We start from the raw sequence: 141,902 nt of genomic DNA on the forward strand, positions 1-141,902 counted from the left end.
YTGCTGCCCAGAGGAAGATGGAGCACACCTGAAGCAGGAATCTCACTCCTCCTGGGTGACGAGGCAGCAAACGCAGACAGAGCTGTGCAGYAACACAGACACAACAGCGCATCTTGCAGGTTCAAGATGAGGAGGTTAAACCAGAGCTGCAGCAGTTCCGAGTGCCTCGCACGTGTGCCTAACCTTTGGTTTCACAGCACTGGTTTTCTTGCGTATACAAGGGGCAAAGCTCCCACTGGCTCGAGCCACGTTCAGGAGCAAGGAGCCCTCCCGCAAACACGTGTGTGGAGCTACAGATGTTGGGGAACAGCAGCCCACGGGCAGAGCCTGTGCACTGCATCTCCCCAGGCTGCGTGCTCCTCCAGTGCCCCTGCTCCTCAGGCCTCGTGTCCACCTTCACCACCACCACCAGCTCCCTCTGGAGCCCTCCCGCCACCTCCAGCTCCTGCTCCATCCTTCTCGCTCGCCCTACGCAGATTCCTCTGAGTCTTGCCTTATATTTTCTTTCAGCTCCTCCTCGCCCTGTTTTCAGCAGCCTGGCTTTCAGGGAGCTGGTTTCTCCTTTTGTGTTCCAGCTTCACCTAACAACAGGAAGAAACAGATTCTAGATTATGGAAACTTCTCTGGCAGCGTAGCAGACACTCCAGTGATTATACAAGCATATACCATCTAAATTTATATTCAAGTGAACTCTCAGTGTATTGCAGGTGGCTCTGAAAATTAAAAGATACTGACTTCTTTTAGCCAGGTACAGACTGAGATAGGAGATAGGATAAGGAGGTACATGAAGAGCACAAAATAGGTGCATTTTAGAGGTTAGTGGCTGGCTCAAAGCTGATCCACCCTGTACACACCGGGAGACTTGCGTGTTGTATGGAGACTTACAGGTAGCCCAGCTGGAGTGCAGTGGTCATAGTCAAACTACCATCAAAAAAACACCTTTAAGAACGGTAATTTCATTACCTGGTGAAATTACATTCAATAATGCAGTGCAGTAAAGGGTAACCTCAGGACATTTGATGGATTTAGAGCATACTGTGCTTGAGGGTTCCTATCTCCACAACATTTAGGGATCTCAGAACAAGCCTGAGAGGCTAAGGACCTTCCGAGGAGGTTTCTCGGGGTACTCGGSACACCTGCAGCAGGACACAGCAACRYGTGTGTGCACGAAGCGCCAGGCACGGCCCACAACACACACGTGGTTTGTGCACCAGCAAAGCCCAGCAGCCTTGAACCTTTGCAGCCCCACGTGCAGCGGGGAGCCCAAAGAATTCCCCGGCACAAGGCAGGCCCTGGACACGCGTGAGCAGCAGGTCTTACCTGGGGACGGCGGGGCCCGCTGAACCCTGCGAAGGGCAGGCCCGGAGCCCGTGCTCGGCATCCCGAGGGACATCCGCCCTCGGAGCACTGCTCACCTGCACATCTGCTCCAGCCGCATCGTCCGCGCTGCGGCGGGGCTCGGAGAGCTGCAGCACAAACCAGCCCAGCAGGAGACTGCAGGGGAGGCTACACCAACATTTTAATCCTAGCCGGGAAGCAGGCAAAGCCAGTTCTCCTTTCTCACACATATATAAACAGTTGGCTTCTGCCAATTCCTTTGAAGAAGCCACTAGCCCCAAATAAGAGCGTGTCTCGAGCCACAGGGCCCCGCAACGCAGGGCACAAGGCAGAGGCAGAAGGGAGAGGCCTCTTGGAGAGGGAGGACGAGCGAGGAGAAGCCTCGTGCAGGCCCAGAGCTGCGTTTCGTGGCGTGAACCACAAGGTCCTGGTGTTAACACAGGGCTCCCCTTCCACCGTCAGCAGCAGCACGACTTACACACACGCTCCCTATTAAGAGATAGCAGGCTCTATGCATGGATATATGTATCTTTTAAATTATTTTATTTTGTGTAACCTAAAAGGAAATTTACACACTTAAATCTCAAAAGACCTTGGGCATGCACATTGACCTTTTTAGAGGTTCTTCTACATAGCTCTCTTTTTTCCATAGGAATTTCCCCAAACATTTACAACCCATAGTTTTTACTGTATATACAGCCTAAAACCATAGCAATCTATGATTATGTCATTTTACACTGTGCAAAATCAAACATAGGAATAGTGGTACAACAAAAACAGAAATTAACAGGAAAATTTCATCGTAAGACATTCATATAGTTTTGGTCCTTCTTGTCCAAATGGTACTGATTGAGTGCAGACTAACGACCCCAGAAATCAAGTTTAGACCGTGATCCACAACTGGAGCAAGGAGTCACCAACAACACACCCTCCCAAAGGCTACACAGTGACAGAGCCAGAGCGCGCAAGTTCCAGAGCATAAAAACCCATCAACCAACCACCTGCGGTGGGAGGCAGGGGAAGGAGGAGGGAAAACAAACCAAACCAAACACACCTTCAGGTAGCTAGAACAGGAGGAGTATTGGATTTTAAAGAAACAACTGAAAATCCACAAAGGAACAAGGTAACTTTTTTCTTCTTTTTTTTTTTTTTTTTGCAGCAACAAGTGGTTTAATATATGCAAGAAAGAAATATGCTCAATGCAACCTGAAAACCTTTAAAGGGGACTTCACAGACTGTGAAGACTGAAGTTTTCATCGTGTGTTCCTTAGTTTTTCTTTTCTTTTTTTTTTTTAATTTTTAAAGTTTTGTAAGAAGGACACCACCAGTGTATTTCACAAAGACAGAAATGTATACACCCCAGCACAACAAAAAGAATAGATCTTCAAAAAGATTCACCCCCAATTATTTACATTTTTCTCTAATATAAATTTAGGACTCCAGTATGTAAATAAATATACATTACTATGTATACCTTTCTAGTGCTGCTTACCAACAAATCATCTGAACTTGAATTTCTTTTAATCAAAGCAAGATTGCTTTTTATGACCCACAGAGGGAAGAGAAAAAAAGAAATCAATAGAAAATGTCCAATTCGCATCACTTTAGTCTACCTTTTCTTGGCAGCTTGTTGAAGGTGTTAATGTGGCTGGGAACATCAACACCTTGGCATGCATGAAAGTTAAGTCAGGAAGGCTAGAAATCACCTTGGCAGCCTCTTCACTAAGATGCTCTTCCTTTTTAGGCTTCCTGTGGGGAAGAGAAGAAAGAGGAGYGTTAATCCACCACCGGATACCCTCTGGATCACTGAAAGGATTCCCGATGGACGGAGGGCTCTGCAGTTGAGCCCCACGGACAGGCACTTCTGTGTTTGCTGCTGTAGCTATTCCCATGTTCTAGGGTCTGCCTGCCTACCAGCAAAATGCTAGCACAGAAAACCAGCAGACTGGTCCTCAGTGTTGTAGCAATGAGGGAAAGGAGAGACCTYGACAATGAGGGAAAGTGATTATCCACTTGCCTACTCAGATCCCCCCATTCCAGCATCCCATTCCAGGGCTCCTTGCTCTTCAGAGAACAAGACAACAGAATCATTAGTTTTTAAAAACACCCCAAGTCCTTTACAGTCTTTTGCTATAGTGTGAAACACCACAGGACATTAAGAAGTACCTAATTTCATACTTTTAGGATAAAAAAGAGGGTACTTTCATGGCATTTCTGACACAACCTTACTTAGATTATATGCAACACTGCTCTACATCAGTAAAATGTTTTTTTTTTTCCCTCTAGGTTTCAGCAGCAGCAGAAAGGGGCTCATGATTTGCAGCTATCTGCTCGGAATGGCCAGACAYATCCGACACATCCAGGCATCCCCGTTTACTTTTCCCTTTGCCTCCTTCGCAGCAATAGCTGAACACAAACAGATAGAGCCACCTGCACGCACGTCCCTCGCTCTGCACGACCAGCCAAGAATCTCATTCCTTAACCAAAACGAAGCCTGGCACAGCCTGCTACCGACGACCCCAAACCCCCACACTCTCCAAACTCAGAGCTCATCTTGCAGACCCCTGGAAAACCTGATTTTTCCACCAGTTATCCCAGTCCCAGGAAGGCAGTTGCCACCCTCTGCAATGACATTACAAACCTGGCTGAAGCAGCCCCCCTTCTTTGGGGCAAAAGCTGAGACAAGAGGCTGTGACCAGATAAACTGCCTCGTTCTGGGACATTTTAGGGATTTCCTCTTTCTTGCCTCAGTCACAGGCTTTGAATGGAGCCCACGCCAGGGCAAGCACCACAGTGGTGACGTGCAGCAGCACGAACCTAGGTGTTTTTGTCGGTGTCCCCCAGGATTGCTCCCTTAGCTGAGCAGAAATCAGGGAAAAAGCTACGGGCTTTGCTTCCGCAGCAGCCCCAGAACTCCCTGGCTAGGGAAAAAGAAAGAAAAAGGGGGAAAAAACCCCACAGAGACACAAACTCAAGCAGGACTCAAACCCCCCCGATGTGGCTGTGCTGATGCCCACCTATCACTTCTCGCTTGCTCCTCGGAGGCTGCACTTGATGGGAGCTCTCTGGATGGGCAGCCTGGACGCTGACCGAGCCTCTCTCCCCGAGCAGAGCAGGATTTTCCTCTCGCTGCTGCAGTGGAATTTCATGAGCCACCGACTCGGCAGCTGCCCAAGTTCTGGCGGATAAACAAAGCTGTGTGCTGGATTGCGTGCAGAAAGCAGCAGCGGGGCAGCATGTGCCTCCCTTCCCAAGAGCTTCAGAGGCCGCTCTGTTTGCTCTCCAAGGGCCATCTCCCAGCTGCCCGAAGGCGGCTGTCACCCGCGCCGCGCCATCAGGACCTGCTGCCACCACGAGCAACCCCCTTGCCACGAGCCTCTAAGAGGGGCTAAAACCTCCTGCTCATCAAGGAGCTGCAGCCAGCACGAACAAAGGAGCGTTTCACGGAGGAAGCCAAAGGGAAAGGGCCGGCTGGGAGAGCGGCACGGAAAGGAGTTCCTGCAATTGTCACCAGGCAGCAAGATGGGGCTCTCCAACTCCCTGCTATTTATAGGCCTCTTCCTCCTCTGCTCCGTGCGTCATTCTGCTCCACGCAGCAAAAATTATTCAGCTGCCACCAAGCTACAGCTACAACGGGTTGGTAACGAGGCTCGAAAGGGCTTAAAAAAAAAAAAAAATCACACCAGAGCCAAAGGGAATGGCACTGGATAACTCCTCGGTCGCTCCATGGGGAGCTGCAGGTTCCTGCAGGAATCTAGCTGGGCACTGCACCCGTTTTCCCTGGATAACGGGCCAGGCAGCACCTCTGGTAGCAAAGGGCCCCGAGCCAACCCTGAAGAGCTGCTCACCGGTCTCTAAGCCTAAGGCAGAACATCGTCACCACTCCAAGTTGTTTTAACCCTTAAGATGTCCCAAACTGCCTAATGTTTGGGGGGAGATGAATGCCACTTGGTGGAAATGAGAACTAGCCATATAAGATGCATTAATTCCAATGACCAATTTTGCTAAGATGTTCCCACAGCCTAGAGCATTCCGAGCTAAACTCCAGTCCCTGAGGGCCCACTGCAGAGCCCTTCCTGCTCGTGAATTCCCATTTTCCAGCTCCCTCGGCTCACAGCAGTGACACTCACATGAGCAGACCGTGAGTGGCACCTGAACTTCATCTGCTCTGGAAACAGAGCTGTGATTTCTGGGACATGCAGGGACCTGCTCCTGGCTCCAAACAGGCTCCCGCCTGCCGGATCCCTTGGCTCCCTTCAGCCCTTCTCCTACGGGACACGTCCTCCCACGCTACTCCAGCCAGGGAATATCCTTCCCCCAAGAGCCATGGCAATCCCTCAACCTGCTGGCACGAGTCCTCCTTTTGGCAGGGACAYGTACACCAACCTGCAAGACATTAGCCAGACGGGGAGAACGTTGCTGGGAAAATATCTAGCAAGAAATTTCTAACATAATACCTAGCATATAATAATATAATTATTATATCTAGCATATAATATCTAGCACCCGCCTGCTCGGCTTTATATTCCAGCCTTTTCCTGGGATACTCCAACTTGCAGGACTTTAGGGATCTCCTATGTTTGCAAAGAGCACCAAAACAAAAAAGCTGGGCTCTAAAAGCTTGACTTGATTACAGATATGCCCTTCAAGTCTAAATAAATAAATAAAAGAACATACCCTGTAATTAAGAGCTAGCTGCTCCAGCCCRGCCAACACTGCCCACAAGGAATATTTACAGGTCAAATCAGGTTTTCAGCAGTACCTTGGAAATGTATCAGCACTCTGCTTTTTCTTCCAGGAGAAGGCAGATAAACTCTGATTATCTGCCAATTCTATGGAATTAGGCAAGGCTGCAGAGCCGAGCGGAGCGCTCCACCGCACTGCTGAGCTGCACCATTTACTGCTGCCTTTAAGGTTTCGTACCCAAGCTGGGATATTTGGGGACTTTTCTTGCCCTTCTCTCTCAGCCTTGGCTTTCCAGCTGCCAGTTAGCAGTTTGTGAGCAAAAGATCAAGCTGGTTCACACGGAAAGGGCTCTTTGCCCAGCATCCTACACTGCAACAGCATTTTTTGCTTGAAATCCTGAGTGAAATCCTTTGCTTGAAATGATCCTGAGTTCAGATGAGTTACAGATACTCCAGGAATAGTCTCAAGGCAACTGAAGTGAAGCCACTAGCTACATCATGCCCTGTATTACGTACATAATCCCAGTTATTATGGATGTTAATAATCTGCATTCCCAGGCTGGCACGCCAGTGTCAACCTGGATGAGTTGGCTGCATCGAGCCACTTGTATTCTAAAAGCTCCAGTTCACTACGAAAGAATAAAAATGTAATTCTGGTAGAAGTATTTGGCCCTACTGCTGAGTATGGTTTCTTACTGGAAAAGAACAAAAATAGACTGCTTTTTTCCACCCCTAGAGAGCACGAGGTGAGAAAAGTGATTTAATTGAGAATAGAAAGCTTCCAAAATTTATTAAAACACTGAAAATGGCTGCTTTAAATCAGCCAGTCTATGTGTACCTGAGCTCAGTTAAGCCTAAGGTCTCCAGCCTTTCCCTATGCCTGCTGTACTCCCGCAGCACAGGAGCTACGGCCTCCTCCTAGGCTGGAGATCGAGGGGGGATCCTGGATACCTGCCCCGAGAGCTTTAACACAGCTCATCAAAGCTTTAAAAAGCAACACGGAGTTTCATTAAAAACACCCATACAGGGAAATAATGGTGAACACTTGAGYAGACTGCTCATTTGTAAATAAAACACGAGCTAAGTTCTCAAAGGGCAAGTAAGCAGGCACAAATCTATGAACTGAAATAAAGAAAATAGATACTTAGATTCTATATGGCCTTTTGTGGTTACTTTTTTTTTTTAATTCTAACTCTGTCTAATTTAAATCAAGTGTAACTATGCTTTTTGATTTGCAAAAGTCAGACTTTCTCACTGGGGCCTCTTCAGAGAGTGCAAAGCTTCAGCAAGGCTCTGCATGGCAAAATCCCCGAGCGAAAGGCAAGAAGCCAAGACGGCCTTGAGGTGTGGAGTTCCCTCTGCTGGCTCTCACGTGAAATTTCACAGTCTGGATATTAGCTTTGAACACTCGCAGTGCTGGAAAACCAGCTCATAACTGCCCCACAGAAAGAGTGTGCTTTGAAAGAGCTCCTGCAAATTCTAGTTCGAGCTCTTTTGAGAAAGCTGGGTATTCTCAATCAAAAATCACTGCATGCTCTGCAGTTCTCTTCCATCACGCTTCTCAAGTGCTGTGTTGCACAGAAATGTATGTTTAGTTTGAAAGGATGGAATAAATTCTAAAATATTCGCCTGTGTCACTCTTTAATGGGCACAGCAACTAATTCCATGCTACTCTACTGCTAAACAYACAAGTAAAAAAAGAAACCCCAAAGAAAACAACCTGATAAACGGAGAGTATTTCAGCCTCATTAAAGAGGCCRGATTTTGAGGAAGGCATTTTACACCTGAAGCCTGTACAGACTGTATATATTATGGGTATGTATATAATTTTTCCTGCATATACAGGAAAAAATGCACCTAGAAGAAAGTTGCTCGAGATCTACGAAGCAGAAAGGACAACCTAAACCAACTCCACGTTTATCGCTTACAAAATGGCTCAAGTTCTACAGGAATCTTGCCAGGCACCTAGACTACATGAAAAGGGGCAAACGCTGCTTTTCAGAAGCCTCTGCCTACAATTTTACTTGTGCAACTTCTCATATGCATAAATTAAGCACAGGAAATCTGAAGGGTCTTCTGTCCAAGTCTTAGGAGCTTGAGCTACATTCAGTTTAACTCATACCTTCACTCTCAAAAATATAAATGTATACACACACACATATATATATATATTTTTTCCCCTCTCCCCTCTTTTCTTCCTCCCTGTCCTTCAGTCCTTGTCTCCAGCTTTCAGGCCTGTGTCACACTGTGTTTTTTATTGTCACCCAACAAACTGCTTCCCAGCTCATTTTACAGTTGGATGGTAGCCTGAAATCACAACCACGGTGCTGTGAAGACCATGTGTAACGTGCAACTTCCACACACATCTTAAACACGAACCTCTCTCAAGAACTTGCAAGCCAAAATGGTGCACCCAGGTGCCCCCTCAAACTTTGAGGCACCCTTAGCATTCAAAGCAAGCAGCCAACAAAGGTCCTTTACCTTGTGGATGTGCTCGCCTTCTCCACAGTGGACATGAGTCTGGCAAACGCATCCGTCACCCTGCTGCTCGTATGGGACGTTTCCAGTTTGGAGGTGGTCAATTCGTACAACTCTGGATCCACACCTGAGAGTACAAAGTGATAGTCAGCAATGGGTGGGGGGAAAGCATGTTCAKCAGCAGCCACAGACCAACTTGCTACAGACTGTTTTCTGTAAACATCTGAATCGTTTTAAAATTTCAAGATCGGTGGACCAAGAACATGATGGGACACGTCTGTGTTTCTAAAACAAAGTCTTCTCCCCACCCTTTTCACAGTAGCTTATAGAGCTGCACCTCAACCAAAACACAGACGCTGGATTAAGACTGGCATTCGAGGCCTCAGTCTAAGAGCAAATATTAAAACATGTGGTTCCACCTGGAAGTGCCAGCTGTGCAAAACTGATGGCTCGAATGAGTTTTGACTCAACTCTTTTGGTTCCAACAGCTCCATGTCAAGAGTGACCAGCTCTTCAAGGAGAAATTATGCACTATGCTGACGTGCACTTTATGGAGTTTAATATCTTGCTTTGTGCAAGCCGTTGGCTTAAAAGTTTCTCCAAGGGGAGGAAAATCAGTGTTTATAATGCATACAAGTGGAAGGGCATTTAAAGAGTTGCATAATAATTAAAATGCTACCAAAACTTTCGGTCTGTACTCCCATGTCATCTCTCAAATGCCTAGAGCACCAGATATGTGGATGTTTCAGCCTTTATTTCTTAGTTTCTTGTATCTTAGGTCAGATACTGAGTTCTGACATCATTTACTTTGCAAACGAATTTCAGATTTTAGCAGCGAAGCTTATTCCAAAAATCAATGCAGACAATGAAAACTTCACCAGGAAAATCAGACATATAGGTGAAATAATGCCTGTAGCATTATTAGATCAAGCACTGTATCTCACTAGAAAGCACCTTAGCTCCAGAATTTCCAAGTATTTTATCTCTTTTTCTTTTTAGTCTCTAGAAATTAGAAAATTTAACACACATAAGAGAGGAAAGACACTCCAAACACATCTCGTTCCTCTGCAGCATTTTAAATTGCTGATGTTTCTCTAGTTCCAGTTATTTCATGCTTCACAGGTTTAAGTGAAGTTCACTTATACTTTATCCATAATTACAGATATTTTTCAAAAACATGCTAATGTTTTTGTGCCCAAAGATTACAGACTGCTGTAAGAGACTCCCGCATCCTAAACAAGCTCAACGTTGGTGTCTGCAGGTTTGGCCAATACAGAAGTATTTCATACTACAGAGCRTGTGTTGCAACCAGGACACCACAGTACCACAGAGCTACCAAAATTAAAGCGTAGTACTTATAACCTGATGTGTTGAGGACTTTACCCAGTCTATGTGCTCGATTTGAGGCAGTTTTTGATGCATTCCCATACCAAGAAGTTACCAAATCAGAAAAATCCCTGTGTTTATCATCCTTCCTTTTCCCTCCAGCATTTAATACTGAGTATGCAAACAGATAAGGTTGATAAACCTCCCGTGTGCTTCACGGGAACTCTTCCCAGGCAGCCTCTTCAAGCTCAAGTTAAATACTCCTTCTCTGTTAGGAAACTAAGCCAATCAAAAAGGCAAAATTCAGATTACAKTTTGGCTAAGCTGCAGGAGGGAGAATTGCCTCATTTACTATAGTTTGGTAAGAAAATCATCATCTCTCCTTTTAGCCCCCACTTTTAGTCTGGGCTCACAAAGCTGCATCCAGTTTCATGCACATCCACACGTGCCGAGACCTGTATTTTTTTTTAACATTATATATATATATTTTAGTATTATCAGATGTTTACAGAACGTGGAAATAGGAAAGAAGCCCAACTATTCTATAGAAAATCTGCTTTCAAACAGGGAGAGGAAGACTGGAAGAAATACACTTTGACTTGCAGAAAGAAGCCTGTGAAATCCCATTAAGGTACATATTGTAAAACTAATCGAAAGAAGGAACCCTTTGACATGCAACTCTGCAACAAACCCAAAATTGCAACCTTACAAGTTACATCATTCCAATAGTCACAGTTAAGGTCCTGAATTCATTTTCACTGGAGGGCGATTTATGTCACTGCTCAATTTACAGCTCTCTGAGGGACACCCTTAACTCAGCTACRTTTAACTCAGCTAAATTAGCAACACAGAAAATAAAAGGAGATGCTAAGTCTGTGAGAACATCTGGGAAGTGAGCCACCCCTGTTAATGGCTTCCAATCCAATCTTGGACAAAAGGTTATTTTGGCTAATGACAAGATCCAGCAGAGATCCAGAGCAAGTAAAACTAAGGTCTTCAGAGAGAGAACAAGCTTCTACTGCTGATAAAGCGTCTTCTTGAAGCCAAAAGATCTAATAATTTGTCTTTCAATTACAGTAATTAAAAAGTTCGCTTTGCTTTAATTAGAGTTGCATAATCTCCATTTTATTCAAATGATCGGAGAATAGCTAAGGAAAGCACTGCAAAACCTTAATGAGATATTTGAGGAAAGTTAGCCAAACAAACCCCACACCAAGCTCCTAAACACACACACAGACACACGAGCTGCAAGCCAAGGAACAAATGACTTTCCCAGAAACAAGTCAGGAAGAAGAAAAAAAGCAAAAAACTAAGAACATAAAAACAGGCACTATGTGGCATACCAGAAAAGGTGGTTATTATACCTGTGTTTGGTGACACAAAGAAAAAGAGCAATAAGAGGGTAACAGAGCATCTCTTAGGCAATCGCTTCGAGTGCGCACAGCAGCAGGGTCCAAGGAGGCACCTGACTGCGTGAGCAGCAGCAGGATACAGGGAAGTGAGGATTTCCCGCCACGCTGATAAGCTTGCACACTTGGGAAAGGATTTTATAATCCCTCTGGAAGACTCCAGCAACCCGAGTGTGCTACCTACCACTTCCACGGTAAGCCTGCAATCTTGCATCGGACAACGACATTTCTCAAGGGTGAAACAAAGGTACATTGGGAATGCAATGCCATGAAGTTGCCTTTTGTCATCCAAACCACAGATTAAAGAGGTTTGGGTGTTTTTCTTTTTTCTTTTTTTCTTTTTTTTTTTTTTTTTAAACTAAAATTGCAATAAATAAGAAACCATATTTTAGGAGAGATTTGCTTTCCACCTTAAATTAAAATCACAAAGAGGAGAAACCTCCTGCTAGGTCCTGTCATTGCTTCCCAATTGTAGTCAGGCATCATTCTGAAAAGATATTTGTCTACTTAGCCTATGTACCAGGACTAATCCCAGAGATATTCCCTCAAATTCCTGCAGAAATTTAGTCAGAGCAGGGGTTTTCACAAGCTCACATGAAACACGCAAAGCMTGTCAAAACCATACAATAAATGAATTCAATTACTTCCATATTTGATTGAAAGGAGAAAGTGGTATTTTCATCTCCTTTTCAAGAGCAAATTGCAGATAAAATAGCTTTAGTTTTAAGATTAACATCCATAAAGTTCTAATGCCACACGAACATGCAACTCTCCTTGTTTTCYATTATGACTGTTGTTAAAACACTGTTTCCACTGTATCACCAACGTGTGCAGTTGCACAAAGGATTTTGGTTCCCTTATAGTAGCAATTACCAGCTGGACTGTAATATGTTGAGTCTCAGTTTTAGATTCACACACACCTTCCAAATAACACAAATTAGAGAATTATTAAAGAAAAGCAGCGACAATCTTGATTTTTTTCTTTTTCAGAATAGTCACCGCTACGTTACCCAGCTATTTTCAAGTACTTGCAAGATTTCTTGTCTGAAACAAGTGTTTTAACATCGTGTTTGCCAGAGCGTCGAGCGCCATTCATTCAACATGGGACAACACGGAGCTGACAGTACCTTTTAAATACTTTGCACTTGATACAAAACATCGGAAAACGGAACACAGATTAAAAGAAAAAGGCAGCAGAAAGACATTTTAGGAAACACAATGTGAAATTTCTCCTTGTTTATAGGAAAGTCAAGTGATGTGCTCATGCTTTTAGGAAGTTGTTAAGAGTAGTACAGTCGTGGTTTTAACACTCTGCTGACCTGGCATTGTGGTGGTGCTGCTAGAGCTACTGTCATCCACGGGCCCAAAGAAATCAAGGTTCAGAAGAGTGGAACCTCCACTAGCTTGAAATTCAGTGACCGTGTTGGTAGGCAGCCATATAGAAGGTAAGCCAAGGGAGGGGTTTATGTGTAAAAAGGGGTAAGACACACACTTGAACATGCAAGTTATAATTAGTACTCAGTCCACAATTTAAAAATTGACAAGAAAACAATGCTTACAGTATTAGTTTGTACCTTCTAAAATGTTAACAACTTAATCCAGTGCACATTTCCTCATTTACAATGCAGCAAGGAAATCAACACTAGTAACTTGAAAATAGAGATATTTATTTCAATCTAAAAATGAAAAGAGAACCAGCAAGACCCAGAGAGAAAGATGTGACYGGTTAAAGGGAAACAATATATAGCTCAGTTGGTCATTACACTATGAAGGATTTTTTCTCCCCTCCTTGAAATTGAAAGTCATTCTTTCACTAGGAAGACTTAGCGGGTCCCCAAATAGAGAGGCAGCMAAAAATTAACAAGTTTCATGGATCAGCTTGGAGTGATTCATTAGCAGTATCTTAAGACAGTGTAACCACATGGCAGCAAATGCCACTATTCCGCCCAGTTCCTCACTGGCAGAGTATACTGTTCCCCTTTAGTACTAAARCAGAAACCAAACCAAGGTACATTTTAAAGAAGTTGCTTGTTAAAAAGAAAGCATGATGATTTGACTGAGGTAATAAGACACCAGACAACAGCAAGAGGGTCCATCCAGGCTTTCCTTCAGCACCATGATATTGCTGGCCACATCGGGCCACCCTACGCGCTCTGAGCATCGCTGCAGAGCAACACCAAGGCAGCAGGAGATTTACTTGGGTTGTGYCTGCTTTTGTTGCACGTTGTGAATGATCTGCTGCCAGCGGGCTCCTCTTCCAGGTGTCACTGCCCCTACGTGTTTCTAGTCTGCCAAACAAGTTTCCAAAACTTGTTTTCTTCCCTCTGCAGAAGCTAACATTTGTGAGACCGAGGTGGTGGTAAAACTCACTGCTCCATTGAGAGAGACACGGATCAAGATCTTTTATGGGGTAACTATATACACTTATAAGTAGAAATAAGCTTGTAGCTACCTCTAATCTATTAGCTATAATTAWCTTTCAGTTAAGCCAAAGTAGTAACAGATTAAGTTACATTTTGGAAATATAAAATATCTGTAAATCTGAAAACTTTCAGGTCAAGTAGTAGTGTATCTTTTTCAAACAGTTTTTGGTTAAAATATTGTGCTTTGAAGTAGCCACTACACACCAGTTCATCATTCAAAGGGTGACTAAAGAGAGAGTTCATGGGTGAAAAACACCTGAAGTAGTAAAATCAATTCTTTTAAAATGCATATTTATTCTGAGACTTAATATCATCTGCCGCTATATATAATGAAGTGTTAATATCGCAGCTGTGTGACTTTAGTATATGTCAGGAATCTAAAAATAATACTTAGTGTTTTTAAGACCACRTAATACTTCACATGGGGGCACAGTTAATCAGAAAGAAAGCCTGAATTTCCAAAGTTAAGAGTAAGAAATAATTTTTATAGATATATATATATATGTGTGCGTATATATTTAAAAAAATAATCAGCAGAGAGATGTTTGTCTGAACTTTGTAGCTTTCTTATCTCTAGCTCTGGTGCTAGAGGCTCTACGGAGAGACGTACCATCTAAAGGGTTAGTAAGGCCACTGCTACTCCAGTCAAACTGGACAGGTGGTAGAGATTCCTAGAGTTGAAAAGTCAGAAATCAGATTTTACAGTCAGTTCAGGTTACAACAATGCAAAGCAGTTCAAACAACAGATTCTTTAGTCACGAAATACTAAAAACGAGCAAGCCCCAAGCCTCTAGGAGGTGAATATTTTCATAATACGTGCTAAAGACTCGGAGTTGATTTGTTCGACTACACAAAATCTCATTAAATTCCAAACAGTACATATTAGGTAATCTCTAACTTAAAAATTGCAAATTAACTAAATTAGATGATTTCGATAAAAAAGCAACAAAAAAACTTAAGACAGTTGAAAGTTAAGCTAGTATTTGTTTCACAGACAATGAGACATTTTACATAGTAAATTGTGCAATTTAGAGGCCAATTCTAGAATGCTTTTAGTGAAGTTTATCTACATATCCATGCTTGGAGCTGATTATATGCAGAAGTAGCTATTTATCAYAAAAGAGCACATAACTTTTTCTTCATTTTAAGAGACAATTCTTACAGATGGGGCTCAAATTATTAAACCAACTTGTCTAGAAAATCCAATAAACAATTGGTAAAATGAGCAAAATGAGCATGGAAACAAACTCCTCGTGGGAGCCCATCCCTGCCTTTTCCTTACCTCCTGTTCAGCCCTTTGCACATACACACACACACACACACACAGAAATCAAACAAGCATCAGGGACCATGTTTTAAAGGAATATACAGTTAAGTACACAGCAGCTTGCGAGTGCTGTCCTGCTCTATTCTCGGGACAAYAATCAATGAAATAGTATGAAAAATATGTGAAATAAGGAGGTGCCTTCAGCTATACAAGTGTGATGAAACTAGCAGAACTATCAGAATTTCTCATAGCAATAAAAACAGCAACCAAAGCTCTCAGGAACATGACTGAAAACCCCTCWCTCTGGTGTCAGGTGTCCAGAGGCTGAGACACATGCCCTGCTTGCTCGTGTAGGAAGCCAGGCTATTGTGCTTACTTTTAAAAGTTATAGCTATCAAGCACTAAAAAAAATGCACAGATTCATAGTCAAGACTGCAGGAATCTGGGTTACCTGTCTGGGCAGTTAAGGTGACTGTAAAAAGCTCTTGCTAGGTGATAGATGCTTACAGAAAGGAAAAATAGAGGCAGATGGAGGCTTCTGCATTTCTGAATAGGAAAAGTCTTGCCTAGAGAAATCTTCCCTACTTGAAGGGCAGGAAATATTTCTGCTACCCAGCAGTGTAATGACACCAGTCATTACTCCATGGGCTTAAGGAATAGATGGGACATTTTTCATTCTGTTTTAGTGCCARTAATTTCATTACCAAAGTGACTTGTGCAGAAAAATAGTGTTACTGGTGTGGAAGCTATAGTCAGTGATCAAACGTGATCAACAGTTGTTTATAGAGTTTGTCCTTCCTACAGCATATTAACATTAGAAGGAGGTRTCATAAAGAAAAGGAGGTTAGTCTGGTAATTGGGTAGTTTTCTAGGGTGAGCGAGAAGAGCTCAAAGCCAAACGAGCTTCCCACCTGTCCTCAGTAACGGAGGACACGATGTTTTGGTCTCAGCAGATTGTGGAGTTAGGACTGATGAGCGTGAGAGAGTTGCATGCAAAAGGTGGTGGCCAAGACCTTCCCTTTAATGATTATTCATTCTCAAGTTCATCAAGGAGAGGGGCAAAAGATGTGTTCAATTCCTCTTAAAATGAGGAAAATAAAAATAACTCCAACTCTCTAAACTTTTTTGTTTTTTACCCCGTTGAATGAGGCCGTTCTGTTGACTCCAAACACCACAAATTACAAAAGAAGGGGAGATGGCAAGAAATTCTCACCCAATCTGTGCAGGATGTTGGCAAGCCCTGGTCTTTACAAAAGCAGATGAAATGAAAGAAGGCAGAGGAAAAAAAAWATATATAAAATAAACAGAAAGGAAGCGTTTTCTGCTTCTGGTGACCTTGGTCCTAACAGCACTAAGTATATGGAGACACTCAAACACAGCCTTGAAGCCTCAGACAAGGGCACCACGCACTGCTTATGGGAACGTAACCTTTTATCTTTCAGAGGCTGCAATGCTGTTAGGCATTTACAACTACTATTTTAATAGTGCATTTTAAGGAAAAGGGATTGATCTAGCAGAATATTGAGAATCAGAGCAAACCTTGCACTGCTCCTTCCATTTTAGGCTATAGGACGTGGTAGGGGAACAAAGAAAGCGTTTTTAGCTGTCAGGGTACTACTCAGAACACTAAGGAAGTGASAAAGAGGGAACTAAAATGCCTGCTGATTTTCCTGCATCATATTTCACTTTCTGACACAAGTGAGAAGTGTTTTCACACAATTTTAGAACGCTATTATGTAAGAGCTCCTTTAATCCAAAAGACTAAAATGTAGAAGCTCGTCTCCATGCCAATAATCACCCAGAAAAGCTAAGTTAAAAAAAAAATAAAAAGGGGAGTATTTCACTTCTTAAGGCCAGAGGAAGAAAAAAAAGGGCTTGCAATCCAAATATAATATATATATATGCCTCAGAAACAAGCACTGGAGACATGACTCGAGAGGCTCACACAGAAGCAATTCACATATTTCACTATGGGCACTGTTGGGCAAAATGACAGCAGTTCTGAAATGTGTTTTTCTCAGGCACCACCATTAAGTTTCCTGATTCCATTTGCSAAAACTAGTTCTGGAATTCTTACCTGCAGTTCTTTCACTGCCAAGACAGCAAGATAGATCCTTGGATCTTCCTCACATGTACAAGCGGAGAGCAATTCCATGATGGAGCCTTTGGCTGGTTGCCAATGCTACAGCAGTTTGCATCTGTCATTGTTAAAAGTCCTGATGGCCCCTTATGTAATTAAAACTGTTTTTAAAAATCCGCACCCCATGAGGTTTAATTAAGGTTCAGTCCCTAACAGCCAGAAAGTCTAAGATATGTATTCTACCATAACCTGATCCCTGCATCGGGGGCTTACGTGCCTTTGGAAGTGCTGTAATAGGCACCTGCAGAAAAAATAGAGTTACTAGAACCTGGGAAGGCCTGGGTCCCTGGAGATCTCCATCCTCTATCAAATTTACTAGGCAAAAGAAAGCAGAGAAGAGCCACAAGTTATTCTATATCCCGGGACAAAGCTGACAGGAGGATCTATAAGGGAAAGACAGTCCTGAACAGGTAGGAGATGCCAAGCACCAAAGGAACACAGAGCTACGTAGGAAGCTGTTTACAACAAACCCGGGAAGAGGAGGGTGTGTACATTGCAGCTAGCTACCTTAGCCAGAGAACAGCACTAAACCAAGAGAAATCAAACACCAACTCTGAACAGCAGCTCTTTTTCTTTTTTTGGACACGCATTAGACTGCATTTTAATTGCACTTAATGGCAGCTGTGCTTCCGTGCATTTTTACTAGTTAGTGTTCACCACCTCTCTTTACCAAAACTTWTTTTAGCATTTGTCCTTTTGGGGAAAAAAAAAAAAGAAGGAATCTAAGGCAGGCAGGCAGCAGCACAGACTGACACCTTGGAAGCTTTCATGTGGACAGCTACTGAACTGAGAGCTTCGTCAGACCACTAAGCAGGGGACAAGACACCAAAACCTGAGACCTAGCCATATACTATGTCAAAGAGGCACTCAGAGGTACAAAATATTACTRAGTAGAGAGGGGAAAAAGTAAGAGGTTTAATAAGCACTTTCAGCAGTCAGTGTAAGGACTGCCAGGCAGCTAAGAAACGGGCACGTGTCAGAGATGCTACTAGTGGAGGCTCTTACAGCTCTCTGCATTACAGGGCTTCATCTTTGTTTTTCCTCTGTAAAAGAAGCCATCCCAAATTCTGCAGGCAGCTGAACTTTCCAGCTTCGTGCAAATACAGAAACTACATAACATTTCCAACATCCAATTCAGCTGCTCGGTTCCACTGTAGGAGTTGAGAGAAGCAGAATGGGAGGTATCAGAGATGCACGTTATCACAAAACCCCCAAATCCCGATCAAACTGACATGGTTAGTGCTGTTCCACAGCACTGATGGTGGGAAAAAAAAATAAAAATAAAACACTCTCACATGCCATATGTATTCTATTATCAGAGCATGAATAGACAKAATTCAAAAGCTCAACCCTGAGCTCCTCCAAACTCATTTTGTATCCCACCTATTTAGACGGGGAAGCTCCCCAAGCAACTCTGAGCTGTTGAATGGATAATCATTCAGGAAAAGACTTCAGCATAAAGGGACAGCAGAACTTGGGCAATGAGAGAGGAGACATCTACCCCTGCGTGTGCAGAATGTCTTTCTGGGCAGCTGGGCTACGTATTAYGTCACTCAGAAGGGAAAGGGAAAGACAAAAAACAACATATATGTATATACATAAATGAGCATCTAGAAAAATAGCAGTAGAGGGGCTTCCCGATAAGTAGTGTGGCTTCCTACAATAAATTTTGGAGGAGAAAAAAAAAAGATGGAAGGGAAGGACAATATTTCCAAAGGAAGTCACTTTTCCAATTGGTTTGGAAGCAAAGCACTGGGCCACTGTTTTTTGAAGCAACTTGCTCCAGAGCAGTAGGGATCATCAGGACTCTTAACAAATGCAGGTATCTCCGTCGTCCACCAGCTGCTGCAGTCTCAGCACGGGGACTACCTTTCAGGCACACGTGAAGAGCAGATCCAAGGGCAGGGATCCAATCTACATAACCAACACCTGTCCTCTGCACACAAGCATATTTTGTACGTGACATCTATACCTTTCAAATTCAAAGGAAGAGGCAAGTCATCCTGTTTTCTCTGGTTCTCTCTTTTGCCCTCTTTCTTTCTGTTTGTTTTTTACCTGGAACTGCTCGGGCGTACATGTGCTCATCTCCGGTGATACAGGAGGGGTCTGTCCTATCGAAGCTATTTTCTCTGCTGCAGATAGGGGTTTCAAAGGTTCCTTGGTAGGCTCTAACATGCCCTAAAAAATAAAAATCATACACACGTGCACACACACATATATATTATATACACACACACAGAACTGCAGACACCAGAGAAGAGACAGTACTAGGTAATACAATCCCCAAAGAAGGGCTTGGGGGTAATCACACCTCCTGGGATATATTCAGTGAGGGGAAACAAGACGGGGGAATTAGGGGGAAAGACACAGAATCAAAGGTCTCCTTAGGCTTTCCTGAAGCCTTAGAAACACTTTAGTGTCAGTAACAGAAACCCAAGGCCAGAGCTTGTTTTCAGCCTTTAGGAAGGTAATTTAAGCTGGAGGAAATGGTTACTTGATACGGTGACAKGTTCCCTTCCCAATTGTGTGCAGCCTGTTGCAGAAGTATCAAGTGGCCCATCAGAAAGGTAAGAGTACACGCACTCCACTTCTACAATTAGATAATTCAGGAGCAGCAAGTTAAATTATCAGCTTGTAGAATGATACCAAGAACTGCAACCATTGCCATGGAAATAAAGGCATTAAAAAGCCTCAGGAAGACTGACAAAGCTGTGTTTTAAAATTTAAACAAACTGCTTACAGCCAAACAGCGTTATCAAATATGTCAGAAATTTGCAATATTCCTGCATAAAAGCAAGGCTGGGAAAAAAGTACAAAAGCCTGCACTGACAACAATGCTCTGAACAGAGCATCTGTTACCAGTGCATTTTAAAGTAATTCCAGGAATTCAGCCACCAAGATGCACTGCTCTATGCCACGCTTTCGAGACTGGAATTTAACTAAGCAAATCAAGTCTTTTGGAGGAGAAGCACATGAAGCAGTGTAATGAGAAAAAGCACAGCCCTTGGAGCAAGAGAACAAAACTGTCCATAGCACATTTCTTGTACACATTAACTGGCTATTACAGCAACATTATTTTTATTTCACTTGAGTTGCAGGCGTAAACCCTGCAAAACTTGTGTACGTTTACACAGGAACCTGGATATGCACACACAGCCATATATCTGTTGGGCCATAACAGACTGATATGCCAATAACACTGTAAAACATTAGCAGGCTTCTCTCCATCGAGGAATATTTGAGATATAATCAAGAGTTAATAAACAGTCTATTATGGAAAAAGCTGCATAAAGCTTGAGAGTGCTGAGGAAATTCCCTATACTTGCCATGGAAATCTGTAAGTGTCTTGCAGGGATTTTCTTCAATCTTACTTGGAAGCATCTAGTGTTAATGTCAGGCCTTCCCACAGCTGCTGACAYGGACTGGTGTCCTGAATCATTCTTAAAGTCCGTGGACTTTTTTGACAACTATTAAATCTCCTAATTTAAATACCTTTCATCAATTTTAGTTGACTTTTAAATCCTCCCTATATAATGTCTTGGCAATTATAATAGAAAACAACAAAAAAAAACTTACCAGTCCTGCTGCATACATGGGAACTATAACAGGCTGTTTCTTGTTGCCTGTAAAGAGCTAATTAAAAAAGAAGGAAAATAGGATTTCTTAAGAGCGTCTGCCATATTGTGCAAGAAATAACTTTTTTTTTTTTAAAGTTTTGTGAAACTTGTGTAAGATTAGTACCAGAGAATAAAAACAGACTTAACACAATAGTACGGAAACTAATGCAACTTTTAATATTAACACGGCTCGCMAAAAAACTAAGTGATAAAAGAGTTGGATAAAATTAGTTTTCAGTGCAGCTATGCTATTAAGAGATGAGCATTCATACAAAGACACGTGGCCCCAGTTCTGCATTTAAAGCAGCTCAGTTTGATAGAAAACATGTTTTATCGACAGACTCACAATATTTCTTGTGTCGATTCCCAAGGAGCACAAGAGCTTTTTGTTGCTGTGGGAGCCACCCCACTGGTATCTCAGTCCGTAGGCATCGTGGATATCCTGCAGCTCTCTCCACACATCCATCAGCTCCCTATACACCCCATCACAAACCAAGTTATCAATAAGAACAACAACTTAGCAGCCTCGAACAAATATCCTAATAGTTTTTACTATGAGTGACATACTATATATTCCAATTAAACTTATGCCCAAACATAACACTCAGGGGAACTAAAACTGCACAGTGTTCTCGGAACAATTATTTTGCAGACTTTTAATTGGAAAATGATGCCCAGAGCAGACATAATAAGGCCTAGTTAGACTTCATCATTGCACAAATAGAAACAGCAATTTATAGCAAGGGTAAGCAATAAGCCACATTCTAATTAACCAATTCATACAGACATCACTAAAAAGCAGATGAGAAGCTGCTGACTAGGTGGAATAGTCGTATATGTTGTTCAGTATGYGAAGATTGTGTTGAAATTCTGCTAGAAGAGTTTTCAACAAGGATACCTTTCTAATTTATTTCAAGTTTACTGCATTAGGGSCTTCTTACCCGCTATTTGCTAAGGTGTCCTCTGTTTTCATTTGCTTTTCACACGCTTCCAACAAATGATTCAAGGAACTTATCTCTTCTTCAACTTCAAGCACGGATATGGAAGGAAAACAGACTTCAAATATTCGTCCCAGACGACTTAACAATGTTGTCTATATCAAAAAAAAGAAAAAAAAAAATTGTGTGTGAAAATGTGTTAACTGCTTTAAAGAGAGGCCAAAATTATAAAAAAAAAAATTAAAGATGGAAAACAGCAAATAGTTCACACATAGTTTCACTTACCACCAGGTGTATAAATAAGTATCAGAGGATCAAGAGATTCTTAATATTAACACCACACACAAGCTGAGAAACAGTAAGGACCTTTATCCTCTGCAAACTGAGCACTTGCATAAGAGTTCAGAACAGTTCTTACCAGGTTCCCTCTTTGTCACAGATTAGCAGAAGAGATGCTGTAACTTTGTTGGGGTTAAAAGCCAGCCTCGTGCATCGGTCCTAATGAAATAACAAGGACAAGAAAATCCCCCACCAGGATCAAGCGCAGCCCAAGTAGCTGCGACCTTGTCTTGATGCCACCATCGCTTCCAAGTCCCTTGGGAGGCTTTTGTCTGACACCTTCTGAGAAGGACAGATTATCACTTAGCTACTCAAGTCTACTCAAGGAGACACGAGTGAGCACATGAAGGAATTCAGATGCTAGATATAATTTAGGAAAATTCATAGGGCCATAATGAGCTGGTCAGAGCTCCAAAGTTAAGTGAAGGCTCCCAAAAGACGRCAGAGCAAAGAGCAGGGGCCAGAAGCCAGGAAAATAGTGCCTGGAGATTTACAAACAGCCCTGAGGCGACTATATGGCAAGTGTTAAGCACTGGGGAAGCAGAACGGGGTCCCCTGCTTGAGGAAGGCAGCTGTAAGGCATAGGAAAGCAAGCGTGCCCTTCTTGCTGCAGGGACACACGTGCACCCACCCTGCCCCGAGCCCAGGCGGGCACCAGACCCTGCTCCTGCAYGCGGGGAGCGGGCAGCTCGGCGGCTACCGGCCCGGCGCCCCGTCGTACCCAGCGCTGCTGCAGGAGCCTCCCAGCCGGCCTCGAGGGGAAGCAAAAAACACCACAGAAAACATGAGCTTCTGCAGGAGAAACGCTAATGTGGCCACCAAAAGCCTAAACTATTTTCTTGTGCAAGATTGCTCAGATAGCCTGTTCAAAGCAGCAGTTTTACGGGCTACTTTTCACTGCCCGTTCTTGTCAGGACCCTGGCAGATAGGTCTATTTACACTGAAAGCTGTTACCCGCCTGTCTGAGCTTCATTTAAAAGCACTATCTTAACTTAWCTTAGTGAACAGGGAGGCTGAAGCCTTTAGGGTCATAATTACTTTTTATCCAAGAGGATGGCACTTCACTCATTGCAYAAGACCACAGCAATTCCATCTGCTCTTATTTTTTACATTAATTTTCTGGTAATATACTATAAGGCGGAATAACTTCCTCCCCTCAGCTGAGTTCCTTCAGCCTCATGGGAGCAGCTCTGCTACGAGCGCCGTGTTTCACCCAAACATCACTGACCCGTTCAGATAAATGGGATTATTGCACAAGCACAAGACAGGCTCAGCCAAGACCGGCCAGAGMGCCGATCCAGCCACCCTTACCCACACCCTCAGGCAGTTTAATGAACTCCTCCACTCAGCACTGCGAATCCTGCACTTCAAATCACCAGCAGCAGCCTGAGAGCCCTTAAGACTCAMGATAAAGGTGAAAATACACAATGAATTCTTTGCTATTGTATGCTATTACATRAGGGAAAAGCTAGGCCACAAAAAGAACCTTATTTTTCCATTTTATTTYCCATAGTTTGGAGATAAAACTGGATTGATTACTCAAATACGCATTTTCTTCAAATTAAGTCTGTGAAGTTTGAAATCATCATTAGAGCAATTCCAGCATCTTGAAAACAATTTGCTTAAGGTGCACTTCATGATGAGAAGCACATTCAATAGGCACAAAATGCTGCTGCCTCCCTCACATCCCCAACGCCTAAGCGACGGAAAGCAAAACGCAAACACAGAAAGGCCACGTGGGCAGAGGAGCTGCTGCTGAATAACCCTCCTTTCACACGCATTCTGGGGGCATGAAAACTGCTGCATACATCACTGCTGCAATCTGTACAGAAGCCGTAGCGACAGGAATCACAAGGCAGGTCATTTTGGTTTTATGCCCTTCTTTCAAAACCATTACAGGGCCTGGGGCAGCCTTGGCAGTACAGAGCCAGTGCGCACGGGATCTTGTAAACTATCCAGGGCCCTGTTTGCCTGCACAGAGCTCTCAATTTGCACATCTATCAAGTGTCTAAYGCAAGGTATATTCCTTTCTTGCACACCCTGCTCCCTTGGAGCTGCCAGAGCAAGTGCTTCTCTCCTCTTCCCGAGGGATCTACTGCTCCTTTCCCTCCTAGGCCCAAATAMCGAAGACTTGTTGCTCACTTGTCTCTCTCCAGCTCCATTTTGCATGCAAAGATACTTGCTTTTGCCTCAAATAATTCCAGAACTCAACTTTGATGTACTGGAAATAAAAGAGGAACAAACACTTTAGAGGGCTGTGCTTCAAATTTTCACCTCAATGACATCCTCTGAAGTGAAAGTAATAAAAATGATCAAAAGTCAAGTTTAATTTTCCTAAGAAATTGCATTCAAAGTATTAGGACTGCTTAGGACTGGCTGAGGTCGATTCAATTTATCTCAGCATCTAGAAAACACAAGACAGACAGTGTTTCTAATTGCTGTTTACTAAATTGCGGCTCCATGGAGTAAACACAGAATTACTACTTGAAGAATAAAACATAAAGCATCAAAAAARGTATATAAATAGATTACAACAGATCCTTCAAAACTTTTAGCACTTACTGAGTGCAAAATAAGTACAAAAAAGTGCAATCTACCGTTTTAGGAGATTATAATTTTTAAAAAGGGGAAAAAAAGTAGTAAATAGCAACAGTTGGTTGCTACTAAGTGTTGCAAAACAAAGGAATCCATTGCAACAGAGAGAACTTGGCCAGCTCTACTTCCTCTACGGCTAGACCTCCTCGGTGTCCTGCCTCTGTGCTTGCAGGAGAGGCAGAGCAGAGTCCTGTATCGGAGCAATCTCAGCGGCTGGCAGCATTAATACAAGGAAAGAAGAAATATTGTAGCCTAAGCACCTTGTAATCCAACCAAAGCATTCGATGACTTCATAAGAAATTACTGAAGACCCTTCATTGTAATTTGGATCATCTTTTGTTCAAGCAGATTKGAAAAAATAATAAAACAATCTATGAAGGTTTGGTTTTTACAAACATCCAAATTCAGCGAGTTTTCAGCTGAAATCTACGGTTCTGTTACAAAAATACTGTAAATTCCTAAGTAAAAATAACCCTTTGGAACATTCGGTTCTTACCCTAAAGGTACGATTTACTGGAATACAAGTCACTCCATCTCCACCTCGCTTTCCTCAGTGAAATGCAGCAGCCCTTCAGGTGGAGCAGGAACATCAGAGCGCTGCACCAGCCASCCCGGGGCTGTCCCTGCCTATGGACAGGACAGTGCACCAGGGCAGCTCACCATGCTACGTGGGTGCTTTCATCTTCAACACGCAACTGCACATTCAGGYGACGCCTTGTAAGCAAGCCAGGTTTTGCACAGGCACAAAAACCCTTTTGGGTTTGCTTTTGGTCTTGTGAAGCCCTTTGAAGCCAAGTCAGCGAGCAGGAAGCGTGAGGAGCTCCAGCTTTTAACACAACACAGAGCCAACGCCAATCGGAACGACCCCAGTCCGTACGCTGGTGCCTGTAGAGTTCCAGCTGCTGCAGCYGTTTTATCCATCCCTGAGAGCCAGTCTGGAGGCAGAGCTGCCTCCAAKGTCAGACAAGGTCTTGGAAGGGACTCACCTCATTTCCTTTCACCACCAGAAGAGATCCACACCTTTTAGGTGCACATCAGCACCCTTTAGTGCTGCTGCCACTACCTTTCAAGGCAGAACATACTCATATCTAATGATGCAATTACCAAGAAGCACTGAATGGAATTTTAAATGTTTTTTTTTTTTTTTTGTCCTGGATTTTGAAAGTGTAATATTAAACCACATATGTACACATTTTTTATATATACACACATTTTTATACATGCACATATGTGTATATACACACACATCTACAACAGGCACACATCTTGAAGACAACTGGTAAAAACCTAGTCTGTTAAATAGGAATTGTTGTGTACTTAGCTACTAGGGCTGAAAGCTAAGGGGACAGAGGAAAGACGTTACCTTATGCTTTACCCCGCCCCAAACTCCAGTTTAGACGTAAAGCTACAAGGAATCATTTTTTTTTCTGCTTATTTTTAAATATATACATAATTTGGGGAAACAGCAACGTGTCAGCTTCCAATTGCACTATGATTTTATGAAAACATCAGACCACAAAGGAGTTGAACAAAGTTACAGTCAAAGTAGTAAATTGTGAGGCAAACCCCAAAACACTTTGAATGGCTGATCCCTCCTTTCATTTCATTTACAGGGAAACAATTAATTGTCAAAGCTGAAGCACACGAAGCAAACATGGGCACAGCCTGCCCATTTTTCTGCAGGAAATAACAGTGTAAAAGACACAAATACAGCATGCTATTTCACGCCAGCCCGTCTCACCCACCAAATAAATCTCTCCCACAAGGCAAACAAGGATTATCCAAACGCTGTTCGTACACAAGAGCAGGAAGCAGGAAAAGCTGCATGGGCACAACAGCACTGAACAGAGCCGAGAAAACCTTTACCTGTATGGAAGGCGCTGGCTCTTGAGATTGCCTCCTGCTCATTCCTTGAGAAGCTGCTGGAGCAGAACCGTCCCTCTCGTGGACAACTGGACCATCTATCCCCACAGGTGCGTCTGTCCTATGCGACTGCCAGGTCTCTTTTCTGTGGTGGGCTTCCCCAGCTTGCTCATCCCCAAAGGCAGCCCACGAGCAGCTCTCTTGCTGTTCATCCTCAAAAGCATTCCAGTCCGCAGGCTGGCTACAGCCTGCCGAACTGAAGTCTGCAAAGTCATCCGAGTCCTGAAAAGCAACGCTCTCCTCCTGAGGTTTTGGCACCGAATCGAAGTCTCCAAATTCACCAGCATTACCATTTCCTATCTCAGTAGCATGCTGAAAGTCTAAGGGAGACATTTCGCTGGTAGCATCGCATGCTAAGGTGCCAGAAGTCTGATTTAATTCAGCTTGATCCAACTTGGCTGGCTCCTGACAAGCAGTGCTCGTGTCCCTGAAGTCCCCAAAATCATCAGCAGGTTGACTAACATACACAGGTTCTTCAGAAGTTCTTTCTAAAGCTTGAGCATTTACTGATTCTTGAGCATTGATAAAAGTGTGAGATGCACTGTGAATTGAGCCAAAATCACCAAAATCATCATTTGTGTCATGGGAAGCCGCAAGTTCAATACTACTCCCACGATCTGTAGCATCTTCAGAATCACCCAAATTTTCATGGCTTTCAATCTTATCAGCTGTGATGTCCTCTGCTTCTGAAAAGCCATCRTGCCTAGAAAAACCTTTGCCATTCTCTAGGTCACGCTGCCTTCTCCTTTCATTGTTTTCCTCATTTTCAGTAGTGCATATTGAGCTTCCAGTTGCCTGAGGTGCACTAGAAATTGTGAATTCATGACCTTCCAGGGCTGCAGGACCCTGTTCACAGCTCATTTCTGAGGGGCAAGTCTCTTCTTCAGTATAAACCTCTTTTTCATATTCGTAGTTCCTATTAGACGTGAACCTCATCCTTTCAGTTCCTCTGTTTATTAGGCTGTTTTCCTGAATTTKTAAAGAGTCTCTTTCACTAACACTGCATATTGTAGGCTCTGTTCCTTCCAAGTTGATTGTTTTTTTGTTGGAGAATGAAGAAAAATCTGCAAAGTCTTCATCTGAGCTACGCACTGAGTTCAAATCCAGCTCAGTACTACAGGTGCTAACAGTTTTTAGTCCCTTTGAGTCACTGATGCCGTCTAGATCTTCTGTTCCCTGAGGATTTGCAGGGTCTAACGCTGCAAACCCGTTTGTTAGAATCTCTAGACATGGAAGTTCCTCACCATTACAAGCATCTGGTTGCTCATCCTGGCTCTCAACTGCTGTACCAGTCCTAACAACATCAGAAGAAAAGCCCTCCAAACTCCCAATGTCCTCTCTTTGTTCCCCCCTTTTCCTCACACCTTCTAAGCTATTAYCAAAAGTAGTACCTGAAGTTCTCAGCTTAGATTTTTCTTTGCTGGTACTAGTAGCTGACGTATCAGAGAGTTCTTTAGTGAGGCTGGGAAGCTCTGAGACACCATCTTTATCTTTAACAGTTTTCACAGAGGTGAAAGTTGCAARGCTAGCTACATTGTCAGAATAATCATGAAGGGGGATAAAATGATTTGTGGATATAAACTCCTCCTTTGCATTACTGTAGTCTGCTGTATCAAAATCAGCAAAAGCTACACCAGCAGGACTCACACCAGAAAACCCTCCAAATTCTCCAAATTCATCTTCGTCGTCATCAGCTCCGTTGTCTAGTGGTGGAGGGGATGAGGAGTACATTCGAATAATATCTGGTTCCATTGTTCACTTGGAAATCAACATATATCTGCAAAGGTAAAAAAAGTATTAGAATTTTAGAAGTGTATATTTRGTAAATAAAGTCAAACTACTCCTTTGCTATTTCACATTTTACTTCAGGAGTTACAAAAATTTAATAAGAACAGGTCAGGTCTTTTGCAAACTGCTACATAATCATATGCTCAGCCCACGCCGAAAGGCCAGAGGAGCACGAAACMCATCTTGACCTGGTATAATGCAATTGCCTGGGGTCGGTGTGAGTTTTAAATCAGTAGCTCTCCCTTTGCTGTCATAAAATCGCCACATTACCCAGGTCCTCTTATCCCACAGTTAACTTGTGGGCTCAGATGATGTATGATAAAAATAAAGTCACTTGATCTACACCTTAAGACGGGTACTTTAGCCACCTTCCAACAACAGCTCCAAAGGCTTCTGGAGATGCTTCTTCAGCTTTGAAATATGGAAGGAGAGGAGGAAGCCATCTCTGCTAGCTATAGTCACTGTCCCCCTGTTAAATTTGCTTTTTTTTTTTTTTTCCCAATTCGCAGCTTCTCTGGGATCGCAGCATCCTTTGGATTTCCTGACTGCTGTTGGCAGCCTGGCTGATGTTACAAGCCACCAGGTGGGAAATGCTGTTATGAGCATCACCTATGGAGCAAACACCTCCACCAAAGCTCATCCTCAAAAGCAGAATGCAGCAAGACTAGACATAAAAAAAAAAAAATAAGTACAAATCACAAAACAACACAAAACAAGAAAATCTTGTGGCCTAGGTAGAAGCAGAGATTAAGGACTCCATCTTAGTATTGCAAATTATTATAKTAACAGCCAAGGCATGGGGTATTGGCAATGTTTTCCATAAAGAGTGTATCACATATAATAAAAGCAGCCGTAACTACTGCTGTTTATGTAATCACAACTGCACGTATCACTTAACCAGCTTGGGCTTCCAACTCGCAGCCTTTTCTTAAAAAGGCAGCAACAACACAGCACTATTTCACTTGACATTTGCGTACAAATAAATGGTAAAAAGAATTAATCTTAACTACAGAAAAAGAGGAAAACACTTAATGAACAGCTAAGTCTCACTAGGATATGTGACATTCTTTGGCAATTCCCAAGCCTTTGGCAAACTGCTTTGCCTCCACACCTGAGCAGGCTGCAACAAAGAGTGCAAGGAAGGAAGCCCTGCAGCTCTTTGCAGGCACAACACACCACAGCTCTTCAGCAGCTGCCAAATTTCTGGATTTTCAATGCACTAAATCCCAAGCTAGCATTTCTTCCTTGTAACTACYGGAGCAGCTAGTGTTGATATCCCGGTTTCCAAGCTCTCCTGCTGTCAAGCATCAACACTAAGATTAAACACCAAGCACACGCAGACTACAGCTGCGTTCGCATATCTTACTGCAGAGGAACGTCCATGTGTTACATACAAGATACTGGCAGGAGGAAGAGATGCATCGATGGAAGAGACYGAATGGGAAAAAAGGGGACAAACATTTTTCCAATTTCTGGACTGATTCTGGAGAAGGGCAGGGTTTCTTTTTATTTTTAAGTAGGTGTATTTGGCTATACCAACTCCTCCCTTGTAACTGACTGAGTTCATGAATTGCCCACCGAATCTCAGTACACTAGAGCAGAATTTTAGTATTAAACGTCTTGGAAACGAGCAAGAGCTGACACACCTACTTGGAAATCTCAGCTCACACAAGGCTTAATATCTCAGCCCATGTGACAGCAGCTGATGAGACTGCAAAAGTGAGAAAATATTTCTTGAAACAAAACCCCACAACCTATTTCAAGGATTGTGCTGACTGGACATGACCCATCACCCAAAAGAAAAACAAGCTTCAACAGAAACTATGGCTGGAAGGAAAGAAGAAAACAAGAGTCCTAAAATAAAATACATCAGTTTCCTGGGAAGAATATTGGAAGGATAGGTAAGAAGCTCCTTGATCAAGTCCTAGTGCTAGGATTTATTTTCTCTCATGCAATTATATGATTTTTAATTTGAACAGCTTATTTCAGCAGCACCAAATTAAAACCAACATACCTCTTGCATACTCTTCAACACAGAGATGCACAAGCCACCTGAAACATTTCTCTCAAGCCATTTTTAAGAAAAGATTTTAACACAGCGAGTGACAGCTCTACTGACTGATGATTCACATCAGAAAGAAATATTAATAGGCAAATACACAGAAATTTGAGGTAGAAGCCCAAATAAAACCCTGTCTATAAAACAGYATGCAATTAAAAGTCAGGAAATTGACTTTTTTTTTTTAAAACAAAATTTCTCAACTCCGAGAATCTAGCCTCGAAATTTTAGTACAGCGTGAGCAATAAAGACAAACTTTAAATAGCTCCAAATGGATACAAACCAGATTTCTCCTCTTTAGGAGAAGTAATCATCAAGTCACACGAGCAATTATAATCAAGTAAGAAAAAAATCCAGGTAGACATGTAACTAGCTTCCTCTCTCCCTAAAACCTTGACTTTATTGATGAGGAGCCATGCAGAACAGAAAGACTAACTTCGGATTTGTTCCTAGCTGGCAAAACCAGGAAGTGCCAGCTCCACATGTAGCGTATGATCCCGAAGCACACTTGCATTGCTGAACTCACCAAACAAGTAACTCCAGACTGGATTTCTAAAATCTTGACAAGCACTTTGCTGAGCTGCAGCTCTTGCTTAGCAAACAGTCGCTAACTATTTCCGCATAACGTGGCCTGCCTGGATATCATCCATCTTCATGGATAAGAAYTAGAGAGCAGACAGTGCTGAGGGACCTCCCGGCTTAGGCATGATGTAGGCCAAGAATACTCAACAAATTTAGTAAGCCCTGGCCTTAAAAATTTGCAGTCATCACAAGTCTGATTTAAYAGCGAGGCCAGAATTACTAACACRAAAAGTTTAACTGCAACTGAGGGACATATCCTCATACATACTGCAAATCGAATACCTTGAAGGGAAAAACTCATGTGTATTTGTTTCCCCAGAAGTATGTGTATGGGTTTTGAGGAAAAACAAAGTCATGTTACATCTACAGCTTGTAAAAGTTTCCTCATTTGCYGCCTTTCACATTACCATGTTCAAATATATTAACAGTGACTCCACACCTGACCTCACGAGAAGAAACGCATCACGRAAGTTCATTCCTTGGCCCGTACTGGACATACTTCCACACATGCTCCATCCCAAGACTATCACAGCATCCTTGTTGTTGCCCATCAATGTTTCGCTACCTACATCTCAGCAGAGGATAAGTCGTAACTCAAGACTACTTTCCTTGCCAGTTAAGATGAATAAAAGGGAGACAAGAGAGAACAACAGTGAGGGCAAGCACAGAACTGGATAACTTGACAGGCAAGAGGCCTGAAGCAGACCGCCAAAACTCCAACTTGTACAAGAGCTTTCTCAACACCTAGATTTTTCACTCACGCAACTACCCACCACAATTTTCCATTTTCCTTCAGTTTTCATTTCCAAGCCCTGTGCAAACATCACAGTGAGTACAATTTCCACAGCAGCAGCCCAGTAGCACAATATTCCACTCTAGACACGTTTCAAGCACAGTGGCCACAACAGGACGAGCCATTACCTGTAGCAGCATCCAAGCTGTGACCAAATTCTCAAACCTGCATCTTGTAATAGTTACATTATTTTAATTATTGTTTAAAGAGTTCAAAAGGATACAACACTAAAAGTCTAAGTTTCACCAGTCCAAGTTTTCCACATTAATATGGTGAAAAAAGAGAGGCCTTAGAACACCAGCTGTGTTCACTAAATCCTTTAGTTAATCCCTGCTTTGCCTTRCAACTGTTATACTCTCCAGGACATACACGTGGCTTCATCTTCTGTAATAAACAGCTTTACATCCAAAACAAATATTCTCAGTCGTACTGTCAGCTACCTAATTTTGTAAATCAGAACTTCAGTTGAATGGGCCCAGATCCAAACCATGCAGGAGGCAGTTTTCTCTGTRTTTTTATTTTATTTTTAAGATGGGTAAAAAATTGCAAACAGACCAACCAAAAAACCCAGTTGAAAACACTAGTTAACTTCTGGTTTACATGTGTTGTTGCATTCATATTTTGATATGCAGCATGAAGGAATTTCATGAACAAATTTCAGTAATTGCCATATAAGTCGGGCCACTTTAAAGTCATTTTGTAAAACTAATTAATCAACAGAGTACATATCGACGACTTAAATAAAAAGCATTACTATATAAACCAACCAGATTCTATTCTGTTACAGCAGCTCTTAAGCAGGAGGGAAAGCTGTAAACTAAGCTCAGCAGCTGCTAAGCACGTAGCTCAAGTCAGTTTGAAACACAGACACTCCAAAGACGACAGAAAACAGAACTCGGTAACATTGGAAAAGACATAGGCTATTGCCTCCTTGAGCTGACCTCAAGTTCTGATAGCAAAAGGGTTTGGCTACACAAATTTTTACGTCTGYTTTATCTATCAAGCCGCTATCTAGGCTTCTAAAACACTTACCGTGAAGCCAGGAGAGTTTGTTATTTGCCTGCAGCACTTTCTTGTAGAGCTGCCGCTTTCCTTGTACATGGTTCCCATCCTTGCTCATTATGTTTTTGCAGAATAGCAGCCATGGTGYAACAAAGATGAGGAGAACAATGCAATTCCAACACACAAAAGCAGATATTAATAGTTCCCTGCCTGTGCATTTGCTAAGGCAAAACCTGAAACAGCATGTTCGATTCTTGCACTAGAGCTAAGAATTAGAGAGGCCACGGAAATCTCTAAGTAAAGAAATATCTGAAACATGAAAACTCAAAGGAAAAAACTCTTTACAGAGTAAAATATTTCCTTTGATTTAAGACAAATATCAGCCAAAGTGTTGCTGATTACCCTGAAAAGAGGGTTAAACAGCACATGGCTTAGCAAGTTCCTGAAGAAAACATGAAATAACCACAGAAAGCACAATCAAGACCTTGACAACAGCACATCCAGTGACACCAAAAGGTCTAAGAGTGAAAGGTGAGCGACGGCAAGGAGATGGAGGCTGCTCCCAAGAACATTTTAGCTGTTCTGCAAGGGAATTCCTCACACAAATATTAAGAGCACCTCAGTAAGGACCAGGTTTAGATTCCTGTTACAGTAAAAGGTTGGCCTGCAGTCAGAGAAGCTGCCTTCTTCCGCTACAACACTGCCTTTTTTACTGATGTATTAACAACAGATAATGGATTTGCAGTCGTTCTGCAGTGCATCTTGCAACTTATTTCTAGGAGGACTGCTCTAAGCGAGGAATGTTTATGTTCTAAAACAGCATTCTGGCAAACAAAGCCCATTCTAGAAAGGCTGCCCAAGCYGAAGTTGATATGTTCCTAAAATTGTTTATTAAGCTTACTTTTCTTTTCAGAAGTTGTTACCAGTAAACATAACACAGCAAGAAAAGGTTTGCTCCATAAAGCCTCACCAAAAATCAATGCTTTCCAATTTTGAATCTAATGCTATTACAGCCAGAATGTCCATTACCCACAGGAGTTGCAGAACACCTTTGTGCACATATATGAATYGAGGAAAAAACATCCTTCAGTTCCAGTATGGCCAATGTATCTAAAGATATATATATAKAGAGAGAGAGTRTAGTCATATTTATATATATATAWATAWATATATRTMWKWYATATATATAGTCATAAGCCTTAGTTCTTACTGCCCCACACTTGGAATACATCAACACCACTACACATTGCCATGGTTTCAGCAAACACAAAAAATACTCTAGACACCTCCCATTAGCAACTGCTGTAATGTAAAAAGAACATTAAAATAACAAAACTTGGGAGATATCCATTGGGATTTGGGTCCTTATCCAGGTACCTAAGTCTCTGCCAAGCGGCCCGGAAAAGGCAAGAATCTGCAGACTAACAGCTAGGCTATATGTGAATCAAACCTCTGGCAGTGCTTCCTGCCATCATCTATTTGTTGCATTATATAAAAAATAAAAATAAAAATAAMATGTATACTTTCATTAGTTGTGTTGCTTCACTTTTCTCCATTTAGACTAAGCAAAGGAATCCAAGCAAAAATCCAAAACACACGAGTCTAAACACTTAGTTCATTAAATTCTTTTAAACCGAGAATATTATGACTTCCTTAAAACAAACCCAGGTTATTTTATAAATTTACTATGACCAAAGAGTGTGGATATTGCGACTCAGAATGAACTGACTCACTCCTTTCACAGCTGCAGATAAAGATGCTGTCAGTATCTAAAACTGCAAACAGACATYGGGAAAAATGTTATGAGAGCTTTTAACTCATGCAGGCAAGCACACAGGGCTGGGAAAGCTCATCAGCTTTAAAACGGGGCTTTAAAAAACACTGTGTTTCAGCATCCAAGCCACTCATTGGATGTGTACACAGCCATAAAATGTGTAAAATAACACAATGTCATAAATAATGCAAAACTCACTCATKTCTTTAATTTTTAAAATATTTTTCAACTCAGTGAAAAAATATATTTCTGTGTCCTTGAAAAATGACATTTGGGAATCTGTGCCAAATTAAGATGAAAAGATGTTGGATTAGAAAGCATGAGAACTAAATTACCTGATATCAACTGCTCCTATGGGTTTATTTACAGAGTAGTATGTTCTACGCTACACACAGACCTATCAAAACTTCATGTAYCCTACAGTAGAAAACAAATTACAATGGCCTAGAGGTGTATTATTATTTTAAAAGGTTCCCACAGAAGCTGGCAGAAGGATACAGTTACACCGACAGAGCAAGTCTGGATTTACCCTCTACTATTGCAAAACTCTGGCTTATTTCTAACTGCACAAACATCATCTTCAACAGACCAAGCACGTGAGAAACACACACACACACGACTGAACTAAGTTAAACACACTCACCAAGAACAAACCTGTGTTACCCATCATTTATCTCATATTAAAAACACATTACACAAGAAACATCTAATATACCAAGTAAWAAAACCTATTTTCCATCCAAAACTAAGTGCTAAAGACGTCAGGATCCAAGAAAGCCTACTAGAAATCAAGCTGTCTATTTTAAAGCAATGCACTGTTGTGGTATTTTTTTGCTCACAAGGGCAGCCTGCACAGTCTGCTTTCCTCATAAAGGAAACAAAATCAATAGACAAAAATTCTCAGACTTATTGATGAATAGGATCTGAGTAAGACACTTCACCTAGAAGGACTATCCAGAAAAAATTGGGTGTTTCTGGTCCCGAGGAAAAGGTTACCACGTCACTGATCACACCGAAGCATTCACAGAGACATGGTTTAGAATGACAGACAGTAGAGAAGCACTGAAAGGCATACACGTTATAGAAAAAAATGAATATTTGAAAGATTGTGTTGTTGAGCACACCGAGAAGCAGCAGGTCTAGGACTGCTCTCTTTACGACAGCCTTCCCAAAMGCTCTCGCTACACGTTTGCGATGGCAAAAGGAGCTCTATGAATATTTCAGAAGGAAAGGGCAGAGTTCACTGAAGTCCATTTGAGCTGGCCTATTATTACCACTGTGGAAGATCAGCCTTTTGAAAGCACTTCCAGGGTCAGAATATAAATTATTTCAAGTAATTAGGACGTTAAAGGCGGACATCAAGTTGATAAATTACTAAAGCAGTTGCTGATAAACACAGGATCACAGGCTTGCCTTAACAGAAAAGAACCGTAATCATAAAATCACCTGATTCATTACAAAATTCTGAATTCTCCAGATTCTTGAAAACCTGCGAAGCGAAACCATGACCAGTAAAAAAAACAAAATAAATAAATAAATCGCAGTCCAAACTGAGCCATTCAAGCCCAGGGCCTTTAACTGCCTGCTTAAAACAAACTAAGGATGTCAAAAGCCGCGGTCACGCTACCACATGGCCTTAAAAGGCCACACAACGTATATTTTACATAACTATTACGTGGAATGAAAACACCTTCTTCACGAGGTCTCTACTATACAGCTGACTAGCGTTGGAATTTACACTTTCATACGCTCACCTTTATACTGCTTATTCGCACCTACACGAGGGGAATGTTTACCGGGAAGAAGGAGGGAAAAAAAAGGCAAAAGCAAGTGCAAATACTTCATCTTTTCCCCCGTAACTCGCTGTAATGTTGTGTCCCCCCAGCTATACCTGCCGTTCGGGAGCTGCTTCACTTACACGCTGTGCAGTTACCTCTACGTTACAAACTTCTGCGCCCGCTGGCCGCACAACCCAACGCAACGTTTTTGAGCCTCGAGGAGGCTAACTGAGCAGCCTCTATATCCAGGGAACAACGCCGGGAGAAAGCGCCCAGAGCGAAGCGCGAGCGCCAAGGCCGAGCCCTGCCGGAACAAAAACCGAGCGCCTTCATTGCGCCACAAATCCCACAGCTGAAGGAATGTGCTGCAAAGGAAAGACCCCGCTGCAAAGGAAAGACCCCGGGAGGAAGGGCAGCGCTTCCCGCAGGGATTCACCCTTGGCCGAGGAAACGGGAAGAGGGGCTTCGGCGCGGCGGTGGCCGCTCGCAATGGCGAGCGCGGAGCCCGGCAGCGGCCTCGCGGCAGCACAGAACGCTTTACGTTAAACATATATGTTTATTGGAGGGGGGGAGGCAGCGGCCGCGCCGCCGGTGCCGCCCCAGGGCTGCGGGCAGGCCCGGCGGCGGGGCCGCGTGCCCGGCAGGCCCGGGCGGGCGGCTCTTACCTGCGGGCAGCGCGAGGGGCGGCGGCGGGGCCCGGCCCGGCATGGCGGCGGCGGCGGGCGGTTATCTGAGGCCTCCCGCGGCAACCGCCATGGCGGGGGAACCCATGTCACGGCGGCAGGAACCGCGTCGCCGCGGCCCGGCCCCCTCCCGCCGCCGCCCACTCGGGCCTGCGCCTCCCGGCGGCCCCCGCGACACCGCCCCCAGAGCGGCGTCACTTCCAGCTGGCGCCGGGAGCGGAGCGGGGACACGGAGGAGCGCGGGAAGGAGGGAGCGAGGCAGCGGCGAGGGCGTTGCCGCCACTGCCGGGAGAGGCCGCCCGGGAGCCCCCGCGATGCCGCGGCGGCCATCTTGAGTGCTGGTAAGTGCCCTCCGCCGCCATCTTGGCTCCGGGGAGGTGGCGCGGCCGCCATGTTGGGTGTGGGCAGCTGTTACCGCGGCGGGCGGGAGAGGGCAGCCCCGCTCTCTGTGGAGGTTAATTAAATTAAATTAATTAAATTAAATTAATCAGAGTGCGTTTTGCTGTCCTGCCTTTTACGCTTCTCTGTGAGCGTGAGGTGAACTTCCAAACATCAGCGTTTGCAAATCACTTAATCCGCGAGTGGATTACTCGGGACCTGCATGTGTGAAGCTGGGGGCAAAAAAGAAAAAGAAAAAAAAGATTATTTTTTTTTTCCTGACGCCTGTTTGCACTGTAGTGGTAAATATTGCCACAACTCCCAGCGCGTTAGGTATTGAAAGGCACATAGCATGGCTTTAAATAAAGTGTGAAGCCTGGCACGTACCCTTGACTTAGTGAGTGCTGGTAAAGCAGTTAAAACACGCTAACTGCCGTGCAGGTTTTATTRATAAAATAGTAATGAAGGTGTTATAGTGAAGCTTTGTTCCTGCAGAGACTTGAGCAAATATTTAAACACACAGTAGGTCTGCTGAGGAACAAAATGGGAACAAAATTACGCCCACAACTCACGTTTTAGATGGGTTTGGGGGGGTAAAAATGCAGTAATTATTCTGCTTTTTAATAAATAAGCCAAGTCTTTGACAAGTCTGTGGAAATTATAACTGTAGCCCAATGTCTCAATTACATTAGGGATCCCATTACAATAGCTGAAGTTAATCATAGGTGAGTGTTAATGAGGCCGTGGGACATTGCATTTTGCTGCTTTGTGTTTGCTATTTTCAGCATAATGTYAGAAATTCAGCCTAAAACTTGCACGGAGCTGCCAGGGACAGAAAAAAACAATGGGGAAACAGGTACATAATGGTCATTAGCCATRAGAGTTAATTACACTTATAACAGCGTTGTTAAACAGAATTACAGGGGCTGTTTCAACAGTCTCTTTTTCTACAACTCATGTAGGAATTATTCCGTGATTTTTTAAAAGATGTGATTGAATACACCGAATATACATGCTGCTACCTACACAACTTGGGCAGTTATCTGAACTGCAATGCCCTAAAACAAATGGAAAGTCTTCTGTGGAAAAGAGCAGCATCACAAGCACAACTGCCAAGAGAGCCAGAAAGATCAACAACGTCAGTAATTAGGCCCTCAAATAGAAGCCAATTTATTAAGTCAAATTCCCGGGTGATTTGAGCAGGCAGGTCATGTCCTAAACTACAAAGACTGCAAAAAAATAAAATAAAAAMAAATCTCTCCAAATGGTCAAATTTCCYCCAAATAGAGGAAAATTTCCTTCCCTTCTTTCTTGTTGATGTTCAAAAGCATCCCAGACCAGAAGCTTTATTCAGTATGTGGTCACGAGTCTGTAAAATTCATGTAATTTGAATGCCAGCTTGGATAAGAAGTGCATATTCCACCTGAAAAATGAAGTGATCTTCACTCTTTTAAACTTTCCGAGTGAGTGACAAGATACGTGAGATTTTTTAATCATTCCTGCGTAAGCTTTGCTAATTGAAAGCAATTGCATTTGCTTAATGAGACAGAATGACTCTTCATAATGGAAATAGCCGTATTAAGTATTTGTTCTGTGAAACAGAACAGCCCTGTTTTGAAGGAGCCACTTTCAACGCATGAAGGATTCCTTTTCGGAATGACGTGAATTCTGAACACTGTTATCTGAAGATTTCTAGCGTGTTGTTCTGTAAATCTTCAAACAAGTGTACTTTAATCACTTTTTTATAAAGTGCTTTCAAGTTATTTATTTTCTTACAGAGCAAGAGGGTGAAGAAACGGTGCAATCTTAAGATATTCATGTCAATGTAAACTCCTATCTATATAGGACAGTAGAAGTTTTAAGTTGTTTGGGGCTGGTAAATCCTAGATTCAGGGCTGACTGGATTTAGCTGCAGCCCAGCAGTTTTATCAGCCACCAGTGCAAAATCTGAACTTGTCAGGAGAGGGCGCAGCCTTCCTAAAAGAACCAAAAAAAAAAAAGAAAAAAAAAAAAAAAAAAAAAAAAAAAAAAAAAATCTTGGTGTCCTTGGTGTCTCAGGGTGATTTAGAAAGTCTCTGTCCCCAGATCCGTGCAGTCTGGTGGGTCAGAGTCTCCTGGTTTGGGGACTGAGGATGGGCAGGGAGAAGTTCTTGTGATCCACATCCATGTCTGTCATAAAATTCAGTCATTCCTAATTCTCCAGAAAATGAAATGCTTAATGGAAAACAAGTCCTATAAATAAAAATAAATATGTCTATAAATAAGAAAACATTCCCGCCTTTCCTGGTGTCCCTGCGCAGTGTGTGGGGAAGAAGCATGATATAATCAAAGACTAGATAAATGTTTAAATTTCAGGCAATTTGATTCCTTCTCTGCGAGTCTGGCAACACTGTTGATCAGAAACTGGTTATTTGCTTTCCTGAGAAATTGTAATGCTTGGTTGTTGGTGGGCTTTTTGCTTTTGGAGTTCRTTTGGCCATTTGAAGACCTGAAATCATCCACTGAATGAATTTAAATGTTCTTTGAACCTGTCAGATCATTTTGTTTCACTAATGTCAAAGCCCCTCGTTTGTGCTATTGTCAATATAATATGAACTAGTTTACATTTTATGTGGAAACCAAATATAAAAAGAAAAAAACAAATGGAAATGGGAAGTCAAGCCAACACATTTTATCTTAACAGAATGTTTGACTTTTTTGCCTCCTGAAGTGGAACTGAATTTACCTTTCTGTGAAGTTTTTATTTATTTGTTTGTTTGTTTGTTTGTTTTATTCAGTAGAGCTGCATTTATCTTGGGCCATTATGGCTAAAAAGGTCCCTACTACAGCCCCTAGCAGAAAGTGTGTGGCAGAATTCACTAATCAACATGAAAAGCTTCACATGAGAATTGCTTTTGCCTGTGATTTTATAAGGTGAGTATTGTCAAAGCTGGCTGAACAAATCCTATGTATTTTCTTCTGGCTTCTCAACAGGCAACAACAGCTTCTCCTGAACATCTGCAGCGCTCACATCTTCTGTATCACTGCTGCTCTGCATTAGCATTGACCTCTGGGCATGCAGAGTGACCAAACACTTGTAGCTTTTGTTTTGGGGAGCCCACAAAAATGCCTTGACTTTTCCCAGCCCTTTAAGGAAGGCCCTGTCTCCAGTGGCTTTAGTTGCAARGGCATAAAATGCTTAAATCTGCAACATGCAAAACATGCAATTCTTRTACTGTTTTATACAAATCTTCTTAGTTGTCTTTACAAGAGTCATAGATARGAAAGCTAGAAGATGTAACTGCATCAACGGCCCCATCTCTTGGGATTCTTAATGGTCCCTGCGTCACAAAATTGTGCTTAAACAGTTCTGGATGTGCTAGCTGCAAAGAACCTCATTTAGTTACACAGAGAGATGTTCTGCAGCTATTTTAGGTTGGTCTTAGAAACCTCTTGCATCCCAAAAGCCCTTGGGTTCATTGTCCTGGCTTATTTGTGCAAGGATAGGGTTGCTGACAGTAAATACTGGTTTTATTTGTTTGTTTTGCTCCTTTTTGAGTCCCAGCTATGCCTGCAGYTGGGTTATAGCACTCGTTCTTGCTATAGGATGTCTACTCTGAAGATTAACAAGCTCATGATGGCCAAAACAGTCCCATTTTTCTGTGGTTTTACCCCATATCGTCAAGGCAGCAGACATTAATGACCTCAGTGAGATAACACAGTAYACCAGGTTTCAACATACTTGAACATGGAACTCCTCAGCAGCACCTGCAAAGTGAATGTTAGCATGGGTACATTTGATAAGGAAGGCAAGGCTTGTGAAAAGAGGCAATAAATGGTAAAAATAAAAAATGGTAAAAAGTCACGAGCTCCCGGAGACGCTGGCACTTCCTCAGGTGTGAGGGGGAAGCAGCAAAGTTTAGCACAAGTGCAGGCTGAAAACTGTGACTTCAGCTGCAATTTAATTATGTTACTCAGCCCAGGAGGGAGAGAAAAGAGCTGACAAGTGCAGCAGCCCACGAAGCTATGACCAGTTTATTGAGAAACGGGCATCTGAATTGATGCATTGGCAACACTCAACAAGTTCTCTCGGGTCTGACATTTCCTTCTCACAAAATCTCGTCCCCTGTGAATACCTCTGCTGTCAGCAGGAAACCAGGAAGGATTTCTAGCTCTCTCCATGGCAGAGCAAGGCTTGCCAGTGTCACTGTCCTTTTTTCCTTCAATAAAAGCTCTAAATGCAGAAAGCCAATAAGGAAATAACTCAAAATTACTCATTTCAAGACACTCCCTTGCCTTTAAGAGGCCTGGCTTGTGAGTTTGGGACGTTTAAGATGAAAAGCACTAAAATGTTTGAAGACCATTGTTCCATTTTAATGTTACAGTTCCTAATTCATTTATYGCAGAGTTGATTTCCATAGCCATCCTCCTCATGCTTTTCCTGCTCTTTGTGAAGGCAGGAGCTCCCAAACTCCTCTGTGGATCGGGTAGAAGTGGAAACTCCAGGGTACAAAGTACTAGTGCTGTGTGTGATGATGACTACTGTTATTGCAGTCTCATACTGAGCTGCTCGGGGTGGTAAAACACATGCCCGTAATCTCTATTAATATCTATTTTAAGGCCTTTTCACATCTTAAGACAGATGAGCTTGCTTTGGAGGCTTAGCAACATATTTATTTGCCTTCGTAGTTGGTTTTCTTTGTGCATAGATAAATGTTCTTATACTTAATAAGGCCTGCAATATAGAGGAAATGCAATAAGGACTTTTCATATCTATATGTGAAGATGTCAGGGAAATTCAGAGGCCTTCCAAAACTGCCCAGACGAGCAGCTCAGCATAATAGCAGTCCTGAACGCAGGCAGGATGGTCTTGGCTGAAAATCTGACCACAATTATTTGGGGTAATATGGCTGGAAGTTGAAGCCATGCGTACAGTGAGCTTCCAGTGACAGAGATGGTCAGAAACAATGTTATGGAGAAGCCCCAAATAACTAATAGTGAGATAACTCATGGCTATTATTAAGTTTTCAACAATATCCAGCACTGCCGTCATCAGGCACTTATTTTTCTGAGCAGATGTTAAGAAACAGAGGTAATCATATTGATAATGATGATGATGCAACTGTTTCGGACAGGTTTTCCTAGTGAATCAACATTATGACTAACAGTGAYGAATATGAATTAAGAAAATAAATGGAGAAATTTTTAATAAGATTATGTCTTTTTCTCACTAAATAGCAAAATGTCCATTGCAAGTGGAAGTGGGATTTAGTTTCAGATTTTAAAATATGAATGGCTGAGGTTTTTCTGGATTAACGGAAACTCCCATGCCAAAATGCAACTGTGGTGCAGAGMCAGTAGCTCCTTTCACAGATATTTGCTCAGATTCCAGGCCCTTCTGCCTGCTTCAGCACAGGTAAAAGTGCCCAGGAGAGGAACAGCAGGACAAGAGATCGACAGATCAAATCTGAAGCAGATCACAGATCAAATCTAAAGTACATCTTGAAGAATTCTCCTCCGTGCCCATTTACCCTCCTGTGCGACGCTGATGAAACACAGCTCCCGACAGCATCAGAAGCACCAAGACCTGTCTCSCCAACACAAGCAGATTGTCAGGAGTTTTCAAGGAGGAACTTTGCATTTTCCTGCCTTTAYGGAATAGCCAGGCGGCGTTTGCTCCCTGCTCATGCGGTAGCAAATTGCTGCATTTAAATGAACAACTGATTGCTGTTTGCAGTCTGCTTGCATGCAAGTGGCATTGGTCCAGTTGCCCAGTTGTGGAATGTTACATGAGTAGAGCAGCTGTAATTATATCCACATTTGGCTGCAATCCATATTTTGTCCATTTTTATCCATATTCTGCTGCACAGGGTCCTGTTGTCCCCTTCGGCAGCAAATCCCCTGGGCAGAGAACATTTCCTCAGTAACTCACTAGTTCAGCCCTGTTTAGTTCCCAACAAAACCCTTCCTAGGGCCGCAGCTACCACCAAGTGCCGAACGGGCTTAGGAGACATCGCGGCTCACGAGATCGCTCGCACTTCCCCGAGCAGCACTAATTCCTCATGCAAAATCTCTTGGCAATGGCCAGAATTGTCCGAGGAGYGCGGGAGGGACTTTCTGGAGGTTTTCTTCCCATGCTGGTGGTGCTGGAGCTCAGTTTCTGCCCGTTGTCCCTTTGCAGATTCACTTGAGGGATGAGCAAAGCATAAACCCAACTTGTTGGGATGGGTGCTGCGAACCGACCTGTCCTTCTCCCCTCTGTGGCTGCACAAAGTGTCTTCTAGTCCTTTTTTTCTCTATGAATGCCTTCAGATGCAGCACGACTGCAGGTTACACTGAAATTTTTCCTCTCTGCGGTTCTAACCCATCCAGAAATGCTGGAATTACCCTCCGGGCTAAGCCCTGCAGTGTTACTTACACCTTCCTGGTTTTGGCTATTTTTACGCCGTTAGGAGCTAGGCCACTTCTCTGGAGAGCGCCTCTCTCTCAGTCTGAAGCTGCAGACAGAGCTACAACTTTGTGCTACCCGAAATTAAACAAATAAAGGGAAAACACGGCATGCAGAGCGGCACAAAGAGGCCTTGTGCGCCTGGGTTTGCCTTGGGGCCTCCCTCGCCTCAGTCAGGCGCTGCTTTGTGCCGCTTACTCCGGGGCCTGTAATTCCGATGGAGAGCGGATCAGATAACTTTCTTCCCCCTGCACAATTACTACCTTTTTACTGCTGGGTGTGCTGAGGTGCTGGTGGCACCGTGGAGCTGCAGGCCTCCCCCGGGGCCTGGATCAGAGAGCGCTGTGGCGGGTTGTTCTCTCCTGTAGGCCTGTGAGGAGCCATCACTGCATTACAGACTCATGTGTGGCCTTTCCCCAGGCTCCTTCACGAGCAAAAAGTGTCGTTTCTGCAGCAAATGCTGCGCTTTTGTGTCCTGAGCTGAGAAATGGCCACTCTTCTCCAGCACCGCGACTAAGACTAGGAGGTCGGTGCGCTAAGCAAGACCAAGGTGGGCCTAGGAATGACCCTGGACTAGTCTCCRTGTTCCCCTTGGGAGATGTAATTTTCTGGGAGAAAATTGTGTGGGGAACGGGTGAATCACACAAAAAGCAAGGGATAATCCCCACAGTTATGGGAGCTAGTGTGTGGAAAACATGCRGGATTTGTGGGAACATCTGTGTTCACACACAGTGTTTGTGTGATCTTGTATTTCCCTCCGGTGCTTCTGACTGATGTTGAATGTGACTATTTTGTGTGCTGGAAAGCAAATATTGCTTTTTTATTGCAAATACTGCTTCCCTTCAGCAGGGAAGATGCTCTCTGCATGTCTCACTGCGCTCCCGTCATCTGCCTGTGGAGCCAACAGCGTCACTTTTACCTCGGAAATAGCTGCCGGAAAAGAGGGATCATTCTGGGGATTAAAAGTGCTGATTGGCTTCATTGGCAAAATGCAGAACGACGCGGATACCTACCCGGTGCACATACACGCAGGTTGTGGACTCACCAGCATTAACAGCGTTTTGGCTGCCAAAAATAAAGCTGTGTGCATCTGCATGTGTGATTTTACACTTTCCCTGCGAAGGGCAAGGAAATGAGTGCGACGCCTGCTTTTTGGGTGCTTAATATTGCTTTTCTGCACGAATGTTTTCTCTGAGGACTAAGTGCCCGGTGTTTTAAAGCTAATGGGCTGCTCCCATGTGAAAGTCCCTTGTAGGATACGCCAGAGGAGCCAACCCAGAGGACTGGCCCAAGTCATTCCTCAACCTCTCCTCCATTGACTTGTTTTATCTTTAAATTACACTCTTAGAGCTCTCCCTCTGTTGAAATAGGACCACATTGGCCCAGATATTTGCTCATAGGAGGTTTAGATTGATCCTCACGTAATCAGAGATCAGTGGGTTTTCTGCTCGTTTCTACTGGGGTGTATCAGAAGGGACTTTCATGATATGAAGAGTATAAAATAGGCACAAATTGGAAAGGATTCAGGCTCTGAATCTTTAAGCTCTGAAGGCCTCGCCATCCTGCGCCCCACCGGCAATAAAGAAATAAAAATAAATAAATAAACTGTAAACGGGGAGTCTTGTAGCTGAGTTTTTCCAGTTTAACAAAATGCATGAACATATTGTACATATCACGTCATGTCATCCCCAGATTTTTACTCAGACCAAGTAGATACCGAGACTGAAGTGAGCAGGAACGCATCAGGACCCCTGCRTTTGGCTGCGGCTGCATATAAAAATAATATTGTCTTAAAAATGAAAGGCCTGGGTCCTGCGTCTGCTGAGCAAGGGTTTCCGTGCCCGTGTTCTCCCCCTGTGCCGGCAGATTGGCACAGTGGGATGCATCCAGACTGAGGCTAAGCAATCAGCTGGAAGGCTGTTATCTCTGCGCCGAGCCACGGGCCTCTTCCCTCTGTGTTTCCAGGAGAAACTTCCATTCCTGCCGGCTTTGGTGGAGGCTCCGGTGTTCCGGGACGCTGAATGTTTTCACATACATCAGAGCGTTGCCGCTCGCTGGGCGCGAGCCAGGCGCATTGTCTCCATCTCATCCCCCAGAGGCGATCATTTAATAATTAATACCTATTACTTATACCTTTCGGTAAAGCGCTCCAAAACACCTGGCCTGACTCATGGGCTTTGTGTCTCCAGTGAGCTTGCACCCATCCCTGGTGTTCAACTGCTTTGGAGGGATAGATTTTAAGGTCTTATAAAGTCATGGACTAAACTGAGGACCCAGAACAGCTCGGGGCAGGTTTATCTGCTGCTGTAACATCCATGGGGTGGGATGGATCTGGGTTTATTTACTGTGCGTTTAAAAGAGGAGCCTACCAAGGAGGGAAGGCTAAATATTGAAGAAGTCGGTATTACAAGATCTGGTTTTCAAAGAAACGCAGCGGCCGCCGGCTCTGGTAGCTCGTTTTCTGAGCAGGTGCTTCTTCCATATGCAAGAGTGAGAGTTCAGAAGGACAGTGACAAAAAATAGCCTGTTCAGTCTGAATATAATGATAAATTCCCTCTTGCAGGACACGACCCTGCTTTCTCTGGCTGCCTCTGGAAGGGGAGGCAGGTGCCGTTTCCCCATTGCTCCCCATCTCCGGCAACTCAGCACCTGGCTGAAAGCCACGAAAAGTTCCCCTAACCAATAATTATTTTGGATCTGCCTCCTAGGAAGCTCCGCCGTAAACAGCCTTGGAGGTTATTAAAAATAAAGGAAGGCCGCATGTTTATAGAGCCCTTTCCACATCCCTTGGCTTGTGTCGCTTACTCCTACGTGCAGAAGGACGTTGCGTCACCGTGGGCTGCTGCCGAGGAATGTGGTGGAGCTGCTGTCCCAAGCACACGCTGTGGATGCCTTTTTTGTTGGATGAGAAATGCCTCACCCTCCATTCTCAGCAGCAAAACCCATCGCTATCCTTTACCCTCGTGGAGTGCTCGTTTCCATCCTAGGAACGGGTGCTTCAGGAAACGCCTTGGAGTTGTCTATCTTTGGCCTATCATGCCAGGTATTTATTTATTTATTTATTTATTTATTTATTTATTTATTTATTTATTTTTGCCTCAACTATGGGGCGTACACCCATGTGAAAGATGTCCTACATGTACGTGTGGGTTAGAAGACAGGAGCTCTTAAGGTCTCCTCATGGACATCGGAGCTAGAGCTTCTGGAGGGCCAATCAGGACATCAAAACTGTCCCTCCTACATCATCCTCTGGAGGAACCTCTTTCCCCTGGATATATAGAGAACCCACAGAGACCAGACTCAATTACTGGAGCTGAAATTAGGTGCTGCTCTCAGTGCTGTGAATACTCCACAGTTTCAGCTACTGCTCACCCACAAAGACACTTCCAGTTTGCCCATTAAAGTAGGTGCTCGGCTGGCATAAGCAAAAGAAAAACAAGCAGTCCTTGTGGAAAATGGTGTCTTAAGCATCAATCTTTATTGCACCAAACAGCCCTTTGAAATCCTCGCGCTGGGAAGCTGTTGACACACGTTCGAGTCACTCTCCCACCTTCTCCCCATAAATGCATGTGTAATTGTGTTTGTGTACACTGGTTACGTGTTGCTGGGGAAGCTTTGGCATGCTGATATGTATCTGCATGCCAACCATCGCCGCCAGTGCCTCCGTGGCTGTATATGGAGATTCACCTGTGCTGGTATCCCAAATTTCCCGTCGGATCTGTTCGATGTCCAAAGCGAGCGGCTCAGAGACGCGCTCAAGACGGGTGCCAACATCTGGCAGCAAAAACTGTGTCCTCCCATTGGAAACCCACCTTGCTTGGCCCTGGAAGCCACGAGGGGCATCTCTTCCCACCAGCAAAGGACAAAGTGGTCGGAGTCATTGGCTGCAGTCATCCTGGGGGGCGTAGGAAAGCCCGAAAGCCCCCAAAACCCTTCCAGAAATGAAGGTCACACTGTGTGTGCAACGTTTTCACACTCAGATTTCCCAGCCCTCTACTACAGCCCTTGCGTAGGCTTTTATCTTGCAGTTGCATCGGGGACCATCCCACCACCTTCAGTTTACCACCTTCAATTTACCTCGACTCCAGCGGCTGCTAATTGTTATCGTGTGGATTGATGCCGCATGCTAATATGTTTTTAGAAAAGCTTCCTGTCTGGTGCTTGGTTATTAGGGGAAGAGCTCTGTGTACCTTGAAGCAGGTGATGAGAAACATGATGAAAGAGCAGAAAAAGATAAAAGATCCTGAGGAGGTGGTTGAGTCTTCTCTTTACCCGTCCACCTACTACAACATTCGAAGATATTTAATAAAACTGATAAGTGGCATGCTAAATTTGGACAGAGAGGAGCTTTCTTTGCAAAAGGTTTTGGTGAAATTGGTGGGCGGTATCAGCACATGTGAATTTAACAGAATTATGGAAAAAAACACCGGGCACTTAAAAGCCCCCAACACCAAAATGTCGTGTTATAACATKAAATATAAAAATGCAAGTGTGCTGAATAAACTTCAAACCAATTCTACTCAAAGAGGATTAAAAGAAAACTCTAACCTGGGGCAAGTTATGCTTAGCTCTTTGTGCAGCATCCCCCGTGCTGCCCTCCCAGGCGGGCCCAGGGCATCCGCACGGCCTCTCCCACTGWCCCGAATGGGTCCCGAGTTCTGCTCCACGGGAGACACCTGCGGTGCTCCTAGGGAGAAGTTTCCGACCCGGTGGGGGGGACGCGTCGGGTCTGCACGTGCGGTGGGTCTGCGTCCAAGGGGGATTCTGCTTCTCACCGGCTTCCCTTCTGTGCTGGAGCAAACGTCCTTTTCGGAGGAGACCCTGGGAGGTAAAAGCTCTGCCTGCTGGTTGTGGCACTTCCGAGCTGTTCATTCCTGCCCTCCTCTCCTCCACCAAGGAAAAAGGTTCCTGGCACTGTGCAGAAATTCATCTGTTGCCGTTTTAATAGTGTGTGATCATCCGACTGCTACGATTACGCTGAGGGAACCTGTTTCTAATAATACCCCGGTCTCCGGCAGCGGCAGCAGCCGGCGGATCGCGCTCCGGGCTGCCCGGTGGCACGCGGGGTGAAGCTCATCAATGCGGCTGCCAATGCCTGAAAACACCAACGGCCTTTGAGCATCGCTGCTGATTCCCTTTCCTCCCAGCTCACCGTCTCGGAGCCTGCGTTGCTGCAGCTGCAGCGGGACCACCCGTTGGAATGGGCCCGTGCYTCCCTTTCCCTGTGCTAATCAGAGCCCCGGTGCTGCGGAGCGGCTTCCGAATAACATAACTGGCTGCTAAGAAACTCCTGTTTCCTCTCTGTTCTTCACACTCCCTGGCTGTACATGGTAGAGCTATAAATGTCAAGGGGTGTTTATGAATTAACAGGAATTTTAAGGCTTCTCAGCGCTTCCAAGTTTTTCACTCACCCCTCGGACTGTGGCCATCAAGGACACCCCGACCTTTGAGGTGAGCACCCACCAGTGAATCCATGGGGATCCCACCAACAGCTCTTGCTTGTGGGGAGGACCTGCCACCCTCCGGTGAGGATGATGACGGTTTGAATGGCGAAGCTACACACTGCACCCATCCCCTAAKGCCGAGCTGCCCTGGCTTTGCCCCTCAGCTTCTGTTTTTTGGCCATTGGAGCTCATTGAACCTTTCTTCCAAAGTTGGGATGTGAAGGGAATCTCGCTATCCTCTAGGAGGCCTTTGTGTTTTTAAACTCAGTATTTCGTTTTCCCACGGCGACTGTGATCGTCTGTTGCTTTGCCAAGAACGTGTCCTCTACCGAGCCGTATTTTCTGACCCGGATCACTSCAAGGCAGTGAATTTCTTTCCCATTAAGCAGAAAGTTCCTTAGAAAGCAGCCAAGAAAGGCTCCTGCCTGTGTCCTGGAGCAGGCAGCGCTCGGGCTGCTGCCGCGGCTTGTTGTACATCACATTAGTGTCAGCACTGGCTCTTCGCCCCGCACAAGGGCTTTGGAGAGCCACCAGGCTGCAGATGGACGTTCCGAAGCCTGGATGAGATGAGAAACGTGGAACCTTTGGAGAACGTGGGAGCTCAGGGGAAGCTTCAGAGCCAGCTGCTGTTCTTAGGGGAGTTGTGCAAGTTATCATGTAAAAATCAGACCCAGGGCACTATTAGCAGCCGTGTTCGTGGGGTTTCTGTGGGTGAAACCCTYGGCATTAACTGGCTTCCAGCTCCGAGGCGGTTTGTCCGACTGGGCCGGGGCGCTGAGGTGTGGACGTGGTGCTGGAAGGACCTGCCTGGTCGGGAGCTGCGCACGGGCTGCACCACGTCCCCTCCTGCCCCAGGCGCACGCCTGTGTCCTGCAGGTCGAGACAGGAGCTTCTCCGGGGCCTCCGTGGGAGTCAGCAGCCGCAGGGTTGCTGCAAGACGGCAATGCTGCGTGTGTGTCGTTCTCCTTGCAAAAATCCCCCCGAGCAACTACCTGCTGCTGGTGTTCTGGATCCTGCCTTTATGCAGCGTGCAGCCTTGTGCAAAAGGGTTCCTGGCACGTCCATGCCTGAAAGCATCCATAGAGGCGGGCTGACCGAGTGGGAGCGGCTCTTGGGACCCCAGTGGACCTGCTCGTTTGGGACCCGCTCGTTTGGGACCCGCTCGTTTGGGACCCGCTCGTTTGGGACCTGCTCCTCTGTGCTGCTCCTCACCGTGGGAAGGCTCTTTCCTTAGGACGAACCCACCAGTGCAAAACCTCAGCTGAAGCCATCGAAGACGCTGACGGAGATTCCCGCTGGCTCTGAAGCAGATCCGAGCCACACAAATCCCAGGCTGTTGTGGGTATTTTTTTCTCCGTCTTCCTTATTTTGGCTTTGCAGCTGGGTTGCCTGGCGCTTGGCTTGGGTTCGCCGGGTGTCTTGACATGCCCACTTCCTTTTGGGATTGTGGAGAGTAAATAAAGGGGTGATTCCTTTATTCCCAGCCTGGCTGGGAGCTGGGATGGCCACAGATCCATGCTGATGGCTTAGAGCTGGAGCAAAATGTGTGGGCAGCACCTGCCCATTACCATCGTACTGGGAGAAAAATAGAACTAATGAGACTAAAATCTTGCTCATCTGCTATTTCAGATCCTGAGGTTTGCCGCAGAGACCTGACTCCTTTCTGACAACCACAAACATATGGGGAATRTTACTCTTTCCTACTTGAGGTCACATGAATTTTTTCCAATATCTTCAGCTGGAAGAAGCTGAGATGGTGAAACCTCCTCCTGCACCTGCTCAGCATAAACTTAACTCAGGATTGCACCAAAAAGCAGAATAAATTCTGGGCTCCTCACATCTCCAGAGCTGGTCTGGTAGTTTTAAGCAACCTGTAATCCCTGCTCATGCATCTAGCGGCACCAGAGCGAGCTGGACATGCATAGGTTACACTACAGAGAMAGGCTGCTTTCTCTCATGCAAACATGATCGGGTGTCCGTGTCCCAAAACCTGATGTTTTGGCCCTAATTTCAGAGCAGTGCATGTTAACTCCTGCAGTGATGTCAACAGAAACCTTACATCAGGAAGAAAGTTATTCTTTCCTCGAATAAAGTTGTTTGACTGCTGTGCACGTTGCATTTAAGCCAAGGTTTGGCCGTTCTGCACRATGCCTTTAACAAGAGGTCGTTTTGCACGAGCTGCTATCGAAGCYGTGCATCTCACTGCCAAAGTTCACACTAGTCTGGCAAGCAAAAGAGTTAGCAGTGTCTGAGGAAACAGCCAGAAGATGAAAGAAACCAGAAGTTAACGAAAAAAGGAGGGTGTGTAACTAGGATTAGCAATTCAGATAAAAGGCACAACCACCGAGTGAAGATTTCACATTTAAGTTGGTTATCAAATTGGCACAACACACAAAAATAGATCTGTGGTGAGTGATACATATTATTATTATCATTAYTACCGAATCACTTTGTGCACATCCTCACCTTTTAAGATCAGAAGGTAACAACCAAGCAACATTTCCCTGGCCACCTGCAGAAGTTCCTGCAGGGATGGCCGCGGGAGAGGCAGGTCTAGCCAAGGCACATGAAGCATCTGCAGCTCCTTTCTTCTCCCTGTTGGGGCCCACACGCTTCCTTGCAGAGTGACCTTTTCCTGCAAGAAAAGATCCTTTTCCTGCAAGAAAAGATCCAGTTTTGGATGCAATGCACTGCTTGGTTGTCCACAGGAGAGGATACCTTAGTGCCACAGCCCCTGCATTTCCCTGTTATTTACTTTTTTAGGAGCCTTTTTCAAAGGCGGAAGGTAGCTCTTGATCCCACTGCTGTTCACAGCATTGGGTATGGGGTTGCACGAGGTCCGTGCACATCCCTGGGAAGCTAAAGCCTGGGCTCTTCCCACCTCCAAAGTGGAGGGAAAAGCCCACCATTGTGGTGGGAAAAGCCCTTCCAGCCCACGGAGCCCAGCCGTAGGAGCGACCTCGCGCCCATGGGGACTGCATTATTACACCCAGCAACCCAGGGCTCCTGCGCCCACCGTCGTCTCCTTTTCCCCCTTTAAATCCTGCAAGGCCAAATCACGATGCTGCTCATGCCAAAATCTCCGAGCTTCCCTCTTGGGCTCCCTTTGGAAGAAGGGCAGGAGTGGGAAGGGGCAGAGCAGAGCACCAGCCCTGCCGAAGGATGCTCTGCCCCAAGCAGCACCCACTCTCAACCGGTTTTGCGGTATTACRCCGATTCCTTCTCGAGGAGAATGCAGTATAAGGTAGTGCAAGTTCACAGGGACAGTATGTGAATATTTAGCACAAAATGTTCTCTCAAGGTGGGGCAGACTTTTCTAGTTGGGACACAAAAAGAAGGTGTTGCATAATGTTTTCCACAACTTGGCCGTGAAAAGGCTGAAATATGTTTAGACAACGACCATCTCACATGAGCACTGCGAGGAGCTTTCTGAGTAGACAATACCCTAGTTTTTTAAACTATATTGCCTTTATAACAACTAATTCCAAACAGTATCAATGAATTTGGGAACAGGTTTTCTTTGACTTTTTCATTTTTAGAGAACAGCTCGAGCTCTGCTAAGCAGAGGGATTCCACTCCACGTGCCTTTCCTCTTCCTTCAGGTCAGGATTCACCTGCTGATTCAGAGGGATCAACGGAGATATTCGGCTAATAGATCCCAACAAGAGATTTCCAGTCAATCCATGCACTCCCTTGTTCCTGAAGAATCCTGCAGAATTATATTCCAAGTACAGATCTGAACAACCTCTCAATTCTGGAGACCAAGCAACTCGGATATAATTTTGCATCACAGTCTCCCCTCTTAAGCATCTGCATTTGGCTCCAGGCATAACCCAACAGAAACATTTCAGGCCTTGGTTTTCTCGGGCTTACGAGGTGTGTGAAAGCTACAGACCATTTCGAAGCTGGAGAAAAATCCAAACAGCTCATGTAGAAGCACCTTTCCCTTGGATTTTTATTATTATTCTTATTTTTAAATAATATATTTTGTACCAAAACACTGTCAGCATTCTTTATACAATGGAAAATGACGCCGCCATCATGTATTATGTAAAAGAATAAAAACAGAGCAAGACAGGAATATTTCATACCAAGATTCAATCTGTAGTGCAGAGTCCAAYGTCAATCCTAAAGCCACACACCAAATAAAAGGATCTGAATAAGAGCAGGCTCGGGCTTAATTGGAATAAAGGGAAGAAATAAGTCAGGGAACTTCCAGCGTTAAGGCTAAAACTTTGATTTTTAACTTCTGTTGTGTAGGTAGCAGCCTGATCCTCAGCTCGTTCAGCCCAGCAGCCCCCGCTGGCTTTGCACGGAGATTTATGCCTGCGAGCAGTAACTCTCAGGCCTTTCTGATTGACCTCAACAGCCTTTGGACGGGAGCCACGGTGGGAATTTCAGCTTGCAGTCTAAGGCTTCTTAACTGCAAGCCAAATTAGCACAAAATGAGGCTTTGCAACTGGCATCCTATCCTTAGCTTTGGATATTCCAGCTCGGGCTGCCTTAAACCACATCTTTATTGCAGGCTTAGCAACATAGTTCTGTTTGTGAGCTCCTTCTCTGCTTATTTTTTTTTTTTTTTTAGTTTTTTAAGACACTGTGCTACAAAAATAGCATATGCATTCCGTGTCTGAGAAAGCCCCTGTATTACACATTTTCAAAATTGCCTAAAAATACATTTATATCATAGCTACTCAGAAAGACCTGCTAGAGCCTATTGTGAGCAGCCAGGGGAAAAAAAAAAAGGTGTAGTCCTACAGAGTTAAGAAAAGTGGTTGTGTTCACTTATAGTGTAGCACAATGACTGTGTTTATACAGCTATACCTTGTATTTAAAAAGCTACTTGAAAAGTTATTATTCATGTGCTGTAGCTGATTTTCAAGCGTTAATAACTTGGCTGTCTAGACAAGTTTTAATTGTCATATCAAAGGCCAAATATGTTCTTAAATAAGTGCAGAAAATCTCCCCATCTCCCCGGGAAAGAGGCTGCCTGCTGAACCAGGAGACTGCCCAATTTAAATTTTTCTCGAGTTATAAAAGCACAGCTAAGCCTACAAATTTGCTATTTAAGTTTTAAAAACAGACTGACCTTAATTCAAACCTATCCTGTGCAGCAAAGTTAGAAAGCCCTGAAAAACAGTTTCTAGTGAATATGCAGAGTTCCCCTTAGCCCCCACCAACCTCCACTCCCGCATTTTCCCAGGGCCTGGAGGGCTCATTAAAATGTAACTAAATGCTCAATAGGAAACATGATTTTTCAAGGATGATATGTTACGTTTAAAAGAACCTAAGACATTTTGTACATTCAGAATGTTTACACGTTGCTGTTCTTACCCATCAGTAATAGTGTTCATTTTTACTAATAATACATACACGGAGTATAAATAAATAAACTACAGGTAAGCTTTAAAAATCGTATTAACAATACATTGTGCAAAAACTCGTAACGATCTACATTCTAGGCAAATACCCTGACTAACATATACAGGCCGTGTACTCGCACCCTCGTGCGGTTTTTAACGCAGCCCTCGGGCCAGGGGGGRGCGATCAGCAAAACGCCTCTGCCAGCTGATTTACGCCCGCGGGAAGCCCAGGGATGTGCAAAAACCTCAGGGGCACCGAGGGGAATTGTGCTCGACTAAGGACTACACAGTTTGATTGTACCCCGTGAAAGCGAGCGGGAGTTTCGCCTCCCGTCTCCTTGCAGCCCTGCGAAGGGCCCCGGCGCGTGCCCCCGTGTGGTGCTACACTACTCCACTTCAGTGCAGAAACAACATTTGCCAAAGGAAAACTGCCTTGTTGTTGTTGCTCTTCGCTCGCTGGGTTTCGCCCGGCGTCTCAGAAATTGCCTTTCTGCGAGATTAACAAACAAAACAAGACCGCAAGTCTTTCCGGATCCGTCCTACTTTGATTATCCAGCACAGGTGAGCTATTTTGATCCAAGGAAAACGGCTCGGTGTCTATTAACCGGCGACGCTCTTTGTTGGGACAAACAACAGCCCAGTTCAACGGCGTGTGAGGAAGGGCCTGCGCACGGGGGAAGGAGCGGGCAGGGCAGCCTCCATCCCACGGCTGTGTCCAGAGGCGGCTGTCGCTTCTCCAAACCGAKGGTGCCGCCCGAGCCGCTTCGGATGCTGCAGTCCTGGCAAGGTCAGCCCAGTTTCGTAAGCTGGAGATCTCCGTTTATCTTTATTGTGTCAATTGCTGACAGTGTTTCAATACGGTGGTAAAAATCAAAGAGTTGGTGACCGTCCACAAATATCCTAAAGCGGGGGTGCTCACAAAGTATCTCAACCTGTAAAAAACAAAMGGATGAGCCATGTTCACAACGTAACTGGGAGGTTTAATTTCGCGGGACACAAAGAGCACTCAGTTACCACTTCATTTACTTGTCCTTGGTGCTGTTGCATGTTTTGCTGCTTACATATCTTGTCACAGGAAGGAGAGCRGCCAATTTGCCCCCTCGGTCCCAGTTACACCACGACAGATCYGCTCCTGCCGCACTGGGACATTAACTCCATCTCACACTGCCATGGCCAGGGTCTCTGGATCCCAGTCCTGTGGCTCCGCAGACAACAGTCCCGCTGCCATTGGGGAATGTGCCTCTTGCAGTGATGCCAGGAGCACACCTAAACTGCTAATTACAGGGGGAAGAACCCCTATCTCCAACCCMTACTTTGCATGCTTTGCTACGATTTATTGCTGCAGAAGGGCAGCTCCCTGTGCAAGGCTCTCCAGACTTGGCTAGTTTTCTGGGAGGAAGCAAGGACGAGGGGAAGACCAGGTTTGCATTTCTTCCCACACGCTGCTGCTGCACAACCGCAGAGGCACCCCGGCCTCCCGGTCGGACTAGACCCTGTCCTGGGGTGATGAGAAGCGGTGCCGGGTGCTCTGGACTCGCTTTGAGCACCGACAGGAGGCACAGGCRGGATTGGCGAGGGATGCGGCTCCTCTCCCCTCCCGGAGCCCTGCGGAAATGCCTGGAATGGCCACAAAGCCTGAACYGGACCATGCGCTCCGAGCGGCTCCGGGCATTCCCGATACTTCTCCGGCTCCGAAGTCAAGCTTCGCAGGAGCTGCCACAGCAGGAGCAGTGAGTTGGGGCATGGAGCCCAGTTGGGACCCCAGCCTGCTCACGCCTCTGGACATGTCTGCGTTTGGAGAGGCTGAGAGCAAAACCTGCAGGGAATCCCTGCGAAAACCTGGCTCGTTTCTAGAGCCTGGGGGCCTGCAGTGAAATGCTGCCTTTTCAGGCACTTGCGTTTTTCCTGTTGAATCCCGGGATGATGCCAGCTTTAGGGCACACYGCCGTGGGAAAAGTGGCCCTGGAGCTGAGAGCACATCCCGTAGCAGGGAAATCCCGCGGCACTGCAGCGAGCGCCTGCGCCTTGTCATGTAAAAGATATGGTTAGTCACCCCGGGCAACTCACTCCAGCACCGTAACTGAAGCGGATCAGGAGCCACCGGCAGGACACCTAACTGTCCGCTTCGTGTGCTCACCCAGAGGGAGGCTAGCCACGGTACGGAGTCAAGCGGGAGCCCAAATCCTGCTTGTGTGGCTGGGGAGAGGAAAAACAAGGCAAAACTCCCCTGGCCCAGTATCTCCAGCAAAGACGTGTGGTACTTCTGTCCTCTAAGGTGTGCTGGCACTAGKGGGACGTCCACAAAAGGCGCTCTAGACGGTGCCTAGCTTGTGTGAGAGCCCTCACTCAAGCTCCAAGCCTAACCCTGTCACCGAAACTCCGAGCCCTTCCGAGTGAGCTTCCCACGCGCGCCCAAGGGTGTTGCCAGCTAGGGCAGCAGGGTGTGCAGGAGCAAGCGGAGCGCGCTCAATTCGCYGCAAAACCAGTCGCAAACACCCTGCAAAAGAGCCCGGGTGTCTGGGTGAGCTTTTGGGGCTGGGGGGATCAGCTTGGGGGAGTTAACAGAGTTTGGCAGCTGGTCGAGCACTCGCGGTTACCGGAGGGGCCACCACGGTTTCCCAAGGGAGTGGAAGGGAGGAAGAGGAGGATTTTTCTGGGTCAGCCTTTTTCCCAGCRTAGCCAAACAGCTGAGAGGAAGCAGCCCTCTGCAGCTGCAGACTTTGTTAGTCCTGATTAGCAAAGACATCTTCACATAACCATAAACACCACAGAGGGAAACCGGCTTCTAGGTCAAGCCAGTCCATCCCTTGCACCGCAGCACTTCCACACGCACCATTTTCAAGCGCCTGCCCACTTGGGATTTAATCCCGAGGGCTCAGGAACGCACAGCACTATTGCTCAGTTATTTAATCTGCTCCCACAGAGCGCTACGGCCAGTGCCACATCCCTAGAGACGAAGGAGGAATGAGATCCTCATTAGCTGCACTCAACTGCAAGCAGCAGGTCCATCACACAAAACCAAAACATGCGGCAGCCCGACCAAGCAGTTACATTCTCCAGTAATAACTTAAAATAACATAGAGGAACTTCTTAATTTATGGCTATAAAACTAGACTCGGGCCATGCGCTTCACGGCGGCGCGTTGCCCTCTCGAGCTATCCCAACACCCGGCGACGTGTTTCCAAGCGGAGCCGCCCGCGCCGCCGCCACCGGCCGCGGCGCCGCTACTCACCCTGAAGGGCTGGTCGGGGATGAAGGGGAAGTAGGGGATGGAGGACTGCTCCTCGCCCCACTCTCCGGCCACGCAGGAGTTCCTCACGAACTGCCGCTCGGTGAACACCGCCTTCAGCTCGATGGCCACGTCGGCCGGGGGGTCCTCCGACTCGCCGCACGTCAGGCGGATGCCGAAGCTGCAACACCGCCACGGAGCGTGTGCGTGCGTGCGCACCTACCCATCCACGTACACACACATATATATACAATATGTATAATATACATGATTCATGGTGCATCCAAGGCGAGCCCCTCACAGCAATGCCCCCTCCGCGGGCCGGAGGAGAAAGCATTGATGGCCACAAAAATACCTGTCCTGGGCAAGGAGGGACGGTCCTGGGGATACGGGGATGGCCGTGGGGATGCGGGGATGGCCGTGGAGATGCGGGGATGGCCCTTGGGATGCGGGGATGGCCCCGGGGATGCAGGGATGGCCCCGGGGAWGSAGGGAAGGGCTCGTTACCTCTCGGGGTTGAGGTCCACGATGCCCATCACCAGGATCTTCTTGCCGGGCCTCATGCCGCCTTTGATGTGGCCGCAGAAGGGGACGATCTGCAAGGGGACACGGGGGTGAGCGGCGGCGCGGGCGGCGGGGCGCGGGGCGCGGCGCGCGGGCGGCTCACCAGGCGCGGGAAGCACACGTCGCCCTGCAGCGGCGAGCCCAGGGCGCTGCTCAGGTGCCCGTCCTCCAGCTTCTGCGGGGAGAAGGCAGGCGCTGAGGCCGGCGGCGGCGAGGCCCCGTCCCCGCTTTCCCTTTCCCGCCCCGCTCCGAGCCCGCCGCCCTGCCCCGCGCCCGGCGCTCACCGGCGCGTCCCGCTCGGCCACGGTGCCCGCCATCTTGTGCGCGAAGGCGGCGCGGGGACAGCGGGCGCCCAGGAGCAGGCAGCGCTGCGGCGGCGCCCGGCCGGACTGGGAAGGAGAGGCGAGCAGGAGGAGGAGAAGGAGGAGGAGGAGGAAGGGGAGGCGGCGGGGAGCGCCCAGAGCCCGGCCCCTGGCCTGGGGGGGAGCCGCGCAGGGCGGCGGCGCCCGCCGCTGCGCCGGCTCTGGCCGGGAGCGATGGAGCGGGATGGAGCGGGATGGAGGAGGGGCGGCGGGATCGGGGCGAGCAAGGGTCGGGAAGAGGAGGGGGGTGAGCGGGGATTGGGAGGGGATGGGGGCGAGGAAGGATTGGGAAGAGGAGGGAGGCGAGCGGCGGTCGGGGAGGGGATGGGGGCGAGGAAGGATCGGGAAGAAGGGGGGGGCGAACAGGGATTGGGAGAGGATCAGTGTGAGGTGGGCTGGGGTCGAGGAAGAGGATGGGGACAAGGAAGGATGGGCAAGAGGGTGGGGGTGAGCTGAGGTCGGGGTGGGGATGGGGGAAAGCAGGGATGGGGCTGAGGGAGGATTGGGAAGAGGATGGGGATGAGCAGGGATTGGGGAAGGGGTGGGTTGAGGAGAGATCAGGAAGAGGCTGGAGATGAGCAGGGATCTGGAAGGGGATGGGGACGAGCAGGGATCGGGAAGGGGATGGGGACGAGCAGGGATCACGGAATCACAGAGTGGCTGAGGTCGGAAGGGACCTCTGGAGATCACCTAGTCCAACCCTCTGCTCGGTGAAGGGGATAGGGACAAGGAAGGATCAGAAGAGCACGGGGACGAGCAGGGATCACAGAATCGCACAATGGTTGAGGTTGGAAGGGACCCGTAGAGATCACCTAGGCCAGCCTCCCTACTAAGGGAGGGAATGGGGACGAGCAGGGATCAGGGAGGGGACAGGGATGAGGCCGGGGTCCAAGCCGGTGACTCCGTGGGCAGCCCAGGCCACGGCCCCGCTCGGGTCTCCCTCCGGCCTCGGCCGTGAAGGAACCTCCTGGGCGCTGGAGGGAGGGCCGGGAGCTCCGAGTCCCTCACCACAACGTTCCCAACAGCCCGAGCTAATTGAGCCAGCTCATTACGGAGGGGTAGCTTCTAATTGCCGGCCAGCTCCTCCGTTGTGCAAGGCCAAGGCGGGAGGAGAAGCGGCTCCCGTGCGCCCTCGCTGTGCAATCCGGCCGTGCCTCAGACACCGCTTTGCGGGGAAAATTGCAGAGAAAATTGCAGAGAAAATTGCCCCTGACTAAAGCCGCCGGCTCTGCTCACGGCCGCCTGGCCGTGCTCGGCATCCCTCGCTCGTCCCAGCGCATACGCAGCAGTGACGCTGTGCACCGTGGCCCTGCAGCGTTTCGGGGTGCAGTAAACAGCTGCGTGGCCACAGGGAAACGCTGCCCAACAGGAGCTGGTGCCATCCAAGCAATCAAGAGCTGCTGGGGAACGTAAAGATTGTGCAAGTGCTCGGAGGAAATGGAAAGATTGTGTAAGGGCTTGGGTGTTTGGCCACGTTTTGGTGGCGTGCACTCCATGGGGAGCGTTTCACGGCGTGGAGGAGTACTCGAGTACCTTCCTCAAGTAATTCGAGGAGCCCGAATCCATAAAGAGAGCAGTAACGTGAAACCACGGCACGTCGAAGGGGCTGGCATTCGAGGCGGGCTCTCCACAAAGAGGAGCTGGAGGGAGCTCCAGGGGTTTGTCAGCCCCTGGTGCGCTCTCCTCTGCCCTCACCAGTGCTGAAACCACCTCATATATATATATATATATATATATATATATTTAAATTCTGGCCTCGGACAGAACAGAAATGGCCCTAAGGTTTTTATTTCTGTTTGGCGGTACGGTGTTAGGTGATGCCCAAGGAGCTCTTCCCACAACATGTCATCTTTTCCTCTGCTGTAGAAGGAGCCACCTTATTCATTGAATAAAAATATATTTTCTGGACATGGAATCAGGCCAGCYGGTCCTCTGAGCCAAAGCAGGGGTTCTTGTGAGGAGACTGGTTATTATTRTGTCTTTGTTTTGTATCTTGTTTCTGAATAATTAAAGAGAAGGACTTGGCCCTTTGGCTAGCGGCTTTGCCTTGCGTTCATTCTTCTTGGCTTGTTTTCCRCAATCTGGAATAAAGGCAACGTTTGTTCTGCTGGTCTCGGAGGAGCTGATTGGAACAACCTGCCATTCGGTGGGGAAGGCATTCCCAGGCCTTTAAGGAACGTCCGTGCCTTTCTGCTGCTCCGTCATGTTCTCATCTCGTTCCACTACAGACCAGGAGGACATTGTGTGGCCTGGTGGCCCCACCAACAAGGCAAAGCTGGAGGTGAGGGAACCAGGGGCTTTGCCGGCTACTTGGTGTCTCCTGGTGAGGTTTGCTGCAGCAGAAGAGGTCCATCCACCCTAGCAGTGCCCAGCAYTCCCAGTGGGAGCTTCCCCGCGGTCGCCCTCTGCAAAGAGCCCGGATTACGAAGTCGCAGGGCATGAGCACCATTTGGGAGCAGCTCACGATCTGCCCAGCCCAGCCACCAAAGCTTTTGCTGAGAACTGGCAAACCCAGAACTTCATCTTAATCTGAGCACCTTGTATCTTGCAGCCACTCCCTTGGATGACTTGGAGAGGCGCATCCAGCYGCCCTTCACCGAAAAGGAATGCCGCGCGGTCACAATCTTGGTGTGGTGTAATTACCCTGCCTCTCTTGCCCCATTACCACTGGCACTGCTCTCCTCACGCCTGGCGTTACAGGCTGACATGTCCAACCTCTCTGATTCTTTTTATTTTCTTGTTTGGGGTTTGTTTTTTAATGCCTGGGAGCAGATGGGAGGTGTTGCTGGTTTCGTGGAAGCCTCCTTTGGTTTCTGTGTGGCAAGGCACTGAAGTGCTGCTTTCTGTAAGACTCTGAAAAAGCTGAGTAATAAGATACAGAAGAAAGTCTGGCAACGAGTTTTTATTCACATGAGCAAGTTGTGGCTGGAGCCAAGTGCTCTATGATGTTTTAATAGAAAAATAGCTCGGGGGATTTCCTCCCTTCCAGAGCTACTGCTGGGCGCTCGCAGGGCTGATAGGCAGTGGGCTCCTCATCTTGACCTCCGTAGCTTTGCCCCTGCMAATCCCTGGGCAGAGGTTTGGGGCACCGAGGGCAACCTTGCCTGAGCTTGCCTGGTGCCCAGGGCACAGTTCCTGCTGGAATCAGCAATGGATGGACAGCACAGCGGGAGTTGCTCTGCTCTGGCTCTTGTCGTTGCTCCAGAGCATCCACTGGGTTGCTCCCAGGAAATCCCAGCAGCTGGTATCAGCAGGGCGAACTGATAGGATTTACCACTCTGGCACCCAGGGCAGACCCCGTCCGTTTGCCCTTTCACACTGGCTGACAKTTTTGCGGCCCATTTCACAGATTGAAAGTGAAAACTTGACGTTATTTCACACGACTTTCTTGCTGCTGGTTGACTGCCGAAAGGCTCTGGTCTGAGCCTTGCCCCTCGTGTTCACACGCTCAGTGCACGAGAGGAGGTCGGCTTTCTGGGGCCCTCGGGATCRTTGATCAGGAAACTCGTGTGCGGAGCTGAAGCGGGTGGGTAAGTGCCTGGGTCACACGCAGACCTGCTGCACGTCTGCTGTGAGACGTGTGTGGGTCAGAACTATTTGTCTTGCAGATTAATTACTGGACTCTGCACCAGGAACCCGAGGTACGCACATAAAAGCACAACAGATAAGGCGCTGGTATTGGCTGATAACTGATCATGTTCAGGATCTTTGAGCACTTCCAGCCCTTTCCTAGGGAATCAATGCCCAATGCCCAGTGGTGGGAGCTGGAGGCGTCTACAAGGGACAGACTCTTTTTTGTGCGTTTTGGAGGCTGTTTTTTTTCCCACTGACTCTTATGTAGGACCTYCTTTGTGTTGCTGCCTCTTAGCACTTCTAATGTGAATCTCATGCTATTGACTTTTTCCTTTCAGTTTCAGTTCTAGGGTCTTGGACATTTCACAAATAGCTTGTGCTTATTTTTATTTTTTTTCCCCAGGCATTTATTCTTTTTCCTAAAGAGGCCATTTCTAGCTCCCGAGCAGGGAGAGCAGTTTGTGCATATGGCTGTTTTGTAAGAACTGAAATCCAGCAGCTGACTGCAAAGGGACTTTCACCGTAAGTATCGGCATGTCATAAAGTCTTTCTACATATGTTCTAAATTATTAGTGATTACTCCATCTGGAAGAGACTTCCTGTTACTTTATATGATCTGAAGGACAGGGTGGGGGCTGTTTACTATTATTAGAAGCTTCAAAGAAAATATTCTCCATTTATAAGTTGAAAGACCTGTCTTATTATTTCCATTTTTACGATGCTTTTCCGCTGACAATTCCTGTCTCTTTCTAATTCATTCCAGCAATTGAAASCTCGACCATGAGAGGGTCAGGACTCTCTTTTTTCACTAGTAGCCCAGCAGCTAGAGCTGTATGTGGAGCTGATCCTGCGCTCAGTTGCATGTGGGTAAGTCAGTGTCTCACTGAAAAAGCAGAGCTCTAACTGGTCAGGCCAGCTGCTGTGTTTGTTTTGGTGCATTAGGAGCAGAGGCCAGTAAAATATTGCCAGCACCCAACTGGGTGCCAAAAGTCGGCAGGCGCAGCTCTCAATGGGCACCCAAGGCCCTGGTGGCTGCTCTTCCTAGTCCAAAAAGGTCTTCCAAAGAGCCAGACTCAGACACATCTGCAGCAGCAGGAGCCAAGAGCAGGCCTGGGGGACATGGGTGGATGCAAGCTCTGCTTTAGACAAAGTTTTGGACCTTTGTGCATGGGTTTCTGGTGCGGAATTCTCACTGAGGTGCTGTAACAGTCTGGACTCATCTTCCCGTTCGGATCACATGAGGAATCCTCCATTAGTGACGCTTTGCTCCGACGGGCGTCCTGCTGTGCATTGCGGCGGTTGAGAGTAAGCTAAATAATTCATTTAGGAAGCAAGTTGTGTTGAGTACACGGCTTAGAAAATGGAAAAGAACAGGACCATTGCAACAGTGACGCAGGGGTGGATTTCAGGTGCAATCCTGGACAGATGTGTTCTCCCCTATAGTTTCTAAGCGTTGCATTTGGTCATTCATTGTTTCAAAATTACCCTCTGTCCCATAATTATCTTCACAGAGGAAGGTCCATCCAAAGTGTTTTCTTGTTTTTGTTTGCCAGAATTGCCTATTGATTTCCATTTTTAATAAAAGGTGAATAAACAAAAGATAGACATGGCAATACTCTCCCCAAGCATTTAAAMGAGAGAGAACACCTATATGTGCTGCAGCACGCTTCATCAGTGGACATCAAAGTGTCTTACAGAGGCCATAATCCTCATTTCAAAGATGAGGAAGCAGAGGTGGTGAGCAGGAAAGTGAGTGAAAAAGCAGGGCAGGAGGCTCCCAAGCCTGTACTGCAGGCAGAGGTGAGGGAACACAGGACACCAAACCTGTCCTGACTTAATCAGGACAACTCAGGTCCCAAGAGCAGTGAAGACCCAGTGGCACTGCAGAAAAGGCAGCAAATCCTTCCACAAGCTGTGGAGCCAGAGAAGTCTGCTTTCCTGCAGTTTGAAGAGTAGTCCAGGGATTGCCTGGTGCTGGCTTTTGGTGGTGCAATCCTAGGATGCCACTGTGGCCTTTCCCCCACCCAGGGCACTTGTGGAGTCTGGCTCCTTAGCTTTGGGATCTGCTTTCCCAAAAATCTGGGGTGCTTGAGAATTTTTGGACACTTTTCCTTTGTGCCAGACGTGACCAGATTRAGCTGGTTGGATCACAGGCTACACGTGCTTGCACCCGCAGAGAGATACATGTGTCATAAGACAGGCTGCATATACAGGTGTGCATTTATCATAATTTATCCTACCCCATACAACTTTGCAATCAGCCAGCATTTTAATATCGTAGAATCCATACTTCTAAACTCCTTTTCTTTTTCCTTTGTAGAGTCCTGAAAGCAGATAGAGGGTGGTAGAGGGATAGCCAGTGTTGTTTAAGCTTACTGGAAAATGCTTTCCAAGAAGAGATACAAAATGCCTCAAAATTGGCCTCCATGTAGCTGCACTTTCTGAGCCCCCCGAGGCTCACTGTGAAGTGAGATTCACTGAAGTTGAATCTACATGCTCTAGGTGTGCCTGCTTGAGCAGGAAGGTTGGACTAGATGATCTCTAGAGGTCCCTTCCAACCTTAAATATTCTGTGATTCTGTGATTCTGTGATTCTGTGATTCTGTGAAGTTACTGCCTTGATGAAAGAGTGCTACCCTTGGGTGCACGGGTTGGTGTGTGCCTGCAGCCGTGCTGCCCTGGGACTGGCTTCTCTTGCATCTCATAGCCCAGAGAGGGGGAGGCTGAGCGAGGGTTTTGATGAGTACAACCAAAGTAGTGATTTTCAACCCTTCTCCATTTTGAATGCTGAAAATATTCTGAATCCAGCCTCCTAAATTGAAACCTGCTGATAATAGGTGCTTGCCTTAGCTTTAAGGGCCCTTTGAAAGTAGGCCATGGACACCAGAGGTCTGCAGACCAAAAGTTGGAAGCAATTGCTGTAAAGAAAACCCACAATATTTGGGGAGTGCTTCCCCCAGCTCAGTTGCATGTGTGCACAGAGAGCTGCCTGGGCTGGCCCCTTGCACCCTGTCCTTGCGCGGGACCCAGCTACACGTGCTGTCCTGGGGAGGCGAGTCTGTGCCAGGCTTGACACAAGCTGTGCCGTGCAGCTCCTGGTTATTCGTGATAACTGCTTTGGAATAGATTGCAGCATAGCCCTCTGTTCCGGCAGCCGAGCGCTGCGAACGGCAGGAACCAGGGGCAGGTCGTGCCAGCGCCGCCGTTCACCCCCTTTGACCTTCAGCTCTTTCTTCTCCATGAAGCCCATGATACCCGTCAATTAAAAAGAGGCAGGATTGTGTTCTTAGCCCACAGGAGTGAGAGTTTTAATAATAAACTTGCCAAGATGATCAAATGAAATGTGCTATATAAATGCAGATTAATGTTACTAGAAGGCCTGGGGGTTCTTTACCCTCTGTGTCTTTCTTTCTGTGCTGTCTGCCAGCAGACCTGAATACATTTGCTCCTCAGATTAATAATCTCAGGTGTAATATCAACTAAACACACTTTTTTTTCTTTAWGTTCTGAATATTATGACACATTGTACTATGCACCCTATGATAATTACTTTTTAGCATCTCTGTTATTAGTGCATCTCTCCATATTTTTGTTGTTAGAGATCCCAGAAGCAATATTTATGGGCAGACCACAAAGACCTGCTAGTACTTCAGTTTTACAGTTTGGAAAACTGAGGCCCATTTTCCAAGCAAACGSTTTGAGCCGGTGGTGTTGAAACTGGATCTCCCACGTCTCACATGCGCTCTCTCCAAACACCAAAAATCACCGTGTTTTCAAAAACACCAAAGACTATTAATTATAGGACCTAAGCACAGAGTTTGCAAGGGAAAGTAAATTTGCTAAACAAAATTGTTTCTCCATCAGTACACTGTGAGCAGAGTGCTCGCTAGGTGCTTTGCTAGTTGGGATCCCTGTGTGTCTGGCTGCTCTTGCAGAGATGTTTGATCCAGAGGCGAAAGCCCTCGCTCCTACCAGGAGCTCCTACTCTCCTGGCTGCCTACTGAATCTTTTAGATCTCCTTGTATATCAAATAATACATGTTTTCTCTTAATTCAGAGGCTTTTGCTGGTTGCCATTATGTTCCTTTGACCAATAATACTTTATAGAGTTAATATCTTGGAGACTGTGGTTCGTGAAGAGTCATTAGGAGGAAATGCACAAATGGTGTTAGAGAAGGGACAGTTAAGGGACCTAAAGGTCCCTTTTCTCCACACCTTACCAGGAGAACAGCCATGTCACTGGCCTTGACATCTTTCTCATGCTTTCTATTTCACAGACCTTACCTTCCTCCCTACCCTCTGCCTAGTGTCAAGCCAAGTAGAGGAGAATTTCCCATGCTCCCAGTGATGAGGATGCTTTGAAAGGAGACTCTGGCTCAGTCACTGCTGGTCTAAGGATGACACTTCCTCTCTCCTTCGCCTTTGGTGAGTGTCCTGACCCCTCGGGCGGCACTGGCAGTGCCAGAGCAAGCCTCTTGTCGCATCACCACGTAGCAGAGGGATTCAAAAKCTGCCTTAGGGAGGCAGGGAGGCCACATTCCTTAGCTTTTGATAGTGGTCATGTTAGGTSTCAATTGCAATTACCTACCTATCACTGCAAATCCTATTTTTAGGTGCCTGCCTTTCCCTGTGGCTTATATATGGGGTGCAGGTAAGTAGTTGGGTTTGGGAACTCCACGTCTGGAGCCAGGCACCTGGAAGGGAGGTGTGGGAGCTGCTGTCATCACACCTCAGCTCTTTGCCAATGTGTGGCCCAGACGCCAGCGGTGAGTGGTTGTTATTGATGGAGCTGCCTTGGTTGCTTCTGTACCACAGAACAAATAAAGCAGGTTTCCCAGCTGGTCCCTCCTTCTTGCAAAAAAAGGTATGTAACGAAAAGGGAAGATTTAACCCCGTGTTGCAGTGGCCAAGTTGAATGGATAAATATTGAGGGTGCTGCTTACCAGTATGCCCTATTCCTAAGGAGCCTCTGAAACTAGGTCTGCTGGAGGGCAAGGGCATTTACTGACCAAACTGTCTGCAGAAGAGTTGATCTTTCTGTTTGCCTTTCAAAGCCAACGTTGCAATATTTCCCTCAGGAGCACATTGGGGTCCTCCTAGGGCAGCTGGCCCAGAAATGGGAATGGCTCCTGTTGCTTGTTCCAGCSGCTGGAAAAAATCATTTGCAAAAAAATCATTTGGACAATCCAACAAGGTATCTCCAAAAGCAGAACAGAAGGGTGATGGGACACACAAAAACCCATTATGAAAACAGCAAAGTGGCTAAATGGACAGACCCTGAATTGACATATTCTGTGTCAATATGAATGACAATGATGCTCTATTCTGTTGGAGCGGCTCTGTTGCGTTATTCTCCTCAGTGTTGGGCCACAGAAAGATGCATAGCTTTTTATTATTATTATTTTAACAGGTAAATCCACATTCTAATCTGGCAGGCTTCCTCCAGCAACGAMGTATCAGCAAGACACCTTTCTTCCATGTGGTCTGACAGGGATCTGTATCTTCTTTGCCTATGCTACRGCTCCTTGAGAATTACCTTTTTTGTGTGGAAAAATGTTACTTGGGGACCTAGTTGTTTAATGGCAGWCATGTGTCCTGGTATCATCGAGGCACATATGATTATCCTGGCATAAAAATGCTTGTGTGGTTCTGGGAACTGCAAGAAGTTGTGCAAAAAAACAAAGTTTTTTCCCTTTGTGCATGAGGAAGGCTGGTGCTATAACTGAATACAAGTGCAGATACAAGAAGYTGGGCAATCCTTTGCATTTTCAGAYCCCCCCTTCAGACATATCCTCCCCATCACCATACAGAGAGGAAAGTGGGATCAAGTGGGTTGGTGTCCAGCTCATCTCGTGACCTTCAGCTCTCCATCAACAGCTAGACCCTGGAGGCTCCCTTCACAGAGAAAAAATTATAGGAAGCAAAGGGCCTGATGTATTATCAACACCTATTTTAGAGAGGGATGAACTATGGCCTAGAAAAATCTATTTCTAGCTGCTGAGGCTAAAAGGAGCCCCGGGGAATGAGATCAATCACTTACCACGTGCATGTCCAGCGTGGGTTGGATGAATCTCCCTTTCCATCTGCTGGACTGAGGTCCTGGCTCCTCCACTGGGGCATGGTGCTTGCTGCAATGTGGGGCATCAATCCCCACTTAGCTTGTCTTAATTAAAACCAGCTGTATTGTTTGGTGGCTTCTGCCCGGAAGGTGTTTCCCTGTGTACAGATGCCAATCACAAAATACACCAGGAGAGCCCGAAAGCTCCAGCTTGGAAGGTCTGGGGGATCTTTCTCCTCTGCGCAGACATCACTGCTGACTGATGGGAGCTCATCTTTCAGGAGGTGTCTCCAAGGCCAAGGCAGCCTGGGAAGCCTATGACAAAAAGCATGTGGAATAGAAGGAGGGAAAAGACAACCCGTTAGTGTTCTCCGGTGTGGATATGATTCCAGGCTGTCCCTGTGCCTCTGTCCGGATACACCGAGGCAGGGAGCACTTGGGGGGACAGGGAGGATTCTGCTTAGTTTGCCAGCCTTGAAGCACGTTTGCCGCCTGGCATCGGGACTTGTACGGGGCGGCCCGGGGTGCTGGCACTGGAGCTGGTAATTAAAGCCCTGGCATCCCGGACAGGGGCAGCGTCACGTCCCGCTCCCGAGCTCGTCCCACTCCACAGCAGCCTTACGTAACGAGGGCGGATTTTGCGCTCCGGCAGCAACAGTTTCGGGAGCACCCAGGAGTCTGCCTTTCCTAATCCTAAGAGAGGGAGCTTCCTTCTTCCCGCTGAACACTCCTAGCGCTTTGCTGGGAGGGCACACCAGGAGCRAGGGCTCCTCCGCCAAGCAGCGAGGCTGGGCCATCGCTTGGCTCCCTCTTCCCTTCGTAGGGCAGCGGTGGGAGGCTTCGCAGAAGCGTTTGGCCCGTTGCCCCCCGGCAGCGAGCGGCCGTAGTAGCCCTGTGTTTTGGTTGCAGGGCATTAGCCCGTGTCTGTTACTGCACAGCCTTTTCCTTTCTCCCTTGTCTCTTTCAGAAAGCGTGAAGTCTTTTCCAGGGATTTTAATCTTTTGCAACGTTTGGAGTGAACCCGAAAAAACACTTCTCAGGGAAAAAAATACATTGTGGTGTTAATAAAACCCTTCCTTCATGTGGTTCTTGGCTTGCTGTTCTGGCTGACACGCTCCCTTGTAGATGCAGTATTGCAATAGCAAGAGTGCAGTAGCAAATCATGATTATTCCTGGTAGGAAGAACCACACCACTGTATCCTGGGGTGCTCATTGCCTATGCTCAGAGTGGGAGTTTCTGGTAGACACTCTAGCTGTGTGGTTTTCTGGAAAACAGAGGCTTAAAGCTGATAGACWTTTTCTACCAGCATCCAAATAACACCTCAAACTGTAAGATGATTAAGATCAAGTTTTACAGCCCATTGGTTGCCTTCTCAGGCAGAACTCCTCATCCAGCCAAAGATAACAGATTAGCATCAGTGAGTTCATCAACTCTAAATCCAAGGTGTGAAGTAAAATAAACACATCGTAAAATTTCTGCCCTTTTCCTTCCCACCGGTTCTTAAGCCTATTCATGTATTTTGGAAGGCTTGATCCCTGACTGCGCATGGGGAGCAAAATGTGATACGTTTTGGCCTTTGGAGCATGGAAGAGACTGAGGTGTTGACGTGGAGCAGGGGTGGGAAAGGCAAGGAGTGGGTGTTCTTGGGGAGCAGTGAAGAGAGCTGGAGCGCGTGTGGTTTGGAGATCACTGCCCGAGTTCCAAGTGTTTGCAGGATCTTGCCTCTAAGTAGGTGCTTAAACACAGTCCCAAAGCAGTTAAAAACCTGCACAAACACAAAATTCAGTGTCACCTAAGTATGCATCTCTGTGCCCGCAAAATATAAGGTGGGTTGTGGCAGGAGGATTTCTAGTCCTCAGGTTTAAGCTGCCCGAGATCATCAGGTCAGAACTGAAGTATTTTGTAGAGACGTAGCCACCAGTGTCAAAGTCTAGGGGAGTGCAAATGTTCCCAATTAACATCTTTCATCTTATTATCTCTAGCCTTTTATCTTCACATTTTCTTAGGTGTTTGTTTGTTTTCTTTACATTTGTTTACATATACAGAACTGAAAGTTTTTCTGGAAATGCTGGTAGGACTTTCAAATGTAAGAGTGATTCACGGAGAATAATTAATTCAAAGATCTCGGCATCTCTTTTCCTTGTAATCTGGTGGTGGATTTTCTTGGAAGTATTTTTCCCCTGAATGGGCATGTATGTGCTCACACCCACAGCGACTCGCACACATTTGCAAATGCAGACACTTCCTTTTTCTTCCTTTGGGACTTCTAAATGGCTCCGTGTTTCTCGAGCAGGACCTACCTGACCTGCAGAATTAACACTTTCTGCTATACGTCTCCTTTATGTGTATCCAGAAGCAAGACCAAGCTTCTGAGGCTTGCAGAACTCATGATGACCCCACAAGTCGAGAATTGAGCATTTTTCGGTCCATACTATACAGCATCCCGAGCTTCCAGAGCAGTGTGGTTGCATCCCGGGAAAGCTCTGTGTTCTGTGCCAGCTCCTGATGTGTGTCCAGGCTTGGYTGGGGAGATCCAACCAGGATCAAACCAAGCTGGGCTCTTTCCCAAGGAATTAAACAATACAAATGTATTGTTTAATTGTGCCTGGGTCTGTCCCCCGGCACCRTTTAATCTATTAGCATCCACACAAGTGTTGTTCCCAGTGCAGAGGTTATCACTTGCTCACGTTTTGATATCTATTGGCTGCAAAAGCAGGGAGTTCTGCGTGTCTCAGCCTTTAGGAGCCCTCAGGAGAGTTACTTACACATAAGAATTAAGCCTGGACCTTGCAGTCTGTGGAACAAGCTCATACGGAGCGTCGGGGTAGGATATCCCTACCTGTAAATGAAGTCTCCCATGAAACGTTGGTATAACCTGACCTGTTTGCCTCACAGAGCTCCCAAATTTCCTCTGGAATTTAGGCACCCAAAGAGAAATCAGGGGGCTAAATACATTTAAAGTGCAGTACTCATGGTTTTTTTACTCATGTTTTGAAAAAGATCATTTACAGCAACACCAGAATTTCCCATGCCTTAGAATTTTGCACTGTTATTTCAGGAGCTAAAAGCTACTATGATGCTTTTTAGTTATCATCCTTCCGTGACCAGAAAAAGAAGCAGCTTTGCAGTGATGGTCCTGGCATTGCACTACTCCTTTGGAGCCTGTGCACGGTCGGGAGCAGGCAAGCTGGGTTTAACCAAATCCAGCTGATGCAAGGAGCCTGCAGCAGAGCATGGAGCCACTCCGTAATTATGCTCCCTGTTTTTCTGCCTTGGATATGAAACAGTCGCTGGAACAGGACAATTTTATAAATTCAGGGAGGGCCGACATTATCATAAAGAACTATAACGACACTTGGCTCTTTGAGGGCTTTTAGTCAAATGCCTCCAAGCTCTTGCTCTTCAGAAAGAGAGATAATTGTAATTATCACAGTTCTGAAGTGTGGAAGGCTTAATGAGCTGCTCGTGGATGCACAGCAAAGCAGTAGCTGAACTGGGAGGAGAAACCGGCTTTCCTGACTCCTGGAGGGCTGTGCTGCCAGTCAGAGGGACCTAGACAGGCTGGAGAGATGGACAGAGAGGAAGTTCATGGGATTGAACAAGTGCAGGGTCCTGCACCTGGGCAGGAATAACCCCAGGCACCAGCACAGATTAAGGGTTGACCTGCTGGAGAGCAGCTCCACGGAGAGGGATTTGGTGGACAACACATTGACCATGAGTCAGCAGGGCCCTCATGGCCAAGAAGGTCAATGGGCTCCTGRCTGCATCAGGAGGACGTTGCCAGCACGGCAGGGAGGGGATCCTGCCCCTCTGCTCAGCTCTGGGGAGGCCACATCTGGAGCACTGGGGGCAGTTTGGGGCTCCCTGGGACAAGAGGGACATGGAGCTTCTAGAGAGGGTCCAGCGGAGAGCGACAAAGCTGATTAAGCGGAGCATCTATCCTATGAGGAAAGACTAAGCGAGCTGGGCCTGTTTAGCCTGGAGAAGACTAAGAAGGATCTTATCAGTGTGTACAAATATCTTAAGGGAGGGTGTCAAAAGGAGGAGGCCAGACTATTTTCAATGCTGGCCAGAGATGGGAAAAAGAGGCAATGGACACAAAACACATGAAGCTCCATGTGAAGATGAGGAAAAACTTCTTGAGCAGATGAAAGGATCATTTTTTTGTAGCCGTTTTGCTGACTGCAGGCTGGGTGTATTCAACTCTCTGTTCCCTAAARGCCTGCCCAGGTTGCATGCAGGGCTACACCAAGCTGGTTGCTGCTCTGCACTAGAGCCCTTATGAAAACTCTGCAAGTCCAGGTGCTGGTRGCATCTCCACAGGCTTCCTGGAGGCCTCTCCGCTCTCCTGACCTCCCATTCTTCTGCCGAGCTGTGGACAGAGGGTGAGTCGAGCTCTTCGCTTCACAAGTGACATCAAGACCTCACCCTTGTTTTGGGTCAAAATGTAACGCCGGCTTTTCCAGCGTCTCGACCACCTCTCCCAGCAACACCATGAGCCTGGTGGCATGGGGACAGCTACGAGCTGAGCCCGTCTGCCCGTCCCAAGGACACAAATCAAGTGTCTCTACATGAGATTTTCTAGCATTTGCTGATAGCTCCTCACGTTGCCGCACTGGGAGGCTTTCAGAACAGGGAGRTATTTCTGCTCCCGGCAGAAATAAGACGCTTTTCAGCAGGTAGCTTGCTGCTCCCRGGCTGGGCAGCCGCTGCCTTTGCCAGGGAGGGAAGGTGGCACTACCAGGGCTGCCCCAGATGTCCTGGGACCGCGGGGGTTTTGTTCCCAGCGCGAGCAGAGCGCTCCATTTAGCATTTGCTCGGATTCCTGCAGAATGTAGTTGTTGTTTTTGATTACGCTGAAGCTCAGGGGCAAGTGAGGATGGATTGATGCACCAGGCATGGTCCGAGGGAGGACAGGCCAGCCCCATGGGAGACAGCCTGGCAGGGCAAGGGAAAGCCAAGGTCCGTGGGCTCCCCATTCCAGCCTCCTGGGGGATGTGTGCACACACGTGCAGGAACACACACGGATCTGCTGTGAAAAATCCCCAGGCTGGCTCTAGACACATGGCTGTGTGTCACTGATGCCAGAACCTATTCTTGGACACCACCTACTGGCATTTGCTTTATTAACCGTGCTCAGCATCTCCCTGCTGAGAACCCTGACCAGAACTGGCCGCTGCCACCTTGGTGCTGTGTTTTACTGCACCGAGGAAGAGGACGTGCAGTGTCTGACCACCCTGCATTTCGGCAGCAACCCCACGAGCTGCATTGCGGGTGCTCGTGCTCCCTGAACACCACTGCATGGAAAGGGCGAGCACAAGGGCTCAGGGCACTCAGTTGCCTTTGCACACTCAGCACAGGCCCGTGCCCAGCTTCGGTGTTGGAGATAACAGGGCTGCCACACACAGCTGGAGAGCTCTCAGCCGGAGGGAAAAGGTTGGCAGTGCTTTGCACAGAGCCAAACACACAGAGCAGCACCAAGAAAAAATATAACATCCCCACAAAAAGCTTTTGCAGCTCTGCCTTTTAAGAAAACAAACCAACCAAGCAACCAGCCCAAACCCACCCACGAGCACTTCAGGACTCTCAGTGCGCCTGGGAGCCCAAGTGGCCTCACCTGGGCCCTTTGCACAGCAGCGCTGCTTCAGACCCTCTTGCTCTGTGTTATTACTGCCCTGCAGCAGGCCCAGGGAGGTGAGGTGGGTTCTTGAAAGATGCTCATGTGGCTTGAGAGAGTTTCTTTGGCCCAACAGTTCTCCCCAATTGGGCAAGCTCCCTTTTTATGAAGAATAAATGAGGGGTGATTTATAGCCTCTGTTGGTGTAATGTGACCCAGGCATGGCAGAGAGCCCTGTAATTATAACAAATGATGGCTCTAGGTGTTAGTGCTCTGCCTCGTTACTGTGCTGGGTAGTTCTGGACCGTTCTTGCTGCAGAGGGTAAATGTGGCAGGCTGGAAAGCAAATGCGAGAGCTCCTGCAGTGGTTCTGATCCACCTAAGGAAGCAAATGCTTTTTGCATGTCAGGAGTGTGCTGTTTTATTCTGCTCAAAACCAAAACACTACTAATGGCTTTGCTCTTTTCTTAGTTGTAAAGATAGAAAGTGCTAATTTCCCCTTGCTTTCTAGATAAGGTCTMGCAGCGAAAGCACCTGCGCTCCTTGCAAATGTTTCCATTGCTGCTTCCAACTCGAACTCACCTTGCTTCCCAGTCCCCTCTTGGTCGCTGTCCAGAGCAGCCTTTATCTGCTGGTGTGTTTGCACAGGAGCTTTGCAGGGCCACGCAGTACACGGCTGGATTACATAGCCTATAAATAACCTGTTCTGCACTAATAATCTTTCAGTGTGTCCAAATGAAGAGCATACGTGGCAGCAGAGATCCTGTACAGGGCAGTAGGCTGCGACTCTCGTTTCAAAAGACTTGAAAAATAAGTCACGTATCCCTAAGTGAGTGTGACAGGCCCAGCTTCTAACGCTGATGACAGGTGTTTGGGTGCCTGAGCAACCATTCAACCCCTTGTGTTATGGGTTGTGTATGACCTACGTGCCAAGCCAGGAATGTGCCTTTCACTGTAAGGCCACCAAAGCCCTCTGTGTTCGCAGCCAGCAGACATTGGGAAGCTGCAATGAAACAGAGAAGGATGTAGTCAGGCTGTTCAGAGAGCTGGCAGGCCAGCCAATTCCCCGGGCACCAGGGTGAACTCGCGTTCAAGTTCTCCGTTTTTGGCCGTAGACAAGCCTCAACAACATAACCTGGCCTGGCCAAAACTGCTAGCACCATAATTTTCACTAAAAACGAATTGGTAGGAAGAAGAGGAGGAAGGGCAGGCTTTGAAGATGTAGCTGGGGCGGCAATACTGATAACTCTGAAGGATATTTGGACTAGGTGAYTGTAGATCCTGGTCCTCAGGGGAAAATATGGCAAGAGGCTGATGTTGGGGGGTTGATGCTGCCTTCCCAATGGGTGCAGTGCTGGGATTTTCTTCTGAGACTCTGGGTTCAGTCACTGATGTGCTACTAGGGTTCTCCAAAGAAGTACTCATCTCTGCTGTCCTTTCTGGATGCTGAATCTTGAGGCTGAATGAGGGTATGGAAAGATATGTGGGTGCACCATATGTCTTCACTGATTAAAATACACTTACTGTAAGCAAAGCTACAACAGTGTTTGTATTTCTGGCTGCCCAGTGTTCCCTTTCCACATTTAGTCGTCTTTCTTGGGTTGTGGTTTTCCTTGTGGCTGCTATTCTCCTTGTTTGTCTCTGGATTAGGGTTTTTGCCTTTTCTGGAAGGCTGTGGCATGAAAGGTCTCGTGCTTTTGGTAAAGCTTGGGGGAGAAACTGGTGCTTTGCCATACATCTGAGTGGAGTAGCTGCTTGACTGTTCCAATGCTTGCCTGTGTCTGGATCAACCAGGAGCAAGGGAGATGCTCTTTCTTGCCTTGGTGAAAAAACAGGGAATCATAGGATTGCTATGAACAGAAATGCATAGGTGCAAACAGCAGGTTGGGGGTTAAAGCAACGGCCCACATTAATTACTGCAGAATATTGCAGTCAAATGACCAAGTAACAAGGGACAAAAAACAAACCCAAACCCTAGAGATGAGTTAAGATGATGACAAACAATCCTGGAGCCATGAGACAACCAGACAAGGACAACAAGATTCTTGATTAACTTACCTGAAACTCTGTGGGGATTAAGGCAAGACAAGGAGGCACAAGATGCCAGTGCCCTCTGTTCTGGGGATATCCAAAAAATCAGCTTGTAGCCACCAGCCAGGAGGAATCCAAGAGATATGGGAGCTCATGGTGGTCTTATCTTATCTTATGGGTGTTGGGATGCACACAAGTGACCCTGGCCAGACCTTTGGGATGCACTCAGCTTGGTCCCTGTGAGGATGCTGCTGGGAGAGTGGGTGGGGAGAACGAACTTATTGGAGACTCTTTAAAATAAATATATAAGCATCTTCCCCAGCCATAAGGTCTTGCATTGAGTTTTGTTAAGACTAATTTCCTACAGTGGTGGAACGGAATGTTCCAGTTCTGCTAATGATTCACGTGGGAGGYGATATATTACCATGTGATGGTGTGCAAATATATATATTAATATTGCATTAAAAAAAAAAAGATAATTAGATAGCAAAATACTATATTAAAGAATAATAATATCAAAATCAGGCACTCAGCTCCTGCAAATTGAAGTTGTTTACTTAAGCGTCATGCTGCCCTCTTATAGGAAAGCTACTTCAAGCAAAGTGTTGGTGATGTGCTCCTCATTGTCTGGATGTCCAGCTCAGGGGAGCCTGTGCCTGGATGGTAGAAATGCAGACAAYTACAGGAGACACTGTTCAGTCTGAGTGTGAATTACCACAAAAAGGCTGTAAGGAAAATTGGGCCGCTGGAGCTGCACGTAAGACTTTCTGAAATAGGTAGTCTTGACTGTGACACAGGTAATTKCRCCAGTGGYGAACCAGTAAGTGAAAACATCTGGGGAAAACACATGGAAAATGGGTGTGATCTGGTGTGGCAGCAGCAAGGCGCTCKTGCTGGCCTTCCCCTTGCAGCAAGGGGAGGGATGTGGGGGCTTTTAAGTTACTTAAATGTTTGCCACAACATGCTTAACCCGGGCTTCAACTAAGTGATTTGATGCTGATCTGATGACTTTGGGCATGGCAGCTGCCTTAAGGACTGCTGCAGTACGTGTGTGGTGGGCTGCTCTGGCTCTCCTTGTTCCCTCAAACCTATGGAGATTGCTTGTTRCCAATGGGTGGATCCATTCTGTTCTGCAGCAACACAAAGCAGATGATTTTCCATCCTAAAATACCCCCGTGGATCCTCTTCACTGCAGACCCATCCTAGGGCATCCCCGCAAATCCCATCCCATCTYGCAGCGCACACAGGCTGATCCCTGGCACCGACAGCACCCGGATTAATCCGCTGCAGGATTAGGGTGCCTGAGCAGTTGTTAAGCGATTAGTGTGCTCGGGTCTTGGCGTTTGCTGGACTCGTCCTGAGAGCRATTTGCAGTGAGGCTTCCCGCTGCCCTGGCGCCTTAGGACGCTCTGCATTTAACACGAGCAGTAGGGGAGATGAAACTGGAAGAGGTCAGAGCACCTTTTAGGCTCTTGCTATCCCTGCTCATGGGAAGGAAAGTGCTGCAGAGCATCTGCCTTCCTGGCTGTTTTCCTTGATGAGGGAAAATGCTCATTAAATGGCTTTTCTGCCCTGCTTTATGGAGCTTAGTGCTAAGGAAAGCATGTGCCCGTGGAGGAACGTGTCTTTTTAAAAAGATCCTCTTGTCAACGGGGCAGCAGCTTTATGGTAGATAAAGGACTTTAACAGGCAGAACTAAGCATCATAGGCTRGACCCTTCACTGAAGCGTTTTGGTAACGCAAGGGAGTATGTGTGTGGTTCTCCTTTTGGTAGGACAGATGCCAGGATGGTAAAATAATTTTTAGCTGGCATCTGCTTTCCTCTAACATAATCTGGGCCACACGTGTGCTTGCCTTGGAGCTGTGTGCCTTGGTGAGTCCTGGACATGGGCTTGCTTCTAGTGACTTCCCTCTGCATTGCTGCTGACCATGCGCTTTCAAGATGGGCCTTTTGCCATGAGCATTACTTGGGTGAGGGGCATGCAAGTGCTTTCCCACCTCTTCTCTGACCATCCGTTCTTCTCCAGAGCTTGCCTGGGTTTATATCAGCGTGGAGCTGGCTTGTTGCTGTCTAATCAGCAGCACTTAGCAGGCATGGGTAAAGTCAAGGTGAATGTTAGAAGTGGAGAATTCTGACATGCCCATTCACTGGATGAAAATGTAGTATCTGATGTCATATCCAGGTGGCTTGAACTATCGGAGCTAAAATAATGAAAGTAGAAGTGGGTCCTAAGGACTGGCCTGGCKGGGGAAAAGGAGCCTTGTAGGTGGTGGAGACAGACCCAGGCCCACACTGGTACTAGGCAGCAAGAGCGGGTCTGGCTGGGTGCCCCTTCCTTCCCGTGGCTGATGCCAGGCAGACCCACACCCGGACAGGCTGTCCCCATCCCAGGGCAGGATGCAGAGGAGTCATTCCCAGCTCCGTGCTTCAGGGTTTAACCGGAAGCCTGGATTTGAGTCCCGGGCATTTCTTTGTTCTCTGCTGTTGTTTGGCCCTGGGCCCACGTGCCTTGCCCTGTAGCTGTTCAGTTCAGAGGCCCCCGCCGTGGGTTGCACAAAAGACTGAGGACGTCAGCGCTGAAGAGCGCTGGGACTTGGCTAAAACAACTCACATTTGAGGAAAACAACACAGAAATATAAAAGCTGTGAGTGGTGCGGGCATGAGTGCATCGGAGGACTTGTGTTCCCCACAGTTTCAAGCAGCCTTTTCTGTGTTGGTGAATAAAACCACCACGGTTTCTGTCTGCGGTTCTGCCTGGGGTGCTGGATCCCCTCCTGGAAGCTCTGTGCATGGAAGTGCGTGGCTGGAAAGCAGGCGCTCGCCGGGAAYGTGCAGCGCTCTGCTGGTTATAAAATGCCTGCGTTGAGTAATCACGTTTCTCTTGCATAAGTGTTTCGTTTCAGGAGGTTTTAGCCAATCAGTAGCTGCAGCCCACTGAAAAAAAAAGCATATCCAACTCCTGCATGTATTATTATTATTTTTAATAATGCATGRTTCTTAATCTGCTGAAAGTTGTGTAAAATCTCTCTAGATAAGTTTGAGCGGCAGAGGCTCCGGCTCTGGGAGCTGCACTCTGGCTGTGAGGCACTGCTGAAACCCCCTGTGCTGGGAGGATCGCTGTGAGTAATATTCCTAATTCTTTAAAGGATGTTTGTGGCTGAGAACTGCAGGCAGGGGGAATGTTGTGGGCATTTATTGCCAGCAATAAGTTGGGGTGAGATGGGAGGTGAAAGGCAGGTAGTAGAAATATTGACTGGTTTTGAAATAAYGCTTGCCTTCTGGGTTTCAGCAAGCGAGTATGTGTTTCTCTGATGCTGTGTAATCAAGTCTCTTCTGAATATGCTAACAAAAAGTGATGCTGAATTCAATTACAGAGCACAGTAGAACACTGAAGAGAACGCTGAAGAGCACAGATCTCTCCAGACGGTGAGATCAAAGGACCACCTAGCCCCCTTTATTTCCCTGGAGTGGCCAAGAGCAGATGTTAAAAGGAAAAAATATAAGAACAGGGCAAGCATATAACAGTAGTTCTTGTACTGCTGTTTCCCAGCTTGCAGAAGAGCCAAGAAATGCATCTTTAGTAGTACTAGTGGATCTTTCTTTTAAGAACTTGCTGCTTCAGCATATCTCTGCTGAGGACAGTAARTTGTTTGGGGATTTTACCGACTAATCTAATTAGGATTTGGTATCTTGAGTTAAACAAGCTCTTCATAGGATTTTCACAAAAACAAGTGTGTATTTTTTCAGTTTAGATGGAACTGAAAAGGAGAGGCTTACATGAATTCAAAAGAGAAAATGGAATTTTCCCTCCCACTTCCTTAGGGTGTATCTGGACACAGCTAAACCCATGAACAAAGCACAGAACTATACAGTGATCCCCTGAAGTGGGAACTGGAATTTATTAGTTAAATGCTGAGCAGCTGGGAACAATTTGGTTTTTGAATTGAAGAGCAACTGCCCAAACAAGAGTTCAGTTCTGAGGGGAAAGACTTCAAAATGAAGCTTTTGCCTGCAAAGTGGGTGCCTGTACCTCTACTTATGTAGAGGTGTAGGGCTTTTCCCAAATATAACAAATATTCAACTAATGGAGTTTCTTTAGGAGAGATTGAATTGATGGTTTTCAAACTCTGAGAAATGTAGTGTGTAGGGTTTTTTGTTCAAAATAAATAAATCTGAAGTTTCTGAGCCCTGCTGAAACATTTAATCTTTATATGCAGCCAGTAGGTGAGGAGGTAATGCTGCCGTGGAAGGATTAGTTTGCAGGAGCTAGAGGATTAGCAAGGTAAATGTGAAAACCATGTTGAATTAAGAGGCCCTCAACTGCAACCCTGGCTTAAACACTTTCATGTTTCTCTCCTAGAACAGTGTAGCTGCGGCGGTGATATTAGCCAAACTGGAACCCTTCTTATATGCTGCTTRTTTAGAAATGTAAAACTTTGCAAGCCCTCCCTAGGTCAATCTGAGCCCTATGCAGCTAAGGGATGGATGGTGTCAGAGCAGGCACTCCACGACCTGCTTGGTGCCTGTGTGGAGCTGCTGCAAGAATAAGCTGTCTGCCCTGTTTTTGGACAGTTCTCTGGGCTGCTGATACTGGCTCCTGTCAGAGGGTGCTGGCTCAAAGATCCACCTAGTGCAGGCAAGGTCCTTTTTGTGCTTATGTACATGTGCAATTCTTAGCTTTCCTTTTGTGGGTTTTTGCTTTGTGTTGATGATTGCATTTTCAAGGTTTCCTCTGCAATCAGAAAGGCAAGGGGTCTCCTCAAGCCCCAAAACATCATCAGTGAAAGCCAACAACTAAAACTGAGAATTCTATATTCCTTCTTATTACGAAGCTCTTGTTCCAAACCTTGCTTGAAATAATTTGGGTGTAAGTTGAGAGCCAAACTCTGTTTTCTTTCAGAATAAAATGGACTCTACACACAAGAAGCTGAAGATTTTTGTGATGTTCTTATCTCTGGCTACGTTCACGGTCATGGTGATACTGAATGCTGGCAATGCCACCGGACTGTTCAAAGGTAATGCAGGCAGATGGGCCTTGTTTGGAGAGGAGGCTGCCGTGTGCCAGGTCACTTAATGATATCGTGGTGCCTTGGATGAGCTGCCTGTCACTTCTCCAAATGCCTCTGTTTGAAGGCCAGAAGGAGCCAGGCCCTTCCTCCCGGTGTTGCAAGGATGTGAATGTGTCTCGTGCCACCCTTGGGCTTTCGCCTGTGACCCGCTCTTCTGGTTCTGCCTCATAGGAACTTGCCCAAGGTTCCCTGCAAAGGGCAGTGGTTCTATAATCCTCTTTAAAGGCAAGCCCATTGCAGCACAGGGATTGCCTCAACAAGGGCATCCTCTCCCCTCCCTTGYACCAGAGGTGGGGACTGAGCCTCAGGGGAGGATTGCAGGGCAAGAAAATTGTCAGTCTTTCCCCATTCCTGGTGTGCAGTAACACCCTCACTGCAGGTCTCTTCCGGAGCACCCCGGGAAACATCTCGGAGAAATACAGCACTGACTTCACCCCGGCTGGCTGGACTTTCCTCATCTGGAACGTCATCTACGCTTGGCAGCTTGCGTGGCTGCTCTACGCGCTCTCAGGGATCTGTCGAAGGTATTTTGAGTATAGAGCAAGTGGGGACTTTTCCCTTCTCTAGCTGCGTTTGTTAGCCCCTTTTCTGAGGTTTCTCCTCAGCATAAACCCCTGCAGTTCCTCACCTTGCTGAAGCTCTGCTGCTGGAACRTCCTTCAGCTTCAGCATCCAGGGCTGGAAATGGTGTATATGAGGTATTTGCTGTCATTCCTGGACAGGTCACAAAGCAGGTGACCAGTTTTGTGGAGTCTGACTGCACTGGCAGGTTATGCAGTAGCTGCTTTCTCCCTGCTGAGTATAGCGAGTCCATGGGGCAAGACTCCCAGATCCTGAGGCTGCCCCTTGCTGAAGTGATGCTCCATTCAGTGTTGGAATTTGCACTGGAAAATCTCCTGTGTTGTAGAACTAGGCTTAGATCCTTCCCTGGGGCTGTGGGGCTGGTAATATTGCTGCCTCAAGCTGTGTTGTGCAATTTCAGTGAGATTCTCTGATAATTTCTGAGGGATAAACTTATTTTGCAGTTTTTGCTCAAGGGTGGGGGCTACATACTGCTTGATTTAGTCTCTTGCATTTGCTTTTTTTTCATGTCATGTAGAAGCTCCATGATCACCCTGAGATCATTGAAATCAGCCAAGCTAAAGGAAGAAATAATCTGATTTAAGCTCAAATACTTAGCTTAAATGTAGATTCCCATTCTCAGGAAGTAGATGAGGTCAGGAATGTTTGTGCATTGCTTATTTTCTTCCTCCATCCCCACTTTTCCCTGGCAGGAATGAACTTGGATGYGTCTACCTTGAGCCAAACTTGCTGCCAATACCTTTTTACGTGGCCTGGATATTAAATAATGGCCTGAACGTGGGATGGCTGTTCCTGTGGGACCGTGAGTAAGTCGTCTTCGTTGCACTCACCCGTTCCYAGCCCTCTTGCTGGGACTGCCCCAGTACTTTGTTGCACCTTTTTCCCTCGTGTGAGCACCCTTAGTGTGAAACTATGGCAAGCTTTGAGAGATGGTGACTTTTATAGGAATTGGATGGTTTTTATGCAGTGATCCCCACCTCATGGGCAAGAGGGAGATGGTTATTGAAATCTAAGATACCAAAGAACAGCAGTTCTGATGCTATTTTTTTCTATAGGTAAAACAGGAGCCATGTTGCTCTTTGTAAAGATGAAGCTCTTTGCCATGGGACTGTTTTCATAAACATGGTCACGTGAAGGGCACATAATAGCACCTCCATCGGTGTGGAAATCAGCTGCAGTCAGGGAAATAATTTCACCATTAGCCGAGGATGTCAAAATAAGGGCTCCATGCAGTGATTAGCTTTATTAAAGGCAGGTTAAGCCAGCAAAGGCCAAACACYGAAGCTGTGAGGCGGCGTGGCACGAGTGAAGCGCCGCGCTGACGCTGCGTGTTCTTCGCCCTAGGTACCTGCTGCCAGCCCTGGTGGTCCTGGCAGCCCTCACTGCGTCCACGTGTGCTGCTGCCTTCATTTCCCACGGCGCCCTGTGYGTGCACGCCACGTGGTTTGCCAAGAGCCACCAAGCCGAGCTCTGGCTCATCCGCGTCCTCGTAGGTGGCCTTGCAGACCCTGTGCTTTGGAGAAAGCTGAAAGGGCAGCGGTTGTGCAGTGCTGGGGGGTGGGAGGKCCACTGGTGATCCCATTCTCCTTAATTATCAGGGATAGGAGAAGTCACTTTGCCCTAAAACAGCGGCTGTTCATGATCAGCAGACTGTAGGACATAATAAACACACTTYACTGTTCCTGGCACCCTCCCTGGGCTCCAGCTCAAAGCTGCTGCCTGATCCTTCCTCTCCCCATGCAGAAAACCTTGTGCTGCAGTTCCTCCCTTGGCGGCTGTATGTGGTTTGACCCCCTTTAGCTCCTTTGCTTGATGCTGGTGCTGCTCAGTGAGAAAGTGGGTCAGCTGAAAAAAGCACATCCAAGATGCTGGGAGGGTCCTTGATGGAGGGGGAGGCTGCAGAACTCTGCAAAGGGAATTCCTCTGGATAAAGATTCCCATCAGTTCTGCTGCAGGAGTCTCTGAATGCCTCTCCTGGCACAAAATGGGCATGGAGAGGGGTGTTCTCTGCCTYGGTCCCGGAGGCGCAAGTGTAACACGGAGGCAGGGAATCTGGTGCAGCTGTGTCTCCATCCTCATTCAGCAGCAGCTCCAGCTCTTGGTCTTGCTTGCAGTGGGCTCCATGAGAGAAGCCTTTTGCTGGGAGCTAGGGAGATACGAGTGCTCCTCTCTCTGGTTTTGGCAACTTGCAGTGACTGGGCTGGACACCCAGGCAGCTTCTGTACTTTTGGGGCAAGCACGGGATGCCCTTGCCAAGGCTGTGGGCTTCATGCGGGCAGTCCTGCAGTTGCTACTKGGGTGGGTCTAGTATTTTGGGAATCCAATACTTCAGCTCTTGCCTCTTAGCAGCTCTCCCTGCAGCTAGATCCAAGTCTGCTTCAACTGCCCCAGGAGTTATGGATGTTTCCTGCTTTTTCCAAGGAAAAGTGGGATTCCTTTATCGCCTTTTGTCTGTGCTGCATGGTAGGTGCAGAACGGGCTGGTGCTCTATGCCACGTGGACCACCATAGCCACCCTGCTGAATTTTGCCGTTGTGCTGATCTACAAGTGGGGCGTGTCCAACGAGACGGCAACCACTGTCTCTCTGTGCATCCTTGCTCTTGATGTAGTGATATGGTAAGTGGTTCCATGGGTTCCCTCCGGGTCTCAAAGAAAAGCCCTTCTGCTCCTTCATGTCACAAGCACCCTGGCCTCTCTGCAGCCCATTAAATTAATGGCCTGTGTCACAGTATCACTGCTGGGTTCTGTGGTCCATAAGGGATGAATGCAGAGCCTGGGCAAAGTGCTTCCTCCCAGGCCCTCAACAGGCCGTGGACATGGGCTGTGCACAGGGAGCAAACTTTGGTGGCTTCCATGAAMACCACTTGTCCTAGGCTTGCAGGTGGGCATTTGTGCCAAGGTTGCCCAAATCCTCTCTGCAGCCTCTTAGCTACACCAGAGGAGCTGCAGTTCGACTGGAGTCTCCAACAAACTGCTGAATTTATCCTCAGAAGATTGTTTTGTGACTATCTTCTTTGTCAAAATAAGTTTGCTTCTCTACTAAAAGTTTTTTGTTTCTTCTTGAAGAATACAAACTTTCTCTCAAAAGCACATAAATTGATTTGTTGCCTAACTACCCTGTAGAGCATTATATCAGGCAACTAAGAGCCTTTCTCCATGGCTAATCCTTTACCTGGAAGAAGCAGGAAGTTTTTTTAATTTTGAATTTATCACAATCATTTCTCTTCAAGTCTTAACCCYCTTCCCTGGCTCCCTCCCAGGGAAATGTAAATCAAACTTCCTATAGATAACTTCTTAAACATCTTATTTTGGCAAATGAACAGTTTTAGATTGTAGTCTGATCTGGCCTGCAAGAAAACATTCATATTCCAATTCTTTTCTTAAATTTTCTAAGGAAAAACTACACAGAAATTGCTTACTTTGGTCCTTTCTCCCAGGTTTTATCTAGAAAACGTGTTTCTTGACAAGTACGTCCGTTACAACCTCACGGTCTACCCAGTGGTCATCGTAGCACTGACTGGCAGCGCCTGCAAGAACTTCTCGCTTTCAGCCCCAACAACCAACGGCATTTTCATAGGTAAATCCTCTGGCCTGTTAACAGCTTTTGTAAAAGAACCAACAGGTGCTTCTACACCTTTCCTGTGTGCCATGAACAGGGACAGACTTCCCTTTTCAGAAGAGTATCCTCTGCAGAAAAGGCTGAGCTTGGGCTTTATTAGAAGCTATTAATTTTGCAAAGGTGCTTCCCTTTGGGTATTGAAATTTTCATTGAATGAATTGAAATTCTTTCAATTTGCAATCAAACATTACCCTGCTGTTCCTGGGCACATGTYCTATGAGCACAAGGATCCCCTGCCTGTAGCTCCTGTCCTGAACCTGAAAGCAAATGATGCCCCAAAGCACTTGCCAGTATTGACCTGAGCTTGTCTGCCAAAGCCAGGAGGCTGCTGAGGACTCCTGTCCTGAAGGTTGTGGCCATGGAGAGTGTGAAGGTGTGTGAGGCTTCTGACAGACGTGCCGATACTGTCAGGGCTTCTGCAGCACTTGCCCCAGCAAAGCTTCATTCTTGCTGGTTCAGCTTGTTTGGCTGGTAGGGCGAGAATGAGCTTTATCCACAACTAGTACGTGTTTCCTTATATAGCTTTAACTATTCTTGGGTTGTTTTCTCGATGTAGCGCATCTTTATTTCTGGGTCCTGCTGTAGACATGCCTTGACCTGGAAGCATTGGACAGGTTTTACTGGATAGCAGTAAAATGATGATCTCCTGCCTTGCCCCACAGCAGCTCCCTATGTCTATTCCTGATGGGGGAAGAGCAGCTCCTGTATGGAGCTCTATCCATTTCTCAAGTGCCTGTGTAGCAGGAGGCAGCACATGGCAGAGGTGCTGACGAGCCCCGTGTTTCCTCCTAGTTGTGCTCCTGGCAGTGACCTGCACTATTTTTGCTCTCCGGCTGGGACTCGTCATATGGAGACACTGCAAGCGACCGCTGACTGCACCAGAAACCCCAGACCCATCGGCCATGGTGGCCTGAGACATCTGACGTGGTGACATTGCGGCAAGTGTGTTGGATAACTAAGAGCTGGGCAGCTGAGACTTGCTCTGTGACCTCAACCCTGAGGTTTAACATCCCAGGGGACRCTGGTGGTGGGGTGGTCGAATCCCTTCATGCAGTTACCACAGTCTTCAGCCTATTTCAGCCTGTGGTAGTGTTCCTGACYCTAAAAACAGAAGATGTATTTTCTTTCCAGCACAGGACAATACAAGCTCTGGGTTTCTGCCTTGTTTTTTGTTTTATTTTCTTTCCCGCTGATTTCTCTCTGTGAAGTTTGTTGCTCTGTCAGTGCCTGCACTCGTGGGCCCATAGTGGATAACAGCAGGTCTGTGTGATTCCCGATCTGCCTGCAAGCCAGGTGAGATCCAGTCCTCGACATACTCCTAGAAATTATGCTACAAGGTGCAACTGATATCTAAGCTAGTTGCAAAGAACCTTTGGGGCGAAGCAGTGTTTCTCACCTCTCTGTTTTCTGGAGGACTCGAGGCCTCTTGTGTCAGTCAAGACTTCTTGTGTCCCCTGAAGTTAGGGGTGAGATGCTTTATATCCCTCCYGGTTTCTGAGGACATCCAGCACTTAGGACATGAAGGGCAAGGCTCTTCCTTAAGCAGCTGGGAACAGAGGGACCAGGGTGCTGGTCAAGTCCCTTGCAGAAARGAGGTTGCTCCTTGGGTGTTTTGTTGGACCTGGACTGGTCAGCAAGGACCATCCAGGGAAGGATAAGGAGATGGTTTAGTGTGGGTGATCCCCACTGCAGGGATCTGGCTCTGAGGAATGTCGTGGAAAAGTCTGGAGTCCTTTGCAGACCTCAAGCCCCCGGCAGCTCCCCCCGGCCGAGCCAGCGCAAGCCCCTGTGTCTGCAGCCTAAACATATTGGCACTCTGCCTCTTCTCGCCAGAGGAAAATGGGAATGAAAGAAGGGGAGTGTGAACTTTCCCCTTCTAGTTCATAATGCACTATTTTTAACTAGCCCTCTCTCTCTCTCTCTCCAAGCAGAAATACCTCATTTCTGTTTATTTTTGAAAACCCAAAATACCAGTGATGTTGTATTTCCACTCCCCACCCTCCCTGTCCCATAACAGATCCTTCTTTTGACAAAGCTGTTTTATGAAGCCAGAAACTGAACTTTTTTAGGAAGGGGGGGCGGGTGGAAATTGTCTAAGGCTCTTTGTTTCCATGACTGATTATAGGATTTGGGTGAATTTTAAAGGATTTAAAGTTTCTTGGAAAGCAGTGGGGATTTCGAACCCTAAGCCTGAAATGTCAATTCCACTTGTGAAAATGCAGTTCTGTGCCTTGGCCAATGCCTATGTGTCTCTAATGACCTGGCCCAAGATCCTCACACTCTGGATTCTGGGGACAACCAAAGACATATGTTGCATCTTGCAGTGGTCAGGGACTCACCATTGTGGCTCTGCAGACTGACAGAGGTTGGGCTGAGTTGCCCCGACTGTCTCCTCTCCACGTAGGGTGGGAAGAAGGCTGGGGCTGGGAAAGCCAGACATGAAATGGTTCCTGGGACCACACTGGCCAGAGGGTGTCCACTGCCCTGGGACTGGAATTGAGCATTAATGCTTGGTGTCTTTCTATGAAACACAGGACCTGGAAAGTGCTGGAGAAATGTCCCCTGGTGCTGGATAGGCAGAATGGTTCCTCGTTGCCCAAGGRGAGAATGTCCACATGGAGATCTTGGCCATGTGCAAGTCTCTCCTATCAGAGGAGAGGTTTTGGTGACCTTTTTGGTGTCTCTGTTCAGCTGTGAAATGGGGAGAGATGGACTTCAAGCTGTGTTGAGACCCTGTCCTGCACAAGGACCATTTTCCCCCTACTTCCAGCTGGGTATTTTCCACACCTACCTCTCAATGAGCAAAACTGTCTGGGTTGGGAAGGCTCAGCTGCCCTCTGCTTGGCTGCCCCAAGAGCCAAGGAGATCCTGGACTAGGGCAGGTTCCTCCTGGACACCGTGCACCAGCCAAGTGCTCCTCAAGCCTGGGCTGCCTGCAGCCCTGGGACACGTTGCTGCCTCTTGTGATGCTCTTTGCTAGATAGTTTGGGCACGGAGGCCACGAAGAGCATGGTCACGAGCATCTCCTGACAGGCCCTGCAAGGCAGAGCACCCAGGCAAGGAGATGTTGCGTTATGACCTAATTTGTTCTTAGCTTGATGTTACCCTCGGTACTAATTATATGAAACTACCAATGAAAGAATTTTAAAAAAAGTCTGCCATGGAGGAGAGATGTTACAATATGATGCAAAGCACCAGAGCATAAAGCAGCTTGGCCTTTAATCTGAAATGCGCCGCAGCCAGACCRTTGCAGCACCCCAGCCAGAGGGGTGGGCGTAGCAAGTGCAAGGGCAGTGCAGCCTGAGGGCAAGATGCCAAGAGGAGGGAGCCCAGTTGGGCAAGTGGCACCATCACCGTCCCTACCAGTGATGCAAACAAGTCCTCCCCGTGCCTTGCCCCTTCCCAAGGCATTGCACCAGAGCCTCGGAGTTGAAATGAGCTTCCAGCACTCATATTTTTCCCATTTGGAGCAAATCCATCTCTTCCTGCTGTGTTGCCATGTCTTTATCTGTGAAACGGAGATGAACAGGAATAGCACCTTCTTGGAGGGCTGTRAAGATCTGCAGATAAAAGCAAAAAATACATAGGCAATGATTAAAGGGCTCTGCAGCCTTTGCTGTGCACAGAATCTAAACATGCTTAAGCCACCACCAGGCCATTCCTTCTGAAAACTGTTAGATGTTTTGCAGCTAAATATTTATTTTGTCTGCACAGAGCCAGGACAGCCTTGTCGGGAGATTAGCTCAACATGCTGGCAAGGACATCTCAGCAAAGAGTCGCAGGCCAGGGCATGACTCATGCATGGGCTGAACATATGGGAAAAAATGCTGAAATAACCTGGGATCTCAACCCTATTCCCAGCAGAGCCAGAATCCCAGCAAGAGCATGCATGAAGTTTAGGACCATGTAATGGGCTTCCCCACTGGGAACTTTGCCTCCAGCAAAGGTCTTTGCCTGRGCATCAGATAAAATGCAGTATTGGAGCAGTGGGGAAAGACTAGGACTTCCTCTGGATAGGGCTGGCTGGGATTGGAGACCACTAGAAGTGATGGTGACATTACCTGGTAACATGGTCTGTCTTGTTCTCCTAAAAGCTCCATCTTAAAAGGCTAAGCAGTCCTGGAAAGAAATCCAGACTCTGGGATTTATAGATTTTTATCTATGTTTAAGACAAACTGCTATGGTGGCGAGGAAGCCMTTTTAATTAAACCATTTAAAAAGAGCAGGAATGATAAGGAAGCCTCCGTTGCATGACTGGTAACAAGAGCAGTAGCAAAGCCAGGCTCTGCTTCCAATGTGCCCTAACACTTTTCACCCCATAACCCAGGAGTGTGAGAAGAGGCTGATGTGATGGGATCTTGGTGGCATCTTCTCTGCAGAAAGTGAAGGCTCTGGCTTTGAGCAGTGACATCAGGTATGGCTGCTTCTGCTTTGGGGTTTGTGCTGCTCACAGCTCCTGTGTGTAATGATTTGTCCTTCACTTCTCCAGGCTTCTTACTGGGTTTCCTCTGCTCTGAGCCTCTGTGTTGACTAGTGGGACACTCGGGCATGAAGTAGGGAGGTGCTCGTGCATCAGTTAAATGAGTGCATGTGCATAAATTCATCATGTGCTTGCACATGCATAAAGTGGGCACCAGCTCCTGACTGTGTGTCAGAGGCAGGGACACTGCTGGCATGTCAGGTGGCTTTGATTTCTCCAAGAAACATCACACAGTTTGCTCTGGGATACTGCATTTGTGCATCTCCTCATGCTGCTATGCCACCAAGCAGTGTCTCTTTGATGTGAAGAGCTGGGCTTGCCTCGCGACAAGCTGACGCAGARTGAGGAGCACGTTCTCCTCATGTGTAATATGAGCCAGGAAAATGCACCCTACCCACAGTGGCTGGAAGTGAAGCTGTCCTCCTCACTTGACTGGTATGGTTTAGGAGGATGGGTGGAAAACGGTGAAAAGTACTGTCGAGCTTCCTCAAACGAGAACATCTTGTTCAGTCAAATGCAAAGACGGTCCTTGAGGGCACTCCCAAAGAGCCACGGAGGCTGGGGAACAGTACTAATGCTGGTGTCGTGCTGGGAAAATGGAAATAATTGATAATTATCACAGAATTACCACAGAACTCATGCATAGTGATGTCTCTGTCAGGACTCTGGTGGCGCCTGATCCTTCTTCCTCTTCGACTTCCTTCTAGCGACGTGTTGACTTTTACTGCAGGAGGCAAATGACCATTAAAGAAGGGAGCCTTAAAAGAGGTGCCGTGCAAGTGGTCCCTTAGGTCCTCTCCAAAGCTGCAGGGCGAGGAACATRGATGTCTGCTGGGTGGGAAAATGGAAATGCCCTTGTGAGCAGCCTATGGGCAGAGAGAAGCCAACCAGGAGGGCATCAGCCCTCCTTGCCCATGGAGGCCCTGCCCTCAAACCAGCAGTCCTGTCTGGGAGAGCTGGCCCATAGAAAGGCCCCCTGGAGATGCTGAGGTCCTGTTGGAGCATCAAGTGCAGCAATATGCATYGTTATCTAAAATKAATGACCCCTCATGCATTTCACTTYGCTTAAGTGAGAGGAAGCGGAGAGCAAGCTGTGTCCAAGGGCTGAACTCCTGCTCCGGGCAACTCGAGCTCTGTTTGGAGGACTCTTACTCTTGCCTAAAACTTAAGTGAGAAAGTGCTTCCCTGCTACGTGCTTGGCTGACCGCTGAGGCCAGGTCGCCCGAGGGGTGTGCAGGTAGCAGGGCTCTGGTTACACCGAGTAACTCGAGCTAGCAATTAGCTGAAACCCCAAATTAACACCACAGGACAGAGGCCAGCGTTTCTCCAAGAGAGGGTGGGTGGGAAATGAAGGCTTCTCTGGACTCCCCTTCCCATTGCTCTTCAGCCCACCCTGGGCTGTCCTCCACCCGCTGTGGCCTTCGGCTGTGCAAGAGCAGTYCCCAAAGCGAGGGGACTGGCTCATGCCGCCACCTCGTACCCAGTCTCTGCTAATTAGCAGCACCGTAGCTGTGTTATTGTCTTAAAAGACCCAAGCCTGCAGCTGAGCCACTCAAGCTCAACTAGTGAATGGCTCCTTGGGTGGAGAAGAGCAGCCGTGCTCCAAGCAGGACATCCCATGCCAGGACCGTGATCTTTTGGAGGTGATCACAGCCCCGTGGCAGCTGAGAGCATGGCCAGGAGCGCAGTCCAAGAGCCAAGAGGGAGGATGGCAACAGGCAGAGCAAGGAGGTAAAGGCAGAACRTGATGGAGTCTGGGCTGGGACAAAGGGAACTCACAACAAGAAAGCTCCGGACGACCAGGATGAGGAGTTTGGATGAGTGACAGCCTCAGGGCTTTCCTGTGACACCGTCTTTGACAGGTTGTGCAGAGGAGCTGGTTGGGCAAAGTGAGCTCCAGCTTCTCGCCCTTCACCAGTTCTGTCCTTTGGCGTAAACCGGCCAGATACAGGGGCTGCTGAGTCTTCTGGAAAATGTAATAATTGGCTTAAAGTATTAAATAGCTTCCTCAACAGCCTCAGCAGGCTTCTGAAGGCTGTTTCCTTATTACTCATCTCCTCACACCCCTCTATAATCCCCTTGATCTTTAAACTTCTGTAAAAAGGCAACGAGCGAGTAAACATGGTGTCAAGGCAGACTGGAGTGGCTGCCAACATCCTTCCTTCCAAGGGGCTGGAAGCTGTTCGACGAGATGGCTCCTACTTAGTGGGTGAAATGGTCTTCTTTCTCTCCTTGCTTTGTTTGAAAGCTCTTGCTGCTCTGTGTTCCTGCAAAATGGTTTTCAGGAGGCCTGCAGGAYGGCAGCACCGGAGGGGAGTGAATGAGAGGCCCCAGTCAACCTAGGGAAAATTGGGGACACTTGGTCTYGGAAGAAAGAACCTCTATGGAAACAACCTTATTGCCTGGGAAAGCACAGAGGTACTGAGAAAGATAATTTTGCTTTTTTTTCCCCTTCTTCCTCTAGCCTGAATTGGCCTCATCTGAAACTGTGTCCTCTTGCACCCACCTGCAGGATTAGCCACCAGATTTGGTTCCTTACCCTCCAACTTTGGCTGCTCTTCAATACCCTGAGCAAGGAGGCCCCAGGAAATGCCTGGTTAAGATGCCTTTAAGGCTGGGCTCTATTCTTTTGTTCCGCTAAAATTATATTAAGGTTGAGGTTGTGTCTGAGCATAGGATGGCTTTTGACCCTTGCAAAGCCAATCCGCTTGCTCCAGCTTGCCCTGACACAGCGTATATAAAGCAGTAATAAGTCTCTTTAAAGCCCTTGACACCTTGTCAAAGGAGAAGTCTTGCTCTCCATGTGTTGAGAGTATCCACAGTAGAGTATAGGCAGTCTCTCCTGGGTTTTGTTCATGCAGATCTGGCTTCCAGGAAAAGCTTTTTCGGAGATTTTTGCCTTGTTGGGCTGTGTTTTCTGGCTTCCATTGAAGGGCCTGGGCATCCGTAAAATGGCAACAACTGCAAAACTCTGGGATCTGGGGTGTTAGGATAGGCAGCCACCCTTGGCACTGGCATTGCAGGAGGTGCTAACCCAGGCAAGGAAATTCATGGTGTAATAACTTGAAATCTCTTCCTGCCTGAAGTAGGAGCGTCTCTGTTGGTCTGATAGTGCTCTCACGCAGCCAGTGAGCAGTCCCGAAGCCTCTCCACTTCCATAAACACATGCACTATTCCCTATCAAAGGCTGATAAACACACTTAGGGTGTTTATCTGTTGGCTGACAAACTCTGTTGAGGAGATTAGTTTGCTAAGCTGAAGCAGGCCTCTTCCCTCCTGGTGCATGAGGAGGCACTCTGGGCTTTCTGCGGGTCACTTCCAGGCGGGTACCGGAGAATATCTTGCCTCATCCAGAAGCAGTACGTGCAAATSCAAGTAGCTGGTGCTTCAGTCCTTGAGCAGAGCTCTCTGCAGAGCGGGGATCTGTGCGTGGTGCACCAAGCATTGCATTTTATTGGATGCAAAAGGCACTGCACAAGCCCATGGCTTCAGCTGTGGCAGGGAGCGCTGGCCTGTGGTGACACTTGAATTTTGAGGGGTCATAGGGCCGTGTCCCACCTCCCTGGACAGGCCATCCAGTGACCTGAGTGGGTCCTCTGCTCCATCTGCAGTAGACCCTGCAGCTCACACGTGGCCTTCCCTGGAGTGCAGCTAAACCCACAGACTGGCCGTATTTTAAAGTTCATCCTGCAAGACTCTTGAGGGCAGGTTTGGGCATCTCCATCTGCCAGGACAAGTTCCTCTGTGAAGGGTGAACCCACGCAGACCAGGATAACTGGTCCTTCCAGGCAGGCTGCAAACGACCTTGTTTTGCCTTCTCTCCGCTTGWCCTCCTCTGAGCTGCAGCGCTTCCCATTGCATTTGAACACACTGGGGCTCGAGCTGACATCTCCAAACCCTGCTCTTGCCACCACGCAACGTGGTGGTTTCTGTGGGAAATCTCCCTTTCGGAGCCCTCCTTCCTCCCACCTAAACCCGCAGCAGCCRGGGCTGAAAACACAGGGCAGAAGAAACCTGCTGCCCTTGCTGGATCGTGGCCTTCAAGGCACGGTGTAGAGCACCATCTAGTGAAGGCTGCAAAAAAAAACAGTGTCAGCCGCAAAGAACCTCACATTTTGGGGCGGTTTGGCTTCACAAACAGCCCAGCTCTCGTTCCTGGTGCTGGTTCCTTGTCCTCCCCGTCGCCATCCTGCCCAGTTGCCCTGGGCTGCTCACCCTGCTTCCCAGCTCCTTTTTGGAGGCACAGCTTTGGCACRAGCAAGTGGAACAGAGGCCAGACCCCCTTCCCGAGGCCTGTGAGGTGCTGTAGATCTGTCACCTGCTGTCACTCTAATTAAAACYTGGGGACGCGTTAGGATGTCTCATTTATTTATCCTAATGGAGGTGTTTGAAGTCTCTTGCTGCTGTGGGCAGTCTGTGCCGTAACGGAGTTAGCAGCAGCGGAACCTAAGCTTCAGGATTACTTTTTTGGCAAACTTGGGGGTTGTGAAATGGGTTTATTAGAAAGTGGAAGCGTCCGYGGCCGCCAGAGCGGGGACGGTGTCCGAGGACGAGGCGCTGATCCCTGCGGACAGGGCGTCCCGCGGGAGCGGGGACGGCCTCTGCGTGCCCGCGAGCCGGGGCGGCCGCAGGGCCTCTGTGGGGCCCTGTTCCTTTCCCCAGGCTGTTCTGCCTCTAACGAACGGCAATTCATTACCTGCTGTTATCACCTCAGGGAGACCAGAGGCACTAAGTAAATCCCGTTAAGGCTAAATTGCGTTTTCTAAATGATTGCGCTTTTCCCTCCTGCCCTTCCCAGCCTTTCCAAGCACCCTGTTCAGCCTCCTCTCCTGAAGGAGGCCCATGTCTGGGATAAAYCTCCTCCAGGGCAAAGATATCTGGACAAAGGCGCCCACCACGGGCACGCTGGAGTCAGGGACGTGGCTGAAGGTGGGTGCAAACCGGGGGCCTTGCGGGAGATGCTCCATCCCAAAAGCCTTGGTGCAAGAGCCAGGCCTCTAGGCTACTTGCATGGACATCTATGAGCAAAACCCTGTCCCGGGCAAGTGCTCTGAGGTGCCATCCTGCACCGAGATCAGGCGATGCTCAGGATGACTCCCATCAGTGCTGGTGTCCCCTCTATTCCTCTGCTGCTCTGCCCTGAAGCCATCGCCTTTCCTTGCTTGGCAATCTCCTTGAGCTTCAGTGAAGGCCTCACTCCATGGCAGGAGCTGCACTCCTGCTCACGGCAGTAAATCCCGCGCGCCCAGTCGGCATCAGGCCCTGCTGCGTCGCCTTCTGCAGCGCGGCTGGATGCGCTCGCCTTCCCTGCCCGCTCCTTTATTCATTTCCCAGGCTCGCGGGGTCCCCGGGTGACATCTGATCTCCATGCAGTTGCACAGAGAGCTGACATTCTTCTCACGGTCTCTGCGCTCTCGCACGCTKGGTCGCTGCCAAGCACTCCCAATCTGAAGCTCTTTCTTTTTTTAAGCCATTCTATTCCCTGCTCTCCCTTCTCTCCGTACCATCCAAAGGAAGCAAAAAGCCTGGACGACAAGATCCAGTCTCCGGGAGGCTGCTGATGCAGGGAGCCCGAGCACGGCAAAGCCCACAACCTGCTTCTTCCCCAAGGCTTTGGAGAGGGCGAGATGCGAGGAGGAGGCTGGGCTGCCAACCTGAGCTATGTCCAAGCCCAGGGCTCCTATCCAGAGGTGCTGCCGGGATCTGGAGACCTTTCTGAGCCTGGAAAGGGAAGGGCCAGCTCCCTCCGTCTCCTGTCCTGTGGCCACTGCAGAGCGGGATGCAAAAACCTGGTTTGCAGACACTAATTGGGGCTGGCAGAGGCTGGGAGAGCCTCGCAGCGTGCCCAAGGCACCCAAGGGAGCTAAAGCAGATGCCCCGAAATAGCCCGTGATATCTTAGAAAAGCAAACACGAGATCACCCTCCGCACCCGCTAGCTTGTGCGTTCAGAAGCACCGCGGCGTCATYGTGTTTGGAGCAAAGCTGTTAATCAGCAGTGAGTTGCAGTGCCATGTGGGCTTCCTTCTGCTTGGAGACGACCTCTAACCACGGCAAAGCTGAGGGCAACACCAAARTGTCCTTCTGTATCTGCTGCTGCTTTCGGGCAAGCCCAGTGCCTGCTTGTTGCTTGGACAGAGCCCTTTCTTTGTGGATTTAGGACCACGACCCGTGGATTACTTAGAGGTGCCTTGTAGCACAGTTCCTATAAATACGTAGCCCAACAGAGGCATCAGCTCTTTGCAGCCATCAAAGACCACAGTGTAGGGTGCCTCTTTTGGCACAAAGAGACRCAGAAAATGCCGCTTTCTCCGTCTGTGGGATGGACCCTCTCCTGCTGGAAGAAGGATTCAGGCCAGGACAGAGCYGGCACTGCCATCTGCCCCACCGCTCTATCATTATGTCTTATCACTTCAAACATGATGCAGTTATTAAGCATTGCCGGCTGCTACTTGGGTGCCAGGCGCGTTCAGCCGGGCTCCGTTAGCKGCCCGGCCGTTTCCCGCAGCGTCTCCGGAGCTCCGTGCCCGTGAGTCACCCTTGGGAGGCGGCACGGAGCCGCCAACGCATCGGGAATGACTAAGACACCGAGGGAACGAGCACCCTGTCGTTCACAGTGCTCCCTCTTGTCCAGGGTCCAGCCAAGAAGATACCCAGTCAACACAGCTCATTTTTATTAGTTATGTATAGTATAGCTATGTTATATAGTTAATATTTATTAATGGCGCAATGATTATTTGTGGTGAGGAATGACTTGTTTACCTCTTCAGGCTGGTTATCTCGTGCTTCTCATAAAGATGTCTATTTTAAGCCAAGCCCTGGTGGAAACGGATGCTGCATTAGAAATCTTGCTCAATTTGGGGCAATCCTGCACAATCAGCGTGTTGCAGCTCCTTTCTCGTCCTGCAACGCCTCGGGGTATCGGAGAGCAGCAGGGATCACTCCTTGGTGAGCAGCTCTTTGGGTGGGAAGCCACTTTCTGTCACGAAACCACCCCACAGCAAACAGCCAGCAAGTTTTCTTGGTTAAAAACACCGCTACAAACAGGAGGACAGCAGCAAATAGGAGGTTCTGGCGCAGCTTGAGCACCACCACGCTGCCRGTCCTACAAATATTGCCTTTTCTTTCCCCGTTGCTACGTGTCCTTTCCTACCAGGTGCCGTTCTGTAAAAATAGCGTGACAATAGCTCCCGCTGCTGAGAAACATCACCCGCACGATGCAGCAGATGGAGGCCGAGGGGACGCGGGGTAGCGGCCCCGCGGTGCCAACATCACCGCTGGCATCTGGAGCCCTCCTTAGGAAAGGCGCTGCAGCAGGAAAACGCCGAGCGCGGCCAGYGCAGGGCCTGGAAGCGGGTAAGGAAAGGGCTGTTTTGGTGGCTAGTGAACCACCGCATCCGGGGATGAGCACACGGGGCATCTCCTGATGCTGATCCTTAAATAAAGTGCAAGATTTGGGAGGAAAAAAAAAGAAGAAAAATCACTGTTTGCTTCAAGAAAACCTTTGATCTCGCCAGCCTTTCGGCTTTAGGTTTCCGCAGCGCTCCGGCTTCGTTTTGCTGGGTGTAGATCTTAATATAGTGATTCCTTATCAGCTCGGCAGGGAAAAAAAAGCTCGCCTGCTTCATCTGTAATAACAGCAGAGATTTGATTTGATATGTTTAATTACGGCGGATGGCACAACCGATTCCTCCGTCATTAATAAATGTATGAGGAGCAGATGAATATGGGAGGTATTATGCTTGGAAAGGAAAGGAAGCAGCCTGGAAAGGTATCCAAACTGGGATGAAAAGGAGGGAGCGCGTGCTCTGYGGGTCCCTCCTTGGCACCTGTGGGTGTGAGGGGTACGTGGAAGGAGGAAGAGCTGGTGGGAGACACAGGTTGAGGCTCATTCCCATCCTGGAGACTCCTGCTTGGAGCGGGAGCTGGGCCGGAGCGCGGCGCGAGCGTTAATAGCATGTGCGTGGCACAGCTTTTAGTGGGAAACGCGCGGCGGGTTCATGTTCTGCTGCTTTGGGAGTTGGATAGTGCTGTACAGGCTGTGGAAGACCCCATKGATGGGGAGCCTGGGGACTCCTTCTCCAGCCCCCGGCTGAAGACCCTGCCAGGTTGTCCTGGGAGGAGGATTTGCAAAATCTGGAGCTTCGAGGCTGCTGTTTCGCTCTCCTTGCYGGTTTTGCTTTGTGGGTGAGGACCTAAAATAGCTCATTTTGGTCTAGAAACCCCCCATTTGTTTTCCAGTGTGGGGCACACAGGAGCAGGGACGCCCTCGGACTGAGGGGCAGGACATTGAGGCTGGATGTGCTCTAGATATCGGACCTGGTCCTGCCGCTCACCCTGTCCAGGACCCACAGCCGAGGAGAACGGGCCACAAGAAAAGGCAGGATTTGGGTTTCTGCATCGCGTGAGCAGTTTCACCCCTGCAGACCCACAGAGGTGCCTCAGGCAGCAGCTCCAGCTCCTTTTCCCTGGTGCTTTTCCCCCGGGATGCTGCAAGGTCAGGCACGGAGCCCGCAGTTCCGTGCAGGAACGCGCCGAGCGGCTCCCGTGGACCGGCACCCTCCTATTCCCACAGGTAAGAAATGATTTTATTGCTTTATTTTACCTTCTTGGCCTTCTATTCCCCTTCAGTATCCATAGCCTGTTCTAATAAATAATGTAGCCTCTGTCTCGGCAGTTGTTTGCAATCCGATCTTACGCGCTGCCCTGCAAGGGCAAGGCAGAGCCTGCTTTGCTCCCTTTTCTGGGTTTTGAAGCACTTTGCAAGCACTTTGCAAGAGGGACTTGCCTCTGGTGAGAACCCCTCTTTTCAGGTATTGATAAGGTACCAGGAATATAATTTGTTGGAAATTATTGTTTGCAACAAACTGCAGAATGGTGGATATTTTGCCTCCGTGCACGCGCCTGCCGCCTCACCGTGCGGGGAGAGCACGTGGGGCTTAAGGAAATAAAAGCAAGGGGATTTAAGTGATACGTCCAAGGTTTAACGAGGGCTTAAGTGCATCCCTGAATCAGGGCTGGGGGAATTATGCCAAACTCTTCCTCCAGGTGAGCAACTCTTTGCTCGGTGCTCTCCTGCCCTGTCTCACTGGTAAAAAGGAACCTTTAAAGCCTGTTATAGCCTTGCAGAAATATTTCCAGCAAAAATAGCATCTCTAGGGGTTAGCAGCGCTGGCAGCTGCGGAGATAAGAGCCCTGCTTGCAGACTTGGCTCCCCTCATCCTTCCGAGAGGGCCCTGTCGTCATTCGCCAGCGCTGCAGAGTCCAGGAGGAGAAATACGAAAGTCAGGGAAAAATAAACACACCGTTGAACTCGGTCAAGTAAAACTGCACGCAAAGCTGGGTCATGGCCAGCAGCAGTACAAAAGATGAGGAATCTTTAACTGTCTAAGTGCGTTGTTTTTGCCACACTTTTTAAGCTTAGTGACTTGCATTGACATTTCCATAGCACATTTTTCTTTTTTTTTTTTTTTTGTCTCATGATACTATTTTTACCTTTGAAAATGACCTCAGTGATAAAAGAAAAAAGATGTTTTTTGGGGGGTGATTTTTTTTCAGGGGTTAAATAGCTTGGAAATGCAGTGAAATGCTTGTTTCAAGCTAAACCAAACATTCGGCGCTGAGCCAAAACCAGAGTTTGGGAGCCGCTTTCTGGCCACAGAAACCCGAGTGGCTTCAGTGTCAGCACCTGGTGCCCAGCACCCTCCAGGTCTTCCCTSCCCTGTCCTGACGTGCACCTCGCATTGCCTGGGTGCTGTACGAGCGGCGCTTGAAGCGCTCGCTGAAGCCCCGGCTGTGCCGTTCGGGTGCTCCGTGGCCAGGGGAACACGCTCACGGCATCCAAAATCCATAGGCAAGCTCAGCCTGTCCTTGCAAAGCTCCGGATCCCGCCGGGATATCCCCATGATTCATGTGTCTTAAGCAAACTGTACAAACTGTGTGCTAGGACCCTTGAAGGGGAAATACCAATGAGAAAATAAGATTTGTTCTGGGCTAGCTGGGTGGGAAAGGAGAAACAGCACGGTGAGATGGATATCTCTGCTCTCCAGAAGCCCTGCAATCTGCCAGCGTGGTGCCCCGGGTGGCACGGCAGGCTAATGGGCAGCAAGGAGGACTCGCGTGTCTCTGTGTTCAAATGCTATAACGTGTTTTGCAGGGGCAAGGCCACAAGTAAAGGAGGCAATAAATGCACAATAAGCGTTTGGATTCCGTGATGCAAACCCCGGTAATCCCGTCCCAGCAGCAGGCTGGCACTGGATGTATATCCGGACTGCGGCAGCCTTCCTGGCTCCGTGCTCTGTTCCACAGGACCGACGTGCAGCGCGTGCGGTAAGCAGGACCYGAGGCTGTTAATATTAACCCCTGCAGGCTGGTCCGCAGCGGGAAGGGGGAGGTTTGGGGCGAATCCATATATCCAGGCTGCGATAACACAATAATCTCCTCCGCAGGGGCGAGCGGTGCAGCGGATAAAGCGCGGAGCGTGATGCCCACGTCCCCAAGCTGCGTCCCAGCGGCGAGGAGTGAAGTGCTATGAGTGCACACGCGCACCAGCCACGCTGCGCTGCCGGGGCTGCCTCCTCCCTTGGGATGCAACGGGAATCCAGAGCAGGTCCGGATGGGAAGGCAGCTCCCAGCATGTCTGGGATGGCCTCTTCATTGCACTGAGCCTCCCCGGATCTGGGAATCCTCCCAGCTCCCCTCGTGCTGCTCTGCACAGCAGAGCCCACTCCTTCGGTTGCCTTGGGTTGTTATTTTTAATTTCATTCAGTGCTGCCTGACCTAGTAAACATAAATAATCTACCGGTGGTAGGGATGGAATTGCTGGTAATAAGCAGGTATTTGCACAAGAAAGAGACAAAGTAGGTGTTGCCTGCCTCCGAGGTCACCTAGCTTTGAATGGCTTTACCAGCCCATTTAATAAAAGAGCACAAAGGCCCATTCATTTTCCTTACTTCTCTTATAGCCCTGATTACTGCCCATTTTGGCTACCAGCTGATGTTTGGGCACCTCACGCTGCTTTAGCAAATGCTGGTTGCAAAGCCTCCGTGCAGACAGTGGCCCTGGAGGCCAAACCTTCTCCAGGCTCTGCTGTGGATGCTCCTGGGATGGGGAAAAGCAGCTCTGTGCGACTCCGGCCCAGCGAGGAGGCAGCTGGGGAAGGACCAGGTGGTGCCCATCAGCTCTGTCAGGTCTCCAGAGCAGCCCCTGCAGCACAGCTGGGCACGGGGCAACACGTGAGCTGCTGGAGATCGCGTGGGCTGTCCTTATGATAGGAACAGGGCGGGCTGGCCTGTGTCTTCTAGCAGGTGTCTTCTAGCACGGTGTTTCTAGCACAGTGTCTTCAAGTATGGTGCCTTCCAGCATGGTGCCTTCTAGTAGGTGTCTTCTGGAATGGACCCTTCTAGCATGATCTCTTCTAGCACATGTCTTCTAGAAGGAGCTCTTCTAGGGTGGTCTCTTCTAGCACATGTCTTCTAGAAGGAGCTCTTCTAGGGTGGTCTCTTCTAGCACATGTCTTCTAGAAGGAGCTCTTCTAGGGTGGTCTCTTCTAGCACATGTCTTCTAGAAGGAGCTCTTCTAGGGTGGTCTCTTCTAGCACATGTCTTCTAGAAGGAGCTCTTCTAGAATGGACTCTTCTAGCACATGTCTTGGAGGATGGACTCTTTCAGCATGGTCTCTTCTAGCAAGTATCTTCTAGAATGGACTCTTCTAGCAGGTCTCTTCTAACAGGTCTCTTCTAGCATGGTCTCTTCTAGCAGGTCTCTTCTAGAATGGACTCTTCTAGCAGGTCTCTTCTAGCAGGTCTCTTCTAGCATGGTCTCTTCTAGCAGGTCCCTTCTAGCACAGTTTCTTCTTGCACAGTCTCTTCTAGTATGGTGTCTTCTATCACAATCCCCTCTGCCATGGAGTCTTCTAGTGGTGTCCTCTGTCTACCCCTTCCACCAGGCCGGCCTTGGCCACCACTGGAGCCTCCTTGGCTGTCTCATGGCTGGAGCGCAAGGGGAGGACCAATTCACACTCCGCCCATCTCGCCGCCATTCCAAGAGGTGCACGAGGAGGCTGGGATGCAGCTGTCCGCCTGCACCTTGGACATGCTCGGGAATGTGCACAAAGTGTCCTGCGTATTGAGGGGTGGTGGGAGGAACTCCAGTGAGGTGTTTGAGTGGGATCTTCAGTGGAACTGAGGGCTTAAAAGGCACTGAGAGACCCAGCTTGGGGCACCTTAGAAAAAAAGAAATATATGATATATAAATATGTAAGTAGGTAAGCATATAAATATATATAAAAATATAAATATGTATTTTATATGTTATAAATATATATATATTTATATTATATATATATTATATTATATATATAATATAATTATTATATAATATATAAAATATATAATAATATATATAATTATATAATATATAATATATAATAATATAATATATATATATATAAATATATATATATACACCTATATATGCTGKTAGGGAACTGTTCTGCTGTTCCAGGAGGGCAGGACAGTGCTGGGAGCTGCCTGGAAGCATTGCTCTTTCCAGAGCCGCCCTCGGCATCCGTGGGGCCGGATGCAGCCGGGCGKGCTCCGGGATTGCTGAGCGGGCGAGCGCGGCGGCGGGCAGCGACTTTCATGGCAGTGGGCGCCGGGGCTCTGCTGTTGGAAGCCTGCGGCGTTAAAACGCCCGTAAACACGTCGGGCTGCGTGGAGACCGTTTCTATAGCAGCGGAGCAACAGAGCAGGGCTCGCGCCCAAACATACCCCGGAGGACACTAAAAATAGTGTGTCCCGTGCATCAAAAGCTGTATACATATTTGGGCAGGCCGACAGAAACCGGGCGTTTGTCACGGCATTTATTTATTTATTTATTTATTTATTTATTTATTTATTTATTTATTTTCCTTCCCCCCCTCCTTTTTTTTCCCCCCTCCTCTTTGCAAGAGGGGGCCCGGAGGAGGAGATTTTCCATGGGAAAATGGGAGATTTCCATGGGAGATTTTCCAAGGGCCCTGGGGCAAACGGACCCCCGGCCGAGGCAAAAAGGGATGGAGAGCCGGACCCCTGAATCCCCTGAGCACCCAGGAAAAATCCCGCTTTCTTGGCCGTTCCCAGAGCCGAGCTCCGTGGCATCCTCAGGGGAAGGGGCCGGGGCTTTTTATTCGTTCTTAATTGTAAACATGTGTCTGCCTTCGTTTTAAGCGAATTACGTGCCACGGCAGCGCATGAGCGGCGCGTCCCTGCTGATAAGTGTGCACAAGGGGGTTTCTTGTGGCTTTCCCGTGGGTTTCCATCGAGTTTGCGGAGCCGTGCGATCCCGGGGGAGCCCTGCCCGGAGCAGATGGCTCTGCAGCCTGGTTGTTTGGGGGGTTTGGGCTTGGCTTTGGGAGCTCTGCAAGGCTGCGCAAGGCCGAGGCGGGGATTAATCAGTGTTTCCCAACGCCCCGGATCTTGCCCGGTGTTGTTCCCGTTGCTAGGAGGGGAAATTCCCGTTGCTGGACACGTCTCCCGCCCTCTCATCCTGCAGCGGCCAGACAGGGAAATCGGGAAGCCGGGGCACTCGTGAGGGGCTCGACGGCTCCGTTCCCCGGGTCTCAGAGCGGGGTTCTGTAAGAAAGCAGCGCTTTCCCCCTCCRTTCCTGGACTTTAGGTTAAATCACACAGTTTAATGTAAAGCAAAGACTCTAAAATAGATAATCCAAAGAAAAATGCGAAAATACTACGTTGTAATTTTCAGTTTCCTTTTCTCGCGTTGCTGTGTTGGCCACCAAGCTCAAAACCCCATCCTGATTTCAGTTCTTTTTCATTGTTAGAATGAAATGAGACTCACCAAAGAGCTTTGCTACGCAGGAGTGCATGATTGCATGTATCACTGCAGTCTCCTGGGCAGAAGAGGAGCACCAAATGTGTTGATTTTAATGCAAACACAGATGCACATACACATATGCACTCATATTAATAGGCACAGAAAGACACATGCGAAGGTGCATGCACAAACACACATATATAAAACACATATATACACACAAATATTTATTATACCTTATAAATTCGCATGCATTTATGCGAATTATAATGGCATGCATTTATAAATGTTTATTATAKACAGATGTGCCTGCGCCTATGGACTACAGCGCGCGGACTACAGCCCCCAGCATGCCCCGGGGCGCGCGGGCGGGGCGGCGCGGTGACGTAGCCACCGTCGCCCCGCCCCTCGGGGGGGCCGAGCGCGGCGCCGCCGCCGCGCCAGAGGGTTGGCGGTTGGCGCGGCCGTTGCAACCGTCGCAACCGTCGCGTGGCCCGGGTCTGTGGAGAACGGGGCTGCTGCCTCGCACGCACGCGGACCGTTCATCCCGGCCCGCCCTCCGGAGCCGCCGCCACGAGGGCGCCCCTCCGCCTGCTTCCCGCCTGCGGTGAGTATCGCGACTGTCGCGACAGCGGCGCCGCGGGCCTGCCTTCCCCCCCGGCCTGCGCGGGGTGTTCGCTGCGCTTTGTGCTCCGCGCCCGCAGCGTCGGCGCCGTTTTTTCCCTTTTTCTTTTTTTTTTTCATTAAATTTTCCTTTTTTTTTTAATTTTTATTTTTTTCCCCGATTTTTTCCCCTCTCGTTTCTCGCGGCCCGCGCTCCCCGGCGGCGGAGCCATCCCCGGCCCCTCTTTGTCATGAACCTCACTCTCCTCAGCCCGTGCGGGGGAGGGAAAAAACCCCAGCAATAATAATAGCATTAAGCGAGCAGCTCGCTCGCTTGGCTCCGCGTGGGCAYCCCGGCGTGTTCCCTCGCTCCTTCCCGTTTTTTGGGGGAGACGAGGAGCGTCCCCTCAACTCCAGCCTCCATTTAGCGCAGCCCCCGCGCCGTGCCGGAGGGAGGGAGCCGGCGGCCGAGGCAAAACAAAGGGCGGTTCTGTTCTGCCGGCGACACCCGCAAAAGCGGCGCGGGAGGGCCGCTTCTTTCCTATTTTTTATTTATTTTTTATATATATATATTTATATTTTTTTCCTCCTCTGGCTGCTGTGCCAAGTTATTTCGTGTTGATTAATTCCGGAGGAAACAGATAATTTGCATTGTGTTTTTTTTTTTTTTTCCTTGTGTGTGAGGGGGAGATCGGTGCCGTGTGGGATTTCTCCTGTGCCCCCTTGGCTGCTTTGTGAACGGGCTTTGGTGCGGTGCAACTTTCACCATTTTTGTCCTCCCCCTTTCCTCTTTCTTTTCACCCTATTTCGCATAGTTAAATAATGCGGTATTTAAGAAGAACTAGCAGCATAGGGAGCTGTTGTTTTGCGTGCAAAACCGCCGGAGAATATTTTAAAGGGCAGGAAAGAGTAGTTGTCTTTCAGTTGATTTTTATTTTGTGTGGGGTTTTTTGCTCTCTTTAAGGAGGCATCCGATATTTTAAAGCAACTGTTACGTGTTTTTCCAGCGGAGACTTGCTATTTTTATTTTAATTGCCCCCTCAAAAGCTGCAGTTATTTGGCCTCTGCAAGATGCAGCTTCTAGAAAACATGCGAGAATAAAGTAGTTGAGCTSTAAAGCTCTTGTTCCTGCCATTGTGTCTCGGAGCCCACTCGCTTCTTTGTTGAGCCCCCTGGCTTTAAAATGCCCTAGTTGGCAAGTAAAATTACAAAATTTTTTCAGCTAATCTCAGCCAGAAAATCAGCCTTTGATAAAGTAGTATTTTTGGTTATTTTTTCCTATTTTTGAATCAACATTAGAGGGGAGGAGAGCCAGGGCAGGAAGCTGCTTCCGGTTTCTGTTCAGCAGCTTTTCTTATTTTACAAAGAAAAAGGTCATTTGCAAATGACCTGTTGATGATATGCCTCTGGTCACTTTTTATGCTAAAAAAAGAACAGCTAAGTAGGAGAGTGAGAGTTTTCCCCARTGGATTGCCCAGATTTTCATTTGCACGCGTGCCTCATGTCTGTGTGGCTTTGTAGTAATTTAGACCATTTCAAACCCCCTAATGCAGTGGCCCAGTCCAGAAGTCTGTGATGAGCACTTGCTCTCCCCCCATGTTTCCCACCTCCAAAAAAGCCTGATTCATTGAAAATTGAAATTAGAGCATTTCAGAGATGTGTAGGATGGGTATAAAAATCACTAGTTGCTGTTGAGGTTGTTACTGACCATGTAGGCAGCYTTACGCATAGATTCTAGCGATGCTTAGGCATCTACTGGATACCTTAGTACGTTTAGGTGTCTGCTAAGTCTGATTAACTGGGAGCACCTACATTATGGTGAATATAGTTTTGTGACGTCCACCTAATGCATGTTTTAATTCCCCTAAATTGCCAACTCCATACGTGCCTTATGCGCCAGGACTCATTTCTGAAGTGAAAGTTGAGCAACTCCTCCTACTTTAATTCAAATGCAACTTTAGAGGTCAGTGTTAATGTGAAGTCAGTCTATTTAAAACCATTGTGTGTTTTGAGATTGGTAATGGTTTCTATTAAGAAACCCAGAATGGAAAACAGGCTTATTACACTTCAGGATTTATGTCTGGTGACTGTGTGTTTGTAGATGCGAAGTAGAATATAATCTGTTTGCAGCCAGTGGTATTTAAAACTCTTGCATGCAGTGAACTAGTCACATGTATATTTTTATTTTAAAATTCCTTCTTAGGYAACAACTTTGAACAGAGCAAAGCAGAGAACTGGCACTGTTTGTAGTTGCTAACCTTGGCCCTGATCTAAAAAAAGGAAGAATGAGGGTGTTTCATTAAAAATCAAACTCGCTTTCAAATGCATCTGTGTAAGCCACGTTACAGAGGTGATTTGGAAGCTCTTGCAGGGTGCCTGTAACTGAAGTGCTTGTTCCTGGTTGGTCACTGTGCCTGTCTCGTAAAAGCTCTGACTGTAGGTGATGTGAAGAGAGCCCAGCTCTCTTGCTTCCAGACATTCATTCCTTAATCTTCCGATTCACAAGTGTGCTGACAAGATTGTCAAAGGAAATGACGGCAAAGAGATGGCAAAGGAAGTAGGTCAAGCACTGCTGAAGTCTGCTGAGATAGTTCTATGGAAAAAAAGTAGCTTGTTTCCATCTGATCTAGTTTGTTTCCTTTCAGTCTGCCTGTTACTGGAGGCACCAGCAAATCTCATTCTCCTATTGCAGTCCTCCAGTTGTACTCAAATTCATATATTGCATCCCTACTTGCGTGCGGGTAGCCTCTCAGGATGGACGGCCTCGTGGGGAGGAAGCTAACTTTGCCATTTGCTTCCTAATCTGAGGTGTTGATTGCCCCCGGGTAGCGTCAGGGCGTCCTGTATCTCCCAGGAGATGGGGACAGTGTGTGGATTTGATTTCTGTGCTTGCTGCTTTGTGCTCTTTGGCTTTATCCACAGCCTCCCACTTTAGAGCCTAAAGTGGGGCGGTATCATAGTACACTCCTACAAAACGTAATCTTTTTAGGCGACAGAATTTATAGTCACGTATGATTGTATTGACAATAACCTGATCTGCAATGAAACTGCAGCCTTGCACTGTGTCTTTTTTTTTTTTTTTTTTTTCTTCCGAATAGCCTGTATTTATAGCGTTTTGGAAGTAGGTATTACTTAAGGTAGGCAGAGGTGACTCACTGCCTTGCACAGGTGAATGCCTGGCTTATCAGCTAACTGCATGAGCACTCTGCCATGGGCCTCTGTGGCTCACCCTTGTCATGTGCCTTTGAGCACCAGGTGAGTCTAGCTGTTTAAAATGCCTCTTTTGGAATTATCTTGTAGTTATGGATGTCAAGTGTTTCATTGAGTCCAGCGTGACAAACTGTCTAGGCCTCTCTCAAGCTGGTGTGCAGGGAGGTTTGTTCTCTTGCTGGTGCCCTGTGCTGAAGGGAGGTGATCACCAGCACGGGTCTGGCTCCCCAGCACTGCCTGCTGGTTGGCGTGCTGGGAACATCCCTGTGAGGACGTGGTGTCTGAGGACACGGTGCTCGGGATGACCGGGTCAGCATTCCCTGACTGTTTGATTCATGCCGAGCAGAGGCACCTGAGTGCAGGCATTTGGTTAAAGATTGATGGAGCAGTCATTGCTATGTAGGAACATGAATCAGCTCATGAATAGATAATAAAAGTTAAGCTGCTGGCATTGCTTCCATGCTGTTCAATTCAGTCATAGTCATTTGACTGTCCCCATTGTATTTATATAAATGGTTAATTTTAGGCTCCTGTCCTGTGTTGTATGTGAGAGCAGAGTGGATTTGCGGTGCATTTCTGGCCACTGTTCCGGGAACTTGTGGCTGGAAGTCGACCTTAATCTTCTGACGGAAGGTAAATGGCATCTGTTAGAATATGAATAGTCAAAACCTTTTACTCTGTCCGAGTACTTATGTTTTTGTTGGGAAGAGGATTCCTTCAGTACAGGCTGAGCTTGCAGTGTTTCTGTGTTCACAGCAGAGCAGAACCCTGAAATCCATTGTGCTGGCTGATGCAAAACCTCGGTATGATCTCCCTTGCTGTTAGCTATACTGTTATGTCAACCAGATGTTTCTTCTGTCCTGACTCTGTTTGCAGCAGCTTAATTGCATAAACATGTTGCCAGAAGGAGAAAAACRCTCTTTTTTTGGAGAAGGGTTTTAATTTTATAAGGATATTTAGGCTACCGAGGTGCTGATCCAACCCTACTAGTTGAGGTGGACACAAACGTATCAATGGACTACCCAAGTGACAAGGTTAAGCAGCTTCAGCCTTTTGCTGAGAGAGCTTTCCCTAAGCCTCTTAGTTTACATTTTCGGTGTTCAAGGAGGCAAAAAGAACTTTTGTCACTAAATGCTGCATTTCCGTTTGTGGTTGGTGATGTTTGCTATAGTGGCTGGGGCTCTGCCTTGTAGACAAGCCCCTGATGTAGCATAGAGATGAGCAGCAAGATCCAGTAAGAATCAATTGAAATTAGATAAAACATAATTGATTTGCAGTTTTTTAAATGTAGGATGGTTGATAATGGGAGTAGCCTACTAGAGGGTGCTATGTTGTGTATTGACTGACTTTATTTTGTTTTTTAAAGAAAAATTGATGCATTAAAATTACTTTCTAGATGCTTGTAAGATAYGGGAGTGGAACACGTTGTTAAGTAAGGGTCTTCAGGTGAGAGTTTATGGGAGATAGGGCCCAAATCTGCTTAGCCAAAATTTGCTTTAAGTAGATCRCGATAAATGGATCACTATTTCCACTGCCAATTGCTTCATCTGCTTGGATGTACTCTAGCCATTTGTCTTTCCAAGTATGTAATATTTCTGTAATTATATAACATTTAAAAATACTTTGCATGAGCTGGGATCCTTCTTGTCCTCGCATCATGGCCTAGGTTGGGGATAGTAAACAAAATTGAAGAGATTGACTTTTACATTTTTTTTAATAAATTTAATAAATTTAATAAATTTTTTTAATTTAAAAAATGGGTATTAAAAGGGGCTAAATCACTTAACCTTGGTCAGCATCAGGGAGGATGTTTCCTAATAATTATCTTTGGGATCAGGGCACATGAACTGGTGTCTCTGGGTTAGATGGAACTCGAGACGCTTCCATTCAGTTGGTTGCCTTAGAGGTAATCAACAGCCCAAGTCCTCTGGGATACTCTAGGGCACTAAACCTATTTTGGCCACTAGTTTAGGAGTATGAGTTTGTAGGTCATTTTCTTGTCTTCAGATCATACTTCTCTGACAGTTGTATGTTGTCCCCAGAATCTTTTATTTTCTCTATCCTGAGTTGCCTCTGCTTTTGAAGGTCAGGAGTAGTAAATAATAATGTCTTTATATTCTTGTAAACTTGAGCACTTCATCTGTATTTTCTTCATTCTGAGATTTTTTTTTCATGTTAAATTATGGAAATAGTCTCTGAAGAACTCCTAAGAAATCTCAAGGCTCCTCTTCTCTTAAGTATTCATATGTATACTGCAAATTTGTCTGATGCTTTCTTGATATCCCTTCTGCTAATCTGAGGCAGTTGCATTTCACTACACATTTTTTTACAAGAATAAATACTGGTGGTTTCTCACAAAGTTCAACTGGGAAAATAAGTAATGTTTCTTTTGCCATCTCATGCAGTTGAAGTATTTATTTGTTGTGAGGTTAGAGGAAAAATCTGAGATGCATTACACATGGAGGCTTTACTATCAAGTAACTTGCTTCCTTTTAAAGAACTTGTTGCTCGTTTTCCTTCTGTAATGCACCTCTTGGGATAAACTGCTAATTCGAAAAATATGTCAGTTCYGCTCCTTCCCCCCTTGTATTTTTTTTGTTTGTTTGGCTGTAGTTTGCCTGTTCCCTGAACTACTTGAAATACTCCAAGGAATGTTTAAAATGGAAGAAAATACATATATCTATGTATTCGAGTTGCTGTACTTGATTGTTGTTGTATTTTAATGGCTAATGGAAGATTGTTATAAACTTCATTTGTAAAGCAAAGGAGATTACAAGGGCCTCAACCCTTAGCATCTCAAGTCGGCTGTGTTTTTTCTCTTAAGTATACCTCCTTTGTGTTGAGTTTGAGTTTTGAAAAGAGAATATAACATGCTGCTAATGATGTCAAAACCTTGCTTCTGATGGAAATGGGAAGATTTCATCACATAGAGGAAACGTATTTGCTTTTCTCAACTATTTTCATGTTCGTAATCAAGCCTTTGGTAATTCACTTTGTTTTCACCCCGAAAATGTCTTCGGCTTATTCTTACACTGGAAGTAGATTTTATTGAAAATTAGTGCTGTCTGTGAATGAAGAAGTATTTTTTAAAAATTACTTTTTTTTAGTCTTTCTGCTATGTAGTGCAGAGAATCAGAAGGCAACCAAGTAGGCCCTTTGGTCTTCATTGCTCTTTTTCATTTCTCATGTGATTATTTAAGCAATTTTGGGGTGGTGGTGCTGACATTTCAGGTAAGGATGGCACTTCTGGTCCAATCTGCTGTCCCCACATCTCTGAGATGGAGAGCAACACTATAACGTTGTGCTGCACACTGCATCGGCAGAGCCAGGTCCTATCGCAGTGTGTGCTAGTTGATAGTTGATCCCTGCATCCCGCTTTGACTTTCGTGGTCCAGTTGTCCCCTTTTGATCCTTACGGTAGGAGGAACCATCGTACTAGGTCTTTGATCTTTTCCAGTAAGGTAGTTGCTGTGCTGCTGGTAGCCCACATCAACTGTGTCAGCACTACATATGCCATGTACAGTACCAAATGAAAATGCTGTTAAGGAACACAGAGCAGGGACTGGTAAATGTCGCTGTTAGGACCATGAGGATGCTGTAATAAAATGGGAAATAGGGGACATTCGTGCATATAGAGGGAAGTATTACAAGCACTTTTCTTGCATTTTTTTGCCCATGTAACTGGAGAAGAGCTCATGTAAGTTGGCAGTTCCTGAACAGAAGCAGAGATAGAAGCTTGTTCCAGAAGATGAAGGGTTTACTTTTAGCTTAGAGCCAGGAGGGACCGGTTGAGGGGAGAAGTGAAGAGTTTATGTCATTGATGGGCATGTGTAGCCAGTATTGATATTTTTCAGGCTTCCTGAGTCCACAGGAGCAATTATTAGTAGCCCCATTTGGGTCCTGGGCTTGTTTTTCTGTCTTATTTTACTAAGAGTAAGGAGCTCCCAGGTGCATTGACACTTAATTTGCTAACTTTTGGAGGCTGCTGTAGAAATGCAAAGTGGTGTTTAGCTACTAATCCTTACTTTAAGGTATGTAATACCAGTACTTTCAGATATTGGTATTTTGGTACTAATGAAGTACCAAAAAAAAAGCTGCACTATCAATTTATTCACTCAGTTTCACAATGTGAATTCTATAAGCTCTAATTTTCCGTTTCTCTCCTCCATTGCACCTGTTTTTTCAAAGTATATCCTAAGGTGACCAAGGGACTGGTCATGTCAGAACTTTTCTGAGACACAAGCCTGATGATGAGGAAGCCAGCAGAGTGGTTTTGAATGTGGGGAGGTGTTGCATCTGCTCGTAACCTTTGTCACAAGTGGAACAGATTATAAGATGACAAAYGTTGGCTTGCTGCCAACAGACACATGCTCAATTCGGTATTTCCCAGGGCATGCCCATCAGACTTGATACGAATATACCCTCAGAAAGATCACCTTGATTTAATTTTTGTTCCAATGCCCAAGCAGAAATGGTCTGGCTTCTCGGTTCTTTAAAGACTAAGTGCTATATTTCTAGCTCTTGGCAGACATTGTCCACGAGTACTGCATGTTCCATTGGGCTTGTGCCAAATTTGATGTACTGTGTGTACTGAAAGCATCAAAACCAGACTCACTTTAATTTTAGATTTTACAGCTACCATTATTGATTTTTCTTAGAGCTGTTCCATCCAAACTATTATTTTGATTTCTTTTCCCTTTGGATTTGAGGGAGTCTTTATTTGTGTTGCTAGGGTCTGCTTATGTGAGAACTGTAGATCAGACCTACAGTGGCCAGGTTCTCAATTTATAGAAGATAATTGTGTGCTGCTCTGTCTGCAAACTCCTGTCTCTCATACTGCTGCGTATGCTGGGACTAAGGGTAGTTTTGTAGACCAAGTCCATCAAATACCTTTTGGGAAGCTTGGCTGTCATAAATACTTCAGACCAGGTCAGCTAATTSTATTTTTTATAGTGCTAAAAATTCAGCCGGCTTCTCTTTTGCAGTGCTTGTACACTGTGCAAACAGAAGTCTGTCTGTAAGACCTTGACCTCTGAAGGGGGAAAGGCAAGGGAAAGAAATGGAGCGCAAGTAGAAGTTACAGTAGACAAAGAGAGGAAGGAAATGACGGGGAGAGAGCACAGGGCATAGTTCGAGCAGCCCTTCACGCACGCTGGGTTGTTCAGAGCAGTACAGTCAGGGCTGGTGATCCCTGCCTCACAGCTGTATCTGCTGCCTTCGTATTCTGGCTACTCCTCTTTTATTTTACCCCCTGCGGGGCCAGGTAGCTGTGCGTGAGCATGACTGGAGGCCAGGTGGCTCCTAGCCATAGAAACAGAGCAGGATTCCCTGCCATTGTGCTCTTGTGGGAGGGCATGGTGCTCAAAGGAGCCTGTTTTTCCTCCTYCTCCTCCGCTTTTTGCTAGCTGGACTACCCCTCTTTTCATTAAATGTTAGACTAGTCTGGTTTCTGTTTTGCACTGTCACCTTCTGCTGGTGATGTTGGAGTCAAGTCGCTCAGCTCTTCGAAGAAGCACCCAAATGGGGAGTAAAGGAGTTTCTTGATACAGAGAGACTTAAAAATTGCAGGAATTTCCCCAGTCACTATCAGCAGTAGTTATTCCAAGTGAACTRTGTAGGGATTTCTGGTTAGCCTTAATTATGGGCTTACCCTGGGCACCAAGGGCTTTTTGCTTGACTCGACCTTTATGCCTAMGAATTGAACACATCTTTACATCCAAATTCAGTTGTCCAGTCTCAGGGATAGTTCAGATTTAATTAACTTTAAGAATGATGGTTCATCTCTGGAAACATGACTTTTGCTTAATATTTGCAGAGCATCCTAAAGATTCAGAAACTGTGTTTTTCCATCTTACTTTTGTCTTCTCATCTGTACTTACTACCTGTGTGCTGAAGTCAACTGTGGCCTGTTCCATTTCTGCAGCTTATTTGCCCCACAGTGCTAGGAGATGCCTTCTCAAATGACTAGTTTGCAAGAATATATATCTCAACAAAAAGTTTTGTTACAGCAGCTTGCTTTGAAAGTGTCTTGTATTGATGTTAGTAGACAAACTATGTTATTTATGGTTCCCAAGAGTGTTTGGATAATTTTTACCTTGGTAAAAACTGTGATAGTGTAATTACCTTATGGAAAAAATTTAGAGGAGATGACTGGACCTGGTAAGATGGAATAAAAGGCTATTTCAAGATTGCTTTTGAAACTGAGGCAGAATTTAAAATTTCTTGCAGTGCCATGGTTATTTTCATGCTGAATTTTCACACATCCTTCATATAAACTAAATATTAACTCTTAATGGGGACACTAATCAAAATTTCCTTTTGCTGATGAATAGACCTTTTGTTACCTAGCAGAGCGTAATAAAATACTAAGGTTAAATAGAAGAGTGAATATAAAGAAAACAAACCCACCCCGAAGTGAAGAATATGGATGATKAAGTGTCAGTTTGTCAATGAAATTGTAGAATAACACAGTTGGGAAAGGACCTCTGGAGGCCTTCTGGTCCAAGCCAGTCCTCTACCCCTTTTCCCTCGTACTCATAGGAGTTTCAAGTTAAATCCGACTGTTTCATCCCTTTTTGTGTGATCTCAAACAGCATCACGCCAGGGCGTCTGCTGGCAGTTCTTACCTGCAGTTGTCTCTCTTGTGTAAACGTAAAACTTACGCTTACCTTGGATAATTACAGAGCAGAGTTTCCCAGTTTCAGCAGAACATGATGATGAAATGGCCTGACTGGTAACTCGCTGAATCATTTCAGACAACCCGGTACTCGATCTGCTCTGCACTAGAAACATTGATTGCACACAGGCATATGCTGTTTTGAAAGACATGCTATTAACTGAAAAATTGCTTTTCACAGAGTGTGTTTTTTCTACTAGACACCAAGCCAGCGCTGAATCTCTGAGAAACAACTGGTTAGAGTGGCTGTGGCCAACAGGTAGCTTCCCCAGCGGACAATTCTCAATTGGTGCTGCTAGCCATGTGGTGCTAATGTGGATGGGACTTAACCATCTGGTCTTGCTCTTGCTTTTTCTCACAGCGTTGAAAATTGTTGTCGTGTCTCCACTAGCAGCTAACTGATCTGAACCGTTGTTGACAGCACCGTCATCGGCAGGTCTCTTGCTCGCTGCGAGCGCCCCTCTCGATTATGTATCGTAAATCCAAGTGGAAGTGCGGTTACAATCTTGCGGTTCTCGGACCGGGTGAGTTTATGTCTACGCAGCGCGTAGAACAAACATTGCTGCTTGCATCTGATCTCCTCCTGATGAAAACAGSTGAAGAGAGAATCCAGTGACACTCGTGCATCTAAAGGCACCAATTGTGGCTGGTAGATGCACTACAAGCATCCATTAGAACTGTCTGCTTAGGTGGACTTCTTTTAGAAGTAAACTTTTTATTTACCTCTTAAGATTTCATTTGAATTAGTTGCTAGAACCATAAGCATAAATAAGGACAAGTGATATTAGCAATGTCCTATTTTTACTAAATTTATCTGTATTTTTGCTCTGTAAACCTGTTTCTGTTGTTTGTTTTTTGTTGTTTGTGTGTTTTAAGTTTTGCATTGGACAAACTCTCTGGCACTGGATGCTCCTCTCCAACAACGACCCACGGGTTGTATAAAACCATGCCCACAAGCAGTTACGTTGCAAAGATACCTGCTACGCCATACCAAATTGTCATGAGGTGCAAATGTAGCATTTCTGTTGCAGGCTGTGTTTCCAGAGCCTGTTGAGCTGCTGTAATATTTCACTGTTACTGAGAGAGGTGTCTTGCACGGGTCCCTGCTCCCTAGGTCCAGTTTGTGCAGTCTCGCACCCTTCTTTGCTTCAAATCTGCTGACTAGAATTTTTCCATGAGCTGACTCCTCTTGCTGACCTGAGAGAAACTAATTGCAGGGGTTTTCCAAAAGGCACAAAGAATTAAGTCTTCAGGTTTGGCGATAGACGTTAGACTGACTACTGTTATTCTAGCCTAGTGGATGGGCTTAAAACTCCTGCTTTGCTTTCAGTGACTTTGGAGGGTGCATTTAGGGCTTGTTCTTTGCCTCAGCCCTCTTGTTCAAGGGCAACAGCTGCTGCCTTCTCTCACAATCACTCTCGTTTCACCAAAGTGAGAGCATCAACTTTTTCGTGCTCGAAGCAGTTCTTGTAGTGGTGGGGAAACAAGGAAGACCACCTCAAACACAATGGATATGGTTAACAGTGAAAAGACTTTGATGTACAACTTGGAAAGTGTTTTTATTTTTACATCTTGGTGGATGGATGCCAGTCACAGTGTTTTTTTCATCATCAAGGATCTTGCTACTTCAATGGCTGCTATTTTTGTTTAAACTTCCAGAGTCTTAAAATTGCCTGAGCAGCCTGTATTGGTGATTAACAGCCTGAAGTGTTTTAAGTACAGAAAACCCCACTACATCTTCTTTGGGATGAACCAGCTGATTTGAATTCACATCTCTCCAAGGGTCTGAGAAGCTGTGGATTCCACTGTGCTTCTTGCTTTCCTGTCAGGTTTCTATCCTGAGTGAAATTTTCATTTCAAAATTACTTAGCTTTGGCACTAAGTTTCAAGGGGAATCTCAAGAGCAGATACTGCACAGTCTAGAGCTTTAATCATACTGTAGCTGGGAACTTTGTTTTATCTACTCAAAAGTCTCCTCTTGCAGTGAATAAGTTTCCATCTAGTGAGCTGCAATGTGCCAGAGAGATCATGTAGTGCTCGAGTATTTGCATGTAAGCCAAAATACTCACACCAGATTTTAGCATTAGCAAGAGTCGTGGGACCAAGGCGTTAGTGAAGCTGATGGCTGGAGAAGCTTCATCGCTTTAGACAAGCAGTGCACAAAACTGCTGTACCTGATACCGAGCATTGTTTCTGGCTGCGCTGTAATTATTTGCAATGTCTGGGGCTTATCCAAAATCAGGACAGTGATTTAAATTACACACACAGCCTGGCTCTGCTCTAGCGCAGTCGCGCTTAGGTAGGCCGATAGTGATCTTGCTTACGTGGTTAACTTGGTTGCCTTCAGTGCAGTTGTTCCTTGCCCCTGCATAGTGGAGCATAGGGTTTGGTGAGGTGGCACGAGGTAAACAGGAGCTGAAGGTGGCCTGCAGTTTCTTCCTAAATATGCTTTTGCTGGATTTGCCTTTGGGAGCATGTCTAGAAACAATGCCTGTTGCCGATGAGCACTGATCATCTGCTCAGCAGATGAGCTGAACTCAGCTTTATTTTTTGCGCAACATTGTTAAAGCTTAAAAAAAAAAAATTAAAAGGGTGAGAGAACACACTTCTTGCTACATTACTGTGCCAGGAAATAATCCTTCCTCCCTGACCATTTCCTTAGCTGTTCCAGCCATCCTGTGATGTAGCATTTTTTTAATAATGGCTTTATATAGATTTTTCTTTCAACTAATAGTTTTGGCACAGTTTAAAAAGCCTCTGAAAGAAGGAGATCTTGCTGCAGTTTTCTACTCGGGGCTAAGCTTACAGGCTGCGAGTACTTTTTAAAATTTAATTAAACATATTTGGAGCCTGCTGAGCTTGCAAATAATTATTCAAAAGGCTGAAGTTTTGTCAAAGGATGCTGTCTTGTGTTCACAGAAGTTGTTTTAGATTATGCTGTGTCTTATTAGTGGACAAGAGATGCAGTGTCACTTCCAGTTCACAGAAAAAAGTATTTCCTGGGATCTTTGATTCTGCTTGGCTGCCACTTCAGTGGGAATTTTTATTGTAAGATCTTGACACCTCTTTGCTCTGATACTGTTGCTTAATTTCTAGATTCTCGCTCTTTATGTGCAAAGGTAAAGATAAATCTTGCTTTCTTTAATGCATACAGCCATAGCTTTATTCTTTTGGGACTGGGTTGTTTTAGTATTTCTTTTTCTTTTTATCCAGTTGGTACCTTTTATTCACACTTTATTTACATGCTTTAACTTTTGGGAAACCCTGATGATTTCAACCTGGTAATTTTCAAGAGAGCTGTAAATAATGTGGGGATGTTTGAGAGGAAAACGGATCGCTGTGATTGTCCTAAGCCTTTCGCTTTGCCGAGCTGCTGGAGGGTGATGTGCAAAAGACAGGTCTAGAAATAAAAGGGAACCCCACAGCTCTCTAACTTTTTCCCTTTACTGCTTGCCTTGATGCTGTCCTTACCACAGAGACCCAGAACATGTCAGTATGCACCTTTATTTCCACATTTTGACTTGTGAAAATCCCCAATGTGTAAGTATGGGCGTGCGTAGGTGTAATATAAACTGTAAAAATAGCTTTCAGGAGCAAAACTAAGTAAAAATGGGCAGTTAGTCCTAGTTATTAGCGCTTATGTCCATAGGCACTTTGCTGTGGAGTTAAAGTGTAGCTGACTGTTCTAGTTGGACGGGTTTTGTGACTGAGGCTTTGTAAATCAGTGCATTTGTGCTTTTTGTCTACGATGCTTATATCTTACTCCTAAGTATTTAGAAAGAAATCTTTAAGGCTTTTATTGCTCCTCATTTTATTTCTAATGTGGTGTGGGTCTTTTCTAATTCATTAGATTTGAATTATGCTAATATATAGGTATATATCTGATGTTACTGATACAGAATTTGTTTCTACCCTATTATTAACCCATACTTTCCCAACAAAAAAGGTACTCAAGTCAAATTGGTTCTGAACAGGCTCTTTAGAAAAGATATTCTTTTTGTCCRTGTTTTTTTCCTCCTGTAAAAATGAAATGCTCCTTCTGAAAAGAAGAAAGCCTCAGTTAGTTCTAAAGTGGTCACTRAAAAACACACGTGTGAAGTAACTGTTTGATGGGAAGTAGCTGTTATGTTGGTCCTGCGGTGTTCCAACTGCTTCTGGAGCCGTTTGAGCRGGGCTAGGGCATCATTATCTGCTCTTCTTTTCCTCTTAGCTCCTGCTTTCTTTTTTTTCTTTTCCCTTCCCAAGCTTATTTTCTCTGACCAAGACGTTTGTGTCACCATTGTAGTGGAAACAGAAATGAAAAGCAGCAGCTCTAGTGGAAGCACAGCTTCTTAAATGGAGACAGATGCTTTACAAATGTCTCGAGGTGACTGAGGGGAAAAAAAAAAAACCCCTTTAATCTGTTGTCCTGCCTCGTGCTAGAGCTGGAAGAGGTCTCCATGCCAAATCGCCACTGCGTCTCCCCTGCGACCTGCAAGCAATACCAGACTCTGTAACCTGAAAGCTACATCCAAAAAGCAAATCGGAGGCCAAATTTACCCTGTCCATCTGCAATAATTATATAGTTCAGAGTTTATTTGGGGGACACGTAAAATTCATGCACTGCTGTCTGCGAAATACAGAATGACTTCAGGATTTAAAGCACATCAGTGGCAGTGAAGCCAGAGAAAGTGATTTCTTTCCTTCATTCTTAGTGAATATGTATTATTTTTATAACTGGTGGTGAACTTGCCAGAGTCAAACTGAGTGCCAGAAGATTTTTATGAGCTTCTAAGTAAAAAACTCCCTTTGCAGATTTGCAGTGAGGAATGCCCCCATGCCAGCTATTGCAAAGGCAGCCACTTGTCCTGTGAGTTGTGTCTGCTGCTCTGCCTGACAAACTATTAGCCTCTTGCCCAGTATTTTATAAACTCCTTCTGGTTTGAGTGCTGAGACTGACTATATTGGCTTTATAGTAGTGGTAGTTCTTCAGTGTTATTTGCTGCATGTTTTGGGTGGTTGACTACTTGAATGGGCTTGTTTAAATGTTTTCTCTCCTCTAAAATTTGCATGGGTTTAGGAGCTTGAACGTGGTCAGACATCCCTGCTAAGTCTGGCTGGTAACTTTTTAACATGTGCTAACTTGCTGACGACTGTTCATAGCCTCTCTTACATGAAGTTTCTCCTCTGCAAATGGGTGATGGGAGAGATCCTTAAGCAGGAGAGTCATGGCAAATAACAGGGCAAATGGGGCAGCTTTCYGCAAACCTTTATGAATACGTGCAAGTGAGACACAAATGTGCTCGCTATGAACAGCTGGTAGCAATTTAAAATGTTCATAAGCAATATCAGCCCTGAGAGAGGCAGTCTATCCCTAAAAACGCACGCAGATTATTTCACAAGGGCCATTTTTTTTGCAATGAATCAATCTGCACTTAACGGTTGGCTCAAACCAGAGCAAGCGGAATTGTTCCACCATATCAGATTACTGGTAACTTTCTTGCTCTAAAAAAGTGGAACTCCACGTTTCTGTAGTACCTGAGATGAACTTGATGGCAGTGATGCCCAAACAGTGTTTTTCTAGTAGCCTGTAGAGATATCTGCAGCGCACACGGTGCAGAGCAGCGACTTCAGTCAAGCTCTTCCTCAGGATTCAGGAAGGAAGAAATCTGCATGGAATCAGCCAGTCACATTAGTTAGCAAATGTGCTGTAAATTATATGGAATTAATTTCAAAGCAATGTTAAATGCTGCTTTATTTCAGATAATCTGAATTGTCCCTTRTTTTAAAATCATTTAGTCGTGGTGCTTCTACCTTTGTAGGCTAGACTTCCACGTTGCTTTCTTCAACCACGCACTCTCACAGGCAGCAAAAATAATTAGAAATGGTGGGAACATGCTGTGGTCACAGTAAAAAATTCTGAATATTAAAAAAAGGGTTTTATGTGCACCTCGCGCTGATGGTATATGCAAATACCGTCAGAGATCTTATGGTTGTAGCTGAAGACCATAATAACTCTTCAAAAAAACAMCAGTTGCCTTATTCAGCTGGATAGTGTCTCTTGTTTGAAGTGCACATCCTTTGTCTGAGTGTGCTTAGCGAATTGTACGTTTGGAAGCTTTCCAACTCCAAGGCAAAATGTTAAACATAACAATTTGCTTAGCTCTTAATTAAAATTGGCCTGTATGGTAGCACCAAAGTCCCTTGAGTCTCTGTAGGAGAAATAGAGCATCTTATCTCAGCCTCCTTGGCCGAGGTGTTCTATCCTCAGCTCTTCTTGGTGAGAATGCCCACTATGATGCCAAATGTTACCCAGAGAAAAAAATATATGGTAGTTTTTACTGAGTTGCATTGGGTCACTATTTCTGCCAGCATTGCTGTGGCGGTATTTGCTTGGCTTTCTCTTGTTTAATTACAATTAATTTCAGGAAAATTCCTAAAAATGTCCTTTTACACACACACACACACACACACAAAAAAAAAAGGTTGTATTTCAAGTTTTGTTGCTTAGCTACATTTCGAGTTGTGAAAAAGAGCCAAGAGTTCCCACCAGCTTGCTTTGCACCTGCAAAGAAGAAATTGGATTGCTGTGTTGACCAAAGAATAAAATGTAGGGGTAGCTTCCCTAGCAATGTTTTCTTTGCCCCTCTTTGAGAGCCAGCTTTTACAGTGTTAGATGGTGATGCCTACACAGAGGCAAAGAGGTGTTGGCTGCATCTTCTCGAGTGCAACTGCCGGTTTATTTATRTAAGCAGCAAACCTCTTATCCAAATTGGATTAGAAGTGGGAGAAATAAAGTCCTGCCACTTTTAGATATGCCAAGTCAGGCATTGCCCGTGGGATTTTCAAGGAAAACAAAAGATGATATAATCAAATACTAGGGGATTTTTCTCTCTGAACAATAACGGAGTAGGAACTGGTAAGTGAGCTAAGGAAGCTGGAGGGTGAGGAGGCCTATTTGAGCTTGCTTTGCTTTGAGTAGAAGGCTGTTAATGTGGAGATTTAAGCACTGACAAGTTAGATTGTGCTGGTGTCTTCCCTGTATTGATAACCATGAAAGTACTAACTTTTTTTTTGCTTTAAAAGACAGCTTGCAGTGTATTTTTGGTATTTTAATATCCAAGGTTTRCTACCCAAGTACTTGAATACTTTCAAAATATCCAAATTTGAAGTTCCTACGTGGCAAGGTCATATGCAGGGGTTAGTAGAGCAGGATGGAGGCTCCCTAGCACACTTTTAATAGGAAATGCAGATTAACTGCACTSAAAATAGTGAATGTTGGGAGTGTAGTAACAGGGTGGTGAGGAATTTGGGACAAAACAGAAGGGACACTTTCTCCTGGAAGCTTGGCCTCCAGGATCTTTCTAGATGAAAAGGTAATTGCTTTTTTAAGATGTCCAGCTGTGTGGTGTGGAAGCTGAGAATAAAAATTACGGCGAATAGCTCTTAAACCTTGTTCCTGATCAGASTATTTCCTAGAGAGAGTGCAGGGCGAGGGGAACTATCAGCATGGCAGCGCTGAATATTTCTAGGTAAATTTCTATAACTGAGTAAACCTCTGACCTTTTTTTTCTAATCTGTTTTTAGCTTCATCATGAAGCAAAGATCTGTGGCACTGCTAGTGAGTGCCTTGACTTTTGTGGAWGAAGTTTTTGGTCAAACAGTCTGACCTTGTAGGAAAGGAAACTTTTAGCAATGCAGCCTCTTGCTATTTCAGTGCCTTCAAAGATTTGCAAGCAGCAAAAAGTACCTCTTAGAAATGAATTTGAATTGGGTCTCTGTTTCTTAATTTTTGGGAAAAAAAGAACAGAACAGCTTGAAACTTAGAGAAGCTGAGTTTGGCTGTCGAAGAAGTCAGAACTACAGCTAATAAATTCTTGGAGGAGGTGCTAGTGCGTAGCCTGGGTTAATTGAACTTGCAGACACAGTGTTTGGCTTGGAGAGTTTTACAAGATTCAGGGGAAAAAAAAAAATCATTTACAGTAGCAATTTCCAGGTACCTGGGAAAATCAAAGTTCAGTGCCTTGGGAAGACAACTGATGCATTTGCGTGTTTCTGAACGTGTTTCCTTCAGGTGATGTCTCAGTTTTCATCCTTTCAGCCCTGGATACTAGGGGCCCAGCACTTTTCCAGAATAACCTGAAGCATCAGAAGCTGCAGGAAGGGCTATCTTAAAAGCCCTTTGCTTTCAGAGGATCTTTTTGGACTTGTCACTGTACCTTGAGCTCTGACCTGGAAAGGTTTTCATGTTCAACAGGCTCCGTGGTCACTCATGGGTCACTGTGGTCATTGGATGGTAGATGTTTCAGAGATGACAAATCTATTTTGAAGGAGAATTTGCTGTGGCTGTGGAAATTAAGATTCAATTTAAAGACCTCTCTTATTTTCTCTGCCTTCCTATAAATTTGTCTCACCAGCCCTTTCCAAGTCCAGAGGTGGTAGCGTGTGGAGGATATCATGAAGCTGAACATTTGACTTGTCACGGTGGCTTGAGGCTCAGCAAATTGTCCTGCCCTGGAAGCTGCGCATGAAACAAGGGATCTTTGTTTGCTTGGCCCTTAAAAGAATTTTAGTTCTCATTCGGCACCCCACGGTCTGCAAGGGATTAGGTCATTTCCTTCCCTCCTCCTCTTCCTGCAGATTACTTGATTAACTTCTCTATTGTATGCTCTAATTAGCATGTTCTTGGCTTCAGACAGCTTTCTCCCATTTTTAATCTCCTTAAACAGCGTAGTACAACTTAAACTCTATAAGCTGGGAACTCCTTACACAGCGATTACCTGTGACATAAGGCAGTGAAAGGTGCGTCAGAGGATGGGGTTAGCCAGTCAGCAACCTTCCCTTTTTCCCCCATACACCCTCCCTTAGATTCAAGGGGCTGCTGTGACAGAATTCATGCTCTCAGAAGCATGAGATGTTTGTCTGGTATCGCTGGCTTACAGCAGCGTTCACCCACTGACTCGATGGTAATAGGGTTATGGCAGTTACAGTGCACAAGCAGGCTGGAGGCTGAAAAGCCTAGATGGGTTTTTCTCAGAARCTGATATATCCAATATTCAGTACAGAGACTTTCCCCTTAGGGCCACTGAGGATTTTGGGTTAACACTGGGTTAAACTGGCTCCTCAGACATCTTAGCTGTCTATATTCAGAGATCCCAACATTAGCTTTTGTCCATATTTGCAAGGCTGTGCTCTGGCTAGAAATGTGTTCCTCCTCAATGTTCGTTTTGAATGTCRTGTGAAGTCATGAAATTCTATCAAAATGCACAGCATCTGCTTGTGAGTCACATATAAAGGGGTGTATCGTCATGTTCTTTCTTTAACAGCCTCAAGGCAGGAGCCTCCCCTGCACTGAAGAATTGYTTCATGAGATTAGCAGTGATATCTCGTGCTCCAGACTCCAGCACCTGAGTCTGGCGTGGCTGGCAGCACCTCTGCGTAGGGGACAGTCCAGCACCCGGCTGGTGACAGCACACGTGAGCTAGTGCTGGCGGCGCCAGCGCCGTGCGCCGCTCTTGCAGCTACAGTAGAAATAATTAAGTGTTGCCTTTGAGAGTAAAGGACAATGTTGACACACGAGCAGATGACTAGAGCAGGGCTGTGAATAAGCGTAAGCTGCAAAACAAAGTGTTCGAGCCCTCGGGAGGATGAGATTCTGAAACAGGCATTTGCAGTGTAGCTGGGGTGAAATGCACCCAACCAAGCTCTGCTTTCAGCCCCAGAGAAGCGATTTGGYGGAGTACCGGTCTGACAGCAGGAGACTGAACTCCAGAGTGTCCCAGGTTGCTGAGCTGAGAGTAGGGGGTACCGAGATGGATGTGATCTGCGGGAAGGAGAACGGGGGTAGGTCTAGCCGCCTGCGGCAGYGCGTTAGGATGAATGAGTCTGCATCAAACCCCAATAGCTTGGGGTGTTTGCGCACTGCAGCTATGTCTGATTGCAACATAGCACTGTCCATGGGTGTATTACCTTTGTCTGCACCACCTGAAAYGCATCTATGAAATAAAAATAAAGGAGCTGTTCCAAGCAAACTAATCCACGTGCTGCTTTTCACAGTAAGCGTTCTCGGGACAGTGTAGCTCAAGTGTTGTAACTGCTGTGACATGAATAATGCAGGCTAAGAGCGTCCCTACCCGAGTAACTTTATCCCTGGAGTAACTTACACCAGTGTAGAGCATCTTTTGTGCCACTGTGACCATACCTGTTTTGAGTGATACAAATGCAGACCTGATATTAAAACTCAACCAAAAAAAAACACTTAACTTTGGCTGAAATGGAATAAAAGCCATAACTCTTGTGTAAGGCTAAGAAGAAAACATACTGATGGGGGAAAAATAGGATTAGAGCACTCTGCCATCACCGTGAAAGGTGCATTTTAAGGTCCTAATAGTTATCAGCGGAAAAACCAGGTTCATGTGCCAGTACAGTGAGGTAGTTGATTCTGGCAGGGAGGAGAGCAGAACTTTAATCCTCACGTGGCTCAATGAGCTCCTGGCTTTAGTGACGTAACCAATTCAGGCGGTTCCTGTCCTCTTGGCTGTGCGGGTGCAGCTGGCTTGCAGAAAAACCCCACGAGCACTAGGTAGGAAAATGATTTGGGCTGTTGGGGGCCGTGTGAGGTCTGTGCTGCGTGCGTGGTTTGCCCTTTGGTTTGTTCCTACTGGTTCAGCAATCCTCCTCCTAGACTAGATGACTAGAACGGCAGTTAGGATCTGTGTTCCGTCCATTCTGCCCAGAAGGGGAAGCCCAGAGAAGAGCAGAGTAAGGGAGCGTGCGTCTATCGATGCTTCTCCAAAGCTCTTCACAATGTTCAGCRGCCTGGGGCGCAATGACTTATGGAGCAAAAATGGTGCTTTCATGCTTAATAGTTTTCATAGAAAATATGTGTCTTTGAGCCTGCATTTATTTTTATTCTCTAGTACAGCCTATGGCAAGGAGTTCCATGGTTCACTTTCCATACATGCGACAGAATCATTTCACAGCACACACAGTTTAGAGGGGCTTAACACTGGGCTGTAGGTTGAAAAAGGGGGACATCCTTTTGTGCATCTTAGTCCCACTACAGATGTGATGCAAAAGAGGATGAAAAGGCCAAATTTGTGCTCGCAACCTGCTTGACCTGCTGAGAACCCCTGTGCAAGGCCGCGATGCAGGCAATGTGATAACTCGGTTGCTGGTTTGTGGCTTGTGCATTAAATGAGCTCCCCTTGGCACGGCAAGCTTGGAATGAGCCCTGACACATGCAGCCCTGTCTCCCTATGTGTACATCCTATAAGAACCAAGTGTTAAGGAATCCTGGCCATGGGAATGTGGCACCMGAAAGCGGCTGCACCCAGGTGAGTGTAGATATTCCCTATGTGCCACCTTCTCTGATGGGAGTGAAAGCAGGGCTAGCAATGCCTGACGTTTCTGCTGGCTTAATTCTTACTGTATTAAGAAATTGTTTTTGTGGAGGAGGTGAGGAAAGCTAGCTGAGCTAATAAGCGCTAATTAAAAATTWAAAAAATATAGCATGCCTGGGTACAGTTATGTAAGACGAGCTGTGAAGGAAACATTCACAGAGAAACACTGTCGGCATCCAGAGAAGTGCTGGGATTCGAGCAGCGCCGCTTGCAGCCCTCTCTCTGCTTCCTTTTCCCTCTCCTGATTCACGGCGCGGCGACAGGGCTTTCCCAAGGGTGCGTGGCACGGCGGCACTCGCCTCACTTCCGCAGGGCCCAGCCCGCCCGCGTGCGTCACCTCCAGGACAAGCACCCGCAGCGGCGGGTGCCCTTTGTGCGTTTTGGAGCGTTTCTTCTACACGATGGAAAAGAAAGTACTGAGAATACCAAAATATCCCGGTAAGTGCCTGGGTGCCGTTGCTTTTCTCTTCAGATATATTGCTTCAATCTTTCTTGTGAAGCCTCTTCCATTGCGGTGTTCTTTTAGCGGGAAGCTGATAGTTTTCCAAGTGAAATGTGAGAACAGGCGGGATGGTTGCAGGCTGCCTGCCCCGCGAGGGGAAGGTACCCAAAGTGCAGGTTACACGAAGGGTTTTGTGTCTCTAACAAGTGTGGTTTACTGGGTGTTTCTATGGTGCAAGCAGAGTTGCAGAATGCCTGTGCTCGGGCATGAACTCCTCATCAGTGCATGTGTGGAAGCTGGGCTCTTCTCGCCCGCTTGCAACGACTGCGTGGGTTTTGGCTAACATTGTCTGGTTTGTCTGAAGGCTGTAAAGACCATAGTAATATTAAAGGACTCTGACCTCGAGGAAGTCAGAAATAAAAACTGCCTTTGTTCCACATTTAGAGTTTGAAACAACAGTCAAGATGCAGGTTGGACCAGAAACTTGTGCAGAAAGCTGCAAATTAGGCTTCCTAAGAGCTCCTCACGTGAGTTACTTGTAAGCCTGCTGGTACAGCAGGCAGAGCTCTTAGTCGGCCCTGGTGTGGCCGTGTGAGGTTATATTTGGTCACAGCTTGATCTGAAAGCTGCCTTGGTGGACATGGATGGCAAGGACTGTAAACTGCATGTGGATGTAGCAGTTTGTAACCAGGGGAGAGTTTTTTCCCTTGGCTAATTAGGGTTATAGATAACAGTGCAGTGACAGCTTTAAAATAGCCACCTGGTGCTAAAAGACAAATGTTTTCAGCTTCCCACACACAGTCTGAATTGCATCATTTATAACCTGTAGGAGGGTATCGTGGTTTCCTCAAGGGAAGATCAGCTGTTACTTTTCATAACTGGAAAAAAAATGTCAGATTTCTTTCAGGAGAATATTTTCAGAATTGGTTTTTGTCAATCTATAAGAATGGATCATTATCTGTTACGTAAGGGCTTCTCTTTAGCTCTCATGTGCCTGGCAACCTTCTGATCTCATCCCCGSCAGTTGAGAATCACAGCGCTGAAGTTTGTAGGACCTTGAGCTGAAGCTGGCCCRGCTACGTGGATGATTTTTCCATCTTCTGGGAAGGAGTGGGATTTTTGAGTACTCAGCAGGTACAGGTTTCGTATACGAGCCTATAAGAGGAGCCTTRTTCCAAAACTTGGCCCTGCTCATTACACAAAGATGTCTGTCTTCACTGCACAATTCCTGGGTTTCAGAAAATTGCTGAGGACTCTACAGATTCATTTTGTTATTTCTCTTCTGATGCTCTCGGGACACAGAAGCAGATATTTTTGCTTGTGTTGTTTTATGTTCACTAACCTATGCAGGAAAGACTGTTTGCCCGTTTCAGAGTTTGACCTTGTGTGGGTTGTAGGGTTTTTTCTCCTTTGTAAAGACAGGAAAGCACTGAAAATGAAGCGCCACTTGTTTGTGTATAGTGTATGACTAAGCTTATTTAGATTTTAAAGTAAAGGTAAACAGTTGCAAACTAAGGGAAGAATAATGCATACAAAGGCAAAAGGCTGGGCTGCTGTTGTAGCTCCCAGACCTCTTCAGTATCTTTTTAGGTGATAGAAAACATTTCTGTGCAGCAGGGGAAAATGAAATATCCTTCCTTAGATAGGTAAAATAGCACTACTGATGCAAAGCAGCAGGGATTCTGAATACATCATTACACCTTTCCTATACATCTATGGTAGAGAGTGCAAATTATAGACRGAAGCTACTGGATATCCCAAGGGCAATATAAAACCTGCAGAGCCTAAAGCTCCGGGTATGTCCATGGAAGAATACGGCTGTTTTTTTTTTTAAATTTGAAAACTGAGAAAAATGTGGGAATTATGGTTGGTAAATCAGTGTTATGTGTTTTGTGTGCTCTTCTTACTTCTCTGACTACTTGTTGCCTCTTSCTCCTTCTAGACTTGCAACTATTCCACGTGGCAGCTTTGTCTCTCCAAGTTGCCTTGGCTTTGATATTCCAGACCTTAAGATCAGGGAATCAAGATCCTCTTTGAAGAGGCAAGACAGCCCTAGAAAAGCAAATACAGTCCTGAAATAGTGTGTGTGCAACAGGAGAGCTTGGTTTCTGATCTTGCATTTGGGAGATTGCCTAGTAAAAGTTGGTTGGGTGACCAAGGAGCTTAAGCATTGAATGGAGACTGGCAGGTTGGGTCCCCTTTGTGTTTGGTCAGGTTGTCACAATTCCGTCTAGATGTTCAAAAACCAGTTTAGGCTTTTGCCTCCCAGTAAGCTTAGTTCATAACAACTGGCAAAATCTGCAGAGAAGAGTAACGTTTTATTTCTTTAGCATTAATGGAGGTGTTTCATCTGTCTTTTGCTTCTTTAAAATGTCTGGAGCTACCTAGAATGAATTACAGTCCTAGAATCGTTTCTGCCAGGAGATGGTCTGGGGGATCTCCTGGTCTGGCCCTAGAGGGGCCAGGCAGGTTTGAAYGTCTCCAGGATGGAGATCCCACAGCCCGTTAAATTTTGCTTTCCTAGCAGCTACTYGGAGTTTTGTGTTGCAGTTTCTGTTGCCTCGTGCCCTGTCAYTCCCTATCTCGGACAAGAGTGGGGGTCCGTTTTGTCTGTACCCCCCTGGAGCTAATACAGACTCACYGAGCGAGGGAGCTGCACGTGAGAACTGCAAGGGCTATAAACAGAGAACGGCAAATAGCAAATTGTACTCCAAGAAAGAGGAGCTGTATTACGCTTTTTCGTATAAACCAAAAAAACCCCCAAGCCTTGGAATACACAGCTATAGAACATACAGCAGATTATTATATAAAAATGGGGAAATGCACGTTTTCTGCATTTGAATCAGCATATTTTAACTTACTCATTGACAGAGGACTTCTTTTTATACTGTGGAAGTGGTTTTTAATGCAGTATTTTAGAAAAGGGCTAGTCTGGCGCTAGCTGCAGTTGCTAACAGCCTATAATGCTGGCTCTGTGTTTAGAAAATGATGGTAATTTATTACAAAGAGACTTTTATTCTAGTATTTTTAGCGCACAGTAGTGTTTAATGAATCTCTGCTTGAGCTCATTGAATTTAAGGTTCCCTTCCCCCTGCACCATTTTAACCCTTCCGATACTGCTCTTCTAGTTGCATTTCTGAAAGCTGCCGACTTACTAATGCCGCGAGGTGCTGTGCCCCAGTGAGATCTAAAGACTCTCCATAGAAACCACAAGAGCTTAAGTGTAAATGCTGCCTCTTATCAGCAGAGATAGTTGAATGATTGAGCACAAACGTTAAGCAGTGAGTGTTAGCCCTTTTTCTACTGCAGGCTGTAACAATATGTGGTTTGCCAGCTCTTCCCAGAAAGCAGAGCCCCCAAATCCAGCGGTTKGGGCGTGATGGCAGAGAGGGCAGTGATCTGTATGGCTGTTCCTACTCAAGGCAGTAGGGAATGTGGTTGGCCTTCTGCTGTAGCAGTCTTTGCTTTTTGTGACCCAATGGACTATTTAAGAAGAAGAAAAAAGGCTTGTAAGAAACTCATGTTGCCCTTCTTAAGTGAATTTAACATYCCTTTTTTCAGTTTAGATGGTATCCATTTCCATTCCATTGTTTTTCTCCGTGGCTCCAAAGGAAGGAGTTTTCAGGGTAAAAAGGTGTTACTTGTTCACTTTCTCTTTGTATTCCAGCTTCCTATTTTGCAATCCAAGGAGGCTAATTAGTGCCTATCATAGTGTGTGTTAACTGCAGGCAGCCGTGCTCACTGAGCAGTACCTCTAACGAATGCAGTAGTGGCTTTTGGAAACTGTTCTCTTTGCAGGTTGCTTTGCTCTCCAAAGGAACGCAGGACTCTGCACAGACAGGGGCTTTCAGGCTTTGTGCTGCCTTCTCCAACCAAGAAGCAGAGCTCTTGAGGTGAAAATTCCATCTGCTGCAGCAAGTTGAGTGATTTTGGAAGAATGTAGGACAAGGCTGGGATGTTGTAATTACCTTATTCCTCATCAGTGATGAAAAGAGCCTCAAAGGAGTTCCGGAGCAGTCTGTGGTGTTTAGAGCCGGCTTCAATGAAGCCCGGTCCAGCTGTGGTCTGAGCTGCTGCTACAAAATTAATAGTCACGACAGAAAGTTAACTTGCCCACATTTTGTTCTAGCAGTCAGTCGCCTAGTTCTCCCCTGGCCTTGCAATGCCACGTTCAGTGCTTCAACTTACTGAAATAGCCCTTCCAAACTCCTTAAGGAGTTTTCAGCGCTCTTAAAAATAAGAGTACTACATGGACAGATTTTTCTCAGCCAACAAGAGTAGAGTGACTGCAGTGTGTCTTTCCTCACATCTCAAGAGAATTCCCTTTTGTAAATTCTTGGTTTTTTTGTCTAGCTTTAAAGGAGTCTAAGCCCACTCTAGCTCAGAGGTGGAGATGTTATCCTGTGCCGTACTTCTCTGCATGGAAGATCGTTTGAGTTCTATTCACTGGCATCAGGTTTCCGCTGGACTAGTTTTTGGGACAAACCGAAGTGAGCTTTCCCTTGGGGTGTAATACATCAAGCGGATCAGGAGTGTGAGAAGCAGCATATCTGATGCACGGAATTTGGTCGGTGCTCTGAATTCTGGATGTGTTTGAGTTCAAGGTATAGGCGTTCCCCTCTGCGAAGGTGGTATGTGCAGCACCAAGGCTCTGAGGCACACGAAGAACAAGTTGGACTATCCAAGGCCTGCTTCTGAGGGCAAAGCAGGGTTTACTACCAATGATAGCTGTAGATTTCTTACTCTTGAGGCTTCCTCGGGTGAAATAAGTGCGTTTCCATTTGTGCTGGCTCCCRAAATAAACTTGACTGCATTTCTCCAATTATGAAAGAGCAGCAAAAAGGTGTTGCAGAGGAGCTGAGCAGTAGCAGCTCTTTCTTGAATTAATTTGTTTCTGGTGAACTGTTAGCACCAGTGAAGTGTCGTGCAAGTCTCATGGCTCCTTCTTTGGTTTCTGCTCAGCTGTGCCCCTTGGAGAAGGCAGYGGCCGCCTGTGTGGGTAATTTGTTAAAGGAGTGTCCCCTAATTGTTTGCCTGTAATTACTCCTAATGAGACTTAGAATCTGACTCTGTGACGAGGAGATTTATCTTTTTGGCTTTCAATGAAATTTATTCTCTAGGTGAACAGAGGGGAGGTTGTGACAGACCTTTCTCATGCTAATGGCAAATACTAAGTTATTTTAATGCTTTGTCTCGCCACCCGCTTGAAGGGAGTGCTCCCTTTCTTGAACACCATGAGGAAGGGTGGATGTTGCTTAAATCTTTCTCTCTCTTTAACCCCGGTGCTGAGGTTTAGAGTCCCGCGCTGTCCCGTTGCAGGGTTTCCCGTCAGTGGTTAGGTGTGAGGTCAAAGGAGAGCCCTTGCTTGCGGTAGGCAGGAAAGAGTAGGTGGTGCGTGTGGCATGCCCTAGCTGAGATCAATATGCAAGTAGAAACAGTTTCATCGTTTGGGAAGGAGGTTAAAACAGCAGGGGGGTTCTTCAAGACTGCATGTAAGCAACTCCATATAGATGCAGTTTTTTCCTGGTTTTGCTAGTACACACTGGCGAGGACAATTGAAAACAAATCAAAGCAAGAAATGCTCGAGTTGGTTGGGGAAATAGCTTTCTAGACATGAGAAATACATCGTGATGCTTGTAGGCAGAGGAGATCTTGCTAAAGAAGCTTCCTTAACCACTCAGTGCTCCATCCTCGGCCGTCACTGCCAGAATACGGACCTTTAGTGTCTGTCTTTGCTAGCATGTACCTGGCTTTGGGGGCTGCTCTTGTGGAGCGAAGAAGCTAAGAAGCCCCCAGKTAGTGGGGGGCAGCAAGGGGAGAGGTGTCTGCAAGCACCAGTCATGTCCCGGGGCTCCCTCTATCAGGGGGCCCATCTCCCCTTTGATGTGTTATGACTACTGGGATGAGTAGGAGTTTCACAACCCAAGTTTCATCTGATAAACTGCCTTGAAATTTTTCATTGTAGAAGTTTAAAGGGAAAACTTGCTGAGCTGCGGTAATAAGCTGGCTTTATATTAAGGGACTTGGGAGTTGCCACTTGCCTTGTAAAACCTTTAGCCCACCTGCAAGAGTAAGTACCTTGACCCACCTGAGTTAAGTCACTGCTACATATAAAGCAGTGGTCTAGGAATGCTTCAGAGCAAACTACCCATTCATACTCTTCTGTGCTCTTGCTGCTATTCCTGAGCAACACTTGGGGACAATATTATCAGTATAAGGCATTTTGTGCACCTGCTAAATGCAGGCTTCAGTTGAGTATCCCAGATGCTGAAGCCGTAGCTCCTCTGAGATGAAGGAGAGGAGAGATTGGGTCTGGAAAAGTGTCATTTGGATCAACTCCTGAATGAGTGTAAGCGAGGTAAGATTGCTTTTGTCAAGAACTAGCACATTTTCTCTGTCATTAAAACAGGAGATGTACATGGAGAAAATCTGCATGATATAATTTCTGCTAATACCTAAGGCCTTGATGAGGTTGGAGAAGATGGTAAGATGTTTAAATTGACAAGCTGTAAGAAATACCATGGGCACCAGTGTATTTATTTGAACAGAAAGCAGCAGACACTAATGGTTAATACTGAAAATGATGAATAAAAACATTTAATAGCTTTTGGAGTTGGAAGAAACGTGGGATTGTCCTGTTAAAGGAAAGCTTCAAACAAACTGTATCAGCTTCAGCCTGTATTGATGAAGTGCAGTGTTGGTAGTTTTCCTCTATGGCAGGGTCAGAGCTGGGWTTGGAAAGGTTACTAAGGAGGAATTGGTACAAGAGCTGTGAAGACTTCTAGTGTGAATGGTTCCTTAAACCAAAAATACTACAAAAATTGGGTGTYGAGAGACCGTTCTCACTTCTTTTTTTCTGCATTCGCTCTGTCTTTATGAGATCACTTGGAAAAGACCCCRAACAGTTCCTGTCAAACCAGTACTGAAACAACTTTTTTAATCAGAATTTTCATTGGAAATCTGATTCCAAGTTCTTTTTGTCTGTGCTTAAGCCAACTTGTATGATAGGCTCAATATCAAGTTGCCATATAACTTTCTGCAGTCTGCAGGTCCAGAACTTTRAAGGCTTTTAATCAGATAGTTTCACAGAAAATGTTCTGTCTCTTGGGCTTATGAACTGATTTGTGGTGGTTTTTTATTCCATTAAATCTGATCCCTCTGTCCGTCTCTCAGTAATGACACCAACATACTGAATTAAGCTGCATACCATTTATACTGAACAATTAGCATGAATGAAAATAAGTGTGGCTGTTCCGTCGAGATTATTTGAGGTTTTTTAAATGCACTTGTATGTTTTTGTGCTTGTGTTGTTCCGGGCAATGCACACTAAATTATCATGTTTTTATACATGGTGTTCTTAATGAGTTCAGGAAGAGTCAAAGCGTGAGAAAATAGCAAGTACAAAATGTAGCTATTGTATCAGGAAAGCTGAAAGATAGGTGTGGAGATTTGCTTAGCAGATAATGTGAGTCTTCTCTGTTACAATTTGTTTTGTCTTTGTTTTTACAGGAAATAATGAAAAAAGCGTGCCACAGCTCTTGATCAGAGACCTGACATTTGAGAAGAAGTCATTAGCTAAGCCCATGTTTTCTCCTGATCAAGAAAATCATCCATCAAAAGCACCAGTGAAATACGGTGAATTGATCGTATTGGGGTAAGTGACTTGAGAAACGAAGGTTTAAGAGGGAGGGTGTCCCGATTTTGGTAGGGACCAGTGCTATGCGTGATGTCCTCGGTCCATGGAGTGGAGGAACCACTCCATGCCATGCAGACCTTTGACAAACAGAGCCTGGAGATAGGGCTGAGCTGTTGGGTGCATTTSGGCTTGTTTTCAGCTCCTGTGCTCTTCCCAGCTACGTTTTTCATGGTGAAGGCAGCCAATTTATGAGGCGTTTCCAAAATGATTTCAGAAATCACTAATTGGCTCGGGGGGTGATGTAGAAAGGGGATCTCTAGAAGTTGAAAATGAAAGGAGTTTTATGAAGACGCGGTAAGTAGTGCTAACACCAAAGTGCAAGCAGAGGAATGTTATAAAGCCTAGTAGGTGACATGGCCTGGTTACGTTGGCATGCTCGGAATGAAGGTTTGCTGCTGGATTRAGTTAATATTTCAGAGGAAACCCTGTGTATTTCTCCCAGGGTTTTATTTCAATCAAAATTCTTTGAAATAATAGCTCTTCAGCAGGCTTGGGGAGTGTTTGGAATCATTCATTTATGGTGTGAATTAATAACTTAAAGCTACAAGTAAATATATTGACTTACTTGTTTCATGCTCAGGACCTGAGTCTCTTCTGCTTGCTCACAGTAGCCTTGAGATTCACTTGGGTATCACTGCCTGTCCTGCAACTTTGGGTGCATGCAATAATTCTCTGGGCATGTTCCAATACTGTGTTTGCCACTTCTCAGATTTAAATGTAATTGGAAATCTAATTTTTCAATAGCATTCTAATTAAGGAAGCTTTGTGCTTCAAACAGAACTTTTTGCAGCTCATGAGAAGCTACAGACTCACAGTGAAGTCTATTTGAAGATGGATTTCATTTTTTTTATATCCTTTTCATAGGTACAATGGGTCTCTCCCAAATGGAGATAGAGGAAGAAGAAAAAGTAGATTTGCTTTATTTAAAAGACCCAAGGCAAACGGGGTGAAGCCTAGCACTGTGCATATTGCCTGTACCCCTCAAGCAGCAAAGGTAAGCTTGACTTGTCTAGTTAAGTCTAGTTTCTAGTGCACCTTAAAGAATGTAGTGAAATCACCACTATTATGCAGGGATGAAATGATTTAAGAAGCAGCAAGCCCTTATGGCTGTGAAAAGAAAGGTTGATATATAAATATATATATATATATATGAGTTTATATATATATAGATAGATAGATATACACACCAGATTTTTACGCTTACCAGTGTTAGAAGAAATGATTTGCTAAAACAAGTCTGGTGCCCAGTCCTTGTTGTGTCCAGAAAGAAAGGATGTTTATTTCTAACATGTGAATGTTCAGGACGTAGGCTAGTCATGCAAAACACTTTCTATTTTATTCTTCTTCCAAACTCACTGCAAATAAAGTATTTTAGACTTCCTGTTTTGACTCATTCACGCTGTTTTTATTCATGTGCAACTGACTTTTGAATGGTCCTGCGCCAAAGCTCTGCGTGAACTGAAGTGGGTGGGAGCTCCCTGAGAGTTCCTTCTCCAGAAAATAATTCCTGCTGGGTTGTGGTGATCCATGGGCATGGAAATGGAGTGTTGCTACCAAAATACCCTCGCTAAAACTATTGGAATTTGAGAGTGCTTAAGGGTTATTTAGAGCTCTTTAGCATGATTGAGATCGGATCCTTGAACAAATACCATGGTGCTAGGTCTTTGACTCTCTAAATACCTTGACATTTAGGAATATTGATTCTTAAAAACTAAAGAATGGCATAAAATCTTCTGAAATTAAAAGACTGTAGCTCCCTGAAGTTACTGTGACAGTTACATTTTTAGGAGTTCTGTAAAAAGCAATTATTTTTGCTAATTCTTTAGGCCTACAAGTGACAAGTGCTTTTTAGAAGCRTTTTATAATAGAAGTTTTACTTGATTACTAGCAAGTAGTTTCCTGTGTGGTTTTCCCATTTGAAGTACAGCACAAACCTCCAGAATTAAAATCTAGGCTAATAAACTGAAATTTAAAATTGCTCTTTTCTTCACCCAAAGTTTGTTTTTTTCCCCTGTTTCTCTGGCAGTGSTTGTTAAGTTTTGTCCACATAGCTTATAAACCATGGCTGTATTTTAGTAATAGTTCAGATCCCTTCTCTAGAAGGAAGTCTATATTATAAAGTTTTGGTCCTCATTTTGTTATTGCAGGCGCTGAGGCCAACAAGGCCACCAAGGTGGTTGCATTTGGTTTCAGTTGTTCTGTTCGTGTTTTGTGTTGAAGCAAACACTGCCTTAATGCTAAGCATGACTAATATCTGTCTCGGTTACACGTGTTTTGTTGCAGCGTGTGGTAAAGAGACCAGTTTGGTCTGTTGCTGAATCAATCCTGCAGCTTTCTTTCATGGGCAGGACTGGTTTTTGTGAAGTTTTAACTGCAGGTGTGTCACTAACAAGCATCTGACTTAATGCATTAATAGAGCGTAGCGAGAGCCTGGTTATGTTGTCTGCTTTGCTGCTCTGTTTAACATACTTGTTGTTCATGTGTTCAGTAATACCTGGTGTTTCTCCACAGGCAATAAGTAACAAGGACCAACACAGCATCTCTTACACCTTGTCTCGGGCCCAGACAGTAGTGGTTGAATATACCCATGACAGCAACACAGATATGTTCCAGGTATGGGAAGTAAACAGTATTATATAAATGTATTCTCCATGCTAATTTGTTGACATCCTCTTGATCTGAGGTCCTTGAGATCCTGAGACCTCAAGATTTGCCACTTGAAGATTTGTAGCAAATGTCACTTTCTGCACTTTATTATTCAGAGATGTTTAATTCTGTTAATTCCCAAGGCCATTACATGAGTAAAACTCTATATCAATGCATCTCCTTTAGGCTCCTCTGGTTAGAGGTGAAAGTTGTTTTTGTGACTAATGCACACAATTATGGTTCTGCCTTTGATTGCTACCGTGCAAGTCACTTAACCTGTCTCTATTCCCTTCTTGCAAAATGAGGAGTAAATTGCACAGTACACTTAAATGCTGGAGTCCAAGTTACAAGTGCTTATGAAGGCATTTGGAGTCAGTGAGTAGGAGGTGGGGTAGAACTGCAAAGTGGTTTTAGAAAACAGCTTTTMTCACAACTAATACGAAAAATAGGCACCGAATCTTTAAAATGTCTGAAGTGCTGGGAAGTGTTGAAAGAGGAGGCCCCGTTCTGATATGCTGTTGAATGAGAACTCTGCAGTTCCTGTGCTTGTGACAAGGAACCGCAAACACGTTTGCAGCTGTGCTGTACACTCATATCTTGTAATTGTTTCCTGTTTTTTTCTCAAAAGGAAGAGTTTTATTTTGGGGGGGAGGTTAAGCAAGTTGTTGATTCTGATACCTGGCATTGATTTTGTTGTTGTTGCTCATTTATGAGAAGAGATTTTGCTGTCACAGCGTTTATCTGTGACGACATTGCAGGCTCTTGGGTGGGAGGATGTTAGTGTGTGGTCGAGGAAGCTGCCCTGCTCCTTACCTACCTACAGCAGCGCGCAAGGGCTGCAGCAAGCTAACCACAGCGCAAGCTGCTGTTTGTGCTGGAGCYGTTCTTTCCGCAGGCGTGCTGCGGCGTGCGCGCGCCTCAAACTGCCAATAGCAGCCCCGGGGTAYCGATGATTATCCTGCCGAGGAAAGAGGAGCAAAACACCTTCTGCCAACSCAGTTTCAGCCTCCCTGAAAGCTCTCCAACCTCTATCAAAAAGCATTTGGACTTAGGATCTCCTGTACTGGCTAAGGATAAAATGCCCATTATGCTTGGATGATATGATTCCATGCAAGTCCATTAAAACTGGTAGAGCTGTATGGGACTGCAAAACTCAGGTAAAACTCTGTGCCACAGACATCCAGTACCTGGTCTTTTCTGGCAGAGGAACAACTTTCCAGCCCTGCTGGAGGCAGGGAGGCAGTGGACATGGTGTGGGCAGTCCTCTACCTCTGTGCATCCCTCTAGTCTGGCATTGTTTAGAGTATTCTGGGCTTGCGAAGTCACTGAGCACCACTTCTCTTCCATCTGACTACTGTTTTCTGGCTGTTTTGGCATTGCTGCAGCCACCGCAGCTGACCCGAGTCAAACCTTTCTAACTTTCAGTGAAAAATCCTTTTGAATTTGGCTTATTTATCTCTTGTTTCTCCTCCCTTCAGTTGGTGGTACTTAGGCGTCACAGTAACTTTGGTCAAATGGAGGTGGAATAACTCATCAATTCAAATGAAGCTTCAAACTCCCAAATTTATAGGGGAGGATGTGTCGAAGTGTGATGTCTTGTCTTGTGTGTGTTTTTCTTTTTGGTTTTTTTCTTTTCCCTCTTGGTCACTTATTTTTTTTCTTTGAGTGTTTCTACACCAAAAGTGATTTTTTTAACACTGTGGCTTTACTCCTTGCCAGATTGGTCGGTCAACAGAGAGTCCTATAGACTTTGTCGTGACGGATACAGTTCCTGGAAGTCAGAGCAATTCAGATACACAGTCTGTGCAGAGCACTATATCAAGGTTTGCCTGCAGAATCATATGTGAGCGGAACCCTCCTTTTACAGCCAGAATATATGCTGCAGGATTTGACTCCTCCAAAAACATCTTCCTTGGGGTAAGAGAACATTTTCTTCTTCCAGGCTGATACAGGTTCAGTCTTCAGTTATTTTGTAATTCAACTTCAGACAAGTTGAAATCTTCATGGATGTCATTTCTCTTAGGAGAAAGCTGCAAAGTGGAAGACATCAGATGGGCAGATGGATGGCCTGACCACAAACGGAGTTCTTGTTATGCATCCCCGCAACGGATTCACTGAAGACTCCAAGCCAGGGGTGTGGAGAGAGATATCTGTGTGCGGAAATGTGTTCAGCCTCCGTGAAACCAGATCAGCTCAGCAGAGGGGTAAAATGGTAAGAGCACCAACCAACATCTTACRCAGCAACTTTAAAATGGCTAGAGCCGTAAGCAGGTAGCTTGGGTCTGCACATAGACTGTCTCTGCAGTTTGTTGCACTCCCTCTGTGTGTGTCTCTTTATTACTCAACCCAAACAACTGGCAGAATTTGGCTCTAAACTTGTACTTAACTGTGAATCTGGACTGTTCTCCTGCAGCAAGGCTCTAGTCTAGTGTGTTTTTCTGCAGGATGTGATGGTTCTGTGCGTAAAGAATATTTTCCTGGCACTGCCTCTTAAGCTTATGCTTTTTTAGGTTCCTCATTACTATATAATAATTAAGAATCTATAATAAAGAACAATTACAGTCTTGTGGCCACGTCTCTGTAYCTGGCTATCAGTCTCCACCTTGTGTTCTGAGTTTTCCCTTTACTGTTAAAGCAAGGCCTACATTCTTGGGAGAGGAGATGATTGATCTTGTATGACTTGGAATGTCTTACTAAAAAATACAGTGCAAGCATCTAAGTGAGTGATACATTTGCCTGGGAATCATAGAGTCATATCCTGATGACTCCTTTTCTTTACAGAGAAACTTAGTTGTACAAGTGTAGAGATGTATGTGAAGAAACAGTTAAAATATGGTGAGGGCTAAAGGCTGAGTGTACCAGCCCTTGGGAAGGAGTTAAAAGCAGAAATAAGGGATGCATAGGAGCTGTTTTTGGTGGCCTTTATGTGCATGTTGAACTATTTTCTTTTTAAGAGAATAGACTTAAAAAATAATGGGAGAGGAGCTGAGACTGGGTTTTGTAGGGGTGGGTTGTACAGGACACTCAGCATCACAGTAGGTGCTTCCTACTTCTGGTCCAGACCTTCCAGGCAGGTGCTTGTCATTAAAGTGTCTACTGGGTGACCTCTCGCTCTTTCCCTCCCCCACGTCCTTCGAAAGGTGGAGAACGAAACGAACCAGCTCCAAGATGGCTCTTTAATCGACCTCTGCGGAGCAACGTTGCTGTGGCGCACGGCAGAAGGCCTTGCCCGCACGCCCACCGTCAAACACCTGGAGGCTCTAAGGCAAGAAATCAACGCAGCGAGACCTCAGTGTCCCGTGGGATTTAACACCTTGGCGTTTCCCAGCATGAAGAGAAAAGATGTCGTAGATGAGAAGCAACCCTGGGTGTACCTGAATTGTGGCCACGTCCACGGCTATCACAATTGGGGAAACAAGGAGGAGAGAGATGGCAAGGATCGAGAGTGCCCCATGTGCCGCTCCGTGGGTCCCTACGTGCCTCTGTGGCTGGGCTGTGAAGCGGGATTTTATGTGGACGCGGGACCTCCAACTCACGCGTTCAGCCCCTGCGGACATGTGTGCTCGGAAAAGACAACTGCCTACTGGTCCCAAATTCCTCTTCCTCAYGGTACTCACACGTTTCACGCGGCCTGTCCCTTCTGTGCACATCAGCTGGCTGGTGAGCAAGGCTACATCAGACTCATTTTCCAAGGACCTCTTGACTAACACACGTGTCAGCAAGGACTACAGTAAACTGATAAGCTACGCGATTCTGGCTTTTAAACTCTTTCGTATTCTCTGGGCTTTGCTGGTTTGCATTAAGATGAAGAATTTGGGGGGGGTTGTTAAAACAGCTAAATCCCTCTCTATCAAGAAATGTCTGGAAACAAGAGTTGGGGGGAAGGGGAGGACCTCTTGCTTCCGTAGGTAACGACCATTTCTGAAGAGGCGAAGGAAGCGTCGAGCGAAATTCAATGCCTTCGGTGTAATGGTTTTGAATTATGTGCCCATGATGTTTGAAAGTTGTTTCATTCTTTTTGTATATGGAGGGTAAATAGTTCCAAGAACCTTAGTTTACAGCTTGGATGCAAACATTGTAAAATATAACATGTATATTAACTCTTTTCTATTTATCTTTATTATTGAAAATACCTAGAACATTTAGAGTAGCATGGTCATAGTGTGTTGCATCCAACAGCTGAATGTGTAGAGTAGTTCTGGATGGAGATGGAGATGAGACAGAAACGGTAGAAAAATCTTTTTTAATCTAAAATACCGAGTTCTTAGAATAGCTAAAATGCTTTTGAAACAAAGCTAATGCAAGTTATGATGGCAGGAAGGTGTGCTTTAACCACGTGGAAGGTAGCGAAGAAGGACTTGTTAAAATGTCTTTTGGTAGGACTGTACTTGAGATCTGGTTATGAGAGAGTATTTACCAGACTCCTTGAATATGCAACTTAGTCTAGATTAAGGGTTTTTTCTCCCTTCATGCTAACACATGTCTTTATTTAACATTAGTGACGTTTCTGAGGGGGGGTTCAGTCTTAAACAGTGGCGAACCTGGAAGAAAAGGCTCATTTGTTCCTCGGGTCTAGGGGGGAAGAGGAGGCACCAGAAAGGGGACCCGTCCCCACGTGTTCTGCGCTTGCCGGGCCCCTGGCAGCCCAGGGGGGCTTGGCCACACGTGCCCATCGGCGGTGGCCTCGGGCAGCGCGTCCCGTGCAGCGCCACCGAGACGGTCCCGGTGCCCTCCTGCCGCCTCCCGCGGCCAGCGCGCTGCATCCAGCTCTGCTGCTAAGTGCTCCATGGCAAATGCACAACCTGATGCTTTAGCATCCAGTTGAACACTTCTTAGACAGCCTCATATTGTTGGGTTTTTCTTTCCCCAGATATGTACTGTATCATTGGCGGTAGCAAATTTCTGTACTTAGAGCATAGCTTTAATTTTTCTTTTCAAAGCTGTTTGAAACTTCTCCTGGTTTAGAGAGACCTGTGTTGCTTAGATGTCATGAATTATTTACTTTGGCTGTCAGTTGTTTCTCCATTAAAAAAAAAAAAAAAAAGTTAATATATATTGTTTGGTTCACTCAGGAAATGCATGTGTCAGGAAACCTGTATTATAAGTTCAGTTAGCTGTCACGTACAAGTAACTGCTGTTACTCCCTTTTCATAGAAATATAACTGATTTTAACATTTTCCGGATTATATGCATTAAGTACTGAAACTTATGCAGCAAGAACCCCCTGTATTGTAGTTGTTCTAATCATTTTATTCAGACTATATTATACTGTAGTTTAATTTTTATTTGCAAATTAATTTATTCAACTTATGTGAGTAAACACTTTTCAAAAATAGAGGTTCTGGGCCTGTGTGTTGCTTTCCTGATGTGGTTCCCGAGAGCTGGGGAGCCTGGCTGGAGAGGGCTGTGTGACATGGAGCCAGAGCCTGGCCCGCCCGCAGTCCCGCAGCACGACAGAGCTGCTCGTGGGCCGGGAGACGTTTCTGTCGAACGTGCAAACCAAGAGCAGGAGCTTTCACTGTCGTTTCCTCTCCGAGCGACCCGGGCTTCAGGTCTTCAGTAAACAGGGTCTCTACGAAATGAATGTCCAACAAGAAGTCAAAGGCTCCCTTGGACTCCGGCAGCCCAGTAAAGCGTCGAGGCCCTTGGTTCCAAATCCCTGGTGGAAGTGGGAGTGTTAGTGCGGGACGGAACCCGGCTGCCCTTC

The 141,902-nt window shown here is 46.3% G+C and overlaps 4 protein-coding genes across 9 annotated transcripts; 2 read left to right on the forward strand and 2 right to left on the reverse strand.

The window, feature by feature from the left end:
* Nucleotides 1-2,545: 2,545 nt before the first annotated feature.
* Nucleotides 2,546-36,948, reverse strand: AFTPH (aftiphilin). Of its 4 annotated transcripts, none has more exons than XM_026033957.1 (10): nucleotides 36,920-36,948; nucleotides 26,422-28,255; nucleotides 21,625-21,776; nucleotides 21,030-21,156; nucleotides 20,643-20,699; nucleotides 19,122-19,244; nucleotides 14,270-14,330; nucleotides 12,556-12,639; nucleotides 8,505-8,628; nucleotides 2,546-3,087 (listed from the first exon to the last, which is right to left on the reverse strand). In XM_026033957.1, the coding sequence occupies exons 2-10, from the start codon at nucleotides 28,228-28,230 to the stop codon at nucleotides 2,943-2,945; spliced, it is 2,682 nt and encodes an 893-aa protein (XP_025889742.1). In that variant the 5' UTR covers nucleotides 28,231-28,255; nucleotides 36,920-36,948; the 3' UTR covers nucleotides 2,546-2,942. The 4 variants fall into 4 exon arrangements, with proteins under 4 accessions (XP_025889742.1, XP_025889743.1, XP_025889744.1 ...); XM_026033958.1 differs by lacking the exon at nucleotides 36,920-36,948 and adding an exon at nucleotides 36,395-36,408; XM_026033959.1 differs by lacking the exon at nucleotides 12,556-12,639.
* A 16,293-nt stretch (nucleotides 36,949-53,241) lies between these two features.
* LGALSL (galectin like) lies at nucleotides 53,242-58,665 on the reverse strand. The gene is made up of 5 exons (XM_026034003.1): nucleotides 58,627-58,665; nucleotides 58,446-58,517; nucleotides 58,286-58,374; nucleotides 57,782-57,959; nucleotides 53,242-55,481 (listed from the first exon to the last, which is right to left on the reverse strand). Exons 1-5 carry the CDS (start codon nucleotides 58,657-58,659, stop codon nucleotides 55,338-55,340), a joined length of 516 nt encoding a protein of 171 aa, XP_025889788.1. The 5' UTR covers nucleotides 58,660-58,665; the 3' UTR covers nucleotides 53,242-55,337.
* Nucleotides 58,666-66,666: 8,001 nt separating this feature from the next.
* On the forward strand, nucleotides 66,667-86,590 carry LOC112942935. 2 transcript variants are annotated; one of them, XM_026033999.1, is made up of 10 exons: nucleotides 66,667-66,700; nucleotides 79,015-79,102; nucleotides 79,358-79,409; nucleotides 80,884-80,998; nucleotides 81,432-81,576; nucleotides 82,326-82,439; nucleotides 82,978-83,122; nucleotides 84,101-84,249; nucleotides 85,071-85,210; nucleotides 86,045-86,590. In XM_026033999.1, the coding sequence occupies exons 4-10, from the start codon at nucleotides 80,890-80,892 to the stop codon at nucleotides 86,164-86,166; spliced, it is 924 nt and encodes a 307-aa protein (XP_025889784.1). In that variant the 5' UTR covers nucleotides 66,667-66,700; nucleotides 79,015-79,102; nucleotides 79,358-79,409; nucleotides 80,884-80,889; the 3' UTR covers nucleotides 86,167-86,590. The 2 variants fall into 2 exon arrangements, with proteins under 2 accessions (XP_025889784.1, XP_025889783.1); XM_026033998.1 differs by lacking the exon at nucleotides 79,358-79,409 and having other exon boundaries at nucleotides 66,668-66,700.
* A 17,529-nt stretch (nucleotides 86,591-104,119) lies between these two features.
* Nucleotides 104,120-141,481, forward strand: PELI1 (pellino E3 ubiquitin protein ligase 1). Of its 2 annotated transcripts, none has more exons than XM_026034001.1 (7): nucleotides 104,120-104,148; nucleotides 133,363-133,507; nucleotides 134,414-134,543; nucleotides 136,061-136,162; nucleotides 137,915-138,112; nucleotides 138,219-138,407; nucleotides 139,336-141,481. In XM_026034001.1, the coding sequence occupies exons 2-7, from the start codon at nucleotides 133,437-133,439 to the stop codon at nucleotides 139,900-139,902; spliced, it is 1,257 nt and encodes a 418-aa protein (XP_025889786.1). In that variant the 5' UTR covers nucleotides 104,120-104,148; nucleotides 133,363-133,436; the 3' UTR covers nucleotides 139,903-141,481. The 2 variants fall into 2 exon arrangements, with proteins under 2 accessions (XP_025889786.1, XP_025889785.1); XM_026034000.1 differs by lacking the exon at nucleotides 104,120-104,148 and adding an exon at nucleotides 114,507-114,554.
* Nucleotides 141,482-141,902: the final 421 nt, after the last annotated feature.

This window comes from Nothoprocta perdicaria, unplaced genomic scaffold (genome assembly GCF_003342845.1).
Source record: "Nothoprocta perdicaria isolate Ctin4 unplaced genomic scaffold, notPer1 scaffold_138, whole genome shotgun sequence".
Lineage (NCBI taxonomy): Eukaryota > Metazoa > Chordata > Aves > Tinamiformes > Tinamidae > Nothoprocta > Nothoprocta perdicaria.

Excerpts from the sequence above, each read along its gene's own strand:
- LGALSL (XM_026034003.1), bottom strand. The coding sequence starts at position 58,659 with ATGGCGGGCACCGTGGCCGAGCGGGACGCGCCG. Across the intron at positions 58,518-58,626 it reads TGGCCGAGCGGGACGCGCCG|AAGCTGGAGGACGGGCACCT; the intron begins GTGAGCGCCGGG and ends TTCTCCCCGCAG. Across the intron at positions 55,482-57,781 it reads TCCCCGACCAGCCCTTCAGG|GTTGAGATACTTTGTGAGCA; the intron begins GTGAGTAGCGGC and ends TGTTTTTTACAG.